This window comes from Terrapene carolina, unplaced genomic scaffold, assembly GCF_002925995.2.
Source record: "Terrapene carolina triunguis isolate 2854851 unplaced genomic scaffold, T_m_triunguis-2.0 Scaffold838, whole genome shotgun sequence".
Classification (NCBI taxonomy): domain Eukaryota; kingdom Metazoa; phylum Chordata; order Testudines; family Emydidae; genus Terrapene; species Terrapene triunguis.
In genome coordinates, this window is record NW_020665189.1 from 16,548,828 (window position 1) to 16,693,006 (window position 144,179).

At 39.6% G+C, this 144,179-nt stretch overlaps 1 protein-coding gene across 3 annotated transcripts; it reads right to left on the reverse strand.

The window, feature by feature from the left end:
• Positions 1-17,063: 17,063 nt before the first annotated feature.
• GABRG2 (gamma-aminobutyric acid type A receptor gamma2 subunit) lies at positions 17,064-106,629 on the reverse strand. Of its 3 annotated transcripts, none has more exons than XM_024211912.2 (10): positions 106,517-106,629; positions 74,723-74,871; positions 72,953-73,020; positions 71,088-71,308; positions 69,092-69,174; positions 68,257-68,394; positions 24,354-24,506; positions 21,200-21,405; positions 18,971-18,994; positions 17,064-17,476 (listed from the first exon to the last, which is right to left on the reverse strand). In XM_024211912.2, exons 1-10 carry the CDS (start codon positions 106,612-106,614, stop codon positions 17,201-17,203), a joined length of 1,416 nt encoding a protein of 471 aa, XP_024067680.1. In that variant the 5' UTR covers positions 106,615-106,629; the 3' UTR covers positions 17,064-17,200. The 3 variants fall into 3 exon arrangements, with proteins under 3 accessions (XP_024067680.1, XP_024067679.1, XP_026516642.1); XM_024211911.2 differs by having other exon boundaries at positions 74,723-74,865; positions 106,517-106,614; XM_026660857.1 differs by lacking the exons at positions 18,971-18,994; positions 106,517-106,629 and adding an exon at positions 79,563-79,603 and having other exon boundaries at positions 74,723-74,865.
• Positions 106,630-144,179: the final 37,550 nt, after the last annotated feature.

A 144,179-nucleotide genomic window follows, 5' to 3' on the forward strand; every position in this document is an offset into this window, starting at 1 on the left:
TGTTTACCTGCCGCGTCCGCAGGTTCAGCCAATTGCGGCTCCCACTGGCGGCGGTTTGCCGCTCCAGGCCAATGGGGGCGGCAGGAAGTGGCGGCCAGCACATCCCTCAGCCCACGCTCCTTCCCGCAAACAAACCGGCCCAGCCCACCAGGGTGCTTAACCGTGAGCAGCGTGCCAAAGGTTGCCGATCCCTGCTGTATTGTCTGTGCTCCTTGACTCTTATTTGAACATTATTTGGAAGTTGGAGTCTGAGGCCTTTCCAGGGAATCTTTTTTTCTTCAATTAAATCCTTAAAGAGGAAATATTTCTAAAAGGTGATTTCTAGTTATTCTCTTTTGCCCCCTATTGGCTCTGTTATTATTTATTTATAAACCAATGCCCAAATGGAGTGTGTTCTTCATCTGTAAAATAGGGCAATAATCCTACTTATCAGTGGGATGAATGCTGTATTATGTCAAATCTTGACAATGAGTTGTTGTTGGGGACATAAAAATCATCTCAGATTCCACCCACACTTCATTCAAATCATTCCCAAAATACATTTACGCTCTGAAGCCCATTGGCTTCAATGAGCTTTGGATCAGGCCTTTTATCCATGTGTGCCCCTTTTCTCCTTCAACCGGCCCCCCGCCCCGCTCCACCCCGCCTCGCCCCTTTCCTCTTGTATGTTCTACCCTTTACTTGTCTTTCAAGTTAATTATTTATGTCCTGATCATGTAACTTGCTTCATGCAGGTGGACCCCTGCACACAACTTTGCACCATTGACTTCCCTGGAGTTCTATATAGGAGCAGGGGTCTCCCCATGCCAAGCTTATTGCAGGATTGACACCTTAGGGCATGGTTATATAGAGATGGGTGTTATTTCACACTGAGATTGAGCATACTGGCTGGTATGTAGTAGGTAGCCTGCAGTAAGAGCATGCACATGCACTACTTCCTGTTTCACTTCTGTTTCAATCCATATAATTGTGTACACATGACAGGGACTTTGTGTGGAATAAGCATGCAACATTCTGGGTGTGTATCCCATGGTCCTTTGCCTTGTTTTTGGGCAGAGTGCATTCTGGGACTTTTCTCCCAGAGCATTGCAAGATACATACTAGAAGTCATAAAATCATAGAAGATTAGGAGGTCTTCTAGTCCAACCCCCTGCTCAAAGCAGGACCAACCCTGTCTTTTAAGTCTTTTAAGTGTTTCCTGTGAAACACTGAGCACATTTATGGATGCAATATAATAATTACAGTGCAAGTTAAAAGGAGAGGTAGCTCTAGGGAGGTTGTTCTAAATGGCAGAGAAAAGAAGCAGCAGGTCACAGAAATGAGAACAGGAGAAATGTAGCTGCAGTACTCAGAACACCTGCCTTTAAGCTGCAAGGCTGTGCAGTAACTAATATTTGTTTATTCCACAGGCTATTCATAGACTTTGTGGCTTCCTCTAATTGCCTGAACCCCTGTACTGGCTGTAGGTAGAGGGCATGATAAAAACCTGTTCTAGAAATTAAGGATGAGTCACAAACCCATGATTTCAGCATTTGCCAGCATTCATCTGTGAGTGTTTGCAGAAATTTCTGTGACAACACAGCCCTATTGGTAACCCATTAAGATCTTCACTCCAGAGAAACAACAAGCAATTGATTCAGTATGTACTCTGCTTTTAGCTGATGCTTCTGGGTATTGACAGGGTCCCACAGAAGCATACTGTAAAATGGAGTAGGAATAAAACATACATTTTATTTGGAAAATGAACACTGTAGCAGGGTGCTGGTGCAAAAGCACCTAATTACCCCTGCTCAGCCAGCTCCAATCAAGAGAAATAGATTGGGGCTGGTGAAACAGACCTGATGCCTGGCCTGAGGATTGGCTCCACCTGCGGGCCTGACAAGCCAGCAGTTATAAGGGCTGGGAGCCAGAAGAAAAGCTAGCCAGGGAAAGGTCAGTCTTCTAGCTGTGGGCTGACTGCAGGAAAAGAAGGAACTAATCCTATAAACCTTGAATATAGCTCAACACTGGGGGTGGGAGAACTCTGTGTGTGTAAGCAAATAAATAAAGCCACGGGTGCTACATAACTGGAAGCCTCTCTGCACTTTATTGGGACAGCCAGTGGGCTCTCGAAGAGGGGTGTGACAGAGAACCTGTCACAAATATTTAAAAGGAGAAAGCTAATCTTCCCAACACCATTCTCCTATTAGTGTGGCTGCACTAATATGTTGACTCACAACAGATAATATTCCACTGTGTCTTGCAAATTTGAAGGTCACTTTAAGATTGAGCGTCTGGGGAGCAAACAATTCTGGCTAGGGTACATCTGGGATGTCCATGACCTCTCCTAGTTTTTCACTAAAGGACCATGTGGCAAAATGCAAGGGGGAAAAAAAACAGTTTAACTCAGCCAATCTTTCGTAGTTGGGAGCTATTGGATTTTGGCATGGAGTATGACAGAGGAGCCATGAAAATGAATGCCAGCAAGAACCTGGAATGGGTAACTTGGCTGTTGCAACCAATTAAGTAATTCACTAAGCTCATATTGAAATGCTTTGTAAAATGTAAAAGTCAAGGAGTGCCAGCAGAGTCAGTACATTTATAACATCCCATCTCCATTGAAAAGAAACATCATCTTGAGTGCTGCTGGGCAATCCTAAAGGAATTCTGAATAATTTCCAACTCATAGCTTTATCTTTCTTCATCAGTGCCAGCAAAGAGTAACCCTGAGATGAAACTGAGCCAAATACTAATGTGGCCTCTTTCAGCTTTGAGTTGCTCAAGTACCAGCAGTCTCAAGAAACCAGAGTGACATCACCTGTTCACCTCCAAATTACTTAAGCAAAATACAACTTGCTGGATTTCCCTCAGTGTTCCTGATCTCACTCCTGCCCTCCCAATGCAGTCCCTTGCCACATCACCAATGGGATTTGTTCAAGAAAACGCTTTCTTAAAAAACAACTCCAGCATATGGTGTTATAAAAGGATATACAATGTGAGTTCAGACAGAAGTCTAGAATAGAATCTATATATTTTTAAACAAACACAAATAGTTTTTTTTTTAAATGTTAGCCTCTAAAAACTAAACTGAGCTGCCATCAATTGGCATTCCAAAGATCCTATTGAGCTGAACTTTTAGCCTTCACTTAGTGCCTTTAGTATCCCATTCAGCATGACCAACATTTTAGCAGCTCTGCTTGAGATTTATACACAAAAGGAAGCACTTTTTAGAAACCAATATTCTCCACACTTGCTAATTAATGTATCAAGTTAATATCCATCCAGAAACTGAAAGCTACTTCCTTGGACTGGTGGTTATCATTTCCACAACTTCATGGCACTGCCTCTGTGATGAATAGAACGACTTTGCATTAGCCAGGATTATTATTCCAGTTGTTGGATACTAACCCTCCCACTTAGGCCAGTTATCTGGATAGATTTCTTATTGTATTAGAAGAGGAAAAACTTGGATGCTCTCTCCCCAGTGCATTGAGTGTTTGTTGAAATGTTCTAGGTTTATTTTATTTGCTTTTATTTGCACACAGAACAGAGAAATCATGAGGCAGCTGCCGCAGTTTCTCCACATAACCAGCAGTGCCACTAACGTGTTTCCACCTGCCCTAAAGAGAATACCAGGGTAGCTCAGTCTCTGTGCCCATTCAATCCTCAGCTTCCCTGAAACTTCCATCAAGGGTGTCAATTAGTGTAACTGTGAGAGCAGACTTGGGGATGTGCCCTGAGAATAGGACTGATAACACCCACACATTTTCACATGCTGTGGGCCACCAAATATATCCAACAGCTTTGAGAGCTACTGTTAGTTTCAATTTGCATCTGCGACCCAGAGGTAGAAAGTGCTGTAACCTATTATCCTTAGTTCAACCATTCTCCTATAATTGTCATGATGTTTGCAAGCCTAATACATTTCTATCCTCAGTTCATTCATAGAATATAAGGGTTGGAAGGGATCTCAGGAGATCATCTAGTCCAACCCCCTGCTCAAAGCAGGGCTCATCCCTAGACAGATTTTTGCCCTAGATCCCTAAATGGCCTACTTAAGAATTGAACTCACAAACCTGGGTTTAGCAGGCCAATGCTCAAACCACTGAGCTATCCCTCTACCTATTGTTGCCTTTTCTCTCTCCCCTACCCTCTTTCCCCTGCTAGAGTAGTGTTAACACCAAGAGAATAGAAATTAACTGATGTTGCTTGATTTAATATCACTCTAAAAAGCCTTAGGGCCTTGCTCACTTTGAGTGCTACTTTATTTGGTGTGTAGTCCCAATGAACTGAAAGGAATATTTGTAGTATTCAGCATGGGTAGCAGATTCTCTCCCTTAATTACCAACTGATCATTTGTTCAATAGCATTTGTATGAAACATTAACTTCCTTTGCATAAGGGTGAAATTCTTCATATATTTTTAATTAAACTGAAAGCCTTCCAGGTTTGCATAACATGTTTTTTTTTCCTTTCTATGTTGTATATCTTTGCCTATTCTTTTTAACATTTTTAATGAGTTCTTCTTCTTAGCCAGGAAACCTGCATGGCTTCTCTTTACTGTCTCTGAGCAATTTGTTGTTCTCCACAGTCTGATCCTCACTGACAGTTTTCTTGACTCTATTTTCTGTGCACAAAGAGAAAAACATGCACTTCAGTCTAGATGACTTTCATTTTAGATTAGGGAAAACAGCAATACAAAGTGAGAACAAATATAAAATCTTCATGAGAGAAAAAGCAAAGTATCTGTACAATCGGTAATGTAAAACACTCTGTAAATTCTTTAATCTCTAATCCTCTTGGAGCCCTGTCACTAGTGGAAAGGCAGTTGGAGAGACTTTTCATTTCATGGTCAGGTCCGGCTCCAGGCACCAGCTTGGCAAGCAGGTGCTTGGGGCGGCCAGTCCGGAGAGGGGCGGCACGTCCAGCTATTCGGTGGCAATCCCGCTCGGAGCGAAGGACCTCCCGCCAAATTGCCGCCACAGATCGTGATCGTGGCTTTTTTTTGGGGGGGGGCTGCTTGGGGCGGCAAAAACCCTGGAGCCGGCCCTGTTCATGGTGTAGGAAGGATTGTTGTGTAGATAAGGTCCAGGATTGGGACTGAGTGGAGGGATAGCTCAGTGGTTTGACCATTGGCCTACTAAACCTAGCGGTTGTGAATTCAATCCTTAAGGGGGGCCACGTAGGGATCTGAGGCAAAATCAGTACTTGGTCCTGCTAGTGAAGGCAGGGGGCTGGACTCGATGACCTTTTGGGGTCCCTTCCAGTTCTATAAGATAGGTGTATATCTCCATATATATTAGGTTCCTTTCTCTGGCATGGGCTTCTTGTGTGTCCTGAAGCACATTGTATGCATTCTCTGTTTCTCATCTGTAAAATGGGAAGATTAATACTTTCTTTGTCTGTTTTGATTTTTGCTCTTTAACAATACCTCCACAGCAATAGAAGAAATATCTGCCTGATATCATTCAAATATTACAACATGTGCCTTAAGTTGTTATAACAGCCCAATTCAGCAAAGCACTTAAGCATATGCTTACGTTTAATCAAGTACTTAAACCTCATTGACATCAATGAAATTAAAGCACCATTACTAAACAAGGATGCTTTCCTGAATCGGTGCCCAAGATTGCAGGGCATTAAAGGGGAGAGTAACTCATACAAAATAAAACATATAACATAATATAATATAACATAATAAGAATATGAAATGTCCATAGCAAAATGTAAACACTAGATTTGTCTCCAAAATAAGGTAGAGCTGAGGATGAATTGAGAACCCTATATTTATTTTTTAATTTATTTATATTTATTTTGCGTTGCCATCCCCAAACTTTAAACACAAATGAACTTTACCTTTTTGATGTTGCATGGATATAAGCTGCTGTTTTGGAGATAGTTTCAATAGTTTGCAATTCCTTTCATCAACATTGTTCAAAAATTCCCACCAGAACCTGTTGTTTTGACTCAAGGGCTACCTGACATACAGGTTCACATTTTTATTTGATGACTTGATGTTATCTCCTGTGTTCTTTATACATTTCAAGGTAAATAATTTATTGTGAAACTGATTTTATTCTCAGCAAAGAGGTATAATGTCTCACTTCATTTTAGCCCACTTTCACACTGGCAAAAAATGTGCTTTTTGCATGAAAATTCACTGTTCTCTTTGAACTGGGTCAGTTTTTCACTTTGTGGATCTGACCACTGACGCTGGGGATCAGGCATTTGCACTCTGGGTAGAGTTTATTCACTTAGCTGTGGAAGACTGCACAAGCCCCTCTGCCTTATTTAATCCTTCATTGCTCCCGCTGAGTGAGGCGGCTATGAGCAGAACACCTGCACAGGGGGCTCTCTTCAGTCGGTAAGTAGTACTGCCACTTCAGCAGGATTCCTAAAAGTAGCAAGATGTCTAACTAATGTCTATAGCAGGGGTCGGGAATGTTTGGCACGCGGCTCACCAGGGTAAGCACTCTAGCAGGCCGGGCCAGTTTATTTACCTGCTGACGCGGCAGGTTCGGCCGATCGCGACCCCCACTGGCCACGGTTCACCGTCCCGGGCCAATGGGGGCGGCGGGAAGCGGCGCGGGCGAGGGATGTGCTGGCCGCGGCTTCCCGCCGCCCCCATTGGCCCGGGATCGGCCAAACCTGCCGCGTCAGCAGGTAAATAAACTGGCCCAGGCCCACCAGGGTGCTTACCCTGGCGAGCCGCATGCTGAACGTTGCCGACCCCTGGTCTATAGAGATACTGTAGAGAAGGAGATATCCAAGAGAAGATACTCAGTGTCCTGAGCATCAGCACTGTGCTCTCCACTGCATCTCACCCTCATGCATTCCAAAATCATGAGTCAGGCCCCTAAAAATCATGAGATTGTCTTAAAAACCAGGGGAAAAAATAGTTATTTTAAAAAAATGTGTCTTCTGGTTTTCAAAGTTTTAGGATTCATGTTTCTAGTTTTTCTCCATAGTCTTGTTGTCTAGAGTAACAGGTCTATAAACCCTGCACTAGCCTGGAAGTGGTTAAAGAGCTACTTTGGGCTGGTGTGGTCCTGCCCCTCTGCACCTGTATATCATGCCAGGACTGGAGGGGGAGTTAAAAGGAGGGAGCCCTGGTAAAGGAACAGGCTATTGAGCTTTTCCAGCCTGAAGACAGGGTTGACAGCCTGCAGAGCCCCTGCCGTCTCAGAAGAAGAATGCAGATCCCCTAAAAAGGAAAAAGAGACTGAGACTTGCACTGAGACCCAGTGGAAGCTGAAGTGGACAGTGATACTGAAGCTAGAGCCGCATATGCTGACCGGAGTTGCCTGCAAATCCCCCCCACCCCCCTTTCCTTTCTTTTCCTTTATACCCTTATTTCATTTTATTTGCTGTGTGCTCTGTTGTTGTTACCCCTGGAGCCACAAGAGGGCAAGAAATAGCCAAGAGGTCTTGGCCAAAGGGCTAAGTGCTGGGCTGCTAGAAAGACACCCCCCTCCTGCAGCACCTGCTAGGGTGTGGGTAATTAGAATCACACATGAGTGCTCCCCAAGTAGCCCCTAAAGGAGACACCCTATCACAGACTGATTGAGACAGCTAGAAACTTGCTTTTTTAGAATATGAATGTTGAGATTCTGATGCGATAACATGACTGCAAGACAAGAGCTGAGACTTGGGGGAAAAAAAGACCAAATATTATGAAGTTCACAATAACATTTTGAGGGTTGGTTCACATTCTGCCTTGGAGAGATTGTGTATGTGTGATAAAACTGAACAAATAAAGGTTAGAGATAAAAGCTACCCACTTGTACTAAACTAGCTTCTAAAGCCGAGGCATGGGAATACTTCAGTATATATCATGGGATTCTGTTAATTTAGATTAAAAAAAATAAAATTATTTTCTAATCATAGCAAAAAGAGGTTCAGGAACTGGAACTAGTTTGCTAACCCTAAAAAAGTAGTTTAGGGATTTTGTAAAATCTTGTACTCCATTACTTTACTTATCCCTTAGGACTGCATCTTTTATAAACATGTTTCTTTCACCTGCTCTTCTAATTACTCTTCCTTATCTAATACACAATTACTATTTTCCCCAGGGATACAGGGTTGGAATAACAAGAAAGAAGGTTTCCATTTGTTTTTAAGTATATTTTGAAAAATTACTGAATATCTCTAGAAAACTGGTCCCTATTGTACCTATAACAAAATATATTATGTATGAATTCTCTTTTTATGTTATAAATTGGATGGCTTTTGAGTGGTTAGTGGTATTGTCTCATTTACATATGGATTAAATAGCCCTATAAATGTTAACGAGATTTTTATTGATATAACTAGAGAATCAATTCAGTCCATTTTTATTTTTTGAAGTGTTCAGGGAACACAAATATTTGCTGGGCAACAGGACTGTGTCAGCCTATTCAATGGAACTGTAATAAATAATTTACACATGGTAGAATTACTTAATTGTACTACCACTAGAAAAGATGTAGGAAACTTCTGTTTTTCAAGGACAGGTGACACTCTGAGTTGGTGAAGGGTATTTAAGAACAAGGCTTTTAGATATTCTGTGTCTGAAATAGCAATTTTGATTTCCGATTTAATTTAAATTCTTCTTTTAAAATAATTTCTAACATACTGCTTCCTAGTTTTATGTGTCATCATTCTTTCTTATATTTTAACACTGGATAAAATGTAGGCATCTGTGAAAAATTAACTATGTCACATTATATTGCTCTATTGTACCTGATGAAGTGACAAGAGGAATCTTCCATGAATTTCAGACTGCTAAAGCCTGAATACATTCTTTCTATAGGAAAGACAATCCCTTAACTAAATAATATTACTCAGAACATATAGGGCCAAATCCTTGTAGAGAGTTTTGCCATTGACTCTAATAGTCATAGAATTGGGACATAAATGTGCTTTATGTAGACCAGTGGTTCCCAAACTTGTTCCACCGCTTGTGCAGGGAAAGCCCCTGGCGGGCCGGGCCTGTTTGTTTAGCTGCTGGAGGTGGCGGCCAGTACGTCCCTCGGCCCGTGCCACTTCCAGCAGCTCCCATTGGCCTGGAGCAGTGAATCGCGGCCACTGGGAGCCGCGATTGGCCGAACCTGCAGACGCGGCAGGTAAACAAATCGGCCCGGTCCTCCAGGAGCTTTCCCTGCACAAGCGGCGGAACAAGTTTGGGAACCACTGATGTAGAAAACACCCTGGTATATCTTAATTACTTAATCCCTACAACAGCCCTGTGAGGTAAACATGTATTATTGTTATTCCCACTTTTAAAGATAGGAAAACTGATAGATAGGAAAGGTTAAGCCCAAGGTCACATAGTGAGTGAGAACTTCATTACTTCTAGCTCATTCCTCCTATGTGTTCCTTCCTCAGAGAGCTCCATCACAGGAGCTCCCAAATATGCATGCCGTAGGGTTGGGGTGAATTTTGAGAACTTTCAGAGGGGCAACTGCACCTGTATCCTCCCTTGTGGTCCTGCAAGGACACCCACTTGTAGGGTCCTGGCTCCCCAACCAGCATCTCTTTTGGGCAGAGACCTGCATCGCTCCCCTTCTAACTGGGATTTCTCCAGGCTGCACATTTCTCTGCCTCCACTGTGTAATCCCAGCAAGCCAGACTGCCTAGACAGGCCAGCGTCTTTGAGCTTTGCTTTCTCCTCAGTGGCTATAAACAGAGTAATTGCCCACAGTTATAAGTTACCACACTGCCATTTCTAAGCAAGCACATGTACTCTTAAAGTCGAAGCATTACAGAGAAAACATACTAAAAACAATAAAAGAACCTACATGCATGCTAATAATCTTATCAGAGATCACCCCTGCTCCCGCCAACTTCAGAAGAACCCCACGAAGGAGTTCTTCTGTGGTTACAAGTTCATAAAAGCTTTTTCTCAGAACAATCATGGCCATGAATATATCAACCTCTCCTTTATATGGCTTGGTGTTTGAGCTTCAGAGTCTGGGACTAGGTAGTTAGCAGACAATGGTTCTCTCTTCAGGGCATAGCTTCAAAAGGTTAGATATTTGAATTACTGTGCCTCTGTTGGTTTTTTTTATTGCACCTGCTCCTAAATCCTACCCCTTACACGGCCCTTCCTACACATATTACTATGAGAGATAGATTGGTAGAAGCAGGATCAATTTCTGTTGTGCCGCCACTATATATTTTCATGCTGTAAGCACTACCCACCATAAAATCTGTGAGGGGTAGTGTGAACCTGGGCCCCGGCTGCACTCGGGCAGGAGTTCCTGGCCAAGGCAGCTACTCCCAGTGCAAAGGATAGACCATCTCCAAGAGCAAATACTTGAAGTCAACAGTCTGCAAGCAAGCCACAGCCTGAACATTGATCCAGAGAATTCAGCAAATATTTATGAATATTGGAAATATTCTTAGAAACCAGAATCATTTTGCAAATGATCCACAAACAATAATAAAAAAAAATACAGATAAATTTTTGGAGAATTTGTTTGCAATAAATAATTCAATTAATTTTCTCCAGCTTTAGAATGTTTGGACATTATTTCTTTATTTGCTTGGGTATATTGTTCTGTTCTGTTCAGCGTCTTATACTGCACTTACCACCATTGGATCTGAGTGTCTTAGATAGCTCGGGTGCCAGTAGGTCAGTATGTGTAGCACCTAAGAAATGATTCAGTAAGACAGTGAACAGGTCCTTCTGGTGATGAGCATGGCTTCTAAAAAGAATTGCATCACAGTTAGCAATAAGCATTTCTCCAGGATCTAAATGCCTGCATAGTCAGTTACAAAGAACTTGTAAAACTACCTGTGATGGTGCCATTTAGTGATTTTCAATAATATTAGAAATTTCTTTTGGGTCTTCATCCAATTATATTGTTGAATCAATGTTTTGGCTTTGTGTTTGTTTCTTTATACAGGATTCAGGGTATATTTGATATTTTCCTTTGTTTAAGAGGAATTCAGGGACCAAATTTATGCAAGCATGTGCATTCACAATTATCGATAGAGAATGGGGGTGGGGAGCAACTTTTTATTGCCCATAACCATTTCCTAAGCAGATACCTGGGTTATATGGTTCTGCATACTTATTCAGAAACAACTGCAGAGCTGATATTTCTTTAATACCCTGAGGGGACTGTCAGATCCCATCCTCCCAACTTCTTCCATTAATATAATCGGAGTGTGGGAATAATGTTGTTTTACTGTCCCATACATTTTAAACAAAATTATTAGTATACTCCTCACTGCCAGTTGTCAAGATCCTCTATTTCTATCATTTGTAAGGTAAGCTTGTGCCTAGCTAGTCTGCATCCAAGATTCTCTGACATTCTGAAGCCCCTTAAGAACCCTCCAGGGTACATTCTGCTTATGTGTTTATATTCCCTAAAGAATAGTTGAAGCTTCATGAGAAACTCTGAAAAATTATTGAAACTAGAGAATATGGAGGGGAAAAAATATCCACAGATTGTCTCATAAAGTTTAAAATACATTCACTGTGGCCACACTCAAACTCCTTTGTTTTTTGCTTTCTGTAAACATTCAGGTGCTATGAGCATTCATGGAAAGAAAATTTCAGGCTTCAAACCCAGTGAGGATCACTACAGTAGCAGGGAAAAGGAGGTGTGACCATAAATAAAGATGGAACATCACTACATCAGGCCAATCTAGGATGTTTGCAGCTGATGTAAGTTAGGACAGCCTCATACCTGCCCTAACACAGTGCAGAAATAGCCTGCCTTGCTCAGAGCTGGCACCAGGATCAAAAGAGTACAAAGCCACTCTTGCACATATGTGCCCCTGACCTATGCTATAGCTCCATCAATGATACCCTAGGACAGTGGTGGGCAACCTGCAGCCCACGGGCTGCAAACGGCCCCTTAGGGCAAGCCACTGGTGGGTCCCCAGACCGTTTGTTTACTTGTTCATGGCCGCCCACAGCTCCCAGTGGCTGTGGCTCGCTGTTCCTGGCCAATGGGAGCTGCAGGCAGCCGTGCAAATGTAAACAAACGGTCTGGGGGCCCGCCAGTGGCTTGCCCTAACAGGCCACGTGCAGCCCGTGGACGGCAGGTTCCTCATCACTGCCCTAGGATCTAGTCCACTAGCTCCTAAAAGTTCACCTATTATTTCTCAAAACTTATTTCATAGTATTGTTTCAAGGGATAAAATTAAGTTATTATTATTATTGTTAAGTGCAGAAGATTCATTATAGCTGTAAGGAACAACAAGAGTTGCCACTGGAGATGCATTGGTTGCATGTGACTGTTGGGGGAGGGAAAGAGGAGTGGACCCAATAAATGGCAAGACTTCTTTCACACTGTTAAGGAGCCCTTATTGAACAAACCTCTCTGCATTCCAAGAAGCCAGTTTATAGCCCATCTAAGTTAATATTGTTATGGGCAAACCTGCAATTAGTAACCAGTAACCAGATAGATGGATTATTTTATGTATGTTCATCATATGAATGTTAGGAATGAAATGACAAAGGATCAGCATTTCCCCCTGTGAATCAATTAAGGTGATTTGTTTTCTGAAGCTCTACCTCATTCTCCAAAGAAAAAGATGGCATTGATCATTCATCTTACAGATCTCATCTCATCTCTAAACTGTAAAGAAAAACAGAGTGTTAATAGGATAAAACTAGGTCTTAGCAGATATAGATTTCATTATGCTAGCAGCACAAAGCATGTGCCTGGTGTGAAGATCAATACTTTTAATGTGCTTTGCTACTGAGTGAATTAAATCTTTGTTAATTCTTTCTTCCTTTCTTTCTTGTTTTGATAACAGATATTAATTTTAAATAAGGCAAAATGAGAGATGCTTTTGCACTCTTGCTGTCCTCAGATTTTTTTTCTATAAAAGAAGCAATCTTACTTACTTTTCTGAAGAAATTCACACTTGGGAGTGAAAACAACGAGGAGTCCTCGTGGCACCTTAGAGACTAACAAATCTATTTGGGCATAAGCTTTTGTGGGCTAAAACCTACTTCATCGGTTATTATTCAAAAGGGTGTTAACTTGTAAGCAGAACTGTAGCACAGTGTTCACACCCTAGTACTCAAGATGCCTCAAAGCTCATGAACTGTCTCTTCTACATTTTTCATTGTATACCAAAAAACACTGCAATTAAAAAACAAACAAACAAACAAACAAAAAAACCCCTCAATGATGTGTCAGCTGGGAACTCAGAGCTTTTCATTCATGGAATTCTCTGTATATGCTGAATGTGAGCATCCAAAGTGGGTATCATTGGGAACGTTGCTTTTGACTTTTATGGGAGGAGGATTAGGCCAATAACTGACATAATAATACTTATTAACCTGTGAAGGCTTCCCTGAGATTTAATTAATCATTGTTTGAAAAGCAGTTTGAAATCTTCTATTAAGGATAATACAGACATTTTAAAATATTATTATTTCTCCTAGGCTTTGGTTAGGACTGGTCTGGTTTGTGCTTCTTGCATTTGCTTTATTCTCATTACAAATACATCTATATAGTTGAATTCTGCCCTCTGTGTGTGAGGATTCTTCATCAAATGGTATGTAAAATCTGTTATTTATTTACCATGGATGACACCACCAACCACCCAGTTACACAAGCCTGTAACTTGGTTTCATTTTTCACTTGGTCCTCTCACTGGACCCGCATATTCAGGCCAATTATAAACGTTGCTGATTTTTTTTACATATTGCTTCTAAAATCTGGCCTTTCTTCCATGGCCACATAGCCTAAATCCTTGCCCATGCTTTCATCAATTCATATCTTAATTACTGCCACCTCCACATTTGTGTCCTCAACTATTGCTACCTTGTTCCTCTCCAGGCTATTCAGGATGCTGCTGAGGGAGAATTAATGTAAGATGGTGGGTAATGAGATCGGAGAGGCAGGTGGGATGAGTGAGCCCAAAGCAAGGACAATTTTGAACTGAATTTTCATTTATCATTAATAATGGTAAAAACATAAATTCAGTCACTCTGTCTGTGTCAGCTTCCCATCTGTAAAATGGGGATAAGAATAATGCTCCTTTTGTCTGCCTTTTCTACCAAAGTTTCAAGTTTTTTCGGACAAGTTCTCTTGCTATTCATCTGTAAGCAACTGGCACAATAGGGCCTTATCTTGGCTGGGGGCACTAGGCACTGTCAGAATACAAATAACAAAGAAATAATAATTCTTGGCCGTGCTCTTACCTACCATATGGACATTCCTCAAGGGTGTCCCAATGCAACTGTGGCAGCCTGTGCCATATTGGGCTTGAATGTATTTTAGCAAGTGTATTCAGTCAACAGGCAAAGCGCTTCCCTGGAATACAGCTGGCTATTTTCTGTTGCAGCAGATCTCTGTGGAGAGCAGAAAAACCTTCATTGAGTCCATTGAAATGTCACTTTGCTTGTTGCTTCATGTTTGCTTTGGTAGCCTAACATTACAATACAAAGGTTACCTTTGAGCTTGTATTGAATAAGCAGTGGAGCACATGTTCAGAGGAACGTGTCTATTCCTGCTCACTCTGAGCCAGATTCTGTTTCCCTTACTACTGCTGACTAGTGCCTTAGTCTATGAATAGTCCTAGTGAAACTAATCAGGTTCCTTGAGGAGTAAGTTAGTACTCAGCCCAATTAAGGCTAGTAGGATCCTGGCTGTTAGGCAGTGTTTGAGATGGTTGTTTTCTTTCCTTCCTGTAGCTATACATGCTGAGATAAGGATATTCAAATCTCATGCTTCAGATTTAATATGGTTACCACAACATCCTGAAAGGGATATTTTCTTCACTTGTATCACTGTACACACTTGAAGGCTTGATGCATTATTGAAATGGGAATGTATTAGCCTTTATTTAAAATAGTTATTGTCTACTACTGAAAAAAGGATGCCAGACTTGATGATGGTGAGTGATCTGTTCTGGTATAGTAAATCCTAAATCATAATAGTTTTATTTTGGTCAATATTTGGCCTGATTTGCTCCTGCCACGCACCTTGTGTAGTCATACTTTCAGATGGAGAATCAAACTAGTATCCTTTTTTAGACCAATACATCCGTTCCATTGGTTTTCAAGAGTGGGGTGAACCTAAAGCGGTGATCTACTTTAAGGCCTTGATCCTGCAAACACTTCTTCAAAAGCTCATTTTCTCATTTTGAAGTCAAAGAGCCTATTCACATGCTTAAAGTTAAGCACATGTATAAATGCTTTCCGGATTGGGGGCTAAATCATTATTATTTCACAATCTAGCCAGTTTAAAAATAAAGCCTTCTCAAGAGCAAACTGTAATACTGTTCTAATATGCTTTAAGCTACTTTTAACAAAGTAACCACAAGGATACTGTAGAGTGGAGTGCAGCAATTTTATTGAAAAAGTCCACTAGTGTGTGCAGTTCCTTTATTAAAAGGTTGTCAAATACATTGGGCAAGGAACAATTGATGATCAAGAATTAGTTATACCTTTCTATACATGTTTATTTCCAAAACTATACAAACAGTGGAAAACTGTCCTTATGTCTCCATATAATCTATTAGTAATTGTGTAATAACATACATATACATCTCTCATTGCAAACTCCAAACCCATTTTTCTAGAGTTGACATTTTACATCTTTGACAATAAAAAAAAAAATGTCAGTAATATTTACATGTGCTTAACGTTGCATAATTGAGCATCATACAGGTTCTGAAAACCACTGGCTAAATGAGTTTCAAGATTCACCCAGGTGGGTTAAATAGTTTTTAATACACATAAGCTATGCACATATGATTTATTAGCAAAGACACTCTTCATTTCCTTTTATTGTTTCAAGGCTACCTGTAAATTGTGTGCTAGACGGGGTTAGAGTCTGTATTTTTGGAAAGGTACGCACAGAGCAAAAAGCAGCACTGACTAATATTGCTGTTCAGAAACATGAATGGGTGATGAATGATAGGTGTATACATAGTGCAAAGTATAATGAACCAAAATGAACCTGAAGTTTGCCTAGAAAGTAAATATTTGTTGGGATTGGTAAGAATCAAAACTGTTTCTAATCCTTCTGATTAATTCAAATTGATTGTGTATTATTACTATTATTATTTATTTATTAGTATCTTTGTATTACTGTAGCACTTAGGTGCTCTACTCATGGGCCAGGACTCCAGTGTGTTAGGTGTTGTGCAAACACACAACAAAAAGATTGTGTCTGCTCCAAGAAGCTTACAATCTATTTCCCCGAAACACCCTGTGTGAGAAGAATAATCAAAGTTCAGGCTCAATATGGGAAAAGATTCACTAAAAACGTATGTATTAAAAGACCACAAATGATCTTGCAATGTATAATAATTGTAAATTCAGTTGAGACATAACAATGTTATCATTGGAAAATGAGGGCTAAAACAGCAGCAAACATATACAGTTACTTAATAAACTAAGTATTATATTGGTCATACAGATTGTTCTGTCTATTTGTTATTTGTTTCAATCCTTAAGGCTTCTCTAAAGTCTTACATGAAAGTGTTGTTGTCTGATTGAATCTTCCATGCATGAGGGAAAGGGGCAATTCTTCCAGGGGAAAAAAAAATATCCACATTTCAGTTACAATAGCACAGCCAGAGACACAAAATAAAAGACAATACTTTATGGTACCTTTGCTTCATTTATTTTGGCCAAAAGAGATGCATGCACTAGAGACTTTAAGTACTACAAGGTATTGAAATATTTACAGCATTGTACATGTGTTCTTAAAAGGATGGCATAGTGAAATGTCTATTTTTATTTGAGAGGGAAAGTTACTTTGCTAGCCTAGTAACATTTATTTGAAGTGAAAGGTGAAAGATGACTCTTCCAAAAAGAAAAGCCCACAGAGGACAAAGATATAGCATATTTATAGTAGATGCTAACAAACTGTACAATACTTTACCTTGAAATTCTAGCCTCAGTCACTCATGATTGAAATGACAATATCCAATCATTACTGAAAGTTGGCATGTTTCCCTCCCTTTTCCCCAATACTGCTCTATTTGTTTCTATTCCAGCTGGGAGAGCTGCATGTTACCTGTTTTATTTCTTGTTTCAAATCACTTAAACATATTGAATGGAATCATTTAAATCACAATAATTATATGATAGTTTTAGATGAACAATATGATATGGTTGATATTTACTGGGTTATGGCACTAGAGAATTCAGACCACTATAAAGCGTGTCATAAATACTTTAAGTGGACTTCAAAAGGAAACCATCTCTCTAAGAAATTCAGTGAGTAAGGCTCATATCACCTATTTCCTTTCTGATTTTAAAGGTAAAGGTAGGATACCCAGTACACCAGGTTAAACAAACAGAAGGCAGTTGGAAAGAAGATGCGGGCATAGGAGTCCATTTTGGCAACGCGGATGTGTATTCTTCCATGCCGCCACGCCCCTGTTCGGCAATCCTCAAAGCAGCAGAAAAAGCTGGCACAGTCCTTGCCATCGAGACACTCATACCCATACTCTTCATCCCTTTCTTGGAGGTGTGTAGCATTGTTCATTTGAATAGTAGCTGATCTTGGTCGGATATCAATTGTAGGTGCCTGTGATGAATGAGGGACAAAATATGGGAGCAGGAAGAAAGAGATTGTTACAATCTTCGTAACAAAACTTGATTTAGACTAATGGTCAGTCTATGCAAATAGGGGTATTTAGGGATAAATAGGGACTTGCTAAAGTATAAGGAGCTCTAATAGTAAATCCTTAATTTTAAATTATTAAAAGAATATTTGCATATATATAGCTTAAATTCTGAGATAAGCAATGCAGATTAATATTACATATTAATAAATATGAGTAGGTAGGTTTAGTGCCAAATAAATTAAACTTTAGAGGTTAAAGGAAACATTCAGGAATGCAAGTTAATGGCAATTTGGATTGCTTTTGCCTTTTATATTTTAAGTCGTTGCATGACATATGAAGACAATTATTGGTGTTGCACATGAAAGGAATTGCAGGAATCAACTGGAAATGCAGGATTTTCTTTAATAAAAGTGTGTCCCTGGTTAGGCATTGGCAAATATCTGTAATTTGCTGAAAAGAGCGAAGAGAATGTTAAATGGTTCTCCTGAATCAAGAGGTTTGAACAGTCTCCAATAGTTTGCTTTTATTAATCCATACAGCTCAGCATCTACCATTGTTCACCATCTAGAAGCCTCTACATGTCCAACACTGTATACAGTAGCTGTACATATATGTACATTTGCTATAAGTTGAATTAATTAGGCATTTTCAACTATTTTGAGCAATTGGTGAACATAGCATTGCATAACGCATGCCATCCAAACTTTTGGCTGACACCTGGCCATTTTTTTTTTATGATTCTAGAAAATTACGACAGGTCAATTTCCACAGAATATGTCAATTTTATTCGCTTCAGCTTAGACTTTCTTAATTTTTTCCCCCTGGAACTCAATCTCTGCATTTCTGAATGAAGATCAGAGTCAGATGTAGTATACAGCTATCTATATTTGCTACTTTGGATAACAACAGCATGTGGATCCAGTGACAGTATTAGAAAATGTATGCATTTAAAACCCTTTCAAAACTCTGACATTAGGCATAAGAACACCATAGGGGTAATTAATGATGGCAGTGAATTTTGAACAGCTCATCATTAGAAGAGATTTTGGTTTTGTTTATTTAAATTAGATCACAAAAGTTAAAGGGGGTCAGAGTTGAGTTCTAAAAGGGTGCATTACTGGTGCTTAGTGTGGCTGGTGGTATTGGATCCCATGGGTAATTGATAAAGAGAGCAATACAGATGCTTTAAACACATTAGGCTCTCTTAACTCATGCGATCCAAAAATGTTGGGCTCTCTTGAACTTCAAGTTCAAAACCGTAAGTGAGTCAGGGTTCGGGCTGCTGAATCAACTCTACAAATTTGTTTAGAAATCTGTAGCCATTCTACTTATTTAGGATGTTGCCCTGAGTAGAATGCTTAAATGTCTAATTAAAAAGGAATAATCTCATTTAAGCTCTAATAGTTAAATTCAGCAGTCGCATGCAGTAAATTTCCATTCCAAAAACTTTATACCTTGAAGGAAAACATCCGAAGAAGCTTTTGTTTTGTAGACAGAAAAGAGAATCAGAATTTTTAAAAAGAAAGAAAGAAGAGGAAGAAAGAGACAAAAATAATATAAATTAAAGATACTTTTAAAAAATGTAGTAAGTAAAAAAATAAATAAATTATAAACAGGAAAGGGGGACAGCCTTTTAAATAAGAAACTCTGTTATAATACGGATGAGAAAATATTTCTCTCGTCTCGGTAACATGTAATTAAAGTGGACAAAGCCACAAAATAGAGAACCTGGTTTCAATCTTTTCATTGTTCAGGGGAATTAAGAGCTGTCATTTGGGTCATCCCATTTTACAATTAGAGGCTATCTGCAAAGTTTGGATTTACATTTGGGGCCAAAGTCTCTGCTACTGGAAATTGGCCCTTCAACTCTCCACCCTAATGTTCAGGGTTTCTTTGAGTGTTGATTTAATATCAGGCCCATCCCTACTTCTGATTTCAGGAAAGAAAAACTAATCTTCTATTGGACTATAGAAAACAGTTGTAAATGTCCCCAGGTGCCCACAAACCTTTACTGTTTACATGACTTCTTCATTTGGTTATTTATCCAGCACAAACAAATTCATGTTTTGTTTTGTTCTTTTTGGTATATCAGCAGATCATTGACAAGCTTTTAAGGAATGAAGTTATAACAAAATTATTTACAATAAGATAAAACTGTGCATTTCAGTGACAAAATATGTTATTCTTTATTTGCTCTCCTGTGTATTTGCTCTCCTATGCACTATAAGTGCCTAAAGGATTTAGGTGCTCAAGTCCAATTGACTTAGGTACATTTGAAAATGTCCCTTAGGTACATTTGAAAATCTCCATTGGTGTACTCCATGTACTGTGAGTGTGTGTAGAGGGAATGCAGAGGAGAAACTTCAAATGCATTTTCTTTCTTTTTATATTTTGTCTCTTTTGGTTCCCTCTCTCCCACACACACTTAGATTCTGTTGCTCTAGAACAGGGGTAGGCAACCTATGGCACGCATGCCAAAGGTGGAATGCGAGCTGATTTTCAGTGGCACTCACACTGCCTGGGTCCTGGCCACTGGTCCGGGGAGGCTTGGCATTTTAATTTAATTTTAAATGAAGCTTCTTAAACATTTTAAAAACCTTATTTACTTTACATACAACAATAGTTTAGTTATATATTATAGACTTATAGAAAGAGACCTTCTAAAAATGTTAAAATGTATTACTGGCATGCAAAACCTTAAATTAGAGTGAATAAATAAAGACTCGGCACACCACTTCTGAAAGGTTGCCGACCCCTGCTCTAGAAGAACAGAGTTTTGCTTCAGCATAGAAGGGTAAGGTACCAACCTCACTGAAACCAAATAGTCTGCAAATACTGCACTGACAACAGGGGATTTCCAATGGCCTTCACTGCAGCTGTTCTAAAGGCTGTTATCATATATTTTTTACTGCTATCAGGTAACGCTACAAGTGTTAATAGAATCACATTCTGAGGTAAGAAATAAAAAAAGGGATTCAGGAGAGAGGGTACAGTAAGGAAAATAAAACAAGGAAAGAATGGAAAGGAAAGAGAGACAGGGATTTGCAAGAAATACATTTTGTGCTTTGAAAATAAAAATTAAACACTCAAGTGCTCTGTATTCTTCGCTTTGCCTTTGTCATTCCCCAGGAAATAATGGTACATAAACAGGTATTTTTCCCTACATGAATGAATCTAATGGAGGAAATTCCCATTGTAACCAGAAGTTTTGATAATTATGCAACAAGATGGGGACAGCAATAAAAAGTAGAATAGCTGAATTTTTAAATCTGTCTTGTGCAGTAAAGAAAAGATAATTATTTCAGTGTACAAACAGGAAGTCACTGTATATGGGTCACAAGATATGGGCAGAGCTAAGACAGAGAAATTGATTCTCATATCAGTGACTCTATTTACCATAACATGAAGGCACGGTTTTGGTAATAGTTGTATCTTTCAGAACACTTTGGTTAGCTGGAGCCTGCCACTAAGAAATCAATCTCTAGGCTCCCAGACACCTGTAATATATTCATTCCCCATGGCTGACTGAGTTCGTATTCCCATTTACGTCTGTGAACGGTTTACAGCTATAGCACAGTATAACGAAAAGACAAACACAAAGTAGGATTTAAATGCTCTCTCAGAAAACATAATTGAGATTTATATAGGGAAGTTTTCAGTCTTGATAGTAAAACAATACATACTGGGTTTTTCTTCTTTTTGTCTTTATCCTTGCTTGGCTTTCTGTTGCTGACAAAGTAGTGTAGGGTCCCATACTCCACCAGTGCAGAAAAAACAAAAATAAAACAAACTGACACGAAAAGATCCATTGCTGTCACATAAGAGACCTTGGGAAGAGATTTACGAGCAATTGTACTGAGGGTGGTCATTGTCAGGACAGTTGTAATACCTGGTAAGGAGACAGAATTGAACAAAAGAAATGTTACTATTTGAGGTGACAAAGTAATTCTGTCACTTGCCACATGCTGACTGGTTTTGAAGGATGGCCTGGAGTCCTGACATACAATGCGAGTGTTAAAAAGGAGCATGCTAAGCACTGAGGGACTTGTGTATTCAGTGAGAGACTCCAGGCAGTCACAGGAAATACGAATTACAATACATTGTTTCCTACAATGGAACTCGCATGCTGTAGCACCTGAAGAATATTAGGAAAAAAGATAACTTTTCAGCAGAGGTAGCCAAACTCAACTGAGAAAAAGAGATCATCCTCAACAACTTTGTCCTTCCTTAGAACTGAACTTTTTGAAGGTTCTTTACTGTTGAAATAAGTTTCCTTCATTTTCAGTTTCTGGGCAGTGCTGAAATACCCAAAGAAAAGTATTTGCAGCTATGACAAGAGGTGGAAATGCCTAAAATCTCTCAAGGAAGGATTATGAAAAAAAAGAGTGAAAAAAACGGGGCTGGAATCTTAAATGTCAACGAAAAGCCAAGACCTATATTTAACGTCTCATATGAATATCTCATATGAATGAGTTTGATGTTCATTAAATGAAGGATTAAGGATGCAATCCAAAGCCCATTGATGGTGGAAAAACTCCTGCTGATTTCATTGGGGTTTGCCTCTGTTCTTCATAGCAGTCAAATATGTGGGGAAACTTGCACCTCACTATCCACACTATAATTCTGACAATTCACCTTAATTGTAATTAATCCATTGTCTGTGGGACTATCCTATAATTTTAAAGTTTTGGATGCAAAATCAGAATTTCTATAAGGCTTCATCCAGAGAATCCCATAGACTATGATGGGCTTTGGATCAGGCCCATAAAGATTTAACAGAAAAAAAAACCCACAATTTAATCCAGATTTGTGCTTTTAAGGATTGAAAATACAAACAAATTGTTAGAAGAGAGAAGGGAAATTACCATTTTCCCCTAATTATAAAACCCCTAATTATAATAATAATAATAATAATAATAATAAATAATTGTCGGCTTGAGCTTTCACACCTGCCTACATTCTTATATTTTGAGTTTACATTATGAATACCTATATACTTTGAGTACAGAAAACTGCTCATCCACACACAAGAATTGAAAGCCAGCATTGATCACCAAATAGAGACTGAACTTGTATGTATGTGAAGTGACTTCTCCTGTATAATGTTGAAGGTGAACATCACTGATGGTTTCCCACAGTTGAAATAGCCCCAAACCCACATACAAAATGACAGAAACTCTGCTGATCCTTGTATGACACTAAGAACATCGATATTCACACCCTTCACATGATTGAAATAATCTTTGTACAAAATATGTCTTGTAAGGTATCATAAGAAAACTAATAACTCACAGATCATTAATGTTCTTCTGTGATGTATGTATGTGGTGCAGTATTAAGAGTTCTGGATGTATGTATGCTAGAATTATGACTAAAGTGTGTAATCCTGGAAGGTCAGGGAGAGTTGTTAAACAGGTCTATGTCCTATTGTTGATATATTTGTTTTGTGTTGTAAATACAAAACAAAACACAACTCTGTGCTGTGTTTAATTGGAAGGGTGTACTTACCACAGGTAAGTTAATAAGTTGTGATGTGCTTTTGGGTCATTAGAGGAAAAAAATGAACCTTATTATTTCTCTGAACTGTCTCCGAGAGGGTTGGACATTGCAGAGAACACAGTTCTGGGAAAATTTGGGACTGGGAGTGTGTTGGGGTCACCTTGCTGGTTGTAACCAAAGCGGGTGGAAGCCTGACTGGGGCTGCAGACAGGCTGCTGTGGTCAGAGCTGCTGAACCAGGCCTGTATAGAATATGGACACTCATGGTGTGATCTGCATGTTGGTAGTTTGGCTAAGCACATCCCAAGCTGGGAGCTCCAGCAGCAAAGCATTGTGAAGCACCCAGGGTTGCAGGGCAGTGGTGACACAATCCCTCACTGGTCTGGATTGTCCCACCCTTGAACCCCATCACCCTTTGGACGGGAATGACTGGCACAAAGCCAAGATCCAGCATATTTGCAACAGGGAGTTTCCTTCTAACAGGGGAATTCTCTGCTGCCCATTTGTGGTCAATTTCTAGTCCCTTTAAGCCTCCTGAGTGGTGCAAATAGGCTAGTTCTCAATAGAGACTCTGGTCCATGTTGTACATCTCAAAAATAATTGAATTCACTTACTGATCTTGTACACATACAACATTATTTTAAAGTGCTCTGTCCTGCAAGTCCTTGATAATCCAGTTCTAAGTCTCCATTGGAAAGATCTTTGCAATCGTGTTGGCTAACCCGTATTGTGTTTTTGTGCAGAACTGAAAATTAGGTTGGCAAATCTAAAGACATTTTTACTTATCAGAACTCAAATCCAGGTCTCTGAAAGTGAAAAGTGGGTGGCCTTAATTTTATCATCTAGCCACATAATTTTACTTTGCATTTTTAGTGCCATCAACTGTTTCTCAGAAACAAGTTATATTTATCCTACCCTTAGTTTATCAATCAGCCAATTCATATAGAAATTGCTAATTGTAACGAATTGCATGTGAGACTTTTGGGACAACTTATGATAGGAACTCTGATGACATCTCAAAATTCATTTGATATATAGTTGAGAGGACTCTGTTCCTATGAAGTTTCCCTCCTAACTTTTGCCAGATCCAGAGGTTTGGAGATTCTTAAAAGGCTGGTTTGAATTTTTGGGGTGTTTACTTGAAAGAAGCCCAGACTTGGGCCTTTTGAAGTTTGCCCATCACTAGTATAAAATCATGTGATAAAAACTGCCATGAAATATTCCAGGTACATTTCAGAAATGCACATATTCACATGCCTGGATGTGAATATGCTCCTATACTGGAGCTCTGGTAGATACATAGATCATATCATACATGCTGGAAGACACGGCAACTCACCCAGAGAGGTTCTGGCTGGAACTGCATCCTTGTTAATCCAGAAAGAGACCCAGGACAGCACTACAATGAGTGTGCAGGGGATGTAGGTCTGAATAGTGAAATAACCCATTCTTCTGCTCAGGTCAAAGTAAACTGACATGACTACGTAGTCCCCTGTAAAACAAAGATATACATAGAATAGCATTTAAAAAACCCTTTAGATTTACCATCTGTTACCTAGGTATATACATACCGAGTTGTGTTCAGCATGTTTGGATAGGTGTTCTAGACACAGGCACACACACACATATTCTGTAGAGCTGTGTAAACCTGGCTGAGACTGATTTCCTCATGTTCTTTATTAAATGAACCCTGTTCACTTCCATGTTATGGACGGAAACATCCCCCATGGTCCCACATGTATGATGTACTCCAACCTTCAAGAGGAACAACTGTCAACACAGCACAAGGTGCTCCCTCCCCTACTGTCTTATTCCCCTCAACCTGCTCTCCTTTCAGCTGGATTTATTGACCAATCTGCAAATCCCTAGCATAGTGCTCCATGTATCCTAGCACCTGTCTCACTAGTAGTACAGCATGTCTCCAATCATTGTATTCTGCTGATCAAAGTGTTCATGCTCTCAGTTGTGCTTCAGAGTGCTTCTCACACCTATACTGGGAAATCCTTGGTGCAAAAGATTTGGTGGGAGAAGCTGGCCACAGGCCCACCAAAGGCTCCATTCCAATTTGTGGAAGTCTCTGTTAAAGAGAAGCCCCGGACTAGAATAGCAGGGAGGATTGTAAATCTATATTGAGGTACATTTGCAGAGCTGTAGGAGGGAAGGTCAACCAAAACTTACTCTTGCTCAAGTCAGCGTAGTTAGTTGTTCATTTAGAATACAAAATGTACAGGCATATTAAAATTAAAAACCTGTACTTAATCTTCACTAGAATAATCCCTAATAAACTCTAAACATGAAAAAATTTAGAGGTAGCCTTTCCAGGACCGGTGCTTTTTCCAATAGAAATGTCTCCATCCTAGCCATTCCTCACTGCCCATACTAACCATATTGACTATAACTGTTATTATAGTCTTTATCAACTAAAGCAAAAGAAACCTCCTTACTACCATTAGAATACTGACAAACTAATATAATATATATCTGGTATATACTGAGGAGTCCGAGCAAAATGCTAAGGATGTTTTTTTATTACTTTACCCTAATTCTCATATAATTTAATGGACAGGTTACAGTTAAATATTTAAAACATACATGGTTAAAGAGAGCTATAAAATCAAAACCCATACAATTGCAATATCAATGATTCTTATCTCCTGTGAGTCTAATTGGCCACTTTTTTTTTTTTTTTGTCAATTTGAATTTCTGTATTGATTCACTTTAACATATGCTATTAACAGCCCTGGCATTTCTAAAATGGGTTATCTCTCTGCCATGCTATGGTAGAGATTACACTATGTATTAGTTGCTGTATTTCAAAGGAAACATCCTTTAAGAGGAAGCTCTTTTCATGTTTAAAGTTTTTTTTTTTTTAATGAGGCTAAAATCAGCAGAGGAACAAGAGGTAAAACAAAGACCAAAAAGTCTGACAAGGAACGGATACAAAACACTGGTTCATGATAGAACTAACAGAAAACCGGTTTTCAATGTGCCTAGATAACTCATCAGAATATTAGAGTTCAAAGTCACATCCAAGGACATACATAGATTGTAGACCCTATGAATGTTGAAAATTGTATTTATATTATATAAAATTACAACAGTCCACTGCAGGGTTTCTTGCTTCTTTCTCTGAAATTGCTGGTCTTGAGCCAGTATGTTGGAATGGATGGACTGGTATGTAACTAATTATTAACCCCACATTTTATTCTAGTTTAGGACTGATCTCTTTTGGCCCAGAGCTCCAGGACCTGTAGCACTCTCAGCTCCAAGCACTTTTTACTCATAAGAATAGGAAATGGCATGGCTAACTCATGCCAATACCTTTTTTTTTTTTTTTTTTTTTGTAAACCTTCTAGGACAAAATCCAGACCTCAGAATCCATCCTGACAAGATGGGCAGATTAACTTCAACTACCCAGGTAGCATAACTGCTGTGAAGTCCCTGTGCAAAGCATATTCAATAGGACTTTATTCAACATGCCCCCGACTCTCACCCCTTGCCCCAACTTACAGGGTGGGGAAGGGAGGAATGACAGGAGAATATACTGTTACCTATATTTCCCCAGCTTGCCCAGGTCCTACCCTGTGTGAGACCCCCTATACAGCCATCCACTTCCAGTCTTCTATTGTGGTACTACTGTCTGGGAGCTATGAGGCAGGGGCTTTGTTTGTTCCTTAAGGGAAATATAAATTATTACTTTGTTATTAATTAATTATTATTATTATTATTTTATTATATAGTACATTTAATGGACATATTTTCTTATTTCTTTATTTCTTATTTCTCCCCTACCCCCCAAAAAAGTATATAAGGAAACTCTCAAGAAGTTAATAAACTAGTAAAGGTCTTGACCCACTGAGCACCATTTAAACATACCTTGGATTCTCACTCTGATTTCACCATGTTCCTCTCTATGAACAATTTATTTCCATGGAAACGTGAGTTCCCTTTCATCTGGCACTTGCTATACACACTGGGGACACTCCAGGGCAGGGGTGGCCAACCTGTGGCTCTGGAGCCATATGCGGCTCTTCAGAAGTTAATATGTGGCTCCTTGTATAGGCACCGATTCCGGGGCTGGAGTTACAGGCGACAACTTTCCAATGTGCTGGGGGGTGCTCACTGGTCAACCCCTGGCTCTGCCACAGGCCCTGTTGCCTATTTGTAAAATGAGGATAATACTTCCTTACCTCACAGTGGTGTTGTGAAGATGAAATCCATTAATGATCACACACTACAGTTGGTGGTGATGGTTTATATAAGTAGCTAGTTAGGGAGACCCTCTGCTGTATATTTATATAGGACCAAGCTTTGTGACATATAGACAATGAAGTGTTCTTTACACTGTAAAGATATCCGTAGTATCAAGGATCACTTGTAATAGCAGCCACCGTAACCCCACAATGCTAAAGTGCTCTGTTTGAGACGATAGGCTTGTTGCGCCTCTCACATCATTTTCACACTAATATATCACTCTATTGACTCCTCTGGAGTTATTCTTTATTTCCACATGTGTAAAAGTGTGAGAGGAGGACCGTGCAAGGTATCTTAGCAATCAAAAATAATGTCAACACTTCATCAAAAATCCCACCTGACTCCCAGCCCAGTGTTCTACCCATTATATTCCATATATAATTCCATAAATTAAATATATATTTGCCTATTTTTTCTTGAACAAGGAGTGACATTGTACATACTGATAAAGAGAGCCCAAACTGTGCAAACGTATACATTGCAACTAAAATATTTCTCAGTGAAAACTCTGGGATAATTGGCACCATAGCATGAAAAACAAAATAACTGTTCACTTGAAGTCTTTGAAAGAAGATAGCCTATCTTATGCTAACGATATTTATAAGCAGTTTCTTGATGAATATTTATTGGCAGTTGTTAAAAGCCAGGATGCAGTCATTTGGGCTATTGCTAACCCAACCATATTTGCACCCATCTATGAACACTCGACAACATATCTTATAAACATACCAAATGCTAATTCACTTCAATTATTTTAATAAGTAGCTCTCAGATTTCGGGCAATAAAATTATGCTTGCCTTTTGTTCAACCCTAGATCCAAAGTGCAGGGTAATTACATATCTGTGTTGAAAGTGTAGTCAAAGGTAACAATAAAATATTCTTTTTATGCAGCTTCTTTCAGAGTACCATATTATTGTGACACTATAAGGGCCATTAATTAGCCTTCCTCACTGTTAGCTATACATTGTATCCCCATTTCAGAAGAAATTCTTCAAATGCTACCTGCAAACTCCCCTTTCACAATTGTCTCATTTTCCATCAAGCATATGTTTGGCTTTATTTTTAGGTTTCCAAAGTACACCTGGAAGATTCTCTCTCAGCACAGGTGTATGATATGAAAAATAATTGCACAACTTGCAGATATCCAGCTATCCAGATTTCTAATGTTTCTCTCCCCACACCCCTTTTACTTGAAACTGAAGCCGAAGGAAAAAATAAACATGATTTAAAAGTATGGAAACATGGAGACATAGATAGGAATAACATTTTATTTCAAATTAAAAAGAACAAAAGAATGTATGATTTAGACTGTGTGGAGAATCCCATCTTTTTCAATTAGTATGGACTATAAATGCTAAAAGCTAATCACTAGGAAATATTTCTGTAAGAATACATGTTTTTGACCATAGGAGGGCACTGTCACCTCAGAAAGGAAACAGGCAAAGACCACAAGTCTGTCAATGGAAAACAGAATCTTAAAGTTATCAATGACTGCTCCTTAAAATGATTTGCATAAACACAGCAATGGCATGATGCATTCTGTAATCATGGATGACATGGATGCTCCTCCAAAAGAATGTACTACAGTTCTAAGACAACCCAAATCCTATGTGATAGAAATGTTACTAAAGTAACGGTGCCATCATAATATCAGTAATTGAATATAAACTCCATGTAAATTGTTAATGGGAAAATTGTTGTCCTGTGATGGCAGACCTTACCTTCATTTTCCCCATAAATAACTAAATTAATGGGCAATAGGTCCATCAATAGTCATTAGCCAAGATGATCAGGGACATCCCATGCTCCAGTTGTCCCTAAACCTCCAACTGTCATAAGCAAGAGGACAGGGAACTGATCACTCAAAATTGCTCTGTTCTGTTCATTCCCTCTGAAGCCTCTGGCATTGGCCACTGTCAGACGACAGGATTCTGGGCTAGATGGACAATTGATCTGATCCAGTATGGCCATTCTTATGATCTTAATATATACATCCTTGATCTGTCTCTTTTATTGTTAACACTACCAAAAGAATCTACTTCCAGCATACAAAAATTCCATTTCATACAGGGTTTAAAGAATTAACTGATTAGGCAAAATACTGGGGTTTAATGGAAAAGGTATATTTTGTTATTTTTAAGATATATTATATGAAAATACCTTCACTATATGAAGGGTTGGCTTTCATGAATATAGCCTTTCAATTAAAAGTGATAGTTATACTACCTTAATCAAAGCAATCCTGGGCATCACTCTGAATAAAACTTTTAGCCAAGGTAAAGAAACAAGTGTTAAGTGACTACAAAGGTCCCTTAATACAGGGTGAGCTTGGAGCACAATTTAAAAGGCTGTGGAGCCCCAGCCGTGGACAAGGACCCCCATTGTGTTAGGTGCTGTACAAACACCAAAGAAAAAGAAAGCTCCTACCCCCAGGAGCTTACAAGGTAAGCAAAAGACGTGTGTAGACTTCAGTAGGTGGAGAAATTGGAGTGTAAATTCTTTGGGACATGGAGTCTCCATTTTTCTCAGTGTTGGTGCAGGGCCTTATGTAATCAGACTGGGGTTTTCAAAGGCATTGAAGGGAGTTAGCTGCCCAAATCCCATTGAATTCCAATGCGAGTTGGGTGCAAATCTCCCATAGGTTCTTGAAAATCCTATATTAGTGCCATTGTACTGACTGGAAAAGTTTGGTGCCATTGTGATATAAATATTCAATATTATAACTGACATTTATTGGGAAAGATTGTGGAGGAAATGCAAATTTCCCCCTTCTCTCTGGAGTCAGTATGCCAGACTGCCACTTCCAACTCATTGGGAAGTAGCAGGAACATCACAGCTGCTACAACATCCCTTCTCACAGGAGCAGGTAGGGTGGGGTGCAGCCTTGATTCCACCATCCCAACATACCTTGAAGCATAACTACACTGGTGCATGGGGGAGTGTCTGCTGTGCTAGATATAGGCTCAGTGCAGTTTGTATCTTCTCTAGAGCACTGGGAAAACTGGGAGGGAAACTGTGTCTCCTTAAGTCATAATATCCACTCTCTCCCAAGCTGTTCCAGGGTCAATGCAACAATGTGCTGCCCCTTGTTACGGGATAGGTTGCAAAGTGCCAGTCTAACCCATTATTACTAATGACATAAATCCGGTAAGATCTGATCTATCTGCCTGATGTTTCTTCACTTCATTATTAATTATTACATTTAAAAAAAAAATTGAAAACCAGAGACTCTCTTACTTATTTCCCAAGACCTATATATGGTTTTCTGCAGGAGTTTGCTATATTTATGAGTTAGCTTGTAGGAACTCCATAGTTAAGGTACTACTGAAAAATGCAGTTAGAGAGACATCTTACTCTATGGTGGTTTTGCAAGAAAAACAAAATAGCTATTTTCCAAACTCATACAATTTACGAAAGGGATGCAGATTTAATATCTGTGAAAAATGTAAACGATTCCACTAAATAAGTTAAAGTTTAGAAGCTGTTCAAAATGACCCATTTCTGATTTTTATAAGTTTTATAAAGTTCTTAGGGTCCGTCTAGTTTAATACCTTTAAAGAGGTGAAGTGTCAAATTTACCACGTGAAGAGATATTGATAGTATCTTGTCTAATACAGCATGGTTTTGTTTGCATTTTTCACCATAACTTCTTTCATTTCTGCCAAAGCATTTGATGATAAATGCACATGATGATGGATGGATTTTAATATAAATGGGACAATGAAGCTACAATGAAGGTGATATATAATGCATTTAACCAGGGCCACTGTCAGGATTTAAAGAGCCCAGGAAAAAGAGCCCACCAGCTGTTCCATCCGCACCCCACCACCAAGTGGTAGACCCTACCATCAACCCTACAGCCTCATCCTCCCCTCACTTTTGTTTCTGTCCCTCACAATGATTTTAATTCTGCCCCTCAGTCAAAAATGACTATTTTACTTACTATTTCCAGGCTTCATTGTATTTGTTCATTCATTTTTCAACCACACAAGGACTAAACAGTTTAAAAAAGAATTAAAACATTCATCTGCTGCAACAAAAAAAATAACATTCCATTTCCTTACAGTTGTACAGCTGCCAAACTTCAATAAAAGACCAAACAGATTTCTGGTTTTGGAGAAAACACATTCAACATTAATATCTTGCGGGGGGGGGGGGGTGGGGAGGGGGAGGAATCTGCTGCAGCACTGTAGATAGTTGCTTAAAACAAAACAAAAGCCCTCAGAACCTCTGAAATCCTACAACCGAATGTTCAGTATTTGGTGTGTCTGTCTGTTATGTAAGGGACAATGCAAGCCGTGATTATCATTGATGCTGCATGGCATCTGTACTGAGTGAGTTCCATTCCTGTCCATTTCGAAACCATGATTATAGTTTGATTATGTAATGAAGTAAAACAACATTAAGGTTTGCACTGTAGTCGATTTATAGAAGATTATCTCTGGGATTCAGCTATCCACAAGCCTGGTTTTCAATTTACATTCCAAAAGATGAATGAATCCTAATTACCTTCTACAACATGAAGAGAGAGAGAGAGAGGTTGGGGGTGGTGTTTTGTTTTTAAACAAAGTGTGTGTGTGTGTGTGTGTGTGTGTGTGTGTGTGTGTGTGTGTGTGTGTGACAACAAACACATTCTGATCATGGGAAAAAAACTGGTTTGTGCTTGTGTGTGTAATGACAACCCCAGCAGATGAAACTACTACAAAATTGAAGAATCATATGGCTATCCAAAGAAATGAAATAACTTTACTGCTGGTTCAGTCCGTGGCCACTCATTTCATCTTGGATTTTGATATCTCATTTCATTTCACAGATGGTGTTCCAATATCATTGAGTTTCTAATTATAGGGGGGACCACTGTAATGATGCCAAACAGTAGCTAAATGTCCATCAGTTTCATTAGTGGAACTCTCCCTTCTCCCCTTTGAATCTATGGGAACAAAACTCAACCATAAGAATTCACTGTGGCCTGAAAATTTTGGCACGTTAGGGGGTCTCATTGTGGTGTGTGTTTTAAATAGTCCATATTTGAACACTAAAATTTTGAAGAAATCTTGAATGTGGGTGGCTTTGCATAGTCCAAACTATTTTCAAATGCAATTCTGTCAGTACTTCTTTCCCCGTTTGGGATGTAATTAAAAACAAACTAACTCTTTTATTTTGAAAAGCAGCAAAGCAACTGAGCTGGCATTAGCAAGCACTTTCCAGCAAAAACAGGAGGATTTTTCGTGTGCGGGATTAATGTGCATGTATGGCAGTGGCATTGATGTAATAGATTGTAACCGCTCTAAAAGAACCGTTCTGTGTAAATAATCTGCAAATTAAAGAACCTTCTGCTTGCTCTTCCTTTCCCCTTCCCACTACGCTTCAAGGTAGGATGGGAGCTCTGTGTTTCACCTCTGAGCTGTTCAGATTGGTTAGAGTATTTCTTTTCTCATTAACTTCTGGGACTCAGAGTGATAAATATAATAATGAGGCAAATAACTTAGCAAATTTAAAATAAATGCACATGTATATGACTAACACCTGCAGTTACAGCAGCTAGAATAAAAATAATATGGCCAGATTTTCAAAACAACTCAGCATGTAAAGGGTGGAGTTCTTTTGCAAATCTGGCCAGATATGTCACATTGGGTCCTCAGCACTTTTGAAAAACTGGCCCTTATTTAGATGCCTAAATGAAAGCTGTGCTCTGTAAACCTGGCCCTGAGGGTGGGTGCTGAACCTGGCCTTGATTTATTTTCAACATTTTGACCAAAAGAGTTATCATTATAAGTGTGAAAGCTCCAAGAAATAACGCGATTGTGAATTTGCGTAAGGAAAAAATATTGTCCGATGATATAACCTTGCACAGATGCAACCTTGCAGCTGTTACAGGGAGGCGACATGGCTGGATGGATTATTGTTGTGGACCTGTATGGATGTTTCAATGTTTATGAATTTATTTACCTATCCGTGGTGCTTTAGATTAGCTACTATGCTAGGATTATGGAACTGCATGGGATGGAATTTGTAAAGATGCTATTAATTTAGTCATGATAAAAACATAACCATTCCTTTGGATAGATAGTGACAAGGAAAGAAATAACCTAAAATGGTGGATTTTTAAAAAATTGGTTGGGAGGGTGGTGGATGAAGACAAATTTTTAAGAGACCGTATTATGGGGGAGGTTTTGCATTTATGGACTTCCTAGACGAGAATATATTTTCAATAAATATTTGAATGACAAGAGGGAGGGAGTCCACTGCACTGAGGATATGGAGATTATTCTGAGTATACCAGGATGCTTGGAAGAAGGCATGGAGGTAGGAGTGAAACAAACAGAGCAGGAGAAGACTTTGTACTTCCACAGTGGAAGGGGTCCAGTTGTGTCTAGTTCTTGCATCTGAGAATGGCAAATGGGGAGGCTTCTTCAACATAAATTTCCCCATGCACATCCTTCCTCATTCTTGCCCAAAAACCTCAGGAGAAGGTGCTGTAAAATAAATATAATGCTGATCTCCACAAATCAAATTAGCTAAAGCTTCTGTTCCAACTAACAAACCACTTGCATCTAGTGTCAGCAAAGCTCCCAAAAAACAGCATTACTGTTGAATGAGCAGAATTTTGTGCATCCCATGGGCACTGATGTGACCATTGGTGAGTGGTATAGTTCATAGAATATTGCCTCACGGATTCTCTTTAAAGTCTTTGTGGATTGTCTGTGATATGGCAAAGGTCAGTTTGAAATTCCTCTGAAAGCCTTTCATTCTGGGACAGGAGAGAAATTCAAGGGTAGTGGGCATTAATTTTTCATTTTTATATTTCTAGTTATTTTCAGAGCCAAGAAACAGCATTATATAACCCCCACTGCTGTAATAAAACCAGATTTTTTTTCTGTTTTTCCCTCAACAGGGTGGAGTACATGAAATGCAGGGAAGTCAAGTTCTATAGGGAGGGTACAGATTTTACAGATTCATTCTGTCTGAACCCCTAGCAGGAGTACCACTAGAACACCAGCATCATGCTTCCACAGAATGCACACAGAAATCACTCGAATGATGGTCTTATAAACAAAGAGCCAGGAAGATTCTGGGATGCAAGGAGGAACATAAGATGCTTTATTGCTTGAGTTTCTGCATTTTTTTAAAAAACAACCTCCATTTCATTTATTTTTGGCTTCCTTTAAATATTTTAAAAGATTGCATCAGTGTTTCACTGGAATTTTTGTTTTAAACCCCCAGGAAACCAATCTAAACTACCAAGAAAAGACTAAAACTTACCCGGGTATGAGATCCTGGAGGGCAAAACATCAAGGAGCAAAAGTATTTCAGATCAAAACCAACTTTCTCCAAAGCTCAGCATGATCAGCTCCCAACTGTCAGGCACTTCAGAGAACCAGGGCAGCTCAGTGATAAAAGGAGATGAATTTCAGCACAAGTACAAGAGCCAAACAAAGCTAGAGAGAGTGAAAAGTGGATTGGTTTCTTGGAGGAAACAATGCCAGACAAATACCGCAAGGAGGCAGTGTGGACTAATGAATAGGTCTCTGGACCAGAGTTTAAGAGTTCTGAGTGCTAGTCCCATCTCTACCACTGACCAGCTCTGTGACGTTGAGCAAGTCACTTCATCTCTCTGTTCCTTTACTGGCCCCATTGTTACTTCAGAATATAAGCTCTTTGGAGGAAGGAGTATCTCTCATTATGTGCTTGTACAGAGCCTGGTAGATTGAGGCCCTAAATTATATGGTATTTTTCACTGAAAAAAGTTTCAGCTGAAAAATTTCGCCCAGCTCTCGTGAGGAGGAGATTGGTTTCCTGGCTGCCAGGACTAAGAGTAAGGGCTGTCTGTATTTTCTGCATTTGCTTGTGTGTCAGCGTTCTAGGGAAATACTCATTAGTGAATTACATCCATTATTGGTATGTGCTGAAGAACTGTGAAGCACCCACTAGGACATCCTTTAAGTGTGTACATTAGTCTTCATTAGACATAGAAATAAGCTCCCATGAGGGAAAAAAAGATAACAAATCACAGTCTAAACAGCTTAGAGGCCGTTAGTTTCTTCTTTCAGAACCTTCCTCAATACAGTTATGTCTAACAACTAAGGCACAGATGCAAGCTTGAATATCAGATGCAACAATCTTTTCCCTGTTCCAGCCAAAACCAGGTATTTTAATTAACCCATGTCTGCATTTTTGTCTAGAGTCTCACTTGAGCATGCGGAACAAAGGTGTCAGATAAGCATGATAAAGGTGCAGTCACTAAAAAGAAGTTGGCCACACTGATTTTTGTGGATCCTCATCTCCTGGGCATTGCATGTCTTTGTAACAGAAAGACATGATGGAAAGGTCAGGGAGAAAAGGAATGATAATATTTCTACTTCACTCTTAATGATTTAGTGGTTTTCTGGGTAATATCAGAGACCACGAGACTGAAGGAGTGAGCAAAGCAATCGATAATATAGTGACCTTCAGAATCATTATGTAAGAACTACAGGGCCGGAACCTGGGAGGTTTTGGGCCACTGACACCTCTGCATCACCACAGGAGGATTAGGCTAGGCTCCCTGCTGGGCTCAGCAGGAAGAAGCACCTAACAGGACCTGAGTGGCATTCCCTCACACCCTACTGATTGGCCGATACCAGTATTTAAACCAGTAAGCCATGAAGTAGAGCTGTCTGAGCAACAACACAGACTGCCTGCCTGTCTCTGCTCCAGACCATGCTTGTGATAGACCCTAGACTTTGGCTTTTGACCCTGGTTTGTCCTCAACTTCACTATTTGACTGCTGTCTGTAACCTGACACCTGACTCTGATCTATTGGTAACCTGATCCTACCTGCCTCCTGAGGCCTGATTCTTAGTTTGCTCTCTTGCCTGTCTCAGACTGTGATCTCCTGGTACCTGACTGGCCTGACTTCTACTGTGACCACTAGGTATGACCACCCACATCCCAGTTGTGACACGTTAAGTGACTTCAGCTATTGGACCCATTGTTAGAGACAAGGAAAATAGCCTAAACTTTCCATATTCTAGCCACATACAGAAGGTTGTCCAATATGTACTGGGGAATGTGGATTTTTCGAGGTGCTCGTGTGATTTTTTGACCAAAAATTTTACGCTTAGCAACTGTGAAAGTATATGAAAGTTCATAACATGTCACAATAACCTATGAATTTTTGTCTGTCTGAGAATTAACCTTAGAGAATAGGTCAAGTTATTTTCAATAAATAAATGTTGTGAACGGGTGCAAGAAAGCTAGAGAGAAAAATTGAATTAGTCCAAACAAAAATGGCCTATTGATATAAGTCAAGGACTATGGTGACAGCATTCTTAGTAAGCAAGAAAATGTGGGAATGAAGTTACCTATACCAAGTTTGGCCTTATGGAAATAGATTTACTTGGTGGACAAAATAATGAGGATAAAATATGCCACCCACTTTTACACCTTAAAAACAGACTTTAAAAAAAATCACCTTCTTTCCCCATGTCATCCCCAAACCTGACAGCATTGCAACTCATGTAGACTCTTCTCAGCTTCCTTGACTTCAGGTCAGAAGGAGCAAATCAGGCTAAGGGATTTTCTTTCCAAGAGGAAGGCCAGCTTGCCTTGCTCTTGTTTAAGGACTTTGTTTTTACCTATGAGTGGTGAATATCATCACATCTAGTTCTCGGCCCATCAGTGGGGATATTTAGTTGCCAGCACCACAGAGACACATAAGATCCTGTATTGTTCTCCCTTCCCATATTTTATTACTTTCTGCCTATTTCCATCTTTTCTACTAATCCTCTCTCTCATTCCCTTGGCTTTTCATCAAATCCTGAAATCCAAGCCTGCCATGTTTAAAGAAAAAGGATCAAACCAAATGATGTCCTTTACCAGAATGTGAACCAAGGTCCAATCAGCAGGTGTCATAGTAAACTTTCCATCCAAAGCATCCACTCATAACCAACTAGTAGTCCAATGTTCCAAAAACATCAGCAAAAGCCATATTTCACCCATCTTTTTTATCCTGTCTCTCCTCCACCTTTTATCTGTCTGTTTCTTAAAAACAGGATAAATGAATGCCCTCCACACATCAGGACTGAGAGTAAAATTAACATGCTCCTTTTCAACAAAGAAAGGTTATTAATGAAAAAAGAAACTTTAATATTTTAATTCCAAAAGGATAAAAACTTTAACTGGGTCCATGTAAAGTACATGTTGCATAATCACCCAACCACAGTTTCAATATAAATGCTGGTTTTCATTTCCTGGTTTTTTTCTGTGTGTTTAATCAATCAACTTTCAACTTGGAATGAATGTTTTTGTGTGTTGGCCAAATAACCAAGTAAATCCAAGATCTCTGTAAAAATAAATAAATAAACATAAACCTATCACTATTTAATGTTGGACAGTGCAGTCCATAGAGATAGTGCTTGCTTATATTTATATAGAAATGTGTTGAAATGTAAGTAGGATCAAAAATCTATTTCCTAAAAATAGGCTTGACGATAGTTAAATAGGGCCTGGTAAAATTAGTACAGTAAAGTGGGACAGCTCAGAGGTAAGTTAGAGATAAGTTAGGATATAACCCCAGGTCATGTTGTAAACACGTTCTGGTACTAAGTGGTTTTAACAAATGTTTTTGCATTTTCCTAAACATTAACAATTTACCTATCTATATTGATAGTTATTGATTACCCCCAATACATCATTTCATTTTTTCATGCAAGTACAAGTTAAGCAAATGAGCATCACAATATAACCATAGACTGCATTATTTTATATTAAAGGGTTTTTAAAAAAATTATAATTCATTGAGTCATTCACAGTCCTCCAATAAATTAAATTATCTGTAACTGCCCTGGAGGATCGACCCTTAAAGAATTCAGTTTGGTTTTACTCTTCCTTTTGTAAATTACTAATTGGGAACATGGGCATTGAAAGTTACAATAGAGAAAGAGTTTATAAACACCTTTACCTCTTGGGCATTTAAGAGCACTATCGATACAACATTTCTGGTGCTGTGACTCTAGCAATGATAAAACTGATCTACTTGCCAAGGAAGGTGCACTAAACAGAGTGCTGCAGGAATTTACATGATCTGATCAGGCATCTCCTGTAAAATTCCAAGTGGGAACATTGACTTGTGGTCAGGGAAAGAAAGCACAAGCTACTTATGATGCCACTGCTTTCACTTCTGCAGGTGGTAGTCTGTTAGACGGAGCTGGTATGACCTTTATCAAAGATGACCCCAAAAAGGATTTGGTCCAGGCCCAAATGAATGATCCAAAGGTATCCATTATGTCCAAGATCCTGTTAAATATCCTATTACAGATAACAATGGGAAACAAAATCCAGCACTGCAAACAATATAATTTAAAAGTCAGACTTAGCATTAAAAAAACCCCCAACCATTGTTTAAAAAAACAGACAAAATTAATCAGGACGGTGCATGGGTCCTGGTGGTGTCACTGAGCAGAGAACTTAGTAGTGGGTAAAGAGCAACAGGAGAGCTGGTAGGAGCCCCCCTGAGGGATCAACCACTCCAGTGAGCTGTCAAAGACAGCTAAACATGAACGACCTCTGTACAGCCAGGGGGAAGCAGGGACTGTACTTCACATGGGGATCTCTGAGACACAATATCTCTCAGGGCTACTTCTGGGCTGATGCAGCTTATGCGTGACTCCTTGCTGAGGGCTGTGTCTAATTTATACCACCTTAAACAACTTTTCAGAATATGTCCTCCTCCAATCCCCAACAAATCTCAGTTATACTCCATGTCTCTCTGCTCACTTCTGTGTTACTGCTGCACTGTGACTCAATACAGTCCTGCTGCAGCAGTCTGTAGCTGTTTGTGACTATCAGCATGAGTTGATCACACCTGAGCAGTTCACTGTATCAGTCTATGAGCTCCACTCTGTCCATTATCTTGGTATATGATTGCAAGTTGTGTGTGTGTGTATATATATATATATATGCTGGAATTGGGAGAAGAAGGGGACCATGTCCTTTTTATCTGTTTGTACAGCAATGAGCATTTGTCAGTGTTCACATAATAATAATATCAGTGCTGGTGTTCTCTGCTCTTACTCTCACTCCCAATATACAGCCAAGTGCAGTCTGTATAATATGTATCACTGAATTCCACACTGTGTCCTTGCTACAGTCTAGCCAAATGCAGTGGTGCAAGTAGAAATCATTTCTTGCCGGTACTGCACTCCTGGGAGGGACCCAAGGAAGGTCACGTGACCTCCCCACGTGATCCTTCATGTGACTCATCCCTGTCCCACCCCCAGCCCAGGCCCCCAAACAGATGCAGTTGTAAAATGATGCTTTAGGCCTCTGGTGCCACCTGTACTTCCAGGTGTCATTGAGGACCCAGCAGCACCCCAAATTGAAAACTTCTTAAATGAAAGAAGGATAGGAAGGACAATCACCCCACTTTCCCTTAACACACAATCAGTGCCTCCCTTATGTCCAAACTAAGCTTCTGCCAGCTTGCCTCTATCTAAGTATTGCTCTCCACCAGTCACTAGGAAAGCAAAGATGCTGCGCCATCTGGATTTGATGGAAAAGAGGCATAGAACTGTGTGTGCCATGTGCATCTTGATAGAACTACAGCCCAAATTGTTTTATTATTTTCCTCAGCATGACATACAGGAGGGGCAATCAAAATCAGCCTGGCAGAACATGCATGAGAACTGTCTCTGGACAGATAAGCAATTGATCGAAATCACATTCTCTGATCTCTTGGGGCCAAATCCTGTTCCCATTGAAATCAAAAGGAGTTTTGCTATTGAGTTCAATGGGAACAGGCTTTGACATTTGGAGAGGAAAGAACAAAACCACTCAAGCAAGGGCTGTGTTGCTTATACCACAGGTATCAAAGGCTGCTGACTCGTGTGAGAAAATCAGCAGACATCTGATCTTTGTCCATTGCAAGGGAGAAATCAGCCTCTTTGAGAATGTATTATTATTATTATTATTATTACTGCTGGTCATAATGCGCCCTCTGCTCATGAGGTTATGTATGTGTCTTGTAGCACTCTTCTGAACACCAGTTGGAAGGAATTTTTTTTTTTCAGTAAGTGTGGACTGATTCTTTTCTCTTAGAAGGTATGTAATTTTTTCAGGTTCACACTGATTAACACAGAAAACAATTGGGGCTGTTAAACTTTCTTCAAATTCCAACTTGAAAATTAAGTTCAGCTATATTTTAGAAAATTAAGTTCAGCTATATTTTCCAGTACAGTGATGAAATGGGTGTTTGTGTATACAAACATCAACATGCTTAACTACTCACTTTCCCCCAAAATATGTAGTATTTCAGTCTGTTTATATGGAATATGGGAGTTGGATGAGGAGCCATTTCACCATATGTATGATTTATTAAAATACAAAGTTTAAGTAGAACTGTATCCCAAACTGCATTATTGTATTGCACCCAAACATTGCATTTCAATGGGAGATTCAACTTCCTTTATAGGAACAGAACAGACTCCTGAAACTCTTACCACAAAAGTGGTCCATAGACATGCAAATAGTAAGAGTTCCAGGAGTTTGTTAGACTAGTTTGGCTGCAAAAAAGAATTCTATATACACTGGGGACAACACCTGATACATGTCAGGCTGCAGAACTGGGCTAACATCAGAATCCAAACATCCTCTGGTCAGTGCAAGCAGAGGCATTCCTCTACTGATTTGGACTTGATGTGATGCAGTATGAATGTCATGGATAATTCAGACCAATGGGGAGAAACAGAATCAAAAACACTGTTTAAACACCTTCTGTGCCCCCGCCCCACCGCTCTCCTCTTGAGGACTCCTGACCAATTTAACAGCACAATACACATGCTAACAAACTTAAACAAAGCCTAGAGTACCACCCTACTTGCACTACTGGTCAAATGCAGCTTCTGTCCAAGATTCTCAGTGCTGCTACTACTTATTTCTGGACAGTGTCATTATCTCTCTTTTGCCTAGAGCGAGTGTTGTTCTCCACAGGGTGGAAGGAATGTTTAATATTTTCAAGAGATGGATGCTGCTCGAGAATGACGATCAGGAAACGTCCGACGAAGTGGGCATTCACCCACGAAAGCTTATGCTCCAATACATCTGTTAGTCTTAAAGGTGACACAGGACTCTCTGTTGCTTTGATCAGGAAACAGTGCATGGTTTCTGTTTCCAGCTGACACTGGCTATAAAAGGTGTCCATGGACCCCATGAGGATGCTTCCGCAGTGAGCTAGGAAAACAAATTGCTGATATTCTGCTTGTCTGCCTCTGATGCCCATCCTAGTGCAAAATTATGCAACATTTTGTACCGGAACAAATCCACCACAGTAAAGTGACACTGACATATAGTCTTGTATACTGGTGAGGAGCTAATGTGACTCAGTGGCTGGGTGGGGGACATGGCATTTGGGAGGCAAGGGCTCTACTCCCAGGTCACAGTGTGAACTTGATCAAGTCATTTAATCTCTAAAATGGGGATAATGATTCCCACCCACATTGTGTAAAGGGCTTTGGGATTTATGGGTGAAAAATGATATACAAGTTTTATGCATTTACATTATTGTAATATTTCTAAATATTTCCTGAATAATAGAACCTCTGTATATAAATATCAACTGAATATAAATATTAAGCTACTTGCCCGTCCCTAATATAGCTATCAGGCCAAATCCTCCTCTGGTTTACAACCATTGCAGGCATTGGCTAAGGATATTGCATGTTTCACACAGTAAAATGTACTATAGTCTCGTGAAAGTTTGAAAAATCAGTGAAAAAGCTAATAAGCAAAAATCAAAGAACAGGCATGTCAAAATTTGATTGAAACCATTTTGATTGGGGTAAATTTTAAAACAATATTTTCAAACACCAATTCTAAAATGTACAACTTACCTAAAGGAGCTGCATACAACCTTAGTAAAGAGTACCAAGACGTATACAGACAATGGGGACAGATTCTGTCCTGTATCAGAACTCTGCTTAGATGCTTGCACAGTTCCTGATTCTGAGAGCCTGCCATGGCCAGAGTGCCATTGCCATAAAGTCCTTAATGAGTCTTATGCCAGTGCAGAATTGGTGTAGTGGTAATCCACCATTGCCGCTCCCAACACACCCACTAAACTGGAAGAGAGGTTTGGCAGAGGTGTAGGATCAATTAACAACACAGATGTGCCAGCAGGGAGTTTTCCTACATGGCGGGGAATTCTTTCCTGGTGACTTGTCTGTGGATTATGACCCCTGTATGCCACCTGAGTGGCACAAAGTGGCCAAAACTGGGCTGGAGATTCTGGACCACTATGCTGACTGTCATGTAGCAAACCTTTCAGAAGCTGGACTGTGTCAGAAAGTATATTTCCACCCCACAACTGTACCAAAAAGCTAGGATATAAATATAAACTTTAGAAATAAAAACAACTGGGCAAAAATATGCCTCCAGATACGTGTCTCTTTCTTGCTCAGAAAATGAAAGCCCCAAGAATCTCAAGATGCATTGTCTTCATCTGAAGATCTTACCTTTTCAGCCTTAATTATTTGCTGAACACAGACAGGAAGAGAGGGAAAAGAGGAAGAAATAGCATATGTACATTTTTAAAGAATTTGCTAGTTCTTATTTCTTAATTGGATTGCATGCAACCATGCACAAATATGTCCATATACCAATGGGAACCTTCTATTTTATTCATAAAACAGAACTTTTAACTATGTATGATATTATATTGCTGTCCATTTCAGCAGTAATATAATTATTGTTATTTGTTATATTTGCTTTGGGTTAGTGCCTAAGAGTGCCAGTCCTGGTTCTTCTAGGCACTCTTCAAACAAAAAACAAAAAGGCAATCCCCTCCCAAAGGCCTTACGAGTAATAGTAGTAGTGGTAGCTTTTGCTCTGTCTCTTTTGTCCATCTAAGCTATGTAATGTGCTTAAATGTGTACTTGCATCATTCCCATCACCCCAATATCTGACTGCCTAAAGCTGAAATTCAACTTCCATTATAATTCCATTTTTCAGTTACTCTTAACTCTTTCAAATAAAACCATTTGGGAATGAAATGTCCCCTGTTTAGTCTCTGCTCAGAGGTGAATTATTCTGAAAAGTGTGAAATGTGTTCAGCCATTTTGTGTGTGTGTGTGTGTGTGTGTGTGTGTGGCCTGCCCCTTTAAAGGTCAGAGGCCTGGAGATGACAGCCCCATCCAGTTAGGTCTGCCTGCCACACCTGGAATGAGGTCTGGGATTAATTAGTAGAACCAGCTGGGTATGGAGGAGCTGAGTCTCCTGTAAAGAACAGCAGGAACCTGAAGAGAAGGGTATGCAAATGCCAATGCTAGGAAGCTGCAGCGAGAGGGAGAGATACCTGTAGGGATGACAGTGGGACCAGGGAAGTTGCTACAATAAGGCAGGGCTAGGTGCAGCCTGCTAGGGTAGGAAGGACCTAGAGACAACAGAGGAGTTTGGCTGTGTCCAGCTTAAGGTTGGGAGGAAGACTGTTGTGTTAGTTTTGAACTTTAAATTAATACAACAGCTCCTAAGGAGGGCTGTTGTCATGAAAGCCTTTGTGGAGTTTATTTAAAAAGCCTCTTGAAAGGTGAGAAACCAAGGCAGGCCACCGCAGAACAAACTTTGGCCATTATGGGTCACTTGTCATTGGATTGGCTATCTCCTGAGTGGCCTCAGGGTCTCCCCTGCAGGAGCCTTGCTTACTCTTTACAGCCTCCTGCTGCTATTCATAGAAGCTCCACCATGCCCAGCTAGTTCTACTAATTAACCCCACACCTCATCCCAGGTGTGGCAAGAAGAGCTAATTGGAGGGGGCTGGCCAGCTCTAGGACTCCAGCCCTTAAAAGGGCAGGCCACCCTATCATAGTGTGCTTATTTACATATGTTACATAAGTTCTAATTAGAAATTTTGCACAACCAACTCCACAGCAGTTAGACCACTGTTATTCAAACTAGCAAGTATTGCATTCTGCATATCGGAGGAGCGGAGGGACTCCCCTGGGGGTACATGGGCCCAAATGGGGCATGGATGGGCCAAGATTAGATGACTCTCTGGTGCTACTTAGCTACACAGGAAGAGCAGGTTGCACCCTTGAAAGGGTACAATAATGTGCATGCTGTCCCATGCATCAAGTTGATTTGGGAGACTTTTTGCTTTAAAGCAGGATTCTGCCTACCAGGCACAATCTAGCCTTGATTTTTGTAAAACACATGGGCAGTAGGATTTTGTTAGGTTATTTGCTAAATATAAGCTTTAGATCATTGGGGTGCAACTGAAGATGAGGCTTTGCTTTTTGTTTCTGATCATTAAAAAGCAGCTTCAAAAGTTGGTGATGCTGTGAAAAAATTAGCTTACACAAAATCTGCAAAGACTTCAAAACCTGCCTATGACTTTAAGAAGCCTGGTGTATTATATGCTGTAAAATAAAGGGAGTATATGTTTCCCGAGAGGACATTAGACACAAAAGAAAGAGCACAGAGATTGAATCCTAGAACTCTCACCCCTTCCATTGAATGGCCTCAGTAATACATTTCACTTACATGACACCTTACACAAGTCCATGGAGTTACAAGAGAAAAATTGGGATCTCTAGTTAACTGAGTCTTGTAGAATCTATATGATGCAGGGAAATATCTTTCTTCCCCATTTACAGATGGGAAAACAAAAGGTTAGAAAGGGAAAGTTATGTGAACCTATGTCAGACCATTCATCAGCATCAAAACTAAGATCAGAGCTCAAATCTAATAATTTAGGCCAATGCATAACCCATAAGACTGCTATAGTTTACAGGATAGTCACTTAACCACTATAGATTGTATTTGTAAACTGGGGATGGTAACTAACTGGTGTTTATATAATCCTTTTTCATTTGTAGATCTCAAACCACGTTAAAGTGCTATAGCAGACTCCCAGGTATCATGGAATTTAGTGTTTTCAGACTTCTACCACTTTTAAAAATATAACACTTGGACGCATAGTTCTGACCTTTTATCATTATTTAGGCATGTTTACAAATAAAGAAAACACCTAATACACTTTTATTTTAAAGTGAAATGTCTCACTAGGATGGACTCTCCCTCAAAACTACCACTGCAGACTCCGGCGGAGACACAAATAAATGCCATTACTCATTCTCATTCTCCCATCAGTCTGCCTAAGGATGATGCCTCCTCTGTCTGTAGATTCCAAAGTAATCATGGTTTGTTGAGCATTTTGTCTTGCAGAGCCAGGTGCAAACCTTCAGCAATGTGCAAATTAATCTTGCTCACAATCACAACCAACATTTAACAGCACAAGCAAACACTGCCAAAAGGAGGTGCTACAGAACAGCCCACTGTATGATTGGTGAGGAAATTGAATAGAGGAAACTGTCAAGTTTAGCTTTAAGAGAACAGTTATTTATGTGCCGGGAAAGGAGATGACAAATGTACTTGGGTATATTTTTAGCCTTCTTGAGCTTTTTAGAAGGATATTGTTGCCAGGTGGAGAGTGAGCAGCTTTGGAAGAAAGAGAGAGAGAGAGAGAAATTCCAGGTAGAGAGTGTGAAGGAAAGAGAGGAAGAGAGAGAGGACATGTCAAACCCAGAATCCTTACAAATTTTAGATAAAAAAAAATAAAGCTTATGGATTGAGGAAAGAAATGGAGCAAGAAGAATGGCCCCTATTATGGGAGAACAAGAGGGGATGATTGTACATAGCAAGGACACAATCAGAAAGAGATGGTTGGGGGAAGGAAGGAAGTATGATCAGGGTATAGAAAATATAAAGTAATAGAGACAGATTGAGTCAGAGACAGTGATATGTAAAAAGCAACAAAGAGTCCTGTGGTACCTACTAGACTAACAGACGTATTGGAGCATAAGCTTTCGTGGGTGCATACCCACTTCGTCAGATGCATGGCAGTGATATGATATTCTAGAATCATACTGGCTCTAGAATAAGAGAAGGAGACAGTCTTGAGACCTTGAAGCAGCAATCCTAAGGAAAGAATGGAGCAAGAGTGTGTTTTGATCAGGGATAATATCTCAAAAGATCCAGCTGAAGAAACATCAATATTTTATATTCAGTATCATCATTTAAGTCCTAATAGATCAGTTTAGGACGTGAAAAGTACCCATGAGACTACAGACACCATCTTCGACTTACTGTTTCTGAGTATTCAGATTTATATTAGAAAATGGAGCTCTTCCAAACAAATACAGGCATTCACTCTTCAAAATAAACATATCCAAGGGAATGTTCAGAGTCATGCAAAGTGTGGTCATACGGGAACTTATAGCTTACATTACAATGTAAAAATGATGGTACTGGATTTGTTTTCAGGACACAAATTGTATCCTAAAAGAAACATACATTTTGAGGTTCATGTGAACTCAAAACTCACAGTGAAACTTGGGCACCCAAAATCATAGGCATATCCTAAAAAGAAATATTCCATTGTGAATAAGAATCCTGACTGGAATAAAAAACAGCTTTAAAAATGTTTTACCTTGGGAACCCTTAAAAAAAAAAGGAAACAGAGGAAAACTCCCTTTAGTCTAGGGTGACCAGATATCCCAATTTTATCGGGACAGTCCCAATTTTTGGGGCTTTTTCTTATATAGGCTCCTATTACCCCCCACCCCCGTCTCAATTTTTCACACTTGCTGTCTGGTCACCCTACTTTAGTCATTGAGAAATTGTTGAGATTTTCCTTCCTGAATTAGAACAGATGAAGTGAGAGACAGAAGGGAAATCCAACATAAACCCCAACATGACAAATAGAAGAAGATAAAGTGACAAGTACAACTATCAGCACAAGCATTATAGTCAGTGCCAGGATCATGCTGCGCCATATAATCCAAGTCCAGCCAGATAACCCAAAGGTTATGCCTCCCCCCCATGTCATGTAGGTCGTACCACAGTTTTGGTCTATTGATCCTAGGGCTAGTGGCAGCTGAGCTCACAGAACTGTTGCAAGATTCTCACTCACTTCATTAAGCTTTGGATCAGACTTATACTTCCCCAATAGTCATATTGAGCTCAGTCATGACTTGGTAGTGTTTTACACACACTTTGCACAGCTCTGTATGGCAACAAAAGGTATATGGCAGGGGAGAATCAGGTCCAATGTCTTTCTTATCCAAGAGGTTACGCATTAAGACATAAGTTAAAACAGGGGTAGGCAACCTATGGCACGTGTGCCGAAGGTGGCACACGAGCTGATTTTCAGTGGCACACACACTGCCCAGGTCCTGGCCACCGGTCCGGGGGGCTCTGCATTTTAAATTTAATTTTAAATGAAGCTTCTTAAACATTTTTAAAACCTTATTTACTTTACATACAACAATAGTTGAGTTATATATTATCGACTTATAGAAAGAAACCTTCTAAAAACGTTAAAATGTATTACTGGCACGCGAAACCTTAAATTAGAGTGAATAAATGAAGACTTGGCACATCACTTCTGAAAGGTTGCAGACCCCTGAGTTAAAACATTAACCAACCAACCAACCAACAAAAAAGCCCATAAAATGCAACACTTGAGGCACAATTTTGCAACCACTGGTATATGTGGGCACAAAATTGTGAATGCAGTTATTTGTGCTCCAATACAGATACTAACTATTCAGCTACCAAACATAGGTCAGCACTGGAGCTAAAACTAAGGGCCTACAATTCAGTGGAAAAGATAGTATGATGTAAAGATGAAGTCACTAGAACATCTAAAGTGCAGTGTTTTATACCAAGATGTCAATATTTTTGTGGGGGAGAAAAAGTAGGGGTATTGTTATGCTGTCAGAACCCAAGTTAAAAACCCTTCCTACAGTGAAGTGAGTATTTCTGTACCATTTAAAGTATAAAAAGAGGACACACTGAAAGTGTGTGGAGGAGGAGGACTGTTTAAAATCAATAAATTTTTCCTCCTAGACTATTAATGGTTTTAAGAAGTAAATTCTCTCTCTTCATTCCATTACTAACATAAACACAATCACATGGACGTTACAATCACAGAGTATAATGAGCAGCATGGTGCTATCTGCATCGTATAGTGTGTTGAAGAGATCTGCCCTGAGCCTGACCCAACTCCTCTTTGAATGAGTGGAAGGATTAATGTTGCCCTCAAGAGGAGGTGGGCTGAGCCATAAGATGTGGATGCTCTTATTTGGGATGGTGGAGAGAAGCTGCATGTCTGTCTCAGTACTTCCTATTGAATGGAGCAGCACTGTAATCACTGTCAGTCAAATACACTTTGACTTTCAAATAGAACTCTCAGGTGTTTTGTTTCTGAGAGGGTCCCTTCCAATGAGATGGGGCTAGCTGCCATCTCCTGAATAAACATAATGCACTTTTGCCAATCCAGCAGCCTTACTCCAAGACAGCAAGATCTGAAAACCCTGCTACAGAGTAACTCTTATGGTCTCCTGTTTGCTGAACTGGATTGGAAGTGTCTGCTCACTCTTCTCTTCTTTCTCCCTTCCTGCTGAATATCTTCAGGGCAACGCTATGGGTTGAGATGACATTCAGAAAATCCAGTGAATCCCCTCTGCTTCTAAATGCGAGGGCTGTGCAACCCCTTTCTCACTATTTCGGTTCACTAGGGCCCTTGCAGACCTTACTAGGGAGTTTAGTGCCTATGATTTCTGGTGCCCAAGTTTCACTGAGTTATGGGTTCACATGAACCTCAAAGTGTACGTTTTAACTTAATTTTATATTATTAAAACAAAATTGAGCAAAAGCCATGCAAACCAGGCAAGCTTAGCCAAAAATGATACTTGCAGTGCTCTTCTCTTTGGGTCTTCTGTGGGGCTAACTATTGGCACAGGGGTTAACCCACATAGATTCAGATTGGGGCTGAGGTGAATTTCATCTGGTTCAGGGTTTCATAGTCAATTAAAAAAATTTTCGTTCAGCATCAGTTACTTTGTCTCTGTCTTCATTCCCCTATCCTTCTTTCCCCCATCCCTTTGTGGACACAAATGCCAAATTAGCATACAGGGTTTGTTCAGGAGTGTCATCATCCCCTGCTGTTGTACAAACCTGTCATTTTACTCAGTGTTCTGTCCATTTTACACTCCTGTACCAGTCCTCTCAGTTAGGGTTTAGGTGATAATGTTACAATCTGCCCTGAGTAAAGGGGCTGCACTGTAGTATGATCACCAGAGAAGGAATTATGACTCAGAGAGAGACACACAGCCTCTCCTGCTGCTCACTTTTTTTTCGATGAGGAGGAAATTACTCCACCCCTTTGTTGGAAAAGTCTACTCTTCCCTGTGCATTCAGGCAGTTATTTTAGCCAACAAGAAGAGGGGACAGAGCTAGAGCTCCACACACTTTTTGACTTCTCTGACTGCTCCACACCCACTTCCTCCAAGTAGGGTCTATCAGGTGAATAGCCCCTGATGTTCTCAGTTCAACCAGAGTCACTACCTGAGCAGAGTCGTGAAGGGAAATAAGAGGGAGCCTTACTCATTATTATCCTAAGTACAGCCTGTGACAATCTAGCCCTTAGTAAGAGGGCAGGTCTGCCTGTCATTGAAGAATTCTATAGCAGAAACTTTTGGAGATGGTCAAAAAAGGGACCCATTTTTCATGACATTTTTCACAAAAAATTGTCCTTTTCCCTGCCAAAAAAATTTGAAATTATCCAGTCAGCTCTAGCACCTTTTATTTTATCCATTAATTCCAAACTATGTAAATTAACTTCCAAATATGTCTCTGATCTATTGAATGTAATGGCGTTTTCCGCTGTAAAGTCCTTATGGATTTTAGGATGAGTTTTTCCCTTTCCTCACAAATAGTACAGGAGCTGGTAAACATAATTTTATAAGGTCTTCCTCAGGTCTCCAAGGCCTTGCTTTTCTCTTAGGCACCATTAAGGATAGACAACAAAGACATTTCCTATCCCCATAGCTCAGATACTATTGTGATGAGGGACATATAAGCACATAAATGGAGACTGATATTGGTATGAAGGATAATAGAGAAGATTATCTTGGAAAATGGTTTCATTCATCAGGTACAGGCAAACACCATAATGCAGTATTGGCTGCCACTTCTAAACTTACTGAATCAGCAGCAAGGGCAGACAAAGCTGATTTTGCTAAAATATGAGCTTAGCCAAACTTAATGGAAATTCCAATAACCTCCAAGAGGCTTCTTTTGGTTTCAACTGGAGTGTCAGTATCTTCAGAAGCCGTAAGTCCCTGGAACCAGTACCACAATAGACGTTGTTTTCTGTTAAAAGCTAGTTACACCAACTGGACTGGTTAAAAATGTTCAATTGAAACTTCTGAACCATTTCTTAAAACTGTGCTTATGAAGCCTGTTTGAGGTTCTGTAAAATTCTGGTTAAGGCCTGCGGTCTCCTTTGGTTCCTGCTATTCATACTGGTGGTGGTTGATGGCTTGCAGAGCAAACAGAATAGCTGGTGCTATTTCATGTCTGAGTTAACATTTCTACCTTGTTTGCTGAACAAAATGGGAGCGGTATTGGGAATGAGAGACAATTCGAATTTTGGAAACCTGTACCCCAGATGTTGACTTCCCAATGCTGAATATGCAGATACATTACCAATTCCAAGCAGGGATGGACCTATCTTTTGCAGGGCCCTATATGAGGCAAATGGGTCTCATCATCCCTTCCCATTCAACACACCTATGAAACTCAGCCTGTCTCCTCCTTCCTGCTATAAACCTTTCTTGTATGGTGATTCAGCAGCTCCTAGTGACCCCCTAAATGGCCTGGAAAGCTAGGAGATAGAGCTGGTGCCACACTGCATTCATGCAAAATTCACTTTTTGCTGTAATTTGCAGCAGTAGAGTAAGGCAGAAACACAGAGAGGGAATAAGGGATGATGCTTGTCCTGGCAGGTTGGATATGTGCATTGTAATACAGAATCTATGGAAGTGCAGGGTTCTGTATGGTCACATAGGTTGCATTGAGCTAAAGCTGCCACTCTGTTCATGTTATTCATTTTCTACAGATAAAGCCGTCAATGTGACTAAATGTGACTAAACAGATTAGGATGCATAAAACAGTCACCCAAGCTCGTTCATGTTTATCTTTCTGTGGAAGACACTATCATAATAGACCTGAGGTTGAGATGATTGGTTGGATGTAGGAATAATACACTGGCTATTCGCTTGCAGCTGGAGTCCACTACTTATAGCCTCTAAGTGAGGCAAAATCAGTCATGATGTTGAGTCAGTTGTTATAGCTGAGCAGGGTACATAAAAAACAAACAAAGCGATAAAAACCCCACTGATAGCTCGTCATACTACATGGATGTATTTGTTTAGCAGGAGCCCAGGAATTTCCTGGCAGGGATGTGAAAATGCGTCTTTCTTACTGATTGCCAGTGTCTTTAGACAAGTTGACGTTCCTATAAGGACAGAGGAAGCAATCTTCCTTCAACAAGCTGTCTGTCCAGCAGCACGTTTCTTTTTAGCCTCCAGTGGCACCATTCCATAAGAAGCATTTACCACTAATTCACACACGCTGCATACAGGAGAGTGAAGCAGGAGCCAAGAGAGACAGCAGTTCATGTAAAGCACTGCAGTAAAGCGAAACAGGACGAGTAAACAATTCTCAATGACCACAGGCTTTAACTGCATAAACGACAGTAATGGTGTTATTAAATTGCATCCCAAAGGGATGCCAATGAATCTTAAATATTACATCTAGTTTTAGTATAAAAATGTCTCTGTTCAAACGAAAACCTTTGTGTCTGCTCAGCTTTGTGGGCCAGATTTTGGAGCCCTTATACCCCTTCATGAACACTTACTCATGTGAGTAATCCTATTGGAGCCAATGGGACTGCTTGCATGAGCAAGTTCTCACAATTCTGAGCAAGGGTTCCAAGATCTGGTTCTTTTTTTCACCTCTATTACTGCTATTTATATGTATTGCCATAGAATGGAGGAGCCCCAGTCCCAGAGCAGGACTCATTGTGCTAGATGCTATACAGAGAACAAAAAGCCAGTTCCTGCCCCCAAAGAGCTTACAATCTAAGTGAATTATCACTGAAACTTTGTAATATTATAATTCAGAAAGTCAATTTCTATTCCTTGTGATTTTTCTTCATCTGGATCATTACTGAGTCTTTCCTTTATATTTATTTTTATTTAAATACTGTACACCCAGTTTTCAAACTTGGGTGCCTACATTAGTATCACCGATTTTGCATTCAGATGTTCATACTGACAGTCCCTAAATTCACCTTTTGAGTTCCAGTGCTGACTTTAGCCACTTCAGGGAGCTCTAGTTCAACTAGTCAAGTCTGAAAACTGGGCTCTGCAAATGAATTTTAGCACTTCTAAAAGTGAGGGAAATCAGCACAGGCAAGAGATAGGCATAGATATGGGAGAATTTGTTGTGAAGGCTTTTGTCTCAGCTCTGTTAATATACCGCCATCCGGATTGGAACTGGTCAATGATTATTAGACAAACAACATATTTTGCCTAATTTTGCATGCAGAGCTCACTAGGTACCCAAAATCCTGGATGCTTGTCTGAACCATATCCAAACTACATGCATCTCTTAGAATTGAAAATTTAGGCTGAAAATTGCAGAAGAGTTCTATATTTCATGCTTTCAGTGTATATCCAAAAAATCTCACGGGAACACACTTAAGGTATTTTGGCTCTTCCGGTTTGCATCTCATCTGGAAGTTGAAGTTGCAGACGCTTGAGAAAATTAATTAAAAACAAAAATGAACTGAACTTTCTCAGAAATGGCTCTGTTTGGAGCTTTGGTTGAAATTCTGAGTCACATATTACTTTAAAAAAAAATCTAAACTTGTTCTTACAGGGAATCCTCTTATCACTCAGAGAGACACAAATCCTCTTATCAACTTGCATACATTTATGGACAAATGAGAACACACTACAGAGAGGAATACAGGGTAGGGAGCCCTTTTCACTTACCTTACCTGGGAGCATGCTTGTGTCTGTTGGATGGGTTGAAACTAGTGAGATGTGCTGAGAGCTCCAGAGGGGGAATGCCCACTTGTCATCATTAGGGTGTTTTAGCATTACGATCTTGAGGAGTTGTGGTAACTAACACAATATTGATCATGACTTAACACTCAGCATAGACAGGTTTACATGATACCAGCTGGATTTACCTTAGCTTAGCCAGCTGGCATGACATTAAACAGTGACAGTCCTTGTCTGCACTGAGTGTTTAACATAATATTACCATGACACTCAAGAACATGTTTTAATATGAGCTAATTGTCTAGTGAAGTCTTATGTTGGGTGGGATGAGAAATAAGGGCATCACCTCTCTCCTCTGTGTGTACAAATACACTAAGGGAGACGCGCAGAACACTTTGCAAAGGTGTAACTTGAACCATTTCTCAAGCAGGCTTCCCTCAGTGCCCAGACAGTATTATGCCTTTTGAAGAGTTAATGGTTCTACGTATCCGTTCTCAGACACTGCATCTCCTTCCCATCTCCAATACAGCTCAGGCTTTTAGAATCCATATTTGGACCCTTAATGTTTGTACCATTCATTAGCAGTGTCTTTCTCACTGCCAAGTTCTCGTCTCTTCTGCTCAACTCAATGAGATGTTGTCTTCACTGGGAACTGAGAGGGAGCCACAGGTGCCAATAAACCACTTGCTTCCATGCATAGTTGAAAGCTTGTTAGTTCTTTCTAGTTCTATAACATGCCTGTTAATAGAGTTGTTGGGTTTTTTAACGATAGAGATGGTGGGAAAAAAGTAACTGGGTCCTTTTGTGTTAGTCAGTAATATCTTTGGTTTTCTCTGGGTGGCAACTTAACACTGCTACTAAGTTGTTTTTCAAGCAATCATGATAAAAAGGACCCCTGGCTCTGGAACAGTGGCAGAGGCAGCAGGAGTGAAAGATGCTCTAATAAATTACCTTTGGTTACTGCTACTGAACCTGCACAGGCAGTGGGAGTAAGAGGCATTGTAGTGTCCAAGACATTAACTTTCTTCTTTGTGATTTTACCTTTCTCATTATTCTTGATAGCTTTGTTCCAGACAAGTAGTCTACTGCAGTGAGCTGAGAAATGGACTTCCAATGAGGGAGGCTTGGAAGGATTCAGTTTTTATTTTTTAAGAATTTGAGTGGATAACAGCAGATTATATTCCAAGAAAATCCCCCCAGTTTTTATTAACTTTAATTTTTGCATAATTTAATGTGTCTACTATATGACCACAAATAATAATTATTTATTCAAAATATAAAGGCTTCTGCTCTCATTTATATTGTTTTTTCACTTATTTAGTCAGGAAATACCCAAAATAGCATATGACCAGTTATGACACAGGTTATATGACAAATCAGCGATAGTTCAAACTAGCATTGTCAAGGTGCTCTAAACTCAGAGAGAGGAAAAATTGTTGGATGAGCTACAACTTAAGTGGTCTGGAAAATAAGCATTTTTCCAGCCATCCGTATTATTGACTTCTAAGGAACAGAAATTTGCTGACTAGTACCACAACCATTTTCAGCCCTCACAAACCAGGGAGTTTGTTCTTCATGTCACAGTAAGGGCTTGTCTACACTACCGCGGTAGTTCGATGGCTGGCAATCGAACTTCCGGGTTCGATTTATCGCGTCTGGTGTGGACGCGATAATTCGAACCAGGAAGTGCTCGCCATCGACTGCGGTACTCCACCTCAGCGAGAGGAGTACCGCGGAGTCGACCGGGGAGCCTGCCTGCCGTGTGTGGACTGCGTCTGAACCGCGGTAAATTCGAACTAAGGTATGTCGACTTCAGCTACGTTATTCACGTAGCTGAAGTTGCGTACCTTAGATCGAATTGGGGTGTTAGTGTAGACCTGGCCTAAGACTTGTCCACTTAAAAACCAGTGTTGTGAGGCATCATTCATTAGCTTGTAAAGTGTTCTGAGATTCCCTCACGTAGGGCATGATAGAAGTGGGAAGCATTATTGCATTAACTTTATCCTGCAGCTCTTTAGCAGGATACGTTATATTTTATTTATTACATTATTCTAATAATTGTACACTCTGCTCAGTGGCAGCAGGGAACTAATTTAATGGACTGTATTTTCTTTTTAGATAAGTGGCATATATATAGCTGATATATATATCAAAATGAGGAAATTATGCCTTATTTAAAAGGAAATAAAGAAATATGGTATTTGCAATAAAGAATTCATCCTACCAGCAGAAAGCAGGCCAGTTCATATTAATTTATTAAACTTGATTTCATAAGGATAAAATATTGTTTCCAATTCAGAAGGAGAGATTACTGTATTTAAAGTTTCACTCTTGTATTTCCCTTCCTAGGCGACTGATCCTAAGAAGTATACTAAAAATGTTACCAAAGCAAAATGATCTCATGTGTGGAACTAGAGAGTACATCTACCAATAAATGTAATATAACAGCATGTACAGTATTTACCTACAGGGTAGCTATATTATAGGGAATTCTACTAAAAGCATGCACATGCTGTGCCCATTTCCATTTAACCTCCTATTTCTATTTTCTTTTTATTTCTAACACAATTAAAAGTAAACTCTAGACCCAATGGAACTATGCCGATTGATGTCAGCTGATCACCTGGTCTCTTAAAAACCCGATGGTCTTAAATTTATTTTTCATATCATTTTTTCATATTTAAATATTTAAGTTGATTTGGTTGTTATTACCACATATTGATGTTGTGTGACTCTGACAGGCCTGTTGCACTGCCATGCATTTAATCAGTCTCTTCAATTATATCCACTCAAATACAGTGATGGAAAACCCACAGCATCTTAGCTAAGTAGGTTACCAAAAATGCTGTGTAATGACATGAAGCTGAGAAGCTAGCAATTGCACTTACAGAGTGAAGGGATTTAATTGGGCAAGAACAACCTTGGAGGCATATGTGTTTATTATTTAGGACACATATACACCAGAGGCAAATCCAAATTTATTTCAAATGAGCAATCCCTCCGTGATGCACACCATCCGCATCAAGCTATCACTGCCTTCACACATTCCTTCTAATGTTAATTTTTAACCAAGCAATTTAGGTTTGTTAGAGCCTGATTCAAATATATTACTCCCACAGCAAGAAGAACAGGAAGGAGTTGAGGAAGGAAGAAGTGGAGGGGGGGAAAAGAGAGAGGTAATCATTGCTGAAATAATTGTACAGTGAGACAGTTGTTATGTTTGGACGCATGGAGTTTCCAGAAATAAAGCATGAGTAGGGAAGAAATCCAACAATCAGTGCAATGTGGATCAGCATGCCGTTTACCTAGCCTACTTCATGACTCCATAACTGCATAATAGCCTTAGTTTGAAGAGTTCAGGATATCAAAGTAGATTCACATCCTACTTCCATTGCAGAATTGTTTAATGTATCAAGTTGTTTAGACATGGAAGTTGCTAGGTGCTGAAAATTCTAAATAGCATTTTAGGCAACTCACCAGAATATAGCACTTATTCCTATATAATTTTTAATATGCTCTTCTATTATATAGAAAAGCCTTCTAATATAGGACTTAATATACAGACTCAGAATAGCTCAAAAGTAATTATGAATCTACATTTTCTTTAGCCACTAAGCCATTGTGTATAATCTTTTTGAACTAATGATTTCCCATCACAATTCATTTTAATTAGATCCATCTTTAATAGCAAACAATAAAATTACAGTGATTTTCTCTTGTGATACTACAACAGTTTCCATGACAATCAATCATTCATACCAATATTATGATTTTACTGCAAACAGGAAGGGGAAAAAAAGAAGAAGAAAAAGGAAAAAAAGAACTGGGCTGTGTAGGGGAAGTTTTCATTTTATATACATAATCTGCCTCAAAGACTCACCAGTACTTACAAAGCTATATTCACAATTGTGCTAAGGACAACATGATTGTTTTTGTGATGTCTATAAGTTGTTTGCTTTGGGGAAAATGCTTCTGAAGATGGGATCGGACTATGGATTTGCTGTTTTTATCCTTAGAAAGAAAAACAGTCAAGAGACCTTTTTTCTTTCTTTCTTTCTTTTTTACAAGTTTAAATTTCATACTTTATACATTCAGATTATTTTTCCTACTATTTTAAATAGGTGAGTAATTTTTTTTCTTGAAGTCACTGTTCTCTCATATCAGAAACAGTCCTATATTTATATTTATTACAAAACCAATCATTGCATTCAGCATAGGTGCTTTTCTAATTAGTAACTGAGAAGTTTATAAAATCTGGCAGCTCCTTCACTCTCTGATTGCCTGTATATTAATCTCTTTTATCCCTACCTGTTCTTCCTAAAGCTGTAGTAAACCATGCTTGCATGGCAGATACATAGAAAGGCAAACTTGAGCCTAAAGAGCATCTGCTCAATAGGGCACTCTTACTATCTGAGGGTAAGAGCACTTTTATGACTCAGCTACAATTCCCGCCAGGGGAAGTCATCTTTTTACTTTGTTGGGGTGACTCAGGCAGCATTACAGCCATGAATAGACAGGACTGATCAAGGAATAAGATGGCTGAATTATGGTCACTGAAATGTCAACACCCATGTGATTATTGAAACCTTTAACCTTCCCTAAAGAGAGAAAATCTTTATCAAAGAATCTTTCAACTCTCCTTATAGCCACAGTTAGCAGCAAGCAAACTTGAGGTAGAAAATGGAAGTGTAAAGTTCTCAGTATCTTTATAAATGCAAACTTAAATAGAAAAGTATATCTTTCAAAGTATAGGAGTTCAAAATATGTATTTCCATAAGAACATGGGATTTTCCCCATCAGTTCAGACCTTTAGTCCACAAAGTCTAAATTTCCACTGTAAAAAGATAGTTACAAAGTTAGGAAGTCTTTTTTTCTGAATGCTTTTATGCATTAACAATGAAACTCTGATAGCCCTTCAAACTCAGTTACAATAGCAGTATGTGGCTAATACATCTTTTATAATTCAGCCTTCTTGGCTGTGTGCTCCCTCTCAGCATTTTGCATTGAGCTGTTTTCCAATAGTCATTGCAGACAACAAAATTACGGAATCCTAGCATGCACTGATGCAACTATCGTGGTCACATTAGCCCAAAGTTCCCACTGAGAGCTGTTGTTACTGAAAGAATGACATTTATTTTTCTCCAAGCAGCATGGCAGGGCTGCATCACAAACTTTGCTGCACCGTGTCCAAAAATAATAGGCCTCAATTAATTATATTTCCTGGATGCCCTGACTGTGTCCTGTTGGATTTCACAAATGTGTGTATTAGAAGCCCTTGTTCCTTAACATGGAGTTTGACCTTCACCGCTGAAGTCAATATAAGTTTTGTTATTGACTTCACTTGCCACGGGATCAGATCCGTGGTGATTACAACAACTTCAGACTATAGCACAGAATGGTGTGGTGGATGGTCTTTTCACACTGTTGTCATGAGGTGCTGCTCACCTGCCTCTGCTAGACAGTAATATCTCGTTGGATTGTATGTGCTATTGTCATATGTGAAGTTATGAAGTTCGGCTATATATATATGTTACTGAAACATGTTGTGAGGTTGAAAACACCCACAAGCAGCCTTTCAGGTACAACAGTAAAAAGGCCAAACAATGATAATAGCTTATTGAGGAAATGCACACAAGCACAAGGATTACCTCAAGAACTGTGTACAATAGAACCCTCTCAAAGATAGCATTACACAATGAGAACTGTTTGACCCAGGTCACAGCAAAAGGGCTTTCCAGCAAGTGGGAAGAAGATATAAAAGGGGGGAAATGACATCACAATGGTTCCTCACTCTCTCTACAACAACACACCTGGAAATACCTGAGGGGCAAGAACTGTGGGAAGTGATGGTCCCAGGCTAGAGGGATTTTTAGCCTGTGCATGAAAACCTGGGAAAGCCAAGGCAGATTGTACCTTAAGAATCTGCCAGCCTGTTTATCACTCAGGGTGATAATTTGCTAATTCATATCCTACCTATCTAGTGTGTTAAGTTCAGTTTGCATTTTTGTTTATTTCCTACGGTAATTTGCTTTTATCTGTTTGCTATCACTTAAAATCTATCTTTTGTAGTTAATAAACTTGTTTTTGTTTTGTCTAAAACCTGTGTGTGGAAAATATAACTTGGGGCAGAAAGTTGTTGCATATCTCTCTCCACACTGAGGGAGGGGGTGAATTTTATGAGCTTACGCTGTACAGTTCCCTTTGCAGCGCAAGACAGTATACGGTTGGGTTTACACTCTAGAGAGGGGGTGTGCGTTAGCAATGGGGAGGTGCCTTAACTGAGCCTTTCCATGCAGAGGATCTCAGCATCTGTGTGTGAAGCTGCAGCTGGGTATGTCCCTATCTGTGTGTATAGTATTAGGAGACAGAAAAAAAATCAGGCAAAAATGTGAGCATGTGTAAATTGGTTCATCCATGCAGCTGAGTAAATACATTTATAAATATTCATTTGTCACACAATTAACCAATTTGGATGGCCAAAGGTGGGACATGCAGTGATATATTTTTGTGCTCTCACCTCCACCTTTACTTTGTGAACAGATGACTCTCATCTAGAGCTGTACAAATTATTCACAGTAAACAAATGTTCCTGAACAGATTATAATTTCTACAGATTGTTCATTATTCATAATTATTTGATTAATAGTTGTATGACTAAATTTGAACTTCTGGACTATTCAGAAAATGGTTGCTATGCAGATTCACTGATCTTGTTTGCTATTGTAGGATTGGTCACATAAATTATATGGTATTATTTCTATTCCCTAGTTGGGGGTTCTCAATTTTATAAATAGAAAAAGTCCTTTTTCTGTTCACAGATTATCCAGAACTATATAATTGTTATGGAACAATACAAAAATAACAAGTATTTTGTGTGAATAATAAAAAAAAAAAAATTACTGAAAAGTGGACCCAGTGTGAATCCACTCACAAGTATTATTGTATTAATGGGAGTTTTGCTTTCTGCAGATATTGTTATGAATAAAACTTTTTTACTTGAATATTCACAAAGCAATGAATAAAAGGGTGGTCTTGTATGCCATCAACAAATAGGTTTTGTTATCAAAAGTATTCACTAGTATTGTTTATATTCACCCACCCAGCTGTACCCTAAGGATTACTTTCATAGGCAGCAAGACAAGGAAGACTCCTGGGTGACTCTTTCTGTATCTTCTGGAGTATTGCGTCTATTTCTGGATGCTACATTTCAGGAAAAATGTGGAAAAATTGGAGCCACTCCAGAGGAGAGCAACAAAAATGATTAAAGGTCTACAAAACATGAGCTATGAGGAAAGATTGAAAAAAATGGGTTTGTTTAGTTTGGAGAAGAAAAAACGGAGGGTGGATATAACAGTTTTCAAGTACATAAAAGGTTGTTACAAGGAGTTAGGGTGAAAAATTGTTCTTGTTAATCTCTGAGGGTAGGACAAGAAGCAATGGGCTTAAATTGCATCAAAGGAAGTTTAGGTTGGGCATTAGGAAAAACTTCCTAACTGTCAGGATAGTTAAGCATTGGAATAAATTGCCTAGAGAGGTTGTGGAATCTCCATCATTGGAGGGGTCACCGCTTGTGTAGGGAAAGTCCCTGGCAGGCCGGGCTGGTGTGCTTACCTGCCCCATCTGCAGGTCCGGCCGATCGCGGCTCCCACTGGCCACGGTTCGCTGCTCCGGGCCAATGGGAGCTGCTGGAAGCAGCGCAGGCCGAGGGACTTACTGGCCGCCGCTTCCAGCAGCTCCCATTGGCCCGGAGCAGTGATCCGCAGCCACTGGGAGCTGCGATCAGCCGGACCTGCGGACAGGGCAGGTAAACACACCGGCCTGGCCCGCCAGGGGCTTTTCCTACACAAGCGGCGACCCCTGTTTGAGAAACCCTGAGCTAGACAACACCTATCAGGGATGGTCTAGTTCAGTGGTTCCCAAACTTGTTCCGCCGCTTATGCAGGAAAAGCCCTTGGAGGGCCAGACTGGTTTGTTTACCTGCCGCGTCCGCAGGTTCGGCCGATCGCAGCTCCCAGTGGCCGCGGTTTGCTGCTCCAGGCCAATGGGAGCTGCTGGAAGCAGCGAACCGCAGCCACTGGGAGCCACGATCGGCCAAACCTGTGGATGCGGCAGGTAAACAAACCGGCCTGGCCCGCCAGGGGCTTTCCCTGCAGAAGTGGCGGAACAAGTTTGGGAACCACTGGTCTAGTTATTACTTAGTCCTGCCTTAAGTGCAGAGGACTGGACCAGATGACCTACTGAGGTCCCTTCCAGTCCTACATTGCTATGATTCCTTAGGAGAATTCATCTAGAAATATTTAAACTGACAGAGAACATAAGAGTTACTGTACCATTGGGGTGCTGAATATCAAGATTTGGGGTTTCAGTCTGTCTTTTCTGCCTGCTGCTTTAAATGTTCCATTGTCCTACAGAGAAGATGTTCTTTTGGCTCTTGTGTCTGAAGTCATAATTTAGTATTGCTTTAAAAAAAAAGCAAACAAGGGTTGCGAAATAAATATCCCCCTAAAGCATTAAGAAGGGACCAATAAAGATCCCAAAGATAATCTCAGACACACTGGTTGTCCACTGCCTTGCACCTGTGCAATGTGATGTTTAGGTGAGTGCTGCCCACTGCTAAATCTGAATACAAGTATTTAACACCTATTCACTAGCTAAATTCTTCAGTTTTGGCCATGGAACACTTGGTACTTCTCAGGAGAGATTATGTGCATAGGTGGCTTTAAAACCCGCTCCTCCCTACCACCCCTAGTCCTGTGGCTGCTGTTCACTGGGCTGGACCATCAATTCAATTTAGAGCAACTTAAGGGTTGCACCAACTTGCATTGTCTGCCCAAGGCATTGCTAGGTACAGGGACATTTCAGCCATGACCCTTTGGCCCTATCCCTGTACTATGCTGGCTTCTAAACAATCTCAGGATTGTGCTATGTAGAGGAGAACTTCCTGCAGCCATGCAAGCCAGTTTTAGGATAGCCTTGAAGCAGAAGAGCAGTTTGAAATCTGGCCTAATGCAGGTGAGAATTGGGCTATATAAGTCATCTTTGTACTTTCCTGATCCTGGGTTGGCTGTGCCAGTCATGGTCATCTCCCATAAGAACAGACTTAGGCTGCGCTAATGTTCACTGGCTGCTAGTGGCCCAAGGAACTGTTATGGCAGTTGGGGTAGCCAGCACATAGCGAGGCATTGGACATGCCCCTATCCCCTAAATGTGCCACTATTCAATTAATATTGCTGATCACTGCATGAAGCAGCTGTGCAATTGCAGTCTCATGTCTGCTCCCTGGTAAATATGATTTAAAAGATTATCGAGTGGATACGAAATATTTCTGTGAATAATAATGTATAGAATACACTATGTGATGCTTTGCTGAGTTTACATGAGCATCTCCATTTCCTACAGAGACATCTAAATATGACATACAACGTATATGTGTCAATACCATAGTTCAGATTAAAGCAGAAACATGGGAGAAAACTGATGGCTGTTAGGTGCTCTCTAGGATTTAGGAGGATTGACTGCCTGCCAACTGTTCACTTCATTACAATGGTGCATCAAGATCAAATGTAAGAGCATGTAAATATGTTCTGTTTAACAGAACAATACCTCTGACCAAATTAACTTGTGCAAGCAAAGAAGGCTGCTTGGGGAAGAAAGGTTAGTTTCCTACCTGAGTGAAAAACATCAATACAGTTTGACCAAGATTTTGTGAGCATGGACTGAGGTTCATGGACTGGATGAAACCTCATGCCCAAGCTCAGTTCAATATGAATATTTCATACAGCTGTGTGGTAATGGCCTATGGACATGTGAAATAGTTGATTGTAAAGAATGTGAGCTAAATCACTGCTGTTCCAACAACACAGATCTCAGGAAACAAAAACTTGATTCTCAATGACATTCTGCCCCTTTGCTCAACTCCACAGCACAGACAGCTCACTTCACCCATGGCTAAAACACAGTTACCTCTGGTGTCGTGCTATAGGTGGCAGCCATTCTGTACCAGCATCAGAATAGCTTTTCAGTAGGGGAAAAAACAGTGCATCCAACTGAAACTACAGGGGAATATTTGCAGGCAGAATGCAATTATTTCCACTTAGGAATCTGATGCTGAAGAGCTGTCTCCTGCTGCACAGTGAAATCATTTGGCAAATGAATTAACTGCCTGAAAGCTTCCAAATGTTTCAGGTATATCCACACAGAATGCACTGACTGTTACTGTGCTACTGAGTGTCTAACGATCCAGTCATTTCAGTGGAGTATTCATAGACAACTACAACTGCAGCTTAGCACCCTTAGAGTTAATATTTCTTATTTACATGAAACAAATTCTGGATGTCATCTGAGGCTAGAGCCCATTTGCTCGGTCATCACTTGATTTTTTGGTTCCATGTGACTTTCCAGGTAAATTAGAGATGGTTTGAAAAGTTCACTATTTATGGGAACAGGTTCACAACTCAGAATGACTCACTGCATTTAAAAGGAGATGATAGAGTGGCTCGTGATATTCTAGTCATTTTTTTTCTTTTGCAGAGGGCCATATTCTAGGGCCAGATTTCCAAATTTGGGCTCTTCCAATTGTGTGCTGATAGTCGTGTGTGTGTCTAACATGTTGGTTGTGTGCATGCACATTAGGTAGTTGCATGTGCATGCAGTCATTTAGGCAGGGCTGTCAGGTCTTACACATGTTATTTGACACTTATTGTGATACCCAGGCCCCACTGGTTGTTCACTATCTGAGTGAGCAGCTCCTGTGAGGCCTGACGCACTCACCACATCTAAACATTGTTGTCATAATCTGCATCTAAAAGGTGTCATGTAAGACATCATATCAACATTCATAACTCACTAGTCCTGAAAATCATGGGGTATATGTATGGCATGGGTACAAAGAGTTATAATTACGTTCTTAAAATGTGTTGGGCAACAATACATAAGCCCAGTCTGTCACAGATAAAATAATGTGAATTTGCTTATCTGATCAGCCTAGTCTTCAGGCAGAGATATTGGAAGTACGCTTACCCATAAGGTAACAAAGCTATCAAGATAACAAACAGTGGAGAAGACAGCATGGTGTCTATACCCCAGCAGCAGAGAGAAACTTTGTCTGGGCTTACTTTTCAAACAATACATTTCAAAGGTTTGCTGAACTAGAAAAAGAAGGGGAGAGAACCCCATAGTTATCCTTCACCTAAGGAGTCAAGGAAACCAAGTGCTCTGAGCTCTGTGTGTTGTGTCCTGGCTAAAGGTTTAACCAGCTATGCTGAAAGAAAGTCCATGGTGAGAAAAACAACTTTGAACAAAAGACCCTTGTTTGTTAAGTTGAGTTTTAGTCTTAGAAACACATTTTTACTTTGTATTTGTTTGTAACCATTTCTATCCTTATTGCTTATACTTGGTATCATTGAAACCTATGACCTTTTGTTAATAAACTTGTTTTACTTATGCCATAAACCAACACGGTGGTTGACTGAAGTGAAGCGTTTGTCAACCCCAGTTAATAAGCTGCAGTCTCTTCAAAGGAGCAGCAAACTTGCTAAGGTTTTCTAGGTGCTACAGGAAGAGGGTCTGGCATGGCAGAGAAAGAGGTTTCTGGGAGAGAAAACAGGGCTGGAAGAACTTTGAGGTTCCCCTGCAAAGAGTAACTGGTCAGTGGAAGCCAGTGTATGAACCCGCATGCTTGTATGCTGGCTGTTGGTGTCAGAGCTGTGAGCCACAACAGCACAGCAGTTAAGGCAACCGGAGCTGCAGGGCAGGTGTTGACTGAACCCCTTACTGGCCTGGGTGAACCCTAGAGCATCATCTGCATTCATCTACGTAATGAATTCATCTGCAGTGTTGTGCTTCCTCACAGCCCAGCTAAGAGCTTGCACATTCAGCTGGGCTTGGCAGGAAGTGAGGTATCTTCTCTGGGTCACAGGGGGCTGCTATGGCACCAAGTTTTAGGGAACCTTTCTGCTTCTGCTTAGTCTGCTCCTACTGATGGAGCCAGGCCAGCATGGAGTGCTGGGAAGCAGGTGGTTCTGGCTAAGAGGCAGGGTTGGACAGAGTAGGAAATGTGCTAAAATGAAAGAAAAGCAGATTTGGAGAGGCTGTTCCAGACTCCCACTGCCCTAGAACAACTCCCTCGGTGTCTTCCACATCCAACTCTCATGCAGTGCCAGTTCTTCCTGCCACCCAGAAACTCTCTAGGTTCTCTCCCCTCCACATCCAATTAACAGATTTTCCTCCCGCCCCTCGCACCCAGTATCTTTCCCTCCAGGCCATAACCTGATCCCTATTGGCTCCTCCAACACACCAAGTTGCCCCCAGTTGCCATTGCTCTAGGGGCCCATGAAGTAGTAATCAGTGACTGTTTATCATTACAGAGAAATGTCACACATGGAGCTACACAAAATTTGGCAGCTATGGTAAGGCCTTGTCAATTTTAGGGAGTTTTTTTCAAAAAATTCCCAATGATTGTGCCACTGATCTACACTATGGATCCACCACTAGGACTGCCACTAGTCCAGGTGGATAGCGTTTTAGGGACCAGACAGGTCAAGCATGTGTCCAAATGCCTTACTTGTGCACACACATTGGGGATTTCTTCATATAAGTTAGCTATATGCAAATGTATCCATGAACGCTCGAGAGGCTGACTTTTAAACTCAGTTGAGGAATAAGCAGCATGAAATAAACACATAGGGAACAAAGGCATTGAATTTTGGACCCTGGGTAGAACAGCAGGAAGTATAGCTTGGTTGCATTGCAGACGGACGCGTAAGTGTGAACCGTGGCTACAAATGGAATGCATTTAAGAGTAAGGACACTGAGTAGAAATGAATCTTATGAACCTTGTCGTAACTGCAATTCTCAGCCTGATCATAAGGCACTTAGCTACATGCTATTATCTTTGGCCTCTCTGGCATGCAGTAGCCATCATACTGATGTAGGAGCAGGAGTCCCCAGGCTAATTTTGTTTATACGTGCGACCCTGCACACCTGCACTGGGTTGAATCAAGGCTAGACTCAGTTTTCATGCAAATAGCTCTAGCAATAAAAAACCGAGAAAAGAAAATAGAGAGAACATATGATAAACACTACAGGGAGGAGATGCCTATGAACACAATGTTTTTCCAAGTTGTCTGTGCATCCCCAGCAGGCCTTTAAGAGAAGCTCGGCAGGACTAAGTTGCTTTGGAAAGCATTTCTTGTCACTGATCTAGTGTTGGCTAAAGTAGGTTTTTACTGACTTTAAATGCACAATTAATATAGATTACTTTATTTGTTTAAGTAAATGAAAAAGGGCAATGTGCACCAGCATACTAATAACAAATATGAGCTTTAAATTATATTGGTTCTCTCAGAGCACTATCGTGGTTTCTCAGACCAGATTAATGGTCCCAAAGGAAGAGCTTTTCGTTTTGTGAGACTGCATCATTTCTTTCAATGAACACTCTCTTAACATTACAAGGAACATCATCAAATGCTCTTGATTCACAAATGCAGGAAGCAGTGGAACAATGGAACTGAAGCTTGTAGCATGTTCAAATTGTATTACTTTCTCCTTCCAGCCAAATATTCTCCATTAGAGAATGAAAAAAAAACAAGGAAAGGGAAACAGCAAATAAAAGAAACGCAAGTCAAGTTTGAGTGAAGTCAATGTGATATTTGCTGCAGACTTTAATAGAGCAAGACCAGACCCTAGAACCATCCACTTATTCACTGCTGCCTTTTGTGGATGTGCCTGTTTTAGGGGCATGACTGAGGAGAGATGCTATGCTGATTATATATTTTTCCTTTGGGGGTGAGTGACTCAACCATGCCTTACACAATGCAAGTTATTAGTAGCTGTGTTCCACCACTCTCCCCTTGCCCTCCTTTGCACCTTTCATCTGCCAGAAATGGTGAAAGGTCAAACATTTCCTTAATGAGATGACAAAATATTTTCTACAGCAAGGATGGCAGAAAGTGCTTTAAGACAAATGTGACCACAGGCTAAGAACTTCAGTCCTTTTCTTCCTACCCAGAAGACTAAATATGTCATCAGTGGTTAATATCCACTTTCTCAGGAACTAGGAACCCGACATATCCTGAACCACATTGTTTTCACTGTGTATAATGTACAAACAGGCAGCTTTCAGCACTAGCATACCTCCTTTTGATTATGCTGGCAATGCGACCCTTTTATTAATAATTATTATCATTAATTATTGTCACAAACCCACAGATCTCTTTGAACTTGTGGAATAAAATTTGGTATAATCAAAAGAAACCTCTTTCATTTCAGCATTCCTTTTGAAAGTAAGAATCAACGACAAAAGAAATGTACATGAAAGAATATTAGTATGCAATACCCTTTTGGACCCTTAATAACTTCCACCAGTCTCCAAATGGCTAATCCTTTCCACCACCAATGCTAGAGTGTGTGTGTTTCTGACCTGATTTATTAAGTGGCATGCACTTCCCTGCCTAGTTAATGGAGTAATATTAAAAATGGTGACCTTCTTACTTTATCATTTTAAAGTCTATTACACATACTAAAGGAGGGTGACACAGATAGAAATATGGAGCAGAACTACCTGAGACACACCATATCTAGTTCATAGTAGCTTTTAATAATTCAGAGCTAGCCCCGAGTAAGTGGCAGTGTGCAGCTATGTTGCTGCAGCAGGGACTTGTAACTTTGGGTCACAATTCTCTCCCTGGCTACTCCCCTGCTCTGGGGGGAGGAGGGACAGGTATAATCTAGTATAGCCCAATACTAGCTTATTATCCTCTGCACAACAGCTCAGCTACACAGCCCAGTGTCCTTAGGGATCCAGTAAGGCTGCACTTATTCTCTGCTACCCACTCCCCATCCACCTGCATTGGAGGGGGGACTGTGGCCTCCAAGAGGCTGCTCTCTCCTTCCTGTGCTGCTGAGTGTGCAGGGCAAGCTTGTGCAAGAGACAGCATTTCATTTTGCAGGATACATGAAGATCTGGTGACTCATAAGGAGTTAAAATCAATTTGTTCTACTAATTGCCAGTGCTGAGCTCCATACAATCATATATCTTTTTTTAACATAAAACAAAGAATTTGAATGAAAACAGATTAGAAAAAAATAGTTGATCTTACCTGAAGTTGTCTTCACCACCTCAGTAGAATTTCTCAGTCCAATAAAAGTAAACTGGTAGAGCCTCCAAGATCTGGTGTCTCCCACTTCCACCGAACTGCGTTTCCACTGGTAAATAATTTCTTCCCTGGGGTAGCCATCTTCAAGACAATTCCAAATACAGCTTCATACTCTTTTAATTTTTTAATTTAAATTTAAAAATTTACGTTGTGGGAAACATCTTCATTTTCTATTTAGCCAGAAAAATATGGAGCAACATAGTCGGGGGGGGGGAGGGGGGGATGTTAGTTACCTTTCAATTCATTTAATATTTTATTTATTTTCCAAAAGCGCATTTTTGGATGCCTCCTCTTTTCTCTCTTTCCCCCCCCCCCCCCACCAACTTGAGACATCTAGGGCACAATCTGGCCCTTCTGAAGTCATTGTCAAATTTCCCATTTCACCCTATAGCTTGATTTCAGAGATGTCAACCCACATGCCAACAGTAGTCAATGGAGTGACACACATATGCAACAAGTGTGACAAAGATCCAGATCACAACATTTATTAATAAAAGCTAACTCTCATGGGAAGCATAATTAAGCATTATGAATATCTGTGTATTCTCATCTACGCTATGTGTTTCAAAGCACATACCATTCTCAAATATCATTATTTATTATACTATATCTGTGAACATATACAATGGGTACACATTTACAGAATAAGTTCCAGATCCTCCCTGATCCAAATTCAATTGAAGACAACAGATTGTGCTGATTTACCCTAGCTAAGAATCTGGCCCTAAGTATGCCAGTGCAAATGAAGGTGGAATAGGTAATTTAGCACACTACTTACAGCTGGAAAACTCCAGCGGACAGGAATGTTCATCCATTGGGAAGTTGTGCAACTGCAACTGACACTCAGCATCTATTGTCAACCTAAAGAGAAGAGATGACAAAGATTTAGTATCAGAATATACAGCGCATGCCATAGTAATTTCTAATGAAAACTAGTGTGGCACACAAACCAAGATTCTTATCAACATGTCCCCAGCCTACAAAATATACAAAACACAAAATATTATACACACATAAGTACTGTGTACAATGGGTATAATTAAGACATGATGATGGGATTGAAATGGGAGCAGGGTTGGGCACCTAGTAATTCTTTGCTCAGATTACTGCCTTTTTCTTCCTTTCTCATTTCATCCCTCATCGATCCGACTTCAAGATCACCTGATATACACCAAGAAGGCAAAGCAATCTGCTCATCAGAGAACTATATTCTGATCTCTAAATACGATTTTTTCACTGGTGTCCTTGTTTAAAACTGTTTGAATTTACCACATGCCCCATAAGTTCAGTGACAGTTTGGGTTTGTTTTCTGTTGTGGGGATGTTTTAATATCACTCACTAGCGTGAGTCCAGTTGGATCTTTCAGGCTTGCAAAAAAGCTTAACTCTGTGTTAGTAATTCTGCCTCGAGGGGCAAGGTTGGCTAGAACATAGTCATACAAATGCCAAGATTCTCACTATTTTCATTAGAAAATCACTTAAGATTTGTTAGGGAATTTAGTGCTCATGAAAGTGAGTGACCACAGCAGTGGCTACAGCCAGGCATAATTCCGGCATGCACTGTGCAAGCTTCAACACACAAGTCTTTGCTCAATATACCATATTTCATCACTTCCAGTATTCTTGTAATATGGGATCTTGACTCAAGCCAAGATTTATTATCAGAATTTGAATGTTACTGGCGCTGATCATGGTATTTAATAGAACTACTGATTACATGTTAATGTCAGATCACTAAAGAGAGAAACAGTGTTTTGAGGAGAAAAGTAGTGAGGTCTGAAGAGAGAAGAGAGCATGGTTTGAGATATTAAGACCTATTTAACATGTCAAAAGCAGATGTAGGATGTGATTTATCAGACTGACTTTGATTCACACTGGATTTAAATTCCAATCATTTTCCTATCTCTTCTTCAAAATGTGATGCATAATGAATGTAAAATAACTACAAAATAAAACTCTTGTAATTCAGACATTTCTTCCAACATCAAAAAAAAATTCTTAACCAATAAAGAATGAAGACATTTTTTATTAACCTCTAAGAAACCAAAAGGGAGATACGTGAACTGATAGATACGTACACTGTCCTAATAAAACTTTGATGAATATAAACTCAATAGGCTTTGGATCAGACTCTAAAATGACTGATATTACCTCACCCATTTTATCTTTATTTCCACAAGGATTTCCAGGAATTAAACATTTTTCACCTGGGAGCTTTATCCAGCTCCACTGAAGTCAAAAGGAGCATGAAATGGACTTGAATGAGAACAGGAAACTTTGATGCAAATTGGTCATAAATACTGATTAATTCAATCAATGATTTTAAAATCCTCTAATTTAATAGCTAGAAGAGAAAATGATAGGAGTGGCAAAACAACTGATAAGTGATAAATTGTAAACACAAATCAGGGACAAGATTGTGATACCCTTATATTGAATAGTTCCTTACGCTTCATGTAGTTCTATTTACTTTAGTGAGATTCCTTGAGGAATAGGATAGTAAAATCTGGATGAAAATGAGACCCTTAAACTATGGCAATATCCATCCCTCTAAATAGACAAAGTACAAATGATCTAAGCATTTCGCATTTCCCAGGACATTTTAAAACTACAATCAGACAAGTTATGTTCTAAGTTATGCATTCCAGTTATGTTTAAACCTCTCCTATGATTAGAAATTAATTTATAAGGTATTTCCTATTCACATTGCAATTGCATAAATGTACTTCTTTGGCTTTTCCTTGAGGAACCAAATTTAAATTCAAGTGTAAATACCTTAGTGTATATAGCACTCTGCCATCATTCCAGATCCTGAGCATCCTATTGGGCGTTGTTATCCAATGAGCATCAGCCTTCTTGGAGTTTCGGAAAAATGTATCTGGTATCCAGATCTTCCCAACCATGTTACTGTTCAATCGGAGCACTTTTATCGTGCTGTTGAATTTCAGACGTCTGTCATACCAGGTTTGGGCGAAAAATATATCGATTGTGTATTCCTGTTCATTAACCAGAAATAGTAGTGAAAACATTGTGCACGGTAGTATCAGAGGTGCACTTTTAAAAGCATATCTCTGAAAAACCTGAAAAAGTATTTGCAGTCACTACAAGAGGGATTGATGCTAAAGCTGGTTGAAAAACTTATTTGATAAATGTTGTGATTTTTATTTTCAAAAATAAGGTTTGATGCTTCCCCCCCCCCTCATTATTCACCCAGTTATAACTGATAGCTGCTGGTTGTATCTTTTTCAAGTCAGTATGTCCCTCCCACCCTCCAACCAGTCTTAGTTGGGAGAGGTGTGTTTGATCAGTTAGGTAGGGGATACACAATCCCTAGGGTCCTGTGAGGAGGCATGAAAAGAAGAGGAAGGCTTAGCTGAGCTGGACCTCCCCTTTCTCTTTCCCTGCCCTGGCACCTAGAATGCACATGGAGGTCATGCCTGATCAGGGTGTGGGGTCAGTGGAAGGGAGAGAATTCTCTGCCTCTCCATGTCCTCCCATTGGCCAGTCTGTGGTAAGGAAGGAAGACTTGATTGTCCCTTATGCTTGTCCCCTTGCTGCAGCCATTCTGCAGCTCTTAGAGGTATCGTTTGAACTGTGTTTCCAAGAGGCTGTGGGTCTGGCCAGTCACTAGTTTGGGGCATGAGGAAAATATTTGTTTCATATGGCAAGATTGGCAAGGTGTCTGATCAGGGTTTTTTTCTCCTTCCTTGCAGCATCCTGGAGGTCCAATTCTAAGTTAGTTAAGAGAGAAATTTAAAAGCTTTATGTTAATAAGTGACATTTGTAATTTTGTTGCAATTTGCAGTCACTGTGAAGATCAAAGGGGCCAGCTACCAACGGTAAACATAAGAGACCCAGTAGAAAACTGGTGGACCCTATCAGCGTACAGACCTTAAGTCTTCACTATCTAACCTTTCATGTACACCTTCATTCCACCTCATGGGGAGAGGGGAAGAGCATTCAGAGGTGTACTGAATCCTAGGGATCAGGCTGAAGGGGGCCACCCCTAACTATAGGATATTTGACATCGGGTCATTTAAAACCACATTGGATCAAAGGAAATGTCTGGTATCTCTTGTGGAAGGTCTATCACCCTCCAAATATTAAAAGTTAAGTAAAATGCAGATCCATCCCTCCATCTCTGCTTCATTCTATTGTGTGTCATGATCAATGTCTGATTTTCTATATCAAACAATGCCTCTAACACAAGTGTTATGACGTACGTATTACATAGGCTGTTTCTGGCTGTGAGATGACACGAATACGAACGTATTGGCCCCTCCTCACCCAAATTATCAACATGTTCTGGACTGGATCTTGCAAGCCCTTGCATGATTAAATAAGGGACCACAACATGGTTGCACAATTGTGAGCTAGAAACCGTGTAATAATGTTATTAAACACACTCACACCATTTTCTGATATAAAGAAAACCTCTGCTTCCACTTCCCCTTACAACCATGCCCTACTCTTCTCCATGAGATTGATATAATAAGACTTTTAAAATAAAATACATACAGTGCAGTGTCAAAAATAATGGAAGCATAATTGCACTGCAACTATAAAGGAATTATTGCATGCATCAAACCGAATATACCTATCATTAAAAGTGTAGCAAAGTGTTAAAAACAGTTACCTACCATATTGATAGCATTCACTGGACCGATGCTATTTACATACATGTCAGTGTGAATTACTGTTGGTTTCACTGCAAGTAAAACAATAAGAATTGCTAATACAAATGAAGGTTAAAATCCACTACATAAAAAATGTCTATTTTGTGTGTGGTTGGGGAGTGGGAAGTAGGGGTGTGTGTGTGTGTGTGTGTGTGTGTGTGAAAGAGAGAGAGAGAGAGAGAGAGAGAAACGCACATTTCCAAACAGCAAATATAGTACAAAATAAATTTTACAGCAATAATTCCAGTTCCTCAATAGACAGAGATACTTCAGAGCCGGATTCTGATTGCACTTTTATTGGTGTAAATGAGGAATAATTATTGGACTCAAAGGCAATACACTGGTGTGAGTGAGATCAGAATGATGCTATGCCCATGTCGTGTTGTCTGTGTAGGGGACTTTGTTTCTCAAAAACATATTTGATCAAATGCTCCTCCTTGAGAAAACAAACACTTTTTTCAGAGTCCCCTTACACTGTGTTTCATCACTCATTTCACATGATGGGACTCAATGCAATGTGACGGGCATAGCCTGAAGTGATGTCTGCAGATAAACAATCATTTCATGAGCCCAAAACAACATTTGGGGCTTGCAAAACAGGAATGGAAAACAATTGTTAGACTAATTTAGTTTGAAATATTGTTCCCTCACTTTGACCATCTTAATTCCAGACACTCCTAACTAAAACAAAATCAAGCTTCCCAGATTATTTTTATGGATGTTCCACTCCTTTTATTCCCTAAATTCTGGGATTGGGAGAACAATCCATACAACATTTCTGGTTATATGTGTTTCATTGGGAATCCCTCTGCTATTTTTACAATGTGTATGTAAATATTATCATTGGGTGTTACCCAGATAAACACTCAGGTTAACTTTCTTTGTGGAGTGTAGGTAAAAATTGTCATCCTTGGTTTTAAACTTTTTCACAGACTTGCTTGAGCTAGCCTATTTCATGGAGCTTGCTGCCCCCTACTTCCCTTTGTTTCTCTAGTCCATGACTTCTGTGCTCCTTTCCACAATCTCATTATTATTATTCTATGAGACCCTTCACTTCTGTAGTTTTTATGATCTGGAATAGGCTTCATATGGTACTTCACTTCTTTAACTACTCCATTGCTTTTCTAAGCTCATCCGAAAACTCATATGAGTGAGAGCATCAGCTGATGAAAATGGATATAAACCTTACATGGTGCTATGCTCATTACTTCAGCTGAGGATCTAATCCATATCGTCTCCCTTTTTCTATACTCCTTTCCACCCTCTCCATCTGCTGCTATGTATTATTTGTAACTCTGTGACTGTATAATTTAACTGTTTAGAGCATTTAGTGATACTCACCAACATTTACAAAACTGAATGCTTAAAGTTAAACTCCTAACTCCATGTTTAGGCACAAAATAGAAGTGGCCTGATTTTCAAAGTAGTTGAGTTTCTGCAGCTTCAGCAATTTCAATAGAATTTGTGGGTGCTCAGAACTATTGCAAATCAGGCCACTTAGGTGCCTTGAGATGGATTTATCAGCCTATCCTTATACACCCTTATACACAAGCCTGACTTACACATCTTGGCCAGAGAGTTTATGATAGATATTATAAAAAATGAAGTTATATTGTATTATATTATGTTTTCATACCTTCTTTGTGTGGATTATGCTTCCAATACATATATTGCAATGTGAGAATTCTCTTCCTCCAGCCCCCGTTTCAATTAAAAATAGGTTAGAAAACATACCTCCTATGTCAGGTCTCAGTTTGTTGTCATATCCTTCCAGCAAGCCATTTAAAATCAGGGTGACATCACTCTCGTGGACTTTGGGAGTCAAAACCCATGTTTTGTTGGATGTATAATCTTCATAGTCATCATCCCCCTTTTGGCTAGAATTGTGAGGGAAAGAAAATTGAAGAACAAGAAAGTCTTGAAAATCTGAATGTTGGAATTACATCCATACACAGCCCCTTTTGAAAACGTGCTAAATGAATAATCCTGTTCTAATAGCACTGCAGTACTTCACAAAGCATTACACAATGTTGCCCATTTGACGACAGAAATATTGTAGACAGGATGTCATGTACTACCTAAGGTTAAAGCTCACTTTAGTGAACTTTCCTTTGGTATAACAGAGATCATTTCCTGTGTATTCTATGGTACATCAATGCTTCTGTCCTTTGAGACATCTGTTTCTTCTCCTCTTGACTCAGCTGGGGCCTATTATAAAAAAATCTCTCATTGTCACTTAGTTTATGCAAAACTCCAGTAGAATATTACTTTGTACGGACACCATGTACTTGCATTATTTCCCTTTGAGATGATAACTTGACATATCCTATTAATGACAGGACCAATAATTAGATGAATTCAGACAAACTGTCATGTAGCCTCACTGCTCTATGACTAGCCTGAGTTTGTTGCGCAACTGGAAAGTTCAACACAAATAGTTTGGGACCTGGTTTTCACTTTCACTTTTGCTCACCAGAGGCCAACCAAAAATAAAATAGTCGATCTGCAATTTTTTTTTCTATCACCAAACTAGGACTCACAGGAAATCCAGTAATCCAACTCTCATACTATAGAAAGGGCAAGTCAGATGCTGAGAATTGTAAATTACAGCCTGTGTTTTCTTCGAAATGCCTGGTTCTAATACCAGGGAAAGTGATACTTCTCTGGCACAGTGTTAGCAGATACTGTGCAAGCTCTTTCACACAGCTCTGCCGATGCTCCTCTATCCTGAGCTGCTGCAAGATTCTTCCTATTCCAGCCTTCAGATCGTTCTTGATTTGAGACTGTTATTGGTGCTGAAAACATGCTAAATTATATGGGGTTGAGGTGTTCACAAATAGGAACTAGAAGGAGGTCGTCACACTCATTTTTGCTTGAAAACACAGTCTCATATCCATAATGTGCAAATTATAGCCACACCTGTAAGAGGCACTAGTGGGGGAGGGATACAGGAACTCTATCTGCTGGATCATCAGCTGTGCTGAACTCATGCTTGAAGGGAGGCAACCCTAGTGCAAATAAGTGCGGCCACGGGATCCCCAGCGACCACTCTACTGGCCCAGAACTGCAGTGAGCTAAGAGCCCAATCTTTCATCCTTAGATCACCATCTCTTTGCCTCTGGCCCACTCTGGAAAACCCTTCTGTAGAGGGAAGAAAGGCTGGGTGGCATAAAGCCAACTATGCTTACTCTATGCCATTATGGGATTCCAGCAGCACAAATGAGATTTAACGAGGGCTGAAGATCTGGATCAGTTTCTCTTCCCTTCCCAGTACAATATCATGGGAAGAAGCCTTAATGAAGCTGCTTGCTTTCCCTGGTAGTGATCATGCAAGGTTCTTAATGTCTCTGAGAGGAGCTGAATGCCCTGCCCTTGAAGTCAATGGGATTTAAAGGCATTTGGCATCTTTCAGGAAGCAATGCGGAACTGGACTCCAGAGTGGAAGACAGGGCTATTTGGTGATGCCATCAAAACCATACATTCCGGAAGAGATAAGGCTGGGACTAGGTCAGCACTATCTTCCCTGTACACAAACTACCACTTGGAAGCTGATACTGGAGGTAGTGCATGCTATACCCTTTAAACATGTTTAGCAATACCATTGTTGTGTGCACTCCCCCAGGCATCCCTCTGTACTGCTTAGGCATCATGTGCCACCAGCCATCACCGGTCAGATACTACATAATGCTCCTCCACCCAGCCTCAGAGAGATGTACATAATTGAGCCTTTAATGTTTATTGGCGATCAAAAGGACAATTTTTAATTGGCACTGTGCTGCATAACTCACCGCTATGTAGAGACAAACTGGGCATGGATAATTAAATTGGTGAGGGAAGCTGGTTTATTCAACTGTCTGGAGTTTCAAACATTTAATTGCATTTCAAAGGAATGAATCTCAGACAATATACACCCTTCTGTATGGCTCAAGAATCCATATAATCTATATTGCAAACACGGGATTGGATTATATGTTTTTTAATCTGTATGAAATGCATAGAAAACCCAAATTAATTTATCACAGCCATGAGTCTTTGATGTAATCAATTAAAAGTTTTTTCAGAGTTCCTTCTGAAGCAGAATTTTCGATTTTCCTACGTGAAAAAGAAACTCTAAATAAAACATCTCTTCACTCACAGAACACATTCCTGAGTACGAGGGAGGTGAATGATGTTTTTAAAACTTGAGCTGCTGATTACAATGGTTAGAATGACAGAGAGAATAGTATTCTTATTTGGCTTAAAAGTATAATACTGAAGACATAGTCCACGAAAGACTTTAGAGTCTGGATTCGCAGTTTTATGTTGTCTGCTTCGTACTGCTCTGGTGACACAAAATTGCCATAAACCCAATTTAACTGACCAGTGAAGCCAAGTTTATTACAGCTGTGTTCCATCATCAGAGCAGTGCAAGGCAGCCAGAGTGAGATGGTGAATCTGGCTCCAGGGAGTCAGTGGACAATGAGTCTTCAGTAACTGTATTCTTATCTGAACTAATAGTCAGTCTTTTATGAGTAAACCTAAGCAGAAGATTAGACCAAGTAGGAGTTTTTGTTTAAACTTGGTTATTTTTAATGTTACTCTTTGGTGCCCTTCTTTTACATTTTTATAATTTATATTTTTGATTAAGTGAATATAGATATATTTTAAAATATCCACATAAGAGCTGGTTTACACAAATGCAAATATAACCTGGTAAATGTTGCCTGTGATTTAACAGCAGATTTTTTAAAAAATGCATTTACTAGACAAACAGTGATGAAGTTTAATATTGGGCGTGCTCTGGATATATAAGAAAGCAACTATTAAATTGTAAATCGTGACCCTGACAGATGAGGCTGGTCATGCTCTGATCAATGCTGGATGCAAATCAGGGACAAAAATGGCCCGCGCTGTAGATGTTAGTTTTATGATCAGAAAACTTGCTATGTGAAAATGGCATCTCCTCACACAACAGAGCTCCACCTTGTGTCACTGAGAGACAAAAATCAAGTTTTTGCTACCTTAGACAGTAAGCATTAATTTTTGCAGAGTCCACAGTTATAAGATAGTGAGCTACAATGCATTCTGCTCATGCATCTACTGCAGAAACATTAATCAAAACCATGCCATTTAATGGATATAATACAGTTTGGCCCACCAAATGTTATTACTGGTGATGATTCACTAGCCCAGGGGTCGGCAACGTTGGCACGCGGCTCGCCAGGGTAAACACCCTGGCGGGCCGGGCCAGTTTTATTTACCTGCTGACGCGGCAGGTTCGGCCGATCGCGGCTCCCACTGGCCGCGGTTCGCCGGCCCGGGCCAATGGGGGCGGCGAGAAGCGGCGCGGGCGAGCGATGTGCTGGCCGCGGCTTCTTGCTGCCCCCATTGGCCCGGGACGGCAAACCGCGGCCAGTGGGAGCCACGATCGGCCGAACCTGCCACGTCAGCAGGTAAATAAAACTGGCCCGGCCCGCCAGGGTGCTTACCCTGGCAAGCCGCGTGCTGAACGTTGTCGACCCCTGCACTAGCCAAAAGTTAGTGTTTCAGGCCTCAAGATACATTTTAAGGACTAATATGTAGGAAAGAGTTCCGTCTTTTTACTTGTAAACTAAGCAAATGTGGTATAAAAATCCTACAGAGAACAATAAACCTGGGAACTCCATGATACTATTTTTAGAGTGACTTTTCAGAATAGAACCTGGCTTTAAATTGAATAAATTCTCATATAGCAATATTTCTACAATCATATCAGTATTTATTTCAGAGATCTAAAGTACATACCAAGAAGAAATTCTCTCCTAGCTCTCTAAAATGAGTTTGCTTCATTGCGATTCTGTCTTATTTAAATAATGTATGACTTCCAACTTCTAGCTCTAAAGAGCATTTTAGGGGGAAAAAGAAGAATTTTAACAGCTGTCTCTTGTTTGTTTATTCAATGTTGAGTAGAATTTACAAATTTGTAAAAGTTCCCTTTGGCAGTACATGAAAAAAAATGTTTAAAACTCTTTTTCCTTGTGTGTTTTATATACTTACAATCTATTGGTTTGAATTCTTTAATCTGTTTAAGATTAAAGTATGCCCAATACTGTTAATCTCTCAATTATATGTAGATATGAAGGACATATATAGCATTTTATAAGACCATGTCTATTACCTTGATAGAAAAAGAAAATATAGTGCAGAGCCGAATGTATATGGAAAATAAAAACTTTCAAAAGTGAAGAAATGGAACACAGTAGATGATGCAATAGGAGCTAGAATACTAGAGGAGCAATAAGACTTCTTGAAATATCATGCATAGTTATCTATCTAATTAGGCTGGAAGCTCTTCTGGTCTGTGTTTGTACAGAGCCTCGCACAATGGCCCAATTTTGATTGGAGCCTCTAGGTGGAGCCTCCCCCCCTTTTCTTGGTTGTCAGCCAAGTCTTAGCTGTAGCAGTGTCCTTGAATGGGGCCAGCGTCTTATCTTTGGACTGAGCTTGCTAGCTATTTTTTTTTTCCAGTTAACTTGTTCTGTTCTTTTTCCTTCTCCCCTTCTTGGCTTCTTTTTAACCTACAAAGGAAACTTCCACTTATACACCTTTTCTCAACAATGAACACATACACATTGCCATTATACAGTACATTAGTCTTATTATTCTATGTATGCCACATTTACCCTTCCAGTAAAATAACTTTATTACAGAGCTATGGAGCAACAAACCAGGACAAGCACACCCACTTTTGAGGAGTTTACTCGGTACAACCTCTGGTGTCCAATAGCTTTCCTCCCTCCCCAGCCCTCTGGCTAGAAATCTGAGGTAGCCAGAAGGATCCCATGTGCAATATAGGGAGTGGGTTAACCTTTCATGTCCTTGCTTCCAAAAACTGTTGGTATGCAAATTTTTCCACAACAGTGGTAATGTAATACAACTATATTATTAAGTATTATGATATGCTCTTTTAAAAATATTTAAGTTGAGAACATTTCCTCATAATACCAATGTTTTCTATTCCCAATTGACAGTTCCTGATTGGTGATGAGCACCCGTAGCTCTCGTTGACTTCATGGGGACTTGCAAGTGTTCAGCACCTGGCAGGATCAGGCCTAATAGTATTAAAGGATGGGAGAGTTTAGGACTTTTCAGATTTTTTTTTCGAGACGTCTACAGACAACTTTGTTGATTGGCAGCACACTAGTACTAAAGATTCCATTCCATTTCATCCTTGATGATGAATTGCAGGAGTGGGACAGTGATCTGCTTGCTCTCCAGGGAGGTGGTGTCTATTAAACCTTCATCAGTTGCCACTTCTGGCCAAATCCCAAACCCAGAAGGAAATCAAAGGCTTCAGGAGTGATTTAATGAAGGGACAGTCAGTCTGATACCTAATGAAAGTTATGTTCTTAAAGCCCGATTCATATTCTTAAGACCCTCTGAGCCCATATTATCAGAAACTGACTGGTCTATCTTCCAAGTGTTTTCAGCATCATGAAACTAAACTGGTAAAACTCTCCTATCAAGATTATTTGGAAACACTTAAGGAATTATCTTTTTTATCCTTATGAATACTAGAGGACTTCAGATGGAATACTCAAACGAGTAAGCAAATGTACATTCCTATCTTGCTAATGTGCATTAAAGCATATTTTTTAAGAAGTTAATTTGTTTTAGTCATTTTGACACAATGATATGCCCTCCTATCCTGTTGACAGCCTGGAAGTATAAAATATATGAATTCAAGCCATTTTATTAGAGGTGTTTGGTCTACTGTTTTGAGGTAGAACTTCCTGAGTTCTAATCCCTGCTCTAAGCCAACTCTTTCTCTAGTTTTGGACAAGTCACTTAATGTCTCTACCTCAGTTTTCCCATCTGAAAAATCCAAATAATAGTAATACCATCATAGGTCAGACTCTGATCTCCTAGCTTAATATTTAATAGAACTTCAATTTCAATGGGAGTGCTTCAGTAAAGTACTATTTAGTGTGACTAAGGGAGTCATAATCAGGCCCTTAGAAACGGATCCTGAAAACACTTATGTTCCTATATAACCTGCCATGCTTGAAGAGTTACTTATGTGCATGTTTGCATGATCCTGTTTGCATTTCAGTGGAACTCCTCACTTGACTCAAGCTACTGACATGCATGTTGGCAAAGTACTTTGAAGATGAAAGTTGCTAAAGACTAATCATTATTTATTAAATTAGACCAGAGAATGCATGAATTTAGATCTAAAGACACCTCATCCCACAAGACTGGGAATCAGGAGATTTTAATTGTATTTAATTTAGGTGTATTTAAATGTGTCTGTTTAAAGCTAAAGGCACACATGGATCAGTCCACAAATGCATACAAAATTAAGAGTCAATTCCCAGTAGTGTTACAGATTTTGGACTTTGAGTTACATAGCCTTTTTTGTCTCATCTTTCCCAACTCTAAAATGTGGATGGCAATACCAGTCCTACCATAGAGTGGACTTAGTATTTAATTCGTAATGTTCATTAAACTCTTCAGATTATAGAAGTGCAAGTCTTATTCAAGTTGTTAACTATTATGGGCCAGATCCTTAGACCCTATGCTGATTTCATAGAATCATAGGGTTAGAAGAGACTGCAAGGGTCATCTAATCTAACCCCCTGCCAAGATGCAGGATTTGTTGTGGCTAACCATCCAAGACAGATGGCTCTCCCAGCTCCTTTTCAAAATCTCCAGTGAAGGAGCTACCACAAGCTCCCTAGCCAGTCTGGTCCATTGTCCTACTGTTCTTACAGTTAGGAAGTTTTTCCTGAGATTTAATCTAAATCTGCTATGATGTAGTTTGAATCCATTGCCTCTAGTCCTGCCCTCTGTCATAAAAGAACAACTTTTCTCCATCTTTTTTTATGGCAGCTTTTCAAGTATTTGAAGACCGCTATCATTTCCCCCTCTTAATCTCCTCTTTTCCAAACTTAAACATACCCAATTCTTTCAGACTTTGCCGATGTGGCTTGCATTCCATCACTTTGATCATCTTTGTCGCTTGCCTCTGGATCCTTTCCAGTTTTTTTCTACATGCATGGACCAAAATTGGACACATTACTCCAGCTGAACCCTAACCAGTGCTGAGTCCCATGGTACTATCACCTCCCATGACTTGCATGCTATGCCTCTATTAATGCAACCTAAAATCGCATTTCCTTCTTTTGCAACAGCATTGCATTGCTGACTCATGTTGCGATTGTGATCTACCCCAACTCCCAGATCCTTCTCAGCAGTGCTGCTGCCAAGCCAGTTTGCCCTCATTCTGTATTTGTGCATTTGTTTTTCTTCCCTAAGTGTAGCACCTTACATTTGTCTTTGTTGAATTTCATTTTGTTTTCTATAGCCCATTTCTCCAATTTATCAGGGTCCCTCTGAAGTTTAGCTCTATCCTCCAAAGTGTTGGCAACCCTCTCCCCCCAGCTTTGTGTCATCTGCAAATTTGATCAGTATGCTCTCTGTTTCTACATCAGGTATGGCATTATAGAAGTTAAACAACACCAGACCCAAGAACAGATCCCTGTGGAACCCCACTTGAGACCTCTCTCCAATCTGACATCATTCCATTATTAGTTATTCTTTGTGGTTGTTTAACCAGTTATGTATCCACTTAATGGTAGTTCCTCTGAGCCTGCATTTCTCCAGTTTACTTATCAGAATGTCATGTGGGATTGTGTCAAAATCCTTGCTGAAGTCCAGGTATATTATGTAGGTATATTACCTCATCTGTTAGCTAATCTTGTTACGTGCTTGTAGAATGACTCATCTACTTCCTCTTCCTGATTTGGTGATCTACAAGAGACTCCCACCATAACATCACTACTATTCTTTTCCCTTTTTATCCTCACCCAGAGACTCTCAGTAGGTCTGTTGCTCACTTCCTCTTGGACCTCAGAGCAAGTGTATACATTCTTGACTTACAGCGCAACACCTCCTCCTTTTTTCCCATACCTATCCTTCTGGAACAAGCTGTATTCCTCCATGTTGGTACTCCAGTCAGGTGAGTTGTCTCACTAAGTCTCTGTAATACCAATTAAGTCATAATTTTCTTCATATACCATGACATCCTGCCAGTGGCGCCGGAACCCTTTTAATAGTGGGGGTGCTGAAAGGTGGGGCCGGACAGGGGTAATTGGGCAAAGTCTGAGGGCAGGCATGGGGCCAGAAGTGGAGCCACGCAGCCAGGACCCTGTGTGCAGTGCCAGCAGCAGAGCGCCGGATGTGGGACCGGTGGCCAGGACCCTGGGAACAGAGCCCCAGGAGTGGGACCCTGGGCGCGGGACCAGCGGCTGGGAAGCGGGTCTGGCAGCCAGAACCCGAGCCCGAGTGCAGGGCCAGGGACCAGAGTCCTGGGCACAGGGTCCCGGGAGCTGGGCCCTGGCGCGGAGCCCCATGCACCAGGCTGGGGAGTGGAATCCTGGGCACAGGGCCAGCGGGGCCACATAAAACCTGGGGTGCTGCAGCATTCCCTGCACCCCTAGTTCCTGCGCATATGCATCCTGCTTTTAATACCAGCTGAGGATCCAGTCCTCTATATTTATTGCAATACCAACTGTTCACACTTCTGGTGATCACTATTCTCAGGAGGGCAAATGTAGTCTCTATATCCCTAGTTATGGAAGCCCTTTGATGGTATAGATGGTTCTCTTGTGCAAGCAGATGAGGTTTGCAGCCCTTAACTAGCACAAAGCCCAGTTCCTTTGACATGTGCTCTTCCTCAGTGCACAAGAGTGGAGGATAGCAGGGTTAAAGGATCATCCCTTCCAAAGTATCCTGCTCCCATGGTGGGGTTGTGTGGTGCTATGGGGAGTTACTTTATTCAGTCAGTGGGTTGATGCAGCCTGTGAAGAGCAGCTCCTCAGCTCTTGGGAGGGGATACTTTCCTCCTCCTCTTCTCTTGGCTGTCTAGGGAGACACTCGTAGTGCAACTCAGTACTAACAGACATGGCCAGTGTGCTCATATGCTACTCTTTAAATAAATACGAAGAATGGGAATGCACATCCTCATTGTGTATCTGCTCCTGCTCCTAATATTTTGCCACTACTTTAAATGAGGTTAAGGTACAAGAAGTGACCTCAAAAATGACATTTCAATGTCTTAAATATATTCTCCCTTAGAGATTTTGGAGTTGAGTTTGTTTGGTTCACAATTCAACATAACAGGCCTAATTATCTATTTCTATACTATCATGATTTATTTAGTTTCTTATACAATGCCCATCATTACACTTTTGGATTGCCTTTTTGCTAGCCCTCATTTAATCTATGACTATTCAGGTTTCTGTTTGCAAAGAGTAATGTATGTAGCTGGCAGTTTCCTCAAGGGGAGATCAACTTCTGTTTGAAGTTTATTTGGAGTAACTCTAATCAAGTCAAAATTATCCAAATCAGAGACAAATTAATATAATTGAGAGGTGAATCAGACCCACAATTTCTTGGACAGCTACACCTAGCATGTGAAAATCAAGCTGCACTCTTTCTGATTTCTATATTATCATGATCAACAATAGTATTTTTGAAATCTAAATCTAGGGACAGATTGTTGACCACATACTTCTACTAGTGATCAATTAATCGTGCAGGTAATCCCACTGAAGTTATGGAAACAACTGTTCATTGATGGGAGTAAAGGGTTCACAATCTGGCATTTAGCAAACAATTTGGTTGGTGTTTCAGGAGGTAGAATAGAATGCCACTCACTTCTCTCCAGCTGTAATGGCCCACACGTAGCCTCAACATTCAAACCTGGGGCCAGATACTCAGCTGGTGTAAATCTGCATAACTTCAGTGTCTTCAGCTGAGATATACTGATTTAGACCAGCTGTAGCTCTGTCCCTTGATTCTTTGGCCATGTCAAAGTTTCCCATTAAAATAAATTTCAAACAGGAGTTGATCTCCCCTTGAGGAAACTGTCAGCTACGTACATTACTTCTTGCAAACAGAAATCTGAGTGGTCATGTTGTGCCTGAACAAAAAACCTGGAACAGTCCTGGACAGTCACCGACTAATTAATTCAAATCTACTAGAATATGTTTTGTTTGGTTGTTGGTGGTGGTTGTTTGTTCACAATCTAATCTTTTATACCAAAAAGGCCATAAAAGCCAAGCCATAGAACCTGCAGCAGGCAGTTATTCTATTCACACATACAGTAAATCTTCCACTAAAAGCACTGCTGTTTTCTCCCTCACACTAAAGGATTGCTCTCTTCCTTCGTAATACTATTTAACTTAATGAATGCAAGTAAACACAGTCAAGCTAAACTCATTCTCTGATACGTAAAAAAAAAATTATCCCAATCTGTCTGTCATACATTATTCATAATGATAACGTGCTCATTCAGAGTGAAGGACATTTTCCATGTTCCCATTGCGGATACAGTAAGGCATGAGACACTGTGGAGACTGGAGTATTTGCAGGAGGTTACAGTATCTCTGGAGATATAGTCACTGTCGTATCATTTCTGGTTGATTGCAAATCATAGTCTATGTAAATCTAACTCAATTAAAATGGAATATATGTTTACATAAAATCATGGGTCAAAACATTCGATCCTTCTATCTTAGGTACATAGATAGCGACCACTTCTACACTGAGTCTCCAATAATCTTTAAGTCCTAGGCTAGTGCTTTAACCAATGGACAATGTTTCCCGCACTACCCTTAATTCTTTATTATTATTACCAACACAATTTCTACAGTCGTGTCTTGAGGCTCCAACCCAATTGTCGTTTGGAACTATACAGTCACGTAACCAAAGGATGGTCCCTGTCCCAAAGAGCTAACTCAGTATGTAGCTCCATTGAAATCAATGGAACTACTTGCAGAATACAGACAGGCCAATGCTCAAAACTTTTGAAGGTATAGTAATGTTAGTCTTGGGTGTGATTTTTTTACAGTATTTTTATTCTGGCAAAAGCCACAAGGTAGAAGCGGTTAAACCTGCAAAAAAGTGCTTTCGCCAGCATAGCTTGTTTTATTCAGGGAACTGGTATGAGTTATACTAGCAGAAGCACTTTTTTTTCCTGGTACAAGCTGTGTCCATATTAGAAGAGTTTGCTGGTAAAGCTATATAGGACTTAGGTACTAATGATTGTCAGTAAAGGTATCATAGTCTGTCTGCAAATGAGACTTATCTAGACAGCAACATGGAAGGGTATATCGAAGTAGCTGATCTGATTTACAACTCGAGTACTCCAGTTTTACAGTGGTATAATTCTATTGAAATAAAAATCGGATCCCCAAAACACAGTATATGTATTTTTTCTAATTCTCCCCCCTTTAGAAGAATAATTCTATGAATCTGTGAATGGCTTTTTTTCCCCATTATTGCTTGGGCTGTGATCACATTCACCACATAAGCATGTGACATCCTGCAATTACAACACATTACACTACACACAGCTAATAGTTTCTTTATTCCATGAATTTTTAACCAACAACAGTTACATACTCCAATCAGTCACACTAGCATAGAAATCAATTAATTTTTCCAGAAGCAACTAGCTAATTCCCAAGGTAACACACACACATATGTCACCCACATTGTTTCTTCTAGGAAAAGCAGGATATGAACTTAAAACAAAGAAGCCATTACTGTCTCAGGGGGAAAAAATATTAGCACAAATCTTGTAAATCTAACAAGTAATTATTGGGAAAGAAATTAATGTCTGTTCCTTTATTGCTGCCGAGATAAAAGGGTGATGAGCAAATTGATTAATAGAATCCTAAAATCATAAAAATTAAAGAGGGAAAAGATGGTGCATATAGTTCAACATCTCTGCCAAAGTACAACTGTTCTCTATGGTATATTTTCCAGGGATATGACACCCAGCGAGCAAAGTGTCATAGCCTGAACCGTTCAAATGATTTAAATATTCAACAAAAATATTATTGAACTTTGCAGATTTATAATTAAATAATCAGATTGAAACTCAAGATGTCTAACAGTAGTAAATGCTGTTGAAACAGACAAAAGATAAATTACTAGAGGCCCCCCAACTGTAGTTCAATACAAAGAACTATGAACAATTGTCAGAAAAAAATGCTAAGGGAAACAAAAATGATGGGAATTTCTGTCTTATTTGTCTGTCTATATATCTTGTCTGTCTGTCTGTCTGTTAAATTGTGCTCATCAGTGTTGTATCTGAGCTGTTAGTTGGCCCTGTCATTGCTCTTTCTTCAGATATGGATATCCACAACAAGCATCAAAATGTTTCACTTCATTTATTTAACATTTATATGATTATAGCATATGAAGCAATCCTTGATTTAATTGTGTTGACTGCTGCAAGATTTAGTACATTTAACATTGCAATTTTACCATAGTCTGCAGGGATCTTAAAGCAGCCACACTGTATTTCCTTGATATTGCATGGTCCTCATCTGAATTAATAAATTCATATTTTTAAGAAAATCATGTTCAAGAGTAAGAGGAATTAAACTTCAGAGTTACTCATGTAACTGGGGTTGTTCTGTTAGATAAGGATTTTATTTGGCTCCTAAATATGATTTCTCTCCTTATATTAAAAGACAAAGGAGCTTTTAGTCAAATCACTGAACTAATATTAATAAATAATGTGACTCTTCTGGGGCGGATTAAGACAGTATTGACTACCCGAAGTGTTCAAAAATTATGAAGTATGCCCTCAAAAGCTCACAAGATTGGCTTAAAATGCACGAGATTTCCAATATATATATATTTACCTTCCAGTTTTCAAGTTTTTGAGGCATACATTTTCAAGCTTTTCTCTACCATGAAGATTATTACCATGAAGGTTATAAACTCACTTATGGCACCTTTAAGACTAACAGAAGTATTGGGGCCTGGCTTGCGTCTGATGAAGTGGGCATTCACCCACGAAAGCTTATGCTCCAATACTTCTGTTAGTTTTAAAGGTGCCACAGGACCCTCTGTTGCTTTTTACAGATTCAGACTAACACGGCTACCCCTCTGATACTTGAAACTCACTTATGACTCATGATTTATGTCATCCTATGGCTTGAGGCACTGGAGCCTTAAATAGAAAACAACAAATATTGCAAGACTCACAATTTAATAATAGATACATAGATTCTAACGACAGAAGGGGCCATTGTGATCATCTGGTCTGACCTCCTGTACAACACAGGCCATAGAACTTCCCCTAAATAATTCCTTTAGAATACCTTTTTTTTTTTAAATCCTATCTCGATTTAAAAATGATCAGTGATGGAGAATCCACCACCACCCTTAGTAAATTGTTCCAGTGGTTAATTAGTCTTGCTGTTAAAAATTTACACCTTATTTCCAGTCTGAGAACAGGAACATTATTTGCAATTAAATGGGGTTCAAACCCACAAAAATCACTGAATAATCTTCCTGAAACTAACCAGAGTTAGAGGAACCCAGAGGGCTAGTCACAGCAGAAGACTCTTAAATCAAGGAAGAAGCCTGGAAGCCTCTTCAGAGATGTGTCCTGGATTTCAAATGTACCAGGATCATGGTTAAGACACATCTGAAGTTTACTTACATATTGAAACTTGCAGCTTTACTTGGTTACAGTGAATATCCCTATGGATTTCTCCTGAATATGGCAATGTCTGTCATCTCACAACCTATGAACATAGACCATGCTTTGGGTTCTACAGGTCTTCTGACAGTCATTCAACCTCACTGGCACTATTCAGCCATCTGTAGCCTAACACAACTGTTGTTAAATCTCTTCAGCGACTCCTGCTAAAATACTGCATGACATTCAAGACTTTATTAGTCACTATAAAGCTGTTACTCACAAAGGACTGGTTTATCTTTCAGTCATTCTGTGTCCACCCCCAAGACATTCTCTCAGATAAGCAACTTCTTGTTAACCACATGATAAATGTAAGTCCCTCAGTAGCTGGGATTTAACCAGCTATGTTCCACATATGTGGATTCAACTGAGGTTCAAAATGCAGAATTCAAAGTTTTGTTTGCTTTCTATAATAGTTCCTGGGATTACTTTTTATAAATCCCCTTGGGAATACATGTGAAAAGTGCTGTGTCAATACATATTTCATTTTATTGTAAGCTGTGATTTGTTGTGTATTCATTGAGATGGAAAGGAGACATAAAGAGAGCTGAATGGCTCAAAGGATTGTACTAGGCTTTGGTGTCTTTCATGTCTATGCTATTGGTTCAAATCTAGTCCAGACTGGTAGTGACTGAAAGTAATGAAATGGGCTGGTGGCTTCTGGCCAGTTCCTCAATTGTTGCCAAATTACTGGGAATGGACACCATTGCTGGCAATCTCAGCAGAGAGGTCAAAGGTTAAATGGGAATGTACCATGAAATGCAGCATCCCATCCAAAAGAGGTATCACCAGTAAAAAGCTGAGGTGCACTGGTTGAGGGAGTTGATGTTGAGGACTGTGATAAAAAAAGGGCTTTCATTCTCCAGTTCTGTCCAGATGAACTTATACATGTAGCCAATGTTGAATTATCTTGCAATGCAGGACTCCCTGACAGGTACCCCATTCCTTACTTGCTGTACACACTTCTCACCGGCTAGCATAGCTTTTATTGAAGCATCTCTATGAGGAGAGGTTTAAATATTCAGTGAGCTGCAAAAACATTTGTACCTTTACAGAATCTGATGGATTCATAAAAGTGAACAAGTGATTCATACAAGCACCCACAATATCAGATGATTATTTCTGTTTATTATAGGATTCAAACTGAGCTGAACATTTTATAAGAAAGTTTTCTCATATTCTATTTCCTGGAAATTATATAATTTACCCACCTTCCTCAGGTTTTTTGCTTTGTTTTTCTAATGTGCTTATTTAAGTGGCAAAAACACAAAAGCAGCCTTTTTTGCAATACGTCACCAGGTTTGATTTCCATTTGGCCAGAAAAAGGAAGAATAGAGTCGTAGAGTTTTAAGCCCGAAGAGACCACTAAATCATCTAGTTCAGATATCGGCAACCTTTGGCACGCGGCCCGTCAGGGAAAGTCACTGTTGGGCTGGGACAGTTTGTTTACTTGCAGTGTCCGCAGGTTTGGTTGACCACAGCTCCCACGGGAAGAGGTGGCCCAGCCCGCGCTGCTACCCGCAGCCCCCATTGGCTTGGAAAGGCGAATCGCAGCCAGTGGGAGCTGCGATCGGCCGAACCTGCGGACGCTGCAGGTAAACAAACTGTCCGAGACTGCCAGCAACTTTCCCTGATGGCCATGTGCCAAAGGTTGCCGATCCCTGATCTAGTCTGAGCTCCTGGATATCACAGGCCACCGCTATCACCCTTCACACGCACACTAAACCCAACAACCAAATAGAGGTATGTATGGAATGTATGTATGTATGGAAATGAACAAGAGGAGAAATAAGTGTGGGTAACCTTTTCACTTTAAATTCTTACTTTATTCCAAAGTGTTTGCCTATAGCTAAGCATACAGTCATGACCCTAGGAAAATTATGATCCTTAAATATGGGTATTTGCAGTTTTTGAGATCAACACTTTCAGAAGTGGTGTTTAACTTTGAATGCCCCTAATTCTGTGTGCCAAACTGGAGATACCTTCAGCCTGACTGGCATAGCTCCCAATGCTGAGCTTTCATGGTGTGACATTCTGTAGATCATCCAGACCAGGAATGGGTTCTGTCACCACCTGCCCTGTAACCTTGAATACTGAGCTTCTATAGCTCAGATCCTCGACACCCCTAGCCTATCCACAAGCACAAGGTCTCACCCTGGCTTCCACCAACCTAGTTATTCCTTACAGGGTAACACCAACAGCTCTTCTGGTCCTGAGTCTCCACAAATCCGTCCTTCCTGAGTTCTTTCCTGCCAGACACATGGACTTTTCTCCTCTGGTTCATCACCCCCAAAGTTGTGAAACCAGTCACCCAAATACCAGCTTACTCTGTCCCCTAGACTCCACACCGTTTGCACAAAAGAGACCTGCTTGGTGTAAAAATAATTTTATTTAATAGAAAAATCAGATTCAAATATGAACTAGTAAGGGAAAGCAAGCATATACAAGTTACCCAGAAAATAAATATAATGACAAAATAGGGTGACCAGATAGCAATTGTGAAAAATCAGGATGGGGTTGGGAGGTAATAGGCGCCTATATAAGACAAAGTCCCAAATATCGGGACTGTCCCTATAAAATCGGGACACCTGGTCACCCTATGACGAAACCTCAGGCTTTACATTTCCATATTAGATAAAATCCCCTTTCTAATACAAATTACCTATTGTCTTTGGATAATTTCCCAGTGGACCCCCAACCATAGGGGGATCCAGCAGAGCTAAAAATTGCAGTGCACACATTTGAGCTCGGTCTGGAGCCCAGGCTTGGAAATCTGACCAGGACATGGGGATCTCAAAGCCCAGACTCCAGCTCAAGCCCAAATGTCTACATTGGAATTTTTAGCCCTACAGCCCAAGTCCCATGAGCCCTAATCAATTAACCCAGTCTGGGACACTCAGTGGCCTGGGTTTTTTATTGCAGCATAGACATACTCAAAGGTGCCTCATTCCAAGGCCTGGCCTATGACTCTTCCTGGGATAATCACTACTTGTTGCATAGACTCTAACCAAACATTTTTTCATGTTTAGAATCCCATTTTGGGGCTATAAATGTGATGTTAAAAATGAGTAAAACTAAAAAAATAATCTAAATGTTAAAATGTAAATGCCTTCTGAATTTCATACATTCTCATCTTCCATGCCTCACGGGCTGGTAATACTGACCAGAGTATAGGTTATTGGAATGGGACTCAGGCTCTTCCATTTATTTGCTGTATTATAATGCTTTGTGATCTGTGGATGACAAGCACTGTGATAAATATTATAAATTATTGGAAGGACAGTTGAGAAGGAAAAATCTTCCTGCTGCTGATTTCACAATGGATTAGTTACCCAATTTATTAGCCAAATGCATAGGTGCTGAGTTTTTCTTTTCCCCTGGGGTGCTCCACCCCCGCTCTGCCCTGAGGCCCCGCCCCCACTCCACCCCCTCTTCTGAGGCCCCACCCTCACTCCACCTGTTCCCGCCCCTGATCCATCCCCTCCCTGAGGCTCCTGCCTGCTCTCTGCTCTCTACCTTCCTCCAAGCACCTCCCCCAGCTGCCAAACAGCTGATTGTCGGTACATCCAATCAGTGGTTTGGCGGTGCCTCCAATCAGCTGTTTGGCAAGGCCCTGATCAGCTAAGAACCTTAATAAGAACCCTGTGAGGTATGTGGTAAGAGGTTCAGTTATTGGCAGGTTAACAAAAAACAGTTTTCCATAGGGGGAAAATAGACTTTCTGCATATTCTGTGTAAATCAATGTTTTTAAAAAAAATCTTATAAACTGAGGATTATTTATATTTCTTGGGTGCTATCATGATAGTTGACTGCACCAGGTAACATACAGTCCAAACTGGAATGATAATATAATGCAGACATAGGAACCAGGGACTAGATTTTCTGTAGCCCTACACAAAGAGCACATAGGAGTCAGAGGAGACAAGGTCTCCTCATCTCCTTACATGGTTGCATTTGGGTGTTCCCATTGTGGCTTGGGTGCCACGGGAGGAGAGCAGGGGCTGCACACCCAACACTCCCTCCATGGGAAAGTGGACTGTTGGGGTTGGAACCAAGACAACAGCCTCCTTATACACCGGATAGTGTAGCTGGCCAGGTACAAGGAGGGAAGCACCTTTAAAAGGGAAGAAGTAACTTACTTCAGAGCACATGAATAATTGTCTGTAAGAATGAATCACAATTCCATCCCAGAGCTCCTCCTTGGGTGTTGCTCCTACATGACATCTCATACTGAAGGCTGAGCCTAAAAGCTCAAGCAAGCTTCAGATGAGCAAGGATCCTGAGGTATGATTAAAAAAGCAGTGCAGAGGGGGCTTGTTTGTTTATTTTAGTCTCATTTCTTGTTCCTTTCAGTTCATGGAAGGATTTTGATTGAAATACTTCTCAGAAGAAGGATTCTTGAGGAGGGATCTGAATGAAGAGAGAAGGCTGTTTGGTGCACAACTCACTTATTAACTCATCATGATGTTAAATCATTCATAAAAGTTCAAATGAACAAAGCCTGAGCTATTTGAATTCTTTTCTAAAATACATTTGATTTCACTACATTTTGAATACACAGTATATAGTAACTCATGTGCCTATAAACCAATTTATATCATGTACGGCACGGCCCTGTTTGCCCTCATGCTTGAGGAAACAGAATGTGCAGAGGCGGATGTGGAGTTTAGTCCTGATCACAATGATGATGTGTGATACTTTAAGAAGACAAATGGTATTTAAGTAACTTTGTGTTGATGAGTGGGAAAATATGCTTTATAAATATAGGCATGTGTAGACACTTGTTTCTTATTTACTCTAATAACATTGCCTGTGTTGTGGTTATCATGGATCTCGGATGTACTTGGTTACTTGGTATCCATGATGACCTAATAGAAAAGGATGTCAATCACTGATCTGTGACTGTGTGGGCAGTAAGCCCTTTATGGCATCTGGATAAGAACCATCAGTGCACTTTATATAAATGCAGATATGGTTACTCAGGGCCCAATTCTCCCACCTATATTTCCACAAAGTAGCACCTTATTCTGCAAGTAGTTTGAAAGGCTATGCAAGGAAGGAGCCAACTTTCCCTCCCCTTTCCCTTGCCTGGCATACATAAGGGTCAGCTGCAAGTGGGGAGCTCAAGATCTGCTACTGGGATGCTCTGCATTGAGAGCAACTTGCCCAAAGGAGAGTGGTAGTGGCTGAGATTAGGCAGAGCAATGGCTTCACCCTTTCTGAGAGTGGATCTTCATGCTGGGAGAAAGCTGCATGGCTCAAAGCGGTATAGCAGACTGTGCTCCCTCCTACAAATCAGGGCAATGAGAGAGCTCCAGGATGCTCATTCTGCCTCCAAAATATAAGTGTTCCCCTCAGGGTGGTGCAGATCTGCAGTGCCACTTCCTGTGTATTTGGTCAGTTGAACTATATTTTTCAAATAAAGTATACAGTGGACACATTTAAAATTATTCACTGAACTTTACAAATATTATTTAGTAGGCCTTCCTATTTGTAGAGCACCTTGCAGTAGAGATATCAAAGCATGTCCACAAACATTCATTCATTAAGCTTCAATATACCCCCACAGGTTGATATTAACAAACCCTTTCTACAAGCCAATCATCAAGGAAGTTGAATTGACTTTCCTGTAGGACTCTCAATTAATCGCAATTAACTCAAGTGATGAACAAAAACAAACTAACTACATTAAAAAATAGTCACAATTAATCACAGTTTTAATTGCAGTGTTAAACAATAATAGAATATCAAGTTAAATTTGTTATAAATATTTGTGGATGTTTTTCTACATTTTCAAATATTGTTTCAAATAATGTTCTATTTGGAATGTTCCCCTTTAAAGCTTGCAGTAGTTCTACCTAACATGATATCTGAGTCACTGCTGAACTGTCTTTCCCTACTGGGAAACATGGCAAGGGAAGGAAGGAGCGAGAAGTAGAGTGGAAAGCAGTGCTTCCAAGACTTCACACTGCCCTCCTTGGCTAATGACAGTACAGCCCTCTCCTAATGATCTCACTCTATTATTGAAGAGATGAATGCAAACCTAATACTAGCTCAGTCAGACATAATTTTATTGTTAATTCCCTTCTTCAGATACAGAACAAATGTTCCCCTATCATCCATAGTGACCGTGAAGAAGGCAGGTTTCCTAGACAGCCACAGAGGGACTGGCCCTGTTATACAGCTAATGACAGAACTCACGGAGAGCCCCCATTTTAGTCACCACAAATGGCTACCACAAACCTGAATCATGGATGGTCAGAGATTCAAATCTAGACTAGGTAGTGATGAAGAGTTGTTAGCATCTGATACTACTAGCCTATCTTGAATTAGTTCAACATAAGCTTTCCTATTCAAAATAACAAAATGCCATATTCTTCGTTAACTGGCAAACACATTTACAGTCTCATCAGGATGCCAAGGAATGAATGGGCATTAGGGTCTTGATTCAACTGTGTTTGAAGTCAGTGGAAGTCTGTCCAAGGACTTCAGCGATTGATCAGGCTTTAACACTGACTTCTCCTCTAATGATGGTCCCCGGGTGAGAAATGAGGCACTTTGTTGGTTCTATGATTGGAATGTCCTATTGTGGCTGAACAGCTGGTCTGTGCCAAACCATCAGGTTGTGAGGAGGATTTCCCCCTGCCCCATCAACCCTTTTTTGATACCCTGCATAGAGCCTGTTTAGTCTTGATTTGCGTGGAGCAGGAATATTTGTCCCTAAGGATTTAAAGTGATTTAATCTGATGTGCTGCAGTAAGGACTTACAAAGGAAGGTTTATTTATTAAGGTGGATCTTAAGGCATTTTAGCCACAAGTAATGCCTAAAATCCTTACAGCAGCGTAATCAGGAATTTTAGCCTTTTCTTCAAAAAGAAGGGAAATGAAAAGAAAAAATAACTGTGTTAAGGTAATGTTCATTGTAAGCTTTTTGAGGCAGGAACCATATCTCTGTGTTTGTCCAGCACAAAGCACAATGGGGCTTTCATGCTGAGTCTTGCATCTGAAGAAGTGAGGTTCTTACCCACGAAAGCTTATGCTCCCAATACTTCTGTTAGTCTCAAAGGTGCCACAGGACCCTCTGTTGCTTTTTACAGATTCAGACTAACACGGCTACCCCTCTGATACATGCTGAGTGTAGTCACTTTTGGCATTACCCAATGCAACCTTATTATATCCCTCGCCCAGACAACCTTCCTTCTTCCTACTACTACATCCCCTCCAAAAAATAGTGATTTCTGTTCCATCCCTCACAAAAAAAGTAAAAACAAAAAAAACCCACAACCCCACCCTGATTCTGGTCCACAATGCTCCTAGTCAATCGGAATGAAAATCACGGTTTTCATGTTTATAGAGAAATGAATATGGTAGCCATGTATCTGCAGTCTGTTCATGTGTGGATTTTTAAACAGAAACCAGTTTTGTTCTGTTTTTCATAAACCCAGCGGAGAAGCCTTATCTTCCATCCCAAACATTCTCTTCTTCCCTCCTCTTCTGTCACTCTTAAAACATCACCATCCTCCCCATCACTCAGACCCACTTAGGGTTTTATTTTTGATTCCTCCCTCTCCATAGCTCCAGAGATCCAGGTCATTTCCAAACTTGCCACTTCTTCCTCCGCAACATCTCCGAGATACATCCTTTTGTCTCCATCCCCATAGACAGATCTCTCATTTGAAGCATTGTTATAATCCTCCTTGATTGCTGTAATGTCCTGCTCTTTGGCCTCACAAACACACACATTTCCATCCATACAAAATGCTGTTGCTAACCTCATATTCCTTGCCCACAGGTCTGATCATGTAACTCCCCCTTCTGAATCTGTTCATTGGCTTCCTGTTCAATAAAGTATCAAATGTAGGCTTCTTGTCACCAAATACAAAGCTCTGCATAATGCTTCCCTTCTCAGATCACCTCCATTCCTTCTTCCTTGCAGCCTTCTATGCATGGCACAGTCTCTCCAGGTTCATCCGCAAGGCCCTTCTTTGTATACATTTAAGTCCTTCTTAAAGACTTGCTATTACTGTCTGCAAGTTGACTTGTATATGCACTGTCTGTTGTAATTACCCTTCCCCTGACCTCTGTCTACTTGTTAGTCTTTAGATTGTGAGCTCCTTAAAGCAGGGACTATCCTTCTTAACTGTTTGGAAAGCACATTGTATAAATAAATAAATAATACATAAATAATAATAATAATAATTAATAATAGCAGTGGCCATTGGAAAGCTCCACTGGTAAACTGAGCTGTTGACCTTGACAGTCAGGTCAGTGTGACATGCACCTAAGCCCCCCACCCAACCCCAGAGTTATCTTACAATAGTGCTGCCACCCTGCCCTTCAAGAAACCTCTTCTCATTCTAACCAGGCTTTCCCCGCACATAGAATCAGATCCAACTGGGCATTGCTGCAAGTTCTGAGCCTACAAGTGGTACCCCTGCAATACCATGATATGCAGGTGGCTACTGACCTAGACTACCAGCTGGTGGCCATACTTATTCTCACCTTTTTTGTAGAACAGGGGAACACTGGGTTGTGTCAGAGTTGGATAGGGACAAAAAAGAACAAGATGGAGAGATAAAACTATTAGTATATTTAATAGAGAGATGTAATAAGTGTGGCAAAGGGAGAGTGAGAGCTAAGGAGGGAAGTGAAAATGGGGAGAAGATTAGAGGAAAAGGAAGGTGAGAAGAGAATGAACAATTGCCTCCGACCAGCACCAACATCTCCTCCAGACCCAGATACTCTTTTTGCTCCCTTTTGTTGCACTGCTTCTGCAAGTTACCATGCATAGGAAGGGATTTGGACCTTTATCATTTCTTTCTTTTTGGAAGATAGCACCTCTTTTTCTAAAGAGCTCCCAAAAATGAATTACCCCACTTTTTTCATGACGGGAACCCACAGAAGTATAAAAATGGAAATAACTTATGTTTACTTTGACTTACACACTTACTTTGACACATCTCTTTGTCAGATATGTGCAGCACAATGAACCAGGGCCCTAGAAGTACAACAGTAATTCTTATAAAATTCTGCTTATGTCTTAATGAGGTTTTCTTATATATATAAAACCCTCCATTAATTATGCTCTGCCTCTCTCTCATTGTTTGCAAGATTTTATAAGGAACATTTTGCTAAAGGATCGGTCAACTGGAAATGCAATTTAGTAGTTAATCCTCAATCTGCCAGGGTGCACAGACATCCGTTTATTTCTGAAGATATCCTGATGCAGATTAACAAAAGCCTCATATGACCAGAACATGCTATTTATGTTACAAAAATATAACATTGAATGATTATTGAGAAAAAACATTCATGTTCTGATTTTCTACTGATTCCTAAGAAACACTGTATTATTTCCGAGGGGTTATTTAGGGTAAGCATGAGATGCCCTTTAAAATGTGTTTCTCTACATAGGTTTACACTACCATAGATATTTCTTCTGTAAAGCATGGAAAGTTCATAAAGGTTAAGAAGATAAATGGCTCAGCGAATTGCCAGCCTTTCAACTCAAGGATTTGCACTGAATTCCAAGATGAGGTCCAATAAAAAATCACAACTTCATACAAGATTAGCAATTTCATATAAACAGGCCTAAGTCAAACGTAAAAATTATCTTTCCCCCCCAATATTAATTTCAAATGTTCCCAATTCTCCTTGTCATTCTTAGGGGTTTCCTCTCCCTTCCATGTGTATAAATAGAGTCCTTAGTTTTACATTGTCCATATATAAAATAGATTATAATGCCTTACTTAAAAGTAATATTTACTTTTCTTAGATAAAGGCCAGATTTTCACACTTAGGCATGTACTTTCATTTGGACATGCCTGACTTATGTCCAAATAGCCACTATATATATGCCTTCAAAACACCTAAGTGGCTATGTACATATGGAAATATCAAATTTGCACATACATGCATTGTCTATTTACTCATATACATAATTTACTTATTATTTTGATATAAAAAGGTGCCTATTTCAAGTTCTATTCACCTTTGCCATCTCTTTGAAAATACACATCACATAACAGAAACAATTCCAACAGAGACTCCTATAAAACCTCAGGTAAGTGTGCTAATCACCTATGTTTTTGTGAGGTTGGTTAATTTCTATTATGCTTATCCTATCACTGTCTTACTTGATTTAATCTTGGGAAATTGACAAGTCTGTTTATTTATTTGGTACATTTTAAAAAGGTAGTCAAGGGTGCCCAAATGCTCTTTTCTTATGCTTTCTAAAAAAACAACCAAATAAATAAATGATCACTGATACATGATGATCCATCTTCTATTTTTACCACACTCCCAAGTTATAGACTCTAGTGACAAACGGTTTACAACTTACCAACACCGTCTCTGTTTTCTTTGTTTACTTTCTCCGCCAATTAGAACACGCTTGTGTCTTTGAGCAGAGAACTTTAAAAATGGCCCCAAATGGCCTCAAATGCTCTTTTTTCCTGCATTACTTATATTTCTATATTTTCCGAATTGGTCAGAAATGTGGTAGGCTTTATATAGCTAGATATAGATAATCACTCTCCCCTCAAAGGAAAAGATTGCACTTACTGATTTAGTATCTTACTGCTTACTATAGTGTCCTGAAAAGTCAACAATATTATTTTCTCATTTTCAAAGAAGACAGAGCCTCCAGCTTCTGGCTAATTGTATTTTGATTTGAGCAATAAATCTGAGGCAAGTTACTTTTGGACATCATTGGTGAAATCCTGGACCTACTGGCAAAGCTCCTATTCACTTCAGTGGAGCCAGAAGTTCACCTAAATGAGTAATTAAGTTTAGAGGGATTTAAAATTGATGTAACTTACACCTTCTGACACCACCAATGTACATGTTACCCCCAATTTAGACCCCCTTGGAGTTACTTAAACTCTCTTATATTTAATTTGTTACTTGTGTCATGATACAGCAAAAATGGAATCTCATCCTGCACATTAAGCATGTAATTAATCCCATTGACTTCAAAATCTGTCCCATTAACTTTAAAATTGTGTGTGTGATTCTAAATGTGTCTAAGGACTGATCCAGTATAGCATGGAAGCATAAACTTAACTTTAAGTCTCGTTGACTTATAGTTAAGAATATAATAAATAATAACAATAATAAATAGTAATATTCAAAGAGTTTTACGAAGGAGGTCAGTATCATTATCCCCATTTTACAGGTCAGTGGCAGAACTAGGAATATAATCCAGGTTTCCTGAGTTCCAGTGATTTGCTGGAGCAGGTTCTTAGTTACATTTAGATTCACATGCACAACTTGTAACTTATTCCTCCAGTTCACACCTTATATCACATCTGAATTTGTCGCAGTGAATCTGACATGCTGTAACTCATGTGCCAAGGGGTCAAAACAAAGGAGCATAGTAAGAAAAACAAGTTACAGAGTGTTGCTGGAAGTATCTTATCTTACAACTTCTTGTGCATTCTTCTGGGTCTTCAGCATATAAATTACAAGAATGTAGACTCTCTTATATCCCCCCTCACCTCAGCAAATGGATGTAATTAGATCTAAGGAAATATAAATAAGTGTAAGGGAGCAATTTTATACTAATTTACAAATCACTTCTGAATCTGAGTCCATGAGCACAAATCCTGTTCCCTGGAAAGTCACTGGGAGGTTAACCACTAATTTCTTTGGGGGCAAGACTAGACCTGTTGTTCGAATATTTTGTTTAGAAATAAGCATGCATCTCTTTCTTTATTAACACCACATATTGTTCACAGTCCATGTTTGCAATTTTCACTCAGAGAATGCAAGTTCTGCACTTAAGTGGAGATATTCTCTCCTCTCCAGAGGGCAAAACAAGATGTATGCATCACTTAAGTCCCATTTAAGACCTGCTTTGTTAGCAAAAGTGGAATTTAAGTAGCTGATAGTCATTAGGCTGGCCCTCTGTCCGGGAGTGAATTTCACTCTAGAAGGCAGCATATCTGCCAAATCATTTCTCTGGCCTAGAAACTAAGAGCTTTCTACAATGAGTGAAAGAAAGAAAGTAAGGTTTAAGTATACGTGTTTTTTTGTTTTTTTTTTAAATGTTGAGGAAAATGCTTTGTCCAATGTAATGTATTATGGTTACATATTTTCATCCATCTATAGTGTATCTTAATGTTATTTCCAAGTTCCCATTTATGAAAACGTCTTTAGCTATAAGAAATTATACTATATTGTCCAAATTCTCCTCTCAGTTATACTTGTGAGATCCCACTGACGTCAATGGGTATAGCACCAGTGTGAGGAGAGAACTGGGTCCATGGTATCCATTGCAGATTTTCAGTCACCTGGTGGATAAGGATGTCCATTTGTCATTAGAAATAAATGGGAACTGGGCAATCAATTCCCACTATCTGTGTTAAAAGGAACTAGTAATGGAATAAATGTCTATAAAATATGCTGTACTGTCTAGTCGACCTGACATGAAAGTTGAATGATCTCAAATAATGCCTAGGTGAACAATTTATTTTATATACGGTATTTATTTTCAAATCACAACTCCACACTCCTTTATCTCCCATCCTGCTAGGAATAGCTACTCAGGCACTCTCTACTGCCACTCTCACTTTTAACCATGGTCTGTCTGTCTGGAGCCGCTGTTGTGTAAGAATCCTGGGTGCATCTCCAGAGACCTATGATCATTCTCTATTGTGTGAGACAATGGTTCTTACTACCGGGAGAGAGCAGAGAAATTCAGACTGCAGCAGACTCTAGTTACTGTGTTAAATAATGTTTACTAAAGGAATAATTGGATTGTTAAATACAAACTCTTGTTGCTTTAATACAGACCACAATACACTGTCTATCTAAGAACTCATGACTCTCATCACCATAGTACCTGTGCACATAGGTAGGGATATGAAATGTAGCAATATGAAACAAAAGCAAACACATAAAGCCCAAGGAGTGTATATATTACAGTAGTTGGTGTGTTGCGTGTCTTCCTCTGTGCCCAATCTGCGGAGGATATGAGTTTGTTACAGCCCTATCTTTAGCTTAAGCTGTATCAGCTCTGGAGGCCACCAGCCCTTGTTTGCTGGACACGGAGGCATAAGCAGGGGCTTGTCTAGGATTTAATTGCTGTGGGACTCACACACTTGGGATGAGCTTTCTCTGCCCAGAAGTATGTGAATTCCTACCTCTAGCCACTCCTTTGAGAACCCTCTTCCGTCCACTGAATTCAAGTCTGAGAATTGTGAGAAGAATATCTCTGTATGTCTCAACTGCTGGGATGGAGTATAAGCAGAAAAGGAACCAAAGTAACACAGGGCCCGCTACACCAGAATCAGCAGCTTAAAATGAATCCAGAAACAAGCTGGAAGGTTGTGGAGTCTGTGGAGCACAGGTGTAATATGAACCATATAAGAAACATCACCTAAGAACAATAAAAAGAGTAGATTTGTTTATATTCTAATATCCTGGAAATGCTGTTTGTTGCTGTGTAAACATCAAATTGTACATCAAACTTTTCTTTTTTTATGAAACACTTCTTCCCTCTCAGAGTTTGAGAGATTAAGGCTCTCTGTGAAAGACTTTCCAGCATCATTTTACTTTTTCACCAATGTAATTTGGAGTACCCGAAAAGCAATTTAGCTTGAAAGGTATGGACAAGTAATGTAGTTGCTAAAGCTGAAGTTACTAAAAGGGCTTATCTTGTTTTTCAAATCCCTTATACACTTGCCAGCAGGAGACTAGAGTCCTTCCATGGGTCATCTATAATCTTTTAAGATATATGAAGTTATTGATAAAGGGATCTTGGTGGGACTTTCAACTCCCTATTAATGTTTCAAATACAGCTCAGGTCAGTTTGGTGGTCTAAGTTTGATAAATAGAGGCTGTTCCTAGTTCCAGTTCCTATTGGTCTGGTAACCACATCACAAACTAACACCATAATTTACACAAACTAGAACCCTTGCCGGAAGTCTTAGCAGAAGGGCCAAGGAAGAATGGGCATGAAGAGCTAAACAACACCTGAACTCAGGTATGCTCTGTCACTGTCCCCGAACTCTGGAATACTTCTTGGGTGGGGAAGCTCACACTTACTCTTCCTGTGCTGTACCAACTTTGTTGGCACTAACACTTCAGTATCCAGGACAGTCAGAACCCCAAGCTTCACAATAATCTAAACAATTACAATACTAAAAGCTACATTGTTTAACAAAAAAATCAATTCCATTTTCCTGTAGCCATTTACAACATGACATTTCTTACACTGCTGTTTTTTATGTTAGTAAGAGTCATCCTGTGCCTTGTCATGGGGCCATAGCTTGATATCCTGCTCCTGCTGAGTAGCACCTTACTCCAGGAATGGTCCCATTGACTTCAGTAGGACCTTTAATTAATAAAGTGCTAGTTGGTATTTGTGAGAGTATCAGAATCTAACACATAATAAGAACAGCTCTGTGAATACTGCAAAACCAAAGTTCAGCAATATTTACTCAGTTTCTGAATGACTGTTCAGTTCCACAATAATCACACCCATTTTTACTTCCTATATACGCACATTGCATGTGTTTTTGTTTATATTAATGTTTGAGAAACATGTTCATATGAATATCCATATTCACATGTGAACAAGAGTATTTTTGTGCTAATACATGATGAATATTTGTTGTTCATTGTTCATTATTTGCTACTAAGCATTTATTTTCCTGCTTTAGCCAGTTACAGAGCAGAAATATTACCATGTAATGAGGTGAGCAATCTGACACCACAAATAAAAAAAGTGAATAGACAAAGTCCAGCATTTCACAAATGACCAATACTCTGAGATTTGTTCAGATGAACAATTTCTACAACAACTAAGAATAGTGAAAGAATTCAAAAGCTACTCATGAACAATATGCAAACAGAATAAGGGGCTAAATTAGTGAGCAAACTTATTCACAAACAATAGCTGCAGTAATTAGATGTACATTGGCTTGTAGTTGCATGTGCAAGGAGTTTAATTAAACATTTGTGCTCATCAGTATGGTGTCTCTCTGGAACAAATATGTAATTATTGTCAGAACATCAAATAAGTCATGTGTTAATCTATTTAACTTTCTAGAGCTAGAGTGCAGTTAATTTTGGTGACCATAGCAGTTCTATTTGACATCAAGTATCAGCATTTTTAAAAATTTACAAAAACAAATATTTTAGTGCACAAATTTGATATGAAATATGAACACTGAGCCTGATTCTTGTCTCACTTTCACTACTGGAAAGTAACTCTACTTAAGTCAATGGAGTTCCACTCCTGTAAAACAGGTGTATGTGAGAGGACAAACTGTATATGCAATACAATTATGAATGTCATGAAACTGTATACAAGCATATCTTAACACATTAGTGTGCAGGGTCATAAGAATGTGCTTTGTGGCAGTGCAAAAAAAAATCTAAACTAATAGATGTTGTGAAAAAAAGTAGTCCAGTGTTGTATCACATTTGTTTTGAGACAATGAATGAACTCCTGGTCCCATTGAAGTCAATGGGGCTGGAATTTCACCCAATAACTTTAACTTACTTTATTATTCTAAAAGTCTCTCTTAAAGCTTTTAAGTGCCCACAAAGTGCAACAAGTGAAATTTCAATTCACACAAGTTGTTTTATGCAGCTATTTGCCTTCATGTAAGAAATACCCTCATGAGATTTTTTTTTTTTTTTTGCTATATTTTCTGTGTACTTAATTATTTTGGGTAGATCCTGCAAATACTTACACTTATTTAACTTTACAGTTCCACTGAAGTCAATAAGCCTGTTCATGTGTGTTACATTCATAACTTATTTAAATTCTTAGCTGAACTGAAATATAATCTCCAAGTGGTTCAGTGTTTCAAAACAAAAGCTACATAAAGCAATAACAGACAAAAAAATATGTCTGATGAGTTGTTAATGTCACTAGAGTGCCAGACAAATACTTACACATTTACACACATCTTATTATGAATAACTGGTACTGAGGACTATGTCTCCACGTGCCTTCAAGACTAATGTTTTAATAGGAACATTATCTCCACAATAGAAGTAACGAACTTTCTTAAATTATATTTAGAATTAAAGTTACTCTTTTATGCTGACAGATTTTAATGAAGTGATTATCACCTTTATTTTTCAAATACTAATGTACTCAAATATCAAAGTTAAGATGTCTCTGTTATTTACTCTCTAGAATAGGAGGTCAATGAGAGGACGGGACCATTTTGAATACCAACTGGTTATTAGCAAAACACAGCACTTTTTGGTGGGTCTTCAGATGTAATTTAAAATCATGAATTCACATTTCGAAGAGTTTTATTTAGTCTTTTAAAAGTTCATTAGGAAATTCATCTCCAATAACATGGGTTCAGAAAATCCACCAGCAAGAGCAAAGGAATGGGTAAAAGAGAGTTAAAAAAAATGTTCTGGTTTTATTTTACTTGAAGAAAGATGATAACATAGTCGGGAACCCTGTGTGTATGTAAACTGTGCGCATTTTCCAGTAAAGAAAAAGAAAGACACACATGGAAGGATATAAACAAAGACACGGTCACCTCAAAAGAAGGCCTCAACATTTATTCAGGGTGTTTCTTAATTTTAATTGCTGTAAAGGTTCATTTTCCATTGCTTTATTCATGGTAATAGTAAAACGCTATTTAAGAAATCAAAGAGACTTTACACATCCTTCCCTACAAATAAACAAAATGCTTTTCCTCGTGGGCTCATCACGCTTCACATCACTATTACACCTTTGCTCTATTTCTAGTTATTTTACTTTCCACCTGGGATTGTGTGAAGCTCAGTCTTACAGCAAATAACATTATTTTTTTTTTGTTTCCCTACACAGAGAAAACCAATGGCTTTTCTGCCTAGGAAAGAAAAATCCAACCAGTGGAACTGCTCAGTCTGATTTCTATTTAAAATCATGAGAGCCTGCTTTCAATATGGCAGTACACATGGGGGGGTGGGGGTGAAAAAAGAAAGTACATGTGAAACAGGAGCCCATCTGTTTTTCAATATTATTAAAAATATAAAGGGGAAGGGATACTACTTGCATTTATACATGAAAGAAAGGAGCCCTTGTGTGACTGTGGCGAATATTCTATCAGGCCATGAACAGCCAGGTACTTTGCAATGCAATGATACTTTGTCACCTAACCTGTTAAATGCACAGTTCACAGTTTTTACAAGAATGCCTGGTTCAGCATAATGCTTTGCAATGCAGCAATACTGACCCCCCCCCCTTTAAATCTCCCCTATACACACACTCCCTCTTTTTTTCTTCTATTACTAAGATATTTGTTTTCTATTACCATTTATGTTTGCAACAGACACACACAGCAAGCATAGGTCTTCAGTACTGTACACGTCAGTATCTATGTGTGAGGAATACACCGGTTATCATGCCAGTGTAAACATTTGCCTAACACGAGTGACTATATGGATAACATACACCCTGATACTACATCCCAATGCTGACTGCCTCAGTTCCAAATACCATCAATAACAAAAATGCAGATCTGTCCTGGCTTCCTCAAGCCAGCGAGGTTTGCATACGGAAGTGGATCTCTGTCCTTGGTCCTGATTCCTTGTACTGGTTTCATTACCCTGGTACTGCAGAAATGTAAATATAGGGTCTTGGAGACACACAAGCCCAAGCACAGCCATGATGTGACTGCTTAGGAAGAAGCAAGGATGAATACAGTGAGAATCTGCCCACAAAACACGGCTATATTATAACTCCATGCACTGTAGCAAACCTTAAACCAAAGAGAAAAGGCTTCCTTAACATGGCATCAAATTCCACACAAAAATCACGCGTGTACCACCCTTCACTTAGCCTCCCCATTCCTCTCAATGCAAGAATTGTAAAGCCAATAAAACATAGCAAGATCCCAGCAGCAAAGGAGATCGATGGAGGCAATGCTACTCTCTAAACCTTCAGCATTCTCACAACAGCTCTGTGCATTTGCAAACGGTATCTTCGTCCCCCCCCCAACCCACAACCCCCAGCAAACAAGCAGAAAAGCACATCTTACCACTGGATGAGGGAGAGAAGCACAAGTGCCCACACCATCATTTTGAGAGAAAATGCAGGATTCGAGCTCCCCAGGCTTGTTGGATTTGGAGGACTCATCTCTCTTTTTCTCCCCCCCTTTCCCTTTTCCTCTTGGTTGCAGATGGATCCGTCCCTTTCCTTCTTTATTTTTATTTTGTTGGTGGTTCCCACCCCACCCCCCCTACCAGGTCCCGTCAGTGGGATGATACATTGCACCCAGCTGCAGGAATTAATATTCAGAGGGGGCAGAAATTAAATCTGCCCAAGCCTTTTGCAGCTACAATAAAAAAAAGTCAGCTTAGGCAGCAGCTTCCAAATCTAGAGAAATAATAAAACTGGGAGAAAAAGGGTGGGAGAGAGGGAGGACACACACAAGAAAAGCAGGCAAGGTAAGGAGAAACACACTCACACACAAGCACATACTCACACAGACACCGGTACACAGACAACACAATCCATCAGCACAGGAGAAAGGGAAAGGAGGGGGGAGGGTAAAAGAGGGGGGGAAAGAATAAAGCAACGGAGCTTCTGCCTGAATGCAGATTAACTCTGAGGTCAAAGTGGAAATGATGCACACTGCTGCAGCACAGATTAACACATGCGTGGTGTCAGCAGAGGTGCTTTTTAACCTTTGATTACACATATGCAGGCAGCCCAGGTTTTCATTTTGGAGGCAAGAAGGATCTGGCAAGTACAGAAAGGAAGGTTGAAAGAAAAAGCTTCCCCTACGATGCAGAGCATCCTCATTGCTTTTAACAGCCTGCAAATCGTTATTGCAAAGGGTAAAAAATAGAAAGGATGGATGGTGGGGGGGGGGAAGAGGGGAGGGATGGTTGTTGCTAAGTAACTCAGGAAATGGGGAAGGCAGTATTGGTGGAGTTGCTATGAATGAGGTGGTTTAGTGTGTGATAGGATTAGGGAGAATTCGCAGGGATCTGATCTCCCCTCCCCCTAATAAAATCAGACTAGACAGATGCAGGAAATGCCCTAAAATAAGACTAAATGGATAGGGTGAGAACAATGAGTGTGTGTAAAAGCTGGACCTTGCCAGATCCTGCCAATTTGTGTTCCCAGCCACCCAAATTCCAATGCCCAAAGAGACAATAAGTCTAGATGCTTTTTGCCACGCACACACACAAATTGAGACCACAATATATCCCAGTGCAAGAATGCCATACAAATCCCAATCTAGCACCTGGATTCTGCCAGATCCTACCAAGTTTTGGCCCCAAATTCCACTGCCTAAATAGAGAACAAGTCTAGATGCCCATATTGGATACACAACAACAACCAAAATCAGGATAATTCCATTTCTTAAATGGAGAACAAGTTGAGATGTAGCAAAAACTTCTGGATCTTAGTACCAGCCAAAATACTTAGATCTAGCATCTGGATCCTGCTGGAAAATGTCAGTTTCTAGCCCCATCCCCCCAAATCCCACTGCTAAAAAGAGAATAAATCTAGATAATCCAAGTGTATCTAAAATTATAGATATTGACACATTTTGTTGCAACAAAGCCTCAAAAACCCAGGTCCAACCTCTCGAAGCCAATTTTGCTTCTAACTCCCCCAAATATGACTACATAAATAGATAACAAGTTTAGCCACTCTGAGTGCATACAAATATCCTGACCCTGATGTAGCCTCATGCTATGGTGCCTCAAAAACTTATATCTAACACCTAGATCCTATGTTTATAGTTGATTTACAAATTATGGTCATGATTCCTAAAGCCACTGTAACTTGATGGACTTCAGTGGAAATACTCCTGATTTATACTAAAATAAGTGAGATCATGTTTGGCCCTACACGTATAAGAATCATTTCACCCACCAGTGGCATGCAGACAGTTCTGAGATGAAATGCTATCAAATCTGTCAGTATCTCAATACGTATATATTATACACATTTATATTTGGAGCCCAATTCATATTGCCCTTGTTCCTGTCTGGTAGAATAAAGGATTGTAAACTGGCCAGATCTGGCCCATGGGGAATACCCCTAGCATTAAAGCGTTCCCAGACTGCTGTTGAACTGCTGTAATGGACCTCTGGTATGCTAGAGCCATGGCCAGAGCATAGCTGCATTCCATCTATTCAGTTGTCAGAACAGCATTTTGGGAGTTCTTGTCTTTGAGAGTAGTTTACAGCAGCCCTTAGGCTGAGAGCCAAACTGGCCTCTGGTTGGCCTAGGAACCCAGGGGATATAAAGGTGGTGTTCAGCCATCATTGTCCTACCCATCAGGTGCTAGGCTGAATAGAGCTCAGCCACACCTATGAATGTGGCCCATCACATTTATAAGGAACCTATCACCTTTTTCTCACAGTGTCAATTAACAGACTGTTCAATGGGAAACAGTGAGGCCAGCAGAGAATTCCCCTATTGGAGGACAGAACCCCAGCTGGTGTAAATGACCTGCTGCACCTCTGCCTCACCTTTCCAGAAGAGAGGTCATGTTGGGCAATTTAGAAGGGATGCCACACTAATCCTCCACTGGCTTACAGTCTATTAAGGAGTCTGTGTAAGTGGCACAATTTAGAGCAGCCGGCAGCAGCTCTGTCTTGTCAGAGACAGGACTGGCCCTTATAATAAGGGAAGTATAACTGTGTCCCTGACCCTTCCCCTACCTTCTATCCTTCCCAAGCAAACCTCTAGTGCATGAATGAAACTTACCCTTCAATGGCTATTACCCCAATGGCTATTACATTAGTTTTACATTTCACCCATATTATGGCACAATATTCCAATACCTTTGATGGCTCTAACAGCATAGCATGCATTAAAATACATCAAGTCTATACATTAAAAGAAATTTGTAATTTTGGGGTGGCTATATACTTTGAGTGATTTTAGTGACAAATTTTTAGCCCAAGTCCATCCGGTTTTGTGCCTGTGCGTTCATGAAACCACAACTAATTAGCAGCAAATTCCCCCTCTTCCCCATTCCTGGAGTCCCCAGCTGAGGTCACTCAGACATGAAAGTACTTGATCACAACCATTAATCAATATTTGGATATCAAAGCAGTAGGAAATGTGGGTGCGTATGGTTATGAATGAAAAACTGTTCCTGCAATTAAGGAGACGCTAGCTATTGAGTACCTGGCCTTTCATGTGTTTTTAGTGCTCTAGTTTCTGGTTATATAGACAACTTTTTCTGTGAACAGGTTGTTTATTTGTTCTAGGTAACAAGTAATGTAACATCTGCTGCTAGCTAAATCTAGTAGGCTATTTGCCATTTATATACATATTGCCAAAGGAAATGTGGCCTTCTAGTTTTGCTGGCAGATGTGCTGGAATTAGACTGTGAAGTTTTAATAAGATCTTATTAAATTAACATGAAGGACCAAATTCACAGCCAGGCTGCGATGTAGTCTAATTTTGTGTGTGATTTTTTTTTTTTTGCAGTATGTGTGAGAAATTAACGCGTACCCCCTCCCCCCCATGAACATGCCATTGAACTTTTCAATTGAACATATGACGACTGCACAATTTTTATGACTGCATTTATGTATAACCATACCTTTCTGAAAATGAAGATGTAATAATTATACAGGTAAAAAAAAATGCTATGCTATATGCTAAAAAAAATTGTTCATTCAGACTTAGACCAGAAGTAGAATTTTGGAAAGTGCCTTAGTGACCTATGAACCTAAGTTCCATTTTCAAAAGTGCTGATGCAGGTTAGGTGCCTAACTCCCAATCGGTCAGAATCCTTCCAGATTCTATAAACCTATACAAATATCTGGTAATTGCATGATATTTTCCAAGAAAGTTTAATTATTATTATTTTATTACTTTCCTCTGAGAATCTCAAAGCAAATGAAACAGTTGGGCAAAATATACACCTCTACCCCGATATAACGCTGTTCTCGGGAGCCAAAAAAATCTTACCGCGTTATAGGTGAAACCGCCTTATATCGAACTTGCTTTGATCCACCAGAGTGTGCAGCCCTGCCCCCCCCCCAGAGCACTGCTTTACCGCGTTATATCCGAATTCGTGTTATATCGGGTCATGTTATATCGGGGTAGAGGTATAATTACCCCTATTTTATATAGGGGAAAATGGCATAGAGGGGTTAAATGACTTTCCAAACGACACAGAGCATTTCTCAGTGTCTAAATTGGGAATAGAATCCATGTCTTTTGTTTCTCCGTAAATAACTGTAAAATTCATTGCTCATGAGTGGGATAAGCTAATATCAAAATACAGAAACAACATAATTGAAATTAAACTTCTAACATCTTAAAATCATATGATATTTTATAAAAACAAATTCAAAGCAAAGCAGAGAGGGTTTTTTAATATGAAAACACACAATATAGATAGATGGTTGTTTGTGTGTATATATTATATGTGTGTGTATGTGCTGTGATCAGTTTGCCCATGAAGAAACTTCAGAATTGGACTTGTCAGAATAAGAGACTGGAAAGTGGAGCCCACAATTAGATCTATGGGTCTAGTCTCTTTTCAGTCCATATTCAAAACACTGATGAGCTTTCAGAGGAGCTATAGTACACATGTGAACTGATTAGAAAATATACCCAGTACAGCGAGATTAAAATCTCAGTTCTGAGATGATTATCCACTTCTTAGTGGACAGGATTTCTAGGTCTTGCAAAAAGCTCTTTAGATCAATTCTTCCTGAACACCACTGCAACTGTTAGGATTTATACATTTACATTCATACCGATTGCTGGGTCATGTATTGCAAATTACTGCATTTTGTATATAAATTAAGTGAACACTGAAACAAAAAACACAGAATATTGCACCATTTATTTACTTTGATTTTGATGTAAAATTTTAAAAAATGTTAATTGTTGACTAAATTCCTCTACCATCCTTGGAGTGCTCAAGTATTTAACTTTACAATCTCCTAACAAAAACATACTCTTATCAAAAATTGCTGATTTTACCATTAACATCTAGCATCTATCTCCCCATCCCAAAAGTCTCTGGATAAAGACTCTTGAGAGACCCTCCTAATACCTGGGAGAAAAGATGGGCTTTGCAACATGTCTGGAAGGTCGGGTTCTATGGGACTAAATGAAGAAGCACATTCTAAAGTGATGGGGTCATCACACAAATGCCCTACCAGCAACAGCCAGCTCCAGCCTATAAATAATGGGGTGATTTCTAAACCAATTTCACCTACTGCTAAGGACTGCAAGTGTATCAACATGATTTGCCCCACCTTGGGGGGAGCTCTAAAAGGCATGATGTCTACATATTAGACACTACTAGCAACTACATTATCATTCCACCCTTTAACAGAGTGCAATGTACATTCATCTCTATATCTAGAAGGTTTTGTTGGTTGATGGAGTAGTTCCAGCTCTTCCCTGTCTTATCTGGAGTAGCTAGTGTCTCTACTTGAACTAGCGTAGTTCAGTCCTTGCACTGAGAGTATCACCAGCCCCTGGTTGAGGCTCCATGCACGCTCCCTAACATCTCACCCTTGGACACCCACACATGATTTTATCACAGTTTAGCTCATCATGAACTAAGTTGCACATTGTTAATGACGGGGAACTACAACATTGTGTAAAGTAACAAATTCAGGAAATTAAAAATGAATGATAAGACTTGAATTCGTAGAGCTTTCCATGGAAAGTTTTTGTCTTTGAAATACTGTTTTAAATAATTATTTTATGGTATTTGATAATTACAATGACCCCCAATAAATTATTTAATCATTCTTGAAGTAACTTAGGAATCAGAACTTCCTTATGGTGCAATATGTCTGCCAACACATTCTACACCTCCCAGATGCTCAAAGTGATCACTGGCAATTTGGCCTTCAAATGATTTAGTAATGTTTTAAAGCACCATGTATATAAAAGTGCAATCTCTCCAGTCAGTTATTTAACCCAGCTAATGGTAAGTTTGTTACTGTATTAAGTCCACTCACTTTTGCTGTAGTGTACATTAAAAGTCAGGCTGGCTAGGCAGTGGAGGACAGACTCATGCATTATTTTTTCAGTTCATTCTTTTCATTTACTTTGTAGAATTGTGGTGTTTTATCTTTTTATGCTTTTGGAAAATTAAATATTTAATATTTTATGGCTTACTATTATAAAAAGGGGCCTTTGAGGATGCTAAAATCTGCCCATTCTACACATCTGTAATATTAGTCTTATTCCCAATTGAAGAATAAAAATTCAAGTTCACATTAACCAAGAAAACTTTCAAGTCATTAGTTTCTCTATTCTATCACACAGCAAGCAAGGCAGCATCACCAGATATTTAGTTTCTGCAGAAATGCAAGAAAAACATTATGGCCTCAAATATCCTGAAAGCTGTTATTTAATTCAGGAAGAAGGCATTATTTTATCACCCTTTTCACCATCTTTAAAGACAACATTGTTTCTTTCCAGCTAGAGTAAAATTTGTAATTTCCCAATTTAGACTCCAATTCAGGAAAGCATTTAGGTACACACTTACATTTAAAGAACAGGAGTACTTGTGGCACCTTAGAGACTAACAAATTTATTTGAGCATAAGCTTTCGTGGGCTACAGCCCATTTCATCGGATGCATAGAATGGAACATATAGTAAGGATATATATATATACACATACAAAGAACATGAAAAGGTGGGAGTTGCCCTACCAACTCTAAGAGGCTAATTAATTAAGAGAAAAAACTTTTGTAGTGATAATCAAGATAGCCCATTTCAGGCAGTTTGACAACAGGGCAACTCCCACCTTTTCATGTTCTCTGTATGTGTATATGTATCTCCTTACTATATGTTCCATTCTATGCATCCGATGAAGTGGGCTATAGCCCACAAAAGCTTATGCTCAAATAAATTTGTTAGTCTCTAAGGTGCCACAAGTACTCGTGTTCTTTTTGCGGATACAGACTAACACGACTGTTACTCTGAAACTTACATTTAAAACCATGCTTAACTTCAGTGGACTTTAATGTGATTTAAGCATGTGCATGAATGGTGTCCTGAGTAGGGATGCTCTTCTAAATCAGGGCCTTAATTAGCAGACGAGGATGCCGTCTCATGTAGAATAAGATGGTGAAACAAAGGCTAGTGTTCATAGAAAAAGTACTCAACCCCAAAATGTCAGTTTTTATTGTTGAGCTACCATTATGTTCCTAGTGAGTACAAGCCATATGTTATTAAGTTGCTTCTATGCCACATATATGGCTTTATCTTATAGTACTCTAAACTCAGATCTAGCAACACTAGAAATAACTACTTTTGTTCTTTCATGGGTCCTCTAAGATTCCTGTTTCTCACCTCTGTAACATATTGACCATCCCTATGACACACCCTCTTATATCTGCAAACCAACTATATGGACTCTTGTGGTCATCATCTTTCTGGTGCAGAAACCCCCCCCACTGCAACTCCCTTCAAACCCTATCAGTCTATGTTGAGCATCAAGTAGACCAGAAGGATCACTTAAGTGTGATTCAAGAAACATCACAAAGAATTGAGCACATTGGATACAATTGTGTCCCCATTATTTCAGTTACAAAACTGCTATTGACTGAAATGTTGCAGGACTCTGCAGCAGTCATAGCTCCCTGCCATCAGGAACTGATCCTTGGTCTTGCACTTCCCTACCTGGTTAACAGAGATAATTTAGAAACCTTCAAAACTATCTGGGCTCCTTTCCTAGAACTGTAAGATTAGTTCAACATTTATCTATTTAAACTGAATGAATGCATGGACTCTTACTAACATACCTGATGGCTGCCTTACAGGTGTTACTACAGCCCAAAGACTGTTGCCAAGGCTTCAGCTCCTATACATCCCCTTCATGGACAATTATAGCTATTGGATCCATATATTTCATCATTCACCTAGTGACCACATCCTCTCTTAGCAGACTCCTTAATTCCCCTGCAAGCTTCCACACAGAGAAAGTCACCACAGAGCAAGGTCTGAGAAGTCACCTTGTGTAGACCTTTCAGGGACTGTGGCTTACTCTCAGCATAAAGCAAAGTCCAACAGTATAAACGTTTTACAGAAAAAAGTGCCCTTTGTAAAACATAAGGATTTACTTGTTAAGTCTTCTACTCTTGGGATGGTGCTGTAAGAGAGTCTGCTCAGTAACAGCTATTATTGAAGATATGATCTGGGAAAAGCTACCTATCAATTCATTCTGTAGTATACATCACATCAGGGTTTGAAGTTTTCTTTGGGACACAATGTAGTTGCTCGAGACTCTCTAGTGTAAGGAAAAATTCCAAGTGGAAAGCTCTGCTCATCTATGCTAGACTAGAGGAGATGGTTTAGGGGGTCTAAACATATTTTTTGAAGTAGCTACACTTCCTTGCAACACGTGATCAAAAGATATCAGGTCAGTTCAGCAGTTTGTTCATCTCTGGTAGATGTGTGGGACAAAATTCAGCTGTTCGTGTAGAGGTGTAAGTGGGCACAAATACATGTATTTTAATGAGTTTTGCCCACCTGAGAGTCGGACCACATCTATCAAGGCTGGATCTTGACCTATTGAGTTCTATGTAGTTTGTTGTTTAGCAAGTCTTTCTGATAAACTTAAATTCCAATCCAATTTAATGTTTGTTCTGTATCAACATTGAAGATGGCCCATTATATCTTTATACAAATACTTGTTTATTATTAGTTAATGATTGTATAATGGTCATAAAAGGACACTGATAAGTGCTTTATGCAGTTGATAAAAGATTATAAACAAGAGTAAAATTCTGCAATACAAAAGAGTTAAATTGATTTCTTTTAAGGGAGAAGAAAAACTGGTATAACATGCTGGTAAAGGTACATGTGGTTTGAGTACACTTGACCATGCAAACAGATCATGAGTATGCAAATCAACGTCAGTTTTTCCATGTTACACATGTCTGTAAAGCTACAAGAAACAGATAAAACAGCATAATCAGATGCAAATATTTAAAACAATTATAACTAACAGTAATAGAACTTTTATTTGTGATGTATGGGTTGAATGCCTCAGAGGTCAATGAAATACTCATGGGATCAGATCGTGAATAGCACTGACATAGCACCATTAAAACTAATGAGCTACACCAATTACACCTGCTGAGGCTTTGTCCTATGGTTAAAAAGTAGTTATCTAATCCTAAAGAAATTTATCACCACTACAGACTAAGGGATAAGGTTTTTGATACATTTTCTCCTGACACTTCTAAGTGCACTGAGTCCTTTGAGATTATTTCCATAATTATTGGGTGAGTGTGGATCAACTTTCACCATATATAGGCCCAGCTAACACACAAAGCACTTTGAGGCAAGGGCCATATTTGTGTGCTCTGTTTGTGCTGTGCCTAGCACAATGGGGTCCTAGTCCATGACTAGGGCTCCTAAGCATTATGATAATACAAATAACAAATTATTATAATTGTAAAGTGGCTGTAGGATATTCAGTATCATCCAAATTCTGTCCTCCATCCTTCCACAGACATGTAGGGCTCAGAGAATCATAGAAGATTAGGGTTGGAAGAGATCTCAGGAGGTCATCTAGTCCAACCCCCTACTCAAAGCAGGACCAACACCAACTAAATCATCCCAGCCAGGGCTTTCTCAAGCTGGGCCTTAAAAACCTCTAAGGATGGAGATTCCACCACCTCCCTAGTTAACCCATTCCAGTGCTTCACCACCTTCCTAGTGAAATTGTCCACAACCTTTCTGTAGTGGGGGGCCCAAAACTGGATGCAATACTCCAGACGTGGCCTCACCAGTGCCGAATAGAGGGGAATAATCACTTCCCTTGATCTGCTGGCAATTCTCCTACTAATGCAGCCTAATATGCCGTTAGCCTTCTTGGCAACAAGGGAAAACTGTTGACTCATATCCAGCTTCTCATCCACTGTAATCCCCAGGTCCTTTTCTCCAATCAGTCCCCAGCCTATAGCAGTGCATGGAATTCTTCCGTCCTAAGTGCAGGACTCTGCACTTGTCTTTGTTGAACCTCATCAGATTTCTTTTGGCCCAATCCTCCAATTTGTCTAGGTCACTCTGGACCCTTTCCCTACCCTCCAGTGTATCTATCTCCCCCCTCCCCCACTTAGTGTCATCCGCAAACTTGCTAAGGGTGCAATCCATCCCATCATCCAGATCATTAATGAAGATGTTGAACAAAACCAGCTCCAGGACCGACCCCTGGGGCACTCCGCTTGATACCGGCTGCCAACTACACATGGAGCCATTGATCACTAGCTGTTGAGCCCGATGATCTAGCCAGCTTTCTATCCACCTTATAGTCCATTCATCCAATCCATACTTCTTTAATGTGATGGCAAGAATACGGTGGGAAACCGTATCAAAAGCTTTGCTAAAGTCAAGGTATATCACGTCCACCGCTTTCCCCATATTCACAGAGACCCCTCATCATAGAAGGCAATCAGGTTGTTCAGGCATGACTTCCCCTTGATGAATCTATGTTGACTGTTCCTGATCACATTCCTCTCCTCCAAGTGCTTCAAAATGGATTCCTTGAGGACCTGTTCCATGGTTTTTCCAGGGACTGAGGTGAGGCTGACTGGCCTGTAGTTCCCTGGATTCTCCTTCTTTCATTTTTTAAAGATGGGCACTATATTTGCCTTTTTCCATTTGTGCGGGACCTCCTTCGATCACCTTGAGTTTTCAAAGATAATGGCCAATGGCTCTGCAGTCACAGCAGCCAACTCCCTCAGCACCCTCGGATGAATTGCATCCAGCCCCATGGACTTGTGCATGTCCAGCTTTTCTAAATAGTCCTTAACCTGTTCTTTCACCACTGAGGGCTGCTCACCTCCTCCCCACACTGGGCTGCCCAGTGCAGCAGTCTGGGAGCTGACCTTGTGTCATAACTATAAAGGGAAGGGTAACAGCTCTCCTGTGTAGAGACTCCAAATCCTTTTACCTGTAAAGGGTTAAGAAGCTCGGGTAACCTGGCTGACACCTGACCCAAAGGACCAATAAGGGGACAAGATACTTTCAAATCTTGGGGTGGGGGGAAAGGCTTTTGTGTGTGCTCTTTGTTTTAAGGGGTGGTTCGCTCTTGGGACTGAGAGGGACCAGACATCAATCCAGGTTCTCCCCATCTTTCTAAACAAGTCTCTCATATTTCAAACTTGTAAGTAAAAAAGCCAGGCAAGGCGTCTTAGTTTTACTTTGTTTTCTCAACTTGTAAATGTACCTTTTACCAGAGTGTTTATCTTTGTTTGCTGTACTTTGAACCTAAGACAGAGGGGGGTCCTCTGAGCTCTTTAAGTTTGATTACCCTGTAAAGTTATTTTCCATACTGATTTTACAGAGATGATTTTTACCTTTTTCTTTAATTAAAAGCCTTCTTTTTAAGAACCAGATTGATTTCTCCTTGTTTTAAGATCCAAGGGGGTTTGGATCTATATTCACCAGGAGTTGGTGAAAGGAAGGAGGGGGGAAGGGTCAATTTCTCCTTGTTTAAGATCCAAGGAGTTTGGATCTGTATTCACCAGGGAATTGGTGAGAGGTTTCTCAAGGCTTCCCAGGGAGGGAATCCAGTGGGAATGGTGGCAGCGGGACCAGAGCTAAGCTGGTAGTTAAGCTTAGCAGTTTTCATGCAGGCCCCTACATTTGTACCCTAAAGTTCAAAGTGGGGATACAGCCTTGACACCTTGTCTGTAAAGACTGAGGCAAAAAAAGCATTGAGTACTTCAGCTTTTTCCACATCCTCTGTCACTAGGTTGCCTCCCCCATTAAGTAAGGGTCCCACACTTTCCCTGACCTTCTTCTTGTTGCTAACATACCTATAGAAACCCTTCTTGTTACCCTTCACATCCCTTGCTAGCTGCTGCAACTCCAGTTGTGCTTTGGCCTTCCTGATTACACCCCAGCATGCTTGAGCAATATTTTTATACTCCTCCCTAGTCATCTGTCCAAGTTTCCACTTCTTGTAAGTTTTCTTTTTGTGTTTATGCTCACTGAAGATTTCTCTGTTAAGCTAAGCTGGTCGCCTGCCATATTTGCCATTCTTTCTGCACATCAGAATGGCTTGTTCCTGTGCCCTAAATAAGGCTTCTTTAAGATAAACCCAGCTCTCCTGGACTCCTTTCCCCCTCATATTAGCCTCCCGGGGATCCTGCACATCAGTTCCCTGAGGGAGTCAAAGTCTGCTTTTCTGAAGTCCAGGGTCTGTATTCTGCTGCTCTCCTTTCTTCCTTTTGTCAGGATCCTGAACTCAACCATCCCATGGTCACTGCTTCCCAGGTTGCCACCCACTTCTACTTCCCCTACCAAGTCTTTCTTGTTTGTGAGCAGCTGGTCAAGAGGAGTATGGTCCCTAGTTGGTTACTCCAGCACTTGCACCAGGAAAAATAAATATGATTTCACTTTTTGAGTCAGAGGGAAGGATTATAATGCCAAAGGTCTACGCCTACTATGCACCATGGAACTCTGGGTAGCCTTGCAGGATTGGGGCAGGACAGAGCCATGGTGGGACAAATTTGTGGCTAGTATTTGCAGCTATGAGCATCTACCACCTTTCAACCAGCCCAGTAACAATATACAAAACATAACAGATTAGGGTCTGCCCATGATAATCCTAACTGAAGTTTGTACAGATAATCACTCTGTAACACTGGTCCATCTTGCTACATAGAACACTCATACAGTATACATTCATTGCTTGTTTCTCATTAGCTTTTTAGGAAGTTGCTCTGAAAACCCAATGGATTTACAGGCAGTAGCATACTTTAGTCACCTTATTTGAATACTGCCTTGAAACAAACAAAAAGGATGACAATTATCAGGTCTGCATATATTTTCAACCCCAAAGAGATAAATTCCAGGGTCCCTTTCATCTGTATTCCCATGACTCAGTCAGCAAAATTCAATACTTTTGAAAGCAAGGCCATTATGAATTAATTTGATAAATCCGACTTGTTCTGTTATTTGAAGGATGAGCATCCAGAGCCTTTTGGCTAGACTCATATTCACTCATGAAACTGTAGGCTTTGTTTATTTCGGTTCATTTTTCTTCTTTATGAAATATTTTAATAAGATATTTGAATTGTATTAATTTCTATTCAACACATGTTTGTACACTTCTGTCCTCTGCATGATATATGCACGTTTTAGTTGTCTTCCTGTCTCTGTTGTATAAATAAAAAATGTTTACAACAAAAATGAATTAAAAGAGGTTCACTGTGAAAAATCTTTCCTATTTAGCTGGACATTTTCTAATACAAGAATTATTTCCTGTATTGATAACTCCTCTTTTTCCATCTCTTTCCCACATAATGTTATATTCCAGAGCTAAACAAATTGCGCCCTGATCCTGAAAACATGTGCTTTACTTTTGCTATCAGTAGGACTATGAACAGTAGTAAAATGAAGGACGTGTGTTTGCAGGATTGGGGCATGGGGCCATTAATGGAGCTGTGACAATTTACACTGACTGAGAATCTGTCCTCTAGTGTCTAAGAGCATAATACTGTAGGGATAACCACTCAGATTCACACTTATTGTTTTACATTTGTCTGAGAACCAGTTGCCTCCAGATATGTTCATTTAAACTCAACTTAAATAAAAGTTTACAAAGATAATGAATTTCTGCATAAAATACAATTAAATTAAATGAGCAATTACTTGTAATTCTATTAAATTAAAAATAAATTGAAGTTCATTATTGTTAATTGAAATCAATCATTTATAATGCTTAATATCTTTTGCAAATCTTCAGATATCAAGCTAATTCCAAATTAGAGCAGTTAAAAGGGATGAATAGAATTTTGTGGTAATTTTGTAAAATAATTTATTGCAATTTTCAGTGAAATTTGAAATGTTGACAAAATTTTTCACTGAAATGCAAAAAAACCTCAACCTGTTCTAATTAAAATACACCTCTACCCTGATATAACACGGCCCAATATAACATGAATTCGGATATAACGTGGTAAAGCAGCGCTCCGGGGGGGGGGGCAGGGCTGCGCACTCCAGTGAATCAAAGGAAGTTCGATATAACGCGGTTTCACCTATAACGCGGTAAGATTTTTTGGCTCCCGAGGACAGCGTTATATCGAGGTAGAGGTGTAGTGTGTAATGGGATGTATAGGCTGCAAGCAGAGTTTGTCTGGCATTTCTGCCTCTAGTAGTGGGATGTGCAAGAAATTGCAGAATTGGGTTATTTTGTTGGTAATTCATAGAGCTGAATTGGTTTCTCCAGGAAAATGTTCAGGATTTTCAAAAAAATTCCTGTCTCATATTGGGACAAAAGATCAAAAATTCTAATAGATTCAGGTTAAAGAAAATATTTGTTTGATAATTTTGAAAAAAAAATATTTCTGTTTTTTTTTTATTTTTTATTTATTTAGTAAAATTTGCTTACATTTCTAAACAAAAAGCAGATGAGTGATAAAGCCAGAGATATAGTCCAAAACCCCAGTCCCGATCTACTGAACCACACTTCCCCTTCAATGACAGTTGTGATGTTCAACACCTCAAAAAAGAACCTCCAGCATTTTGCAGGATCATATTCTCTGTAAGGCATGTAAACAGAGCTGAGATCAGTGATAAAGTGTCCCAAATCATGGTCATTATGAAGTGTTCTAGTATGCAGTAGTTAAGACCTTGCTTTCAATATTGGGATAACATGAAATAGTGATCAAACAATTTTTGGAATAACATTAAGAAAAACATTCCCATTTCCCTTTTAGTTATCTCAAAGGACTGACAAAAATGTATACCCACTCATTTAGTAAATCAAAGTAAATCAAAACAATTGATGACAATTTAAACATTTACTTAAAAAACACTCAGAGGCCTGATTAAATTTTTTAGACCATCTTAGGAAAAAAAATAATGGGGTGAGTAGCAAATATTAGAGGCAAAGGGAAATTAGGAGTATTGCTTAACAGATCAAAAGAAAATGGACAGAAAGAAGTGATTATCAAGGACGTTATGAAAAGTCTATGACTTCTTTTCTTCTGTATCTCTGAAGGTCTCTTGCAGTTTTCTAGCTTTGAAGTCCATAGTTAACAAATTATTTTTAGCAAAATGTTCCAAACATAAACCTACATCTTGTTATATTTCATAATTTTTGGTCTTGTACCACATACAATATGCTTCAGACCTGTGGGTGTTTTTTGGAATCTCTTCAAATAGACAACATTGCAGGATTCACAATCCTGTAATATGTTTTATGTTTCTATTCCTATTCCTTTTCCTTTTATTTTCTATTTTAAACAACAGAAGCATCTTCCTCAATTCCAATCCACCTTTATGCCTCTGAATGAGTATAACAAGTTCATGTGGACCATAAAATAATGAAATACAAAGCAGATCTTCTCAACAATATTTGGTCCTTATTTGTTCAAATTACGCCAGGTATTTCTCATCCATAATAAGTCCAGGATACACACCTTAACATACTTAAAGCTGCATTCATAAAAAAAGAACATTCCACTAGAGAAGTAGATCACATGATGGAATGGACCATCTTAATTCCCCAAGGAACCTACTGCAATACAGAGGAAAATACCACTGGCTGCACACTCCTAGTTGTCACCTACCACCTTACACTAGAACCCATCAAACAATTAAAACCCATACTTGATGGGGAACCACATCCTGAAAGAACCCCTTCTTCTGAACTTCAAACAACCCCTCGCCTTGCAAAGCTCATCGCCAGAAGGAAGCTCCGCACAGACCAGGACACATCAAATCAAAGCGGCACCAGGCCTTGCCATAACAACAGATGCAAAACCTGCAGCCATATGTCTACTGATATAATGACCACTACCCCACACCACACACCTTTCAAGATGCATGCCTATCACAATTTGTGGTGTACCTCATTCAAAATATCAAATGCCCCACCAATAACTATGTGGGTGAAACTAGACAATCACTACACTCTTGACACAGACAAATGATAAATGACAAAAATATCCTATCGCCCATGTATAAACACTTTTCATACAACAGCCATTCCATATCTGACCTCATTCTCAAAGTAAACCTATACAACACCTTCAAAAGATGATCCTGAATGCTTAAACTCATAACTGCTTTAGACATCAAAAATCATGGAGTCAATAGAGAAACTGGTTTAATGTCTCATTACAACAATCAATAGCCCACTAATTCTCCTTTGTCCCATAACTGCAGAGTTATCTATTGCCCACTTCATTTTGAATGGTTTCTTACAACATGTAGTCAATTCCTTACACTTAACAATCTGTTCCACCTTGTAGTTAGCTGTGACACTCTGGTTACTTTCCCGAGGTGAAGAAGAGCTCTGTGGAGCTTGAAAGCTTGTCTCTTTACACCAACAGAAGTTTGTCCAATAAAAGATAATGCCTTCCTTGTCTCTCATCCCCCCCTTGTATCCTGGGTCCAAAAGGGCTACAACACCAGTGAAAATGATTTTACTCTCTTTGATAGAAGATCATGAGTTAAAAATGGCAAAGACCTATTAATTCATTTAATCCATCTACTTGAAAGAGAAGAATTTTGTCCCCTGATGAATATGTATCAGCTAATAAACTGATACTACAAGACATCTTTAAAAAAGATGATCAAGTACTTTTTAATTATTTTTCCTATCCCTTTTTATAATATTCTCTTAGAAAATGCCACTTTTCCTGACATTTTTTACCTTTTTCATTTGGCAGATATTGGTTTATTTTCTCAACGGTTCTTAAGGAAAACACGGCAAGACACATGTATTGTACATTTTCATTTTTGTCAGAAGTGTCATTATGGGAGCTGGTCAGAATTTTTGTTGAAACTTTTTTTGATTACATAGATTGTTTTCATGAAATCACTTAAAATATTTTTTTCTGAAGGAATGCTATTTAAAATCTAAAATAAAAAAATCATTTTGGAAACCTTTCATTTTTTGAAAATTTAGAAATTTTGTTTCACAATATTGAAATTTCATTTTAATTTTTATATTTCTCCTTTGTTTATTTTACATTATTTTATGACATGTCAGTAGTAGTAGTAGTGCATAATATGCATAATATTACTTGTTAACAACAAGCACCTGGTCAGTTACACTACTACTATTTTGTAGTGGGCATCAATGAAACAACAAGAATCCTGTCAGTTTCAATCAGCAGCTGTCAGGGCATCCAGGGTTCCCAGCCCCACAGCAGTTTACTATGTGTACAGCTGGAGATCCATGGCAGCATATTTCTTTCAGAAACACTATTTTTCAGTGTTTCCAAAACAAAATATTTCCATAAGTTTTCAAGTTAGGACTTTTGATCCTGATTCAGGATGAAAAATATTTCTGAAAACTTACAAATTTGGGCACAACTAAAATTTGGTTTCCCAGCCACCTGTGTTAAACAATGATGTCAGGATGCATCTAGGAATAAAGGTGAACATCAGTTACCTAATTCCCTATTCAAGCTGCTAAAAAGTAGCCAGGTTTTCAGAGGTATTAAGCACTCATAGAATTGTGTGATGCTTAAGTTCAGGCAATCAAGTGTGAAAACCTTGGCCATGGTTTATAGTAACTTGCATGCCCTCTGCTGATGGGATGGTTGTACACAGAGCAGCAGAATAAAGATATTAGACTGGCATCCACTAAATGCTACGGGGCTGTTACAAAGCTGACACAAGTGCTATGTCTGCTTTATTCTGTTCCAGGGTCTGACCAGACCCAGTTGGTACCTATGATTGGGGAAATAGAAAAGAGACAGGAAACCACCTATGCATATTCTCCCTTGTTCCTCAAGTGCATTTCCTCATCCAGGAGCATCCTGGACTCATTTGTTTTCTAGTAATATTAAATCCTGTTATTAGCATTCTGTTTTCTGATCTGGACATAGCCTTACATAGAAATGTGTCCATAGCCTGTAGTATCTGGTTACTGCATGTGATCTGAGTGTCACTGCTCAGGATAGCTTTTAAGTAAGTCTCAACATTTCCAGAGCTTCCTCACTCACTGTTTGATTGGTCTGTTAAAATGTATGATAACAAACATTGTTTTAGATTTCCTTAGTCTCCGAGTGAAAACTGAGGAAATGCAACATTATTCTTAGGGGGAAAAAAATGCAGGCTGGAAATAGGAATAAGAGCAGATGGCACAAGTTAGCATCTATAGAGATTATATTACATAAGATGGTAGGAGGCAATTTTTTAAACAAAGTTGCTATTTACCTCTTAAGTAATAGCTCAGTTATAGTGTGGAAGCAAATAGGTATGCTCTGTAGCCTTAATATGCAGTAGTTATTCTCTGTCCTTATACATGAAAACTAAAATTCTTACTATTAAATAAAGTGCTTTCAATATTAAACAGGTATTTAAGCTTAAAATCTGATTCACAGGGACACTAGCAGTAATTATACATTTCTATTCATTGTGGGACTTTAGACCATTTTTCCTTTTGTTTGAATTCATTTGAGAGAGAATTTAATGACTGCCTAATTATTTGACATAGGGCATATTGCTCTTAATTTGCTAATTATGAGTCTTATACAGTCACAATAATATCCATCACCGAGGGATCTTTCCAGACAAAAGAGCACCTACTATGATTTTTGGCTGTAAGCTCTCACTATCATGCCTCTTGCTCAGATTTAGGAGCACTGTTATTACACTGACTTCTGCAGTACTGTCACAGATCTATATGTTGGATACAGGTAACTGTTCTTACTATATTGAGTGGAAAGGAAAACAAAATAGACTCTATACTTTGCAAACTATGAAATGTAAACAAAAGTGATGATAGTGATTAGACTCATCTTTTTCCCTGAGGTACTATGGAAATGGATCAGATCTTCAGCTGGAAAAAACTGTCTTATGTCTATTGACATCATGTATTTTACTACAGCCAAATGCAAGTTTATGCATTTAGGAATTAAGAATGTAGGTCACATTTACAAGATGAGAGAGAGTATCCTGGAATGCAATGACCCGGAAAGGAACTTAGGAGTAATGTTAGGAACCCAAGTGAACATGAGCTTCTAGTGCGATGTTATAGCTAAGAGGATGAATGTGATCCTTGGACATAGAAGCATGGGAATATCAAGTGGGAGTAAGGAGGGGATATTACCCCTGTATATGACATTAGTGGCACAATTACTGTAATACTGTGACCAGTTCTGGTGTCCACACTTCAAAAAGGACGTTGAAAACTTGGAAAAGGTTCAGAAAAGAGCTACAGGAAAACTTTGAAGTCAGAGTAACATGATTTATAGTGGAAGACTTACAAAATTCAATCTATTTAGTTTATCCAAGAGGTAGGTAAGGAGTGACAAAGGTAATTCAGGGTGCTCTGAAATCTAACTAGTGTAATATTTGATTTAACTTAACCCATTTGAACTTGTTTGCCCTGACCCTGGATTATTTTTATATTTATAATATATGTAAAATAATCAGTGGAGCTGAAGCAGTGTAAAACTGGAGTAACATTATGATTATTGAACATTATGATGTTATGAACATTATGATTATTGAACAATTTCATCAGGAAAGAAACACACAAACAAAAAAACCAAAGCCAGCAGAAGAGAGGTAATACAAAGTTTAAAAAAAAAAATTCAAATAACCAGGCCCTTTCCTGAAAGTCAGGAAAACCTAATTAACCTAATTCAGAGAGATAGTCAAAAGCAATCAGCGTTGGCCTAACTCTACTCCTATTGAACTCCATGAAGCTTTACTTCAGCTTTACTCGTGAAGCAACAATAATGTATACTGTGCAGCTTGCAGGAGGTAGGAGAAGTGCTTCCATCACCTATGGCCTGCTCCTGCTCTTATTGATATCCGTGGCAAAGCTCCACTTGGCTTCAGTGCTGCAGGATTAGACACATACGTACATTACATGTGATTTCCTGTTAACAGTAATAGGGTAGGAAATGTGTATGTTAATTAAACACTAAGCCACTTCAGTGCAGAATTGCTGAGCTCCCACAGTTCTACTAGAAGTGATTTGGAACTGTAGGTATCCAGCCCTATAGAAGAGAAATAGGAGATATAAGAAGAACAATAATAAAAATGAGAAATAAAAAAGAATGGTTCTCTCTAATTCTAATGAGAAAATATATCCAGATTTAACAGGCTCAGGCCAAAAAAGTATCCTGCTCTGAGCATTGTTTCCAACTCAGGTTTTGACATGTTGGTTTTGGGATTTAGGATTTCGAAGATATCTGAGGTAAAATGGATGAATTTAGAAGAATATCTGTTGCACTGTTGATCTATATCATGGGTCGGCAACGTTCGGCATGCGGCTCACCAGGGTAAGCACCCTGGCGGGCCGGGCCAGTTTTATTTACCTGCTGACGCGGCAGGTTCGGCCGATCGCGGCCCCCACTGGCCGCGGTTCGCCGTCCCGGGCCAATGGGGGCGGCGAGAAGCAGCGCGGGCGAGCGATGTGCTGGCCGCGGCTTCCCGCCGCCCCCATTGGCCCGGGACGGCGAACCGCGGCCAGTGGGGGCCGCGATCGGCCGAACCTGCCGCGTCAGCAGGTAAATAAAACTGGCCCGGCCCGCCAGGGTGCTTACCCTGGCGAGCCGCGTGCCAACTTTGCCAACCCCTGATCTATATTGTCTGCTGAAGATCTTGGTGTTTCTATTTGTAAATACAACATTTTAAAAGTTACAGAATCACAGAATATCAGGGCTGGAAGGGGCTTCAAGTGGTCATCTAGTCCAACCCCCTGGTCATAGCAGGACCAATCCCCAACTAAATCATCCCAGCCAGGACTTTGTCACGCCTGACCTTAAAAAATCTCTAAGGAAGGAGATTCCACCACCTCCCTAGGTAACCCATTCCAGTGCTTCACCACCCTCCTTGTGAAAAAGTTTTTCCTAATATCCAACCTAAACCTCCCCCACTGCAACTTGAGCCCATTACTCCTTGTTCTGTCATCTGGTACCACTGAGAACAGTCTAGATCCATCCTCTTTCGAACCCCCTTTCAGGTAGTTGAAAGCAGCTATCAAATCTCCCCTCATTCTTCTCTTCTGCAGACAAAATAATCCCAATTCCCTCAGCATCTCCTCATAAGTCATGTGCTCCAGCCCCCTAATCATCTTTGTTGACCTCTGCTGGACTCTTTCCAATTTTTCCACATCCTTCTTGTAGTGTGCAGCCCAAAACTGGACACAGTACTCCAGATGAGGCGTCACCAATGCCGAATAGAGGGGAATGATCACATCCCTCAATCTGCTAGCAATGCTCCTACTTATACAGCCCAAAATGCTGTTAGCCTTCTTGGCAACAAGGGCACACTGTTGACTCATATGCATATTCTCGTCCACTGTAACCCCTAGGTCCTTTTCTGCAGAACTGCTGACTAGCTACTCGGTCCCTAGTCTGTAGCAGTGCATGGGATTCTTCCGTCCTAAGTGCAGGACTCTGCACTTGTCTTTGTTGAACCTCATCAGGTTTCTTTTGGCCCAATCCTCTAATTTGTCTAAGTACCTCCGTATACTATCCCTACCTCCAGCATATCTACCACTCCTTCCAGTTTAGTGTCATCTGCAAACTTGCTGAGGGTGCAATCCATGCCATTCTCCAGATCATTAATGAAGATATTGAACAAAACAGGCCCCAGGACCAACCCTTGGGGCACTCCGCTTGATACTGGCTGCCAACTACACATGGAGGCATTGATCACTACCCATTGAGCCCGATGATCTAGCCAGCTTTCTATCCACCTTATAGTCCATTCATCCAGCCCATACTTCTTTAACTTGTTGGCAAGAATACTGTGGGAGACCGAATCAAAAGCTTTGATAAAGTCAAGGAATAACATGTCCACTGCTTTCCCCTCATCCACAGAGCCAGTTATCTCATCATAGAAGGCAATTAGGTTAGTCAGACATGACTTGCCCTTGGTGAATCCATGCTGACTGTTCCTGATCACTTTCCTCTCCTCTAAGTGCTTCAGAATTGATTCCTTGAGGACCTGCTCCATGATTTTTCCAGGGACTGAGGTGAGGCTGACTGGCCTGTAGTTCCCCGGATCCTCCTTCTTCCCTTCTTTAAAGATGGGCACTACATTAGCCTTTTTCCAGTCATCCGGGACCTCCCCCAGTCGCCATGAGTTTTCAAAGATAATGGCCAATGGCTCTGCAATCACATCTGCCAACTCCTTTAGCATGTGCTCATCCAGCTTTTCTAAATAGCCCGGAACAACTTCTTTCTCCACAGAGGGCTTCACCTCCTCCCCATACTGTGCTGCCCAGTGCAGTAGCCTGGGAGCTGACCTTGTTCGTGAAGACAGAGGCAAAAAAAGCATTGAGTACATTAGCTTTTTCCACATCCTCTGTCACTCCTCATTCAGTAAGGGGCCCATACTTTCTTTGACTTTCTTCTTGTTGCTAACATACCTGAAGAAAACCTTCTTGTTGCTCTTAACATCCCTTGCTAGCTGCAACTCCAAGTGTGATTTGGCCTTCCTGATTTCACTCCTGCATGCCTGAGCAATATTTTTATACTCCTCCCCGGTTATTTGTCCAATCTTCCACTTCTTGTAAGCTTCTTTTTTGTATTTGAGATCAGCAAGGATTTCACTGTTAAGCCAAGCTGGTCGCCTGCCATATTTACTATTCTTTCTACATATCTGGATGGTTTGTTCCTGCAACCTTAATAAAGATTCTTTAAAATACAGCCAGCTCTCCTGGACTCCTTTTCCCTTCATGTTATTCTCCCAGGGGATCCTGCCCATCAGTTCCCTGAGGGAGTCAAAGTCTGCTTTTCTGAAGTCCAGGGTCCGTATTCTGCTGCTCTCCTTTCTTCTTTGTGTCAGGATCCTGAACTCGACCATCTCATGGTCACTGTCTCCCAGGTTCCCATCCACTTTTGCTTCCCCTACCAATTCCTTCCGGTTTGTGAGCAGCAGACCTGAATTCCTGACCAGATATGTGAAATTTTGTGTTTAAAATCTAGAGGAAGCAGATTTGTACCTATAAATTGTGAGTGAGTTTAGAGTGATAGGTAATTATCAATATTCTCTTGTGGACACTCACAAATTATTGTGTGTAATTGGACTACAGCTGGAACTAACTATTTCAGTGTTTTTTCCCCTTCTATCATATTTGCTGATTTATTCTGCAATTACCGTCAACCCGGTTCAAAGTGAACATGTGTGCAAGTAATTTCAATATAATCCATTTACCCAAACTAGAGTGACTTTGGGCATGACTTATATTATTGCTAAAGCCTGGCAATAGGTTATTATTACTATTTATTATTACCAGCCCTAATCATGACCAGTGCTAGGCACTATACAAATACAGAACAAAAAGCGTGTACCTGCCCGAAGTGGCTCTCAATTCACGTGTAAGAGAAGAGACAACAGATGGATAGTCAGACAATGAAACAATATTGGTCAGCATGATAGACACTGGTCTCTGCACACTAGCAGCTTTGCTGTTGTAAAGTTTTATGTAGCATTACAGTATAGGACAGATTTGAGGAGGGATTTGAAGATGGATAATGAGATAGCTTTATAGATGGACACAGGTAATGCTTCCAAAGCATATGGGGCAGCTTGGAAGAAAGTACAAAGGTGCTTATTTGAAAATGTCATAGGGGGAAGTGCTGGCATCATGGGCTCATTGGAGGTGAGCGTAGTCAGCTCGATAGCGAACAATAGCGAGATAATAAGAAGGATGGAGATTGACTATGAAGGCCCTTGAAAAATAATACAAGCAGCTTGTGTTTGAGCAATAAAGAAGGGGGAGCCAGTAAAGGGATTAAAATAAGTGCTGTGTCTAGATTTTTCTAGACTCATTTTTTTGCAACTCCTGTCCCCCAAAATGTCCTGGACCCCTTCCTGTCTCTCTTTGGCTTACCTTCCTCCTCTGACATGTTCCCTCACACAGGAAACTATCTACACCAATACTGAACAAACATTTAGTAAGATGGGCTTTACCTGCTGAGTCTATCAGTCCAATCTTAACTTATAGAGCTGGGTTGAAGGTCTCTCCTACAGTAGGTTCTGGCTCCTTTATTTCCTGGCTGAGAAATGACTCAGCAAATAGGGTCTCTCTTCTTGTGAAGGGGAACCGTGTGTGCCAGGATGAGGCTCACCTCTATGTGCTTCTCCCACTATTTCTGCAACCAGGATGGCTGTCCCTCATTCTCTCACAAAGATTTCTTCTAGGGCTGACTCCCAGAACCTCCTGATTGGCTTTCCTCCTCTTTTCTTCCCTCCACCTTGCCCACACTCCAGATGCTCTTTTCACAAAAGGAGGGGAGTGGTCAGACATCAGGGGGCCCGTGATACTTTGGCTGTCCATTTGCAGCCTCTGATCCCAGTCCCATCATGCCGAGAGATCAAGAAGCTTCCAACTAACACTTTATTTGTAGTCTTCTCTTCGTCAGAGTCTCTCAGTGAGAGAGGAAGCCAGGTGGCTATGTAAGAAAAATATAAATTGTTTTCCAGTGTAATCAAACAGCTCAACTGTAGGATGTTCCTTTTCCTCCTTCTACCACATTTAGAGTGTTTTATAAAGAATACAGTGACTGTATAAAGCCAACAGGTCAGCAATATATTTCAATTTGCCAGAGAGTATTTTGTGATTTTTAAAACTGCAATCCTACGCCTTTCTGCCTAAGTGAGTAGTGACTGAGTGGAGCACAAAATCAAGGCATATATTTTCAGGGTGCTAAAATGAAATCACATTATTTAATAATGCAATCCCTAAATGGAGCCCCTAATTTTTTTTGGGGGGGGGAACCAAAGCCCCTCAAAGGCTCCAGTTGCTATAGCCCATGCTATATGTTGTACTGTAGTAGTCAGATAAAGTATTAATGCAACAGCATAATATAATAATGTTTTTATGAAACAAACTAATTATAATGGTCCCCTATCCAGCAAAGCACTTAAACATGTGAGTAGATCCTTTGAAGTCAACTGAAATCAATGGGACTACTCAAGGAATTAAAGTCAAGTATGGGTTTAAGTGTTTTGCTGGATCAGGGCTATAAGGAATAAGGTGAAGAAAGAGAAAAGAGTAAAGGGTGAGAAAGAGGGATGAGGGAATCATTTAGAAAAGTTACATTCCTTCATCAAAGTCTGTAGCATTATCATGAATCCAATGACATCTGAGAACACTATATGAGCTAGATCCCAGCTGCTGTAAATCAGCATAGCTCTGACTTCAGTTCAGCTATGGTAATTTATGTTAGCTGAGGATCTTGCTCTGCATTGTCAGTCTAAAGTTACTATCATTCTATCTCTATCCAAAGCAACTCTTTCACATGTGTGTTAAATATAAGCAGGTTAGTTATAGTGCATCTTTCCAATTAGATGAGAAGATCTTCTGTGCACCTGTTCATAAGATATCCATCAACCTTTTTATGGATAGCCTATCTCTGATGGAAAATCAGGTGGTTTTATTATCTTGAGAGTATCATAACTGGTAGAGCCCCTTTGTTATGTATACTTATTCCTCTTTTCCTTTTCATATCTTTAAATGAATAATTTAAAAATTCTAACAAAGAAGTGATTTTTTTGGTATTAAAATCTAAAGAACCTTTAGGAAAGTGGCTATATGTGAAGCAAAATTCTCCTGCAGGCAACTATGAAGTATCAGGTGCAATTGGGCAGCTCAGATGATTCTGAAAGTATTTATTTATCCTTTTTCATTTCATGTGTTGTTTGTTTGTTTTTGAAATATGAGATTTGTAGATTCCAAGGCCAGAAGGGACTACTGTGATCATCTAATCTGACCTCCTGTATAACACAGTCCATAGAACTTCCCCAAAATAATTCTTAGAGCATGTATTTTAGAAAAAAACATCCAATCTTGATTTAAAAATTGTCAGTGATGGCAAATCCACCATGACCCTTGGTAAATTGTTCCAATGGTTAATTACTCAGCATTAAAAATTTAGGCCTTATTTCCAGTCTGAATTTGTCTAGTTTCAATTTCCAGCCATTAGATCACGTTACACCTTTCTCTGCTAGATTGAAGAGCCATAATTAAATATTTTTTCCCTATGTAGATACTTATAGACTGTAATCGAGTCGCCCCTTAATCTTTTTTTTATTAAACTAAATAGATGGAGCTCTCCGAGTCTATCACTACAAGGCAGGTTTTGTAATCCTTTAATCATTCTCATGGCTCTTCTCTTAACCCTCTCCAATTTATCACCATCTTTCTAGCAACTGAACTATTAAATTATTATTCTCCTCCTTTTCATCAACTCAGATCATTTTAAAGAGTCTAATGACGTGAAATGAAGTTTAGAAATAAAATTTTTGTCTACATTAAGAAATTTGCCATTAACGGTAACTTTTGTCTACACTAGGAATATTTTGCAAACAAACATTTCCTCTTGCTATTTATACTGAGTCAGTTCCTTTATACTAGCACCATCTGATTCCTAAGATAAACAAATATTGATAGAAGCATGATTCTGAGATATCCTACAAGTATAGGATATAGAAGCTGGGTAATTTAAGGATGTTTTATAACATTTGTCACAGATTCCATATTAGACCTTTCATTGGCTAATTGGCTGAGCACTGACAGATCTGCTGGCACTTTGTATGTAAGAACCATACATTCAAATTCATAACTATTTGAAGACTTATCTTTCCTCATGAGATTCTATTCCTGAAATAAATTCTAAAATTCATCCTAAATCTTGCTATGAAGATTTTATTGTTTTGAAGTCAAACGAGAATTTAAAATATGTTTGTGAAAAATAGGAGCCTTCATGTAGTCAAACAGACCATTTGTTTTGTTTGGACTTATGCAGCATCAAGGGAGTAATAGTAAGAAAGACTGCAGTGTGTAGAGACAAAGCACAAACCTCACTTTCTAGATATAATCAAAGGCTTATTCCACTCCCTTTCTTTTGTGGAGAAGCTTCTATATTTGGCCTTTGTAAAGCAGTCTCCTGGATTATACTGTATGCCTTAGCACTACAACATCTGGCCTTCAGCAGTGATGTCATGTGGCAGATTAATTCTTCAGGAGGTGGTGCAGTAATTCTTCCATATGGTGTACTTGTTTATATCATTTTAGTCCCAAAAGGCCAGGACTAATTCTAAGGCCAAGGAATATACCACAAATTGGCAATTGTCTTGAAATTCTGCTTCAGTCTATCAGGGAACTGTCCTTGTTTGAGTCGGGTGTGACTTAGTTATTCTTGTTAAAAGGTTTGCCTGACATTAATATTTATATCATTTTTATTTCATTCTTTATATCACTACACGGGCAAAGCTAACAAATTTAAGACAAAGGTACTAATCTATACAATAATTAATTATACTTTTATGTATCTGTCACCACCTACGGAAGACCATGGTAACATAACTCAATAGTTCTAGACTGGCTTCAGTATTTACAGAAAATAAATTTCTACATAGGAACATATTATTCTATTTCGAGTAGAGCCAACTGATGGTAAGGTACAGACCATACTGATTAGACTGGGAAAAGGGAGGGAAAAGGGTAATGTTAGATACACCCTTCATATAGCTATCTAAATTATTGAGGAGATTATTTTTGTACCCTGTTGGTGAAGGAAAGAATGCTGCAGTGTGATATTATTTTTATATCATGATATCAATATTCTATCAAATAATCAGAATTTTATTGTGTCAGACCAATTTTTCCATCTAGCCCAGGATCCTGTCTTATCTTTCCCTTTCCTAATGGTTCCTAACATTCTGTTAGCTTTTTTGACTGTGGCTGCACATTGAGCAGATGTTTTCAGAGAACTATGCATGATGACACCAAGATCTTTCTTAAGTGGTAACAGCTCATTTGGACCCCATCATTTTCTATGCAAAGTTGGGATTGTTTTCCAATATGCATTACTTTGCATTTATCAACACTGAATTCCATCCGCCATTTTGCTGTCTAGTCACCCAGTTTTATGAAATCCCTTTGTAACTCTTCACAGTCAGCTTTGGACTTAAAACTATCTTGAGAAATCTTTTTATCATCTTCAAACTTTGCCTCTGTATGCCCCTTTTTCCAGATAATTCATTAATATGTTGAACAGCACTGGTTTCAGTACAGATCCTCTAATTTCCTCTCGCCCCTGTGAAAACTGACCATTTATTCCTACCCCTTGGTTCCTATCTTTTAACCGGTTACTGATCCACGAGAGCACCTTCCTTCTTATCCCATAACTGCCTACTTTGCTTAAGAGCCTTTGGTGAGGGACTTAGACTTTCAGAAAGCCTTTGACAAAGTACACTATATCCACTGGATCACCCTTGTACACATGTTTGTTGACACCCTCAAAGAACTCTAACAGATTGATTAGGCATGATTTCCCTTTAAAAAAAGCCATGTTGACTTTTCCCCAACTTATCACAATAATCTATGTGTCTGATAATTCTGTTATTTACCAAAGTTTCAACCAATTTGTGTGGCACTGAAGTTAGGTTAATTGGTCTGTAATTGCCAGGATCACCTCTGGAGCCTTTTTAAAAAATCAGTGTTACATTAGCTATCTGACAGTCATCATATACAGAAGCTGATTTAAGTGATAAATTACATACCCCAGTTAGTAGTTCTACAATTTTGTATTTGAGTTCCTTCAGAACTCTTGGGTGAATACCATCTTGTCCGGTTGACTTATTACTGTTCAATTTATCAGTTTGTTCCAAAACCTCCTCTATTGCCATGTTAGTCTGGGACAGTTCCTCTGATTTGTTACCTAAAAGGATGGCTCAGGTGCGAGAATCTCCATCACATCACATTTAGCTTCTCCGCAATGGCCTTGTCTTCCTTGAGTGCTTCTTTAGCAGCTCAATCATCCAGTGCCCCACTTATTGTTTGGCAGACTTCCTGCTTCTATTGTACTTAAAAAAATCTGTTAGTTTTTGTGTTTTTTGTCTTTTAAAATTTATGACCCATTCATTCTGTGCCCTAATTACATTAAACATAATCCATTGACAGAACAGATGTCACAAGAAAAGTGATGAACAGAAACTATATTAATGGGATATTGTGAATGCTTTCCATGTAGAAGCAATTTCTACATGTAGTTCTGGAAACTTTTCAAACTTTTAGTTCTGTGTATATAAGTCAAGTGGTAGCTGGAGATAGGAATGTCTGTTGGTGCCAATTATATTTACTTTTATTTTTCTATTGGGTTTTACTCATTGATGTAAACTATACAGATAGGAAATGTATCTCTAATAGTTTTTGTGGGGAGGGATTGGAAAAGCAACCATAGTAAACATATATGACTTTAGATTCATTTTTGACTGCCAGAATTTCTGCTATGGACAGAAGAGGTGATAGAATTAAAATATTGGGTACCCACATGCCTTTTGTGCCTATTTTAACATTTTTTATTCCTCAGGCTGGCTTGTGACTACTGCCTTTTGAGAGCTTTTATTTTTCTTTGTTATTAATTCATTTTCTCAGAATGTAGCCTCCTTTTGCAAGCCTCAAAGCATTTTCAAGCTATAAACATTAGAGAAAGGAGCCCCTGCCAACCAACAAAATGCAGCCATCACTGGGGTGAAATATCACAGACATTAAAATGATGCTGTAGAAATGGCAAGAATCTGGGAATTTCATCACATCGTCAGCCAATACCTGATGGTCTGATATCATTGTGAAAGCACCACTTTTAAAAGCAGGGTATCTGGGTTTGACAAAAACAAAATGATATGTTAGGTAGGAACAATATATATATTTTAGCAGGTAGTGTAATTCAGTCTGTATATCCATACTGAATCAAAATATGTGGCCATTTTTTAAAAATAAGCATATAAATTGAAGTCAAAGTTAATAAAGAACCAGATTTTTTCTCTGATACAGAAGAGGGATAGAGGCCACCAGGGAGCCTGTTATGAATCCCTGATCCTTTTGGCTAATCTGTACTCTCTCTGGCTCTGGCCCTTGTCTCAACACAGTGTAGAACAGCCTAACAGCTGATTTAATCTACACCATGTGGCAGTGGTCCCCAAGGGACTGCCCACCAGCTGGGTATTCTTGGTGCTCTTGTCATGACCCCTTCCTGCTCTTCCCCACCACTAAGATGGACATATGTAGGAATCCCACTAGTTGGATTCTCAGAATACAGAATTCCATTAACATTCTCTTACCGAATACATTTGAATCCAACCAGGGAACACAGTAATGTTCCCCACTGGCATTTTTTTGCTGTATTACTTACTTACATGAATCATCAAATTTCACATCACTTACAGGTAACTAACCAATACAGAATTTTCAGACAGTGAATATTTTAAATTTAACTGTTCAACCATGATCTGCAAAACAAGACCTATTCCCTACAGAAATTCATAAATAGTTTTGAATTTCAAATACATCTGAGAATTTTATAATCTATTCAGGAACAGAGGGAGGGAGGCAAAACTCACCAAATGGTTTTATTGCTTACTTCTGATATTTACAATTCAAAGCACGAATCTATTGGTAACAATTGAACATGGCCTGTGGTGTATAGTGGAGGGAAAATGCACAAATCATGAAACTGGAACACAAAATCCTTTCTAAATCTAGGATGTGCAAAACTGCATGCACATGTAAGCAAACCTGACTGGAGGGCTTCAAAAGCAGGAAAGGATTTCTAGATTTTATAATCCTTGTGGATTAAGTTAGAATTTGCCTGAATGTAGAGAGTATAGTCCCTAGCTCAAAAAATCACTTCTTAATGGGATTATATCGCTATCTAATAGTGTCAGGTCATAAAATGGTCTAAAGTTTCAAGTCAGATCTTGTCCTTGATCAGACTCTATTGCTGTGAAAGCTGAGTGATGGTTAAAATACCGTTTAAGGGGATTCAGCTAAATAGTTTCCTCTTAGTAATATCCCTGCCACAAATTGCCATCTGGTAAGTGGTCGTGCGATTATGGGGTGGGTCGGGATCCATTCTTCTGTTCAGAGACTAGAGAAGAGGATGTGAACAGAAAGTTCATGCACTGGCTCTTCTGAAGCATACTACAGAACAGAATTCATCACTGTGCCAATGCTGACCTCAGCACAGAGAGTACGGGAGTGAGACAAAGGTGGCTTTATGCCAAGTTTGTGCTTCCTCTGTGTTAGGGCTGCCAGAGGCTACATGCCTTAGTGGTGAAATACCCCTGAGAGCAGAGTGTTTGGGGAGGAGATCCAGCAAAGCTCCCTTCACCACTCTTCTGAGGATCTTCAGGGGTCCCCTTCATTCCTCCCAGTTCTGAAGAGGCTTCTTTGGGACTTCACTTAAGCCCATCTGAGCCTTAGCAGTTCGTTTGTCCCTAACCAGGTTTGCACATTGGAGGCTGACTAGCCTATTTTGTCAGGAGTAGAGCTTGTAAACGTTTTCTACCAATGCTTTTTTGGGGTGAAAATTACAGCGTCAGGTTGACTGAAACATTTAACAAATTTGTGATGAATTTTGGTGTGTGGGGAGGAATTCTTTAAAAAGTCTAAACATTTCATTTTAACATATTCAAAAGAAAGTGTTTTGAGTTTTTGATTAGAAATGACTTTTTGTTTCAAAATTTACTCAATTTTATTTTAAATTGAAAAAGGGTCAATCTAAACTAAACAGATTGTTATGAATTGAATGAAGGTTGTTTTTTGTTTTGTATTGGTTTTGGTTTTTTTAACTTTTCAGTTTGCTGAACATTTTCAAATATTTCATTTTCAGGTCAACCCAAACCATTTTTTCCATATGTTGAGAATTGCCAGTGAACTGTAAAATCAGTTATTCACACAGCTTTGGTCAGAGGCCCGAGGAGCCAAATTTGGTTGAACAGGGGCTGACAAGCAAGTTTTGGCTCTATAGAAGGATGCAAAGCAGCTGGAGCAGACCTGAGAATCAGACTCAGTGACTTTCCTGAGGCACATTAAATAAATGTTTTCCTCTTCTCTTTTTCAGAGACCTGTATCTGTTACACAGCAGGAGGAGGGTTAATATTTGGTTTATATTGTGTTATTATCTTGTCCTTTTTTTTCATAAATATGAAGGGAAAGTAATTTTTTATAACACTAAAACTGTTAAAACCCCAAGTGGGTCATTCCAAGCAGGACTCTACCTGTATTCTGTGTGCACATAACTGCATGTTCATAGGCTAGGATCCGAAATTTGAAGATGCTGATATCTGCTAAAATTCTAGTACTTGCATGCACTTTTAAAATCATCTAGTGTGCATGTTCTCAAGTGTTAGAAACTGCACCCTCCAAACCTACTGACCCCATACATTGCCTACTGGATCAGTACTAAACTCATTATGTCCCCTCTCATAATATTAGGCGGTTGGGCTGGGATAATACCCAATGTACAAAGCATGTATCTATATTGAAGATCCCATGGTATCTTACACAAGGGCAATTGTGTTACCCATTATGTGCTGTCCAAATTCCAAGTTGGCCAGTTACATTCCTGGAACTGTTACCAGGTGGCAATGCAAAAAGTCATTCACAAAGTCCATTTTAATAGCATCCACAAATTTGCTGTGACGGCATTGTGACAAATTTTATTCTGTGAATATCTGTACAAAAATTTTTGTTTACAGAAGACCAGAAAGAGAGAGAGAGAGCGCTGTGAATCTTTATTCATTCCTGAAGTATATGGTGGCCATCTTAAAGGATCTTTGTGGGTTTGGAAGTCATCCAGTCCAGGAGCAGAAATAGTGTAATGTAGCTTAAGTGGCCAATTATTCAGCACAAAAAGAAAATTATGAACAGTGGTTACTTGAATCAATAGACACATTAAACTCTTTGTGAATGACTGCACTGCACTTTAAGTGGTTGGGTGGGGGGGTGTTGTCTGGTTTTCCGGGGGAGGGGGAATAGCACTTTCCGGGTGGGGGGTAGGAGAGAGGCTCAGAAGCTGCTGCAAAAGTGGAAGTGGGTCAGTGTGACAACGCTGACTCATCCCCAGGGAACAGAAGGGCTGGGGAGTTGAAAAAGGGCAAGCCCGGTGGGAGAAGCCCTTTTCCCTGAATCAAGCTGAGTAGCACCCATCCACCCTCCCTTCCCTTGGGGTGGCAAAAGACCAGGTTTGATCAGGACCTGCTATGGACATTGCTCCTTTCTAAGGGGTCTGGGAAGGAATTTTTTCCTCACCACCAGATTGACCTAGGTGGTGTGTGGTTGCCTTCTCCACAGCAGGTTCAGGGAGGGCTTTATTATAGTGAGTAGGGAAGGGAGTTAGGCTGTGGTATCATGTCATTAAATACGTGAGGGGCAGATGTCCAAGGCAGGTACTCCATAGGGAAGGGTTACAGTAACCAGATAAATGGCTTGATAAGTTACTTAAAAAGGAGTAAAGAAGCAGAATGTGGTGGGTGTTTGGAGCTCCTATGACTAGTATGGCAGAGAGTTAATCCCCCCTTCTTTTATAGCCCACCTCAACCCTCATTCGGGGGAAAGATGGTAAGGTCCCAGCAATGGGCTGGCTGGGGAACCTGGATGGAAGAAGAGGAGGGCTGGAGGAAGCCCCCCAGGGAGATATTGAATAAACATGGAGTTTCCTGCACTATACATTTATATGCCAGGTAGTCCCAGACATCTAATAATATAGTTGTGGCCTGATTAAAATCATATCAAGTGTCTCCTGTACTTCTTTCGGTATAGCTAGCTAATCACCTTGATAGATCCATGGTTGTATAAAACATTCACTGAACAATGAATACAGTTGTAAGTCAAAGTCTGTTCATAAATAATATGTGAACAGAGATAGCTAAATTGCTCAAATTAGTGGTTCATTGCAAATAGTTCTTCAGCTCCTCTGACCAGCAACCTTTTCCCTGCAGTTATAACTTATTAATTTCTCCATTTCCTGCCTAATAGCATAGCACTGCCTTTTAAACTGTTTTTGGGTTTCACTCCAGAGCAAACTTGATTTCAGTGATGAATAAAGTGATCTTTTGTGTATAATTAGTGTATTGATTTAAGTTTGTAAAGCACTTTGAGTTCTGTCTGGATGGAAGACAGTATAAATGTAAGATATTGTTGAGGGCATATTATTCTTTTGAAAATAATTATTCATTGTACTTAACCACATTTTTCTGCAAGAAGGAAAACAATTGGAAGGAAGGGCTTTCACTGCTTGGTCCAGAAGATAACACAACAGTTAGAGCAGTGGTGGGCAACCTGCAGCCCTCGGGCCGCATGCAGCCCATCAAGGTAATCTGCTGGCCATTTGTTTACATTTGCACGGCCGACCACAGCTACCAGTGGCCGCGGTTCGCCCTTCCCTGCCAATGGGAGTTGCAGGAAGCGGTGGCCTTTGAAAATGTAAACAGTCTGGCGGCCCACTAGCAGATTACCCTGACGGGCCGCAGGTTGCCCACCACTAAGTTAGAGGCTACAAATAGCATGAACATAGGCTAAGCAAGTGTATTCTGAATGCAATTAGAGAAGGTTAGTCTTGCGTTTAAGGCACCTGACTTGGATTCAAAAAGTTTGGGTTTAAGCCTTATGCCACAGGCTTCTTATGTGACCTTGGCATGTCACTTAATTTTATGTGTCTCAATTTCCCATTTGTAAAATGGGGATAATAAGTATTTATTTGTCTTTGTTATCTATTTATATTGTAAATTCTCCAAGGAAGGGGTCATCTCTTACTGCTTGTTTTTACAGTAACTACAGGGCTCTGATCTCAGCTGGGGCTTCTAGACACTATGTAATGCCAATAAACTAAATAATGAATATTAATAATTCAGACCAAAAGATGATTCTGGATGTTGAAGAAATTTGAATCTATCAATCAATCCTTTCCTCAGCGCACAGTGTATAGGATCACAGCAGGTATAGCTATATTTAGATCAAAATCAAGTTGGATTCACTTAATAAGTTTATGACATCATGATAAGAGTTGTTGTAAGCAGATATGCTACTTATAATCAAATCATCATTTCCTCTACCAAATTGGTAGCATTATTAACTGACACTTACAAGCAATCTTGATGATTAAATTAGCTGTGCTTCTCAAGTACATTATTTCCTGTCTTCTCCAGAGTACAAAAATCAAGCTAAAGTAACAGAAGTTTGGTACTTAGCACATCTGGACCAGGTGTCAGAAAATCAATGATCGAGAAAGAGGTCTTTCTCCTTTTCACTCTCTTCTTAAATACCTCCTTCCTTTGTACTCTCTTCTCCTTTGCCTGTGTATCTAACTCTTAGGTGTCTTTCCTATTCTAATCCCTGGAAGCTGAGACAATCCTGATATTGGCAGCTAGTGACCCCTAATAAAAATGGGAAAGGGAAAAGCGTCCATGCAGATTCTATCAGGCTTCTCAGTATATTTTAATAATGTTGACTATACATTTGATACCAAAGATTCTTTGATTTGCCTGCAAGAACATGTGTTCATGCCTCAGAAAGGCCCCGGAGGATAATGCTGGGTAATTACCCATCATCTCCAAGGTGAACAAGTTCCATCACTTTCTGTTCAATATGTATTGGAAGCTATGAGGGAAGAATAAGAGGCACTTAGTGTTTCAGCTTCATCAATATACTCCTGATTTCAACTATATGACTCTATTTTGTCAAACCCAGATTATTTATTATTTATTAATTATTATCATTATTCTCATAACTATATAAGGATCCAAATGAAAATGACCTGGCTACAACTCAGCGTAGCTAGAACCTTCAGGGGTGGGTGTAATTTGTTTAATTTTTGACCAATGTGTGGTGTGACAAACTATTTGTGTGTGTACGCTGAACAGAGAACTTTAGTTGCTAAACTGGTAGATATTATGTATTTGTATAACAACGGAGACTAATCAGAGGTGGTAGGGAAACAGAGAAAGAAAGTTTGAGGGCAGAGAATCAAACTCAAAATTTCATCTGTAAATACTTCATTGTCTTTGGGATTTTTTTTTGTATTTCTATTGTTTACTAATTTCTTGTTTTGTTTTCTTTGTCTCAGGACTATTATTTCCCTTATTGGAATATTTAACAATAATATTTCAGAATAAAAATTGTTGAAAAAGTCATAGCGAAGTTTTTTTCATCATAGCCAGATTCTGTTGTACAATTCAAACAAAACTACCGTTGACTTCAATGGATGTTCTGCCCAATTTATGACTGCAGAATACACCCCATAATTTCTTATTTCAGCAGTCCTAAAACAGTAGTAATACCATTTTAAACAATTCTGCTACATTAACTGGAAACATAATATTTTTGTTCAAATTTCCACAGAGATATTGTCCTTCATTGTTCTTTTTGTAGCTCAAATTCAATTTTTAGATTATGTTTATAACAATCTGGTGTATTCTTGGCACAAGCTGTCAAATACTTGTCACGCTGAAAAGCTGAAACTGCCAAACCTCTTATGTGGTTTTTTCCCCAAAAATGTTATCCCTAATTTTAGCACTGTTATTGTTGTCATCTTGCAATTAAACAGAGGGATATGCAGCATGGCCTGTAAATAAAGTATCTGTGATCTCCAAAAGGGCATTCCCTCCTACAGACTTCTATTTTAAAAGCTGCATGAATACCAAAGGTGTGTAAAAGTTATTCTAAGATATTATCCCACCTACAACATGTCAGTGTGGATTGGTAAAAAACAACAACCCTTTTTTAAATTATTCTGATCTATAGCAGGTGAGGGGAGGGAAAGGAGTCATTACATGTGTTGTTGTAGAATGTATAAGCTATGCAGACTTCTGAGTCAGGTAGAGGAGAAAAAAAGATAAAAGAATAGATACTTTTCAGTCCACAGCTTCTCCATAATATTTGAATGAGTTGTTATATTGTCAAGTGCCAGACAGCCAGTGACTTATCTGAGGGATTAGATCATTTATTGCAAATTAAGTTATTTCTATCGTATTCCAACTCAGGAATCCTTCCATGTCTTTTTTTTCTCAACAATAATTTAATAAATGAGCAGATACGGATGTCATGTCCTTGTGTGGTTAGTTGGAACTCCTAGTGCATCTTACTTGCACAATAACCTTTTGAGTAACTCACTAGAAGATCTGTGTGCATATAAGTGACAGGAATTTAGCTGTGCCTCACTGACGTGAAATTCAGCAGAAAATCAGAATAGTGACATGGTTAGAGAAATTGCTTGAGTCAAGATGGAACATATGCACAAATGCAAGAAATATCATTGGGTAAGCGTCTCTGGTCCGATCAAGCTGTGCAAATCACAGGACAGAGAGTAGAGGAAGCTTAAGCCACCTTTGTGGCCCTTGATCATGGGGCCAGCTGTGGGTTGATCTGGCCCCCAGACTACATGAGAGCAGTCTAAAGGCTTCTGTAAGTTACACCTGGCTCACTTTGGCCCCAAGAATAGAAAGAGCACAGTGCACTCCAACAAATAAGTTTGTAGATTTATGTGTGAGTATGCAATAGACATACACAATGCTGAGTTGTATATGCAACTGGGAATTGTACACCCATAGGTAATTAAAATTTTCTGCCTTTATGTTCTTTTGGCCAAGTGTGCATCACTATTCCTTTTTTCTTTGAAAGATAGAGTTGTAGCCTCTGTGTAAGTTTATTCTCACTCTCACAGTGGGGAGGGGAAAAAACATTCTTCCTTTCAGACAATTTTCCAGTAGCAAATAATTATTCTTGGAACTGCCCTGTGGTTACTGATCCGTGTGATGTGCAAAGTACTCAGGACTAATGTTTTGTTTTCAGGTTCTTCCAGAGTTGGCTGATGCTGGGCAAGAAGTAGCATAATCTCTTGCATTACTATCTCAAGTCCTTGCCAATCAATATAGAAGCAGTGGCAATTGACTCTGTAGGGGGAACCAGATGGCTGGCTTTTTTTGATTGAAAGGAAGATTGTAGTAATGAGAT

Excerpts from the sequence above, each read along its gene's own strand:
- GABRG2 (XM_024211912.2), bottom strand. The coding sequence starts at position 106,614 with ATGAGTCCTCCAAATCCAACAAGCCTGGGGAGCTCGAATCCTGCATTT. Across the intron at positions 24,507-68,256 it reads GGTGGTGAAGACAACTTCAG|GGGACTACGTAGTCATGTCA; the intron begins GTAAGATCAACT and ends TTTGTTTTACAG. Across the intron at positions 21,406-24,353 it reads TCCAGCCAGAACCTCTCTGG|GTATTACAACTGTCCTGACA; the intron begins GTGAGTTGCCGT and ends TCTCCTTACCAG.